This window comes from Schistocerca americana, chromosome 11 (genome assembly GCF_021461395.2).
Source record: "Schistocerca americana isolate TAMUIC-IGC-003095 chromosome 11, iqSchAmer2.1, whole genome shotgun sequence".
NCBI lineage: Eukaryota > Metazoa > Arthropoda > Insecta > Orthoptera > Acrididae > Schistocerca > Schistocerca americana.
The window spans coordinates 171,835,305-171,979,483 of record NC_060129.1 but is presented as its reverse complement, the minus strand read 5'-3'; the positions used below and the strand labels follow the sequence as shown (position 1 = coordinate 171,979,483).

The window sequence follows — 144,179 nt, the reverse complement described above, 5'->3', positions numbered from 1 at the left end:
CTGTATGAGATGGTCGGTTGGTTGCTTTGGGGATGGGGACCAAACAGTGAGTTCATCGGTCCCATCGGATGAATGAAGGATGGGGAAAGCCGTGCTCTTTCAAAGGAACCATCTGTCATTTGGCTGAAGCGATTTAGAGACATCCCGGAAAACCTAAATCGTGATGGCTGGACGCCAGTTTGAACCGTCGTCCTCACGAATCCGAGTCTAGTGTGGTAAGCATTGCGCCACCTCGCTCGGTCTGTATAAGATCTTCATGGATTATTATAGTGGACGTAGCGTCCAGTGGCTTGTGGGGCAGAGCAAGGTAGTCAAAAAAGGTTACCAACGGTTGTCCTCAAGTCTCCATAAGTGGTCGACTATACTGGGATCCTATTGCTGAACCCCTATTACGTCTGTTAGACAGGGCAGATGCTATTGACGATATTGTCGCATGCGCAAATGACATCCTAGTAGTTGTCTCTGCAGACTCGAGGGCGAGACTTGAGGAAAAGGCAAATGAAGTGCTTGTCCAGATGCAGAATTGGTGCAAGAGCAAGAAACTAACAACAGCCGTTCATAAACCACATACATACTTCCTCAGAGAAGACTTTCTCTTGCCAGAAATCCTTCCCTGGTGCTTGACGTAATACCTGTCATAGATATTTAGGCACTAGACGAGAAAATAAACTTTCTACAACAGGTAAAATCTGTTTCTCAGAAAGCAGTCAAAATCATGCATAAGGTTGCCCATGCTGGTACTGCTGACTAAAAATTACCGTTGCATGTAGTGCGGCCATATTACGAAGCTATCATCAACGCGATTGTGGGCTTTGCTGCCAGCGTCTGCGCGCATCGTTTTAGACTAGGCAGCTACAAAACAATACTGTGGCGAATTCAGCGGAGCGTTCTTCTGAGGCTCGCCGCTGTCTTTTGCACTACACCTGTAGAGGGTTTAGTTGTGATCTTCGGGCTACATGACGTGTATGTCGTGGTACGTTACAGGGCACCGCTATATTGGTCGGGACGCGAGCAATATGATCGAGTGTACAAGAACGTATCTTCCTGATAAAAGACATTTAGGACCCTGGAACTGAATGGCAGTCTGACTGGGACCCTAGGAGCACTACAAGACATGTTGACAGCGTATCCCCAAGCACCTGGAACAGGCTCAAACTGCGCGACGTTACCCCTACTTGAGGTATGGTACACCTATTAACAGGTCACTGTCCATATCCCACACATCATTGTCGAATAGGATGTGGTAACGCACCAATCTGTGAGTGAGGTGAGGAAGGTTCGGCTAGTCATGTTGTTCTGAGATGCCCCTTTTTCAGGTAGAGAGAGAGACAGCAAACAATTAGACTGCAATCTGCAAACAATCGTAGGTGACCAACACTTGTGGACTAAAGTCAATATGATAGCACATCAGATATCTAAAAGGCAACTGCTTAATTTTCGGTCTATAAGATCAAGTGGACCCTCTGAGTATCAAAATAATGTCAACAGGTCAAAGAAGCGTTACCTTAATTATAGGTCATGATAGGCACATATACATTTAATTAACAGAGACATATATATATATGAACAAATAAGAAAAAATAAAAATAAAACAATAACAAAACGAAAGAATTCTACAGTCAACCACATCGGTATGCACAGATTCGAGGATTGCCGAGCCAAGTAAGTGCCAGTGTGGGTGATGTAGAATAGTGTAGCAACAATATGTTTGGAAGTACGTGTAGTAGTTATTCGGTAAACCTCGAGTTGTTCTGAGTCTGCCAGTAACATATCTAGTAATGTAAGATGGAAGTTATTCACTTGGAACTTCAGTTAATTCCCTTTATTTTATGTTATTTTTTAAATTTATTCTTATTTTTCAACTGTTCTGTTTTATTTCTACATTAATACTACCAATCGTTGCTGTTAACATACTTAAAACATTGTACGTCACCATGATTAATGAATATGTACGACCTGTTTAGAGTTTCCAGATAACAGGTCTGAAATTCGTAGTAAAATATTAAACCAAATAGAACTGAATTTTTCCAGTCTTCTATTAGTCCATCTCCTCCTTGTTCCTCTTTCTCCATTTTCTTTACCCCCACCCTCTCTCTCCCTCTCTTTCTCTCTATCTCCTTCACCCTCAACCCTCTGTCTGCTCCTGCTACTCCTGTCCCAGTTTATGTGCTCTTCCCCCTCTCTGTTCATTTGCTAGTCCCTCATCTGCTCCTTCCACCAGTCTTCCATGTCCACCTCCCTCCATTTATCTCCTCCTTCACTTCTCTTTGTCCATCTCCTCCTGCCCTGATTCTCTGTCAACCACTTCCATCCCTCGCTCTGTCCATCTTCTCCTCCCTTCTTCATGTCCATCTCCTCCAACTCTTCTTTCACTGTTCATCTCCTCCTCCCTCTGCTCTCTCTCCATTTCCTCCTCTTTCCTTATCCTGTCCATCTCCTCATCCCCCCTCTCGCTGTTCTGTTCATTTGCTCCTCCATCCACTCTTTCTCCTCCTCTTTCCTTTCTCTGTCTATTTCCTCCTCTCGCTCCCCTCTATTCATCTTCTCTTCCTCCATTCCCCTGACCATTGTCTCCTCCCCCTCTCTCTGTCTGTCTCTTCCTTTCCCCTGTCAAGGTAAATCTCTTCCTCTTTCCTTTCTCCATCTTCTCATCCCCCCCCCTCTTTGTCCATTCCCTCCTCTTATCATTCTACGTCGTTCCCCCTTTTTTTTCTCCATCTCCTCACACACTCTCTGTCTGCCAGTCTTCTCCTGGCTCACTATCACACCCACCCCAGCAGGATGCTGCTGGCTCACACTGCCACAGTATTTATTATGTAGAGAGTAACTAACAAGTGCATCACATTTGACAGCAATAGTTGCAGGGTTTTAGGATAAACTTTCCACCTATGGCTTCTGCTTGCGTACATTCAAGTCAAATATGTTACAAGTATATTTAAAATTTTCCACGTGTATTTGCAGACGTATTTCACTTGTATCTCTAGTGAAATTCGCCCTGCACTTTCATTTTCCCACGGCTCAATGTTTGTGACGTCGTGTCTTCGTAACTGACGGGAAAAAGTCGCAGCAGCACAAAATAATTAATGTAGAGATATGAAATCTTGGGAATAAATTTCTTTAGATGAAATATTTAAATGATTAACTTTGCAGTATCACAGTTTGATATAGGTGCAAGGAAAGCAATTAGAAATGTGAAATGCTGAAACGCTGGCATACAAATTAACTGGTGTAAGCCCCTAGGATGTCGAATGTAAGCATGCAGACGTGCATGTATTGTATTGCACAGGTTCTGGATGTCAGTGTGTGGGATGAAATTCCATGTCTGTTACACTTGGTCAGTCAATGCAGGGAAGGTTAATGCTGTTTGTGGATGACGCTGGAGTGCTTGTCCAATGATGTCCCATATGTGTTCGATTGGAGATAGATCTGGCGATCAAGAAGGCCAAGGAAACATTCTGACACTCTATAGAACATGTACGTGGGCGAGCGTTATCCTGTTGGAAAACACCCCATGGAGAGCTGTTTCTGAATGGCCACACAACAGTTCGAATCACGACACTGACATGCAGTTTTGCAGTCAAGGTACTCGGCATAACCACGAGAGTGCTCCTGCAGTCATAAGAAATCGCACCACAGACCGTAGCTCCAGGTGTAGATCCAGAATGTCTAGCACACACACAAGTTGGGTGCTGGTCCTCAACTGGGCTTTTTTTTTTTTCTGTCAAAGGCATTCTTGACTAACACTACTCACCACGTCCAATATCAAAGGTAACTAACACCCACGACCGTCACGGCGTGTATTTAAAGGAAACTTGATTCGAAGCCTCATAGTGACGCTATTAGTGCCACTCTAATGCGACTGGCTCGAGATCCGATTGGTTGGTTAATTTTGGGGACGGGACGAAACAGCGAGTTCATCGGTCCCATCGTATTAAGGGAGGATGGGAAGGAAGTTGGCCATGCTCTTTCAAAGGAACCATCTCAGCATCTGCCTGACGCGATTTAGGGAAATCATGGGAAACCTGAATCAGGATGGCTGGACGCGGGATTGAACCGTCGTCCTCCAGAATGCGAGTCCAGTGTGCTAACCAATATGCCATCTCGTTCGGTCCGAAATCCGAATAGACGTCATTGTTCAGATGTCTAAGCACGGCTGCCAACTTTCGTTTAGCTGGCCAGTGTGGACGAGCGGTTCTAGGCGCTTCAGTCTGGAACCACGCAACCGCTACGGTCGCAGGTTCGAATCCTGACTCGGGCATGGATGTGTGTGATGTCCTTAGGTTAGTTAGGTTTAAGTAGCTCTAAGTCTAGGGGACTCATGACCTGAGATGTTAGGTCCCATAGTGCTCAGAGCCATTTGAACCAACTTTCGTTTATGTCGCACAACTGTTTCTTGGTGGAGCGATTTCTTTTTTCTTTTTTTCTTTCGGCGGTGTATTTCTGTACTTATATTCGGTGGCATATGAACATACTGTCTGCGAAATGAGTAGAGTTAATAGGATAAAAATAATAAATTAAAATGTCGTGCATGATGCGACAGTTTGTCACTCATCTTTGTATTTGACGTCATATCTCCTCAACGGCGTGTCCTAAATTATACATTTTTGCAGGTACTTTCAACAGCATGCGTGTTTATTATTTGGGACGTGTGTTGCGAATAGCGGTAGTAGTAAACAATTACTTAGCTTGAAACTTCATGATTTAGGTGGCACTTTTTCAGCGTGAATTTGGAAAATGTAGGAAGCTACCAACTTTTTACTATCATCATTACAGCGAGAAAAGGTTTGAGAAAGGTATGAGAAAGGTTTGAAATTATGTGTCATGTTTCTTCGAAGTCGCTAACTGTTCCCATTCTGAAATACCGGTGAATAAAGAATGGATATTCGCGCATAACGAGCTACACTTCTTTTTCACGCGTATCTCTTTGACATGTAGGTGTTTCTTAGCCCTACAGAGATTATCTCAAGGCAATACCTTGTATGTGTGCAAAGTTCGGTTGACATCGGTCCACTATTTTTGGCGGGTATGTGGAACATACATATATCTGTACGTCCATTTTTATAGTATGTATGGATTCCTGTCTTTCCATGAACAGTTTTGTACTTCCTCCTTTCGTTTGTCAATCGAATTATTCCTTCTGTTACCCAAGGTTTCATCGTAGTTACCTTCCTTGTGCCTATGTCTGACTGTGCAACATGTGAGATTGCCGTTTTTAAAGATGTCCACTCCTCTTCAACTGAACTGCGTGCTGTAATGTTCCTGATCGCAGTACACGCCTCCTTAGCGAACTTCAGACGAGTGTCATCACTCCTGAGTGTATCATATCCCACTTCGTTCTGCTCAGACTCTTCTGTGCGAGTCTCCTAAACCTCTGTCGACTCTTCATTGTCACTAAATTATGATATAAGTCCATATCTGCTCCTAGGTATGACTCACAATTCAGTTTGATTTTGGAATCTCTGTCCGACCACGATGTAATACAGCTGGAATCTTCATGTATCTGGATCTTTTCCAAGTGCACCTCCTCCTCTTGTGAACGTTGAAAAGAGTATTCGCTGTCACCGTCTGAAATTTATTGCAGACCTCAATTAGTCTTTCCCCTTTCTCATTCTTATTGTCTATCCTATATTCTCTAGTAAACCTTTCTTGTACTCCTTCCCCTATATGCATATTCCAACCCCCTATGTTTCTTATATTTTCATCTCCCTTTACATACTGAATTACTCCTTCAATATCCTTATAATTATAGAGCCTCTGCATACTCATTTTTCGATTGCGACGTCGGTATTTATACATAAACTACCGCTGTCGATATTGATTTGCTGTCAAAACGGATGAGAACAACCCTATCACCGAACAGTTCACAGTAGCTCACTTCCTGCCTACTTTCCTATTTACGCATAATCCTTCTCCCTTTACACAGTATTCTGCTGTTGTTCTATTATCATGTATTCACCTGACCAGAAATCCTTACCTTCTTTCCGTTTCACCCCTGTGACCCATTCAGAGTTTTTACATTCCTCTCCTCAACTCGAACGATGTTACTCGTTCGTTGATTATATCTTTTTTTTTTTTTCCTTATGGTCCCTCCCACAGGTTCCGATCGGCGGACTAGTTCAGAATCTTGGCTCCAATGTAGAGGTCATGATGAGACTTTTGCAGTTAAAAGTCACATGTCCTGCAGATATACATCATGCGTCTTTTGCCCAGTGGTTTCCATTGCTTTCTGATTCCTCATGCTGTTGATCATCGCCAATGGTTCCGCCTTTTTGGGGGCATTTTCCCACCCAATGGGCAAGCGAGTGCCCTGAATCTCTGTCCGCTACTCCGTCAGTTTTGATAAGGCCATTGGCTGAGTGAGGGTGACTTGTTATGCCGGAAGTCTTCGGCCAACTTTGCTGATGATTTTTAACCGAAATTTATACAGCGGCTGGATTTGAACAAGTAATCGAAGACGTTTTGAGTACTAGTCAAAGTCGCTACCCCTGGACCACAGGTTCTAGAGAAGATGGGTTCACGTGTTCCACATCGACTTCCATTTTTTCTATCACATCATGAGACATGTCCACTTCTGCACAGGAGCCTTTACGTAGTATTTCCACCTGTCCGCTAACTCCTCGGCATTTGACCGTGGGATTCTTCCTGCCGTGTTAGTGTTGACGACTTTCCTTTTAATTCCATCTGCGTTTGTATTTGTCTTTCAAAATGATGAATCAGTCTTTTCGACGACAAGTTCTTTTTCGACTTCTTTCCATTTCTCATGCATCCACTTCGTCTTGGTATCCATGCATTTCCTGCTTATTTCATTACCAGGTGACTTTCACTGCTGTATTCCTGTCATTTCCTGAGTGTTTATATTCTTTCTTTCATTCCTCGATCTGATGTAGTATTTCTTCTGTCACTCGAGATTTCTTAGTATTACCTTCTTTGTACCTTTATCAGTCTCTAGAAGAACCAATCACTTCTGTGATTGCCCCTTCTAGAGAGGCCAGTTCCTCTTCAACTGAGCGACTTATTCTGGTATTCATTATCGAAATATTTGCAACCTTAGAGTCCTTCAGTCGTATCTAATCATTAGTCATTGGTTCAGTATTCCACTTTTTCCTCGTTGGATCTTCTGGACGATTCTCGTAAAGACAGGCTACTCTTCATCCTTACGGATTTGTGTTCTAAGTCTACATCTGCTCCTCGGTACATCTTGCAATCCAGTATCTGATTTCGAAATGCTGTCTCATCTGTGCGTCTGGGTATTTTCCAAGAATATCCGCTGGTTATTTTTGAACAGTGTTCCAGGTATAATTATCCGTAAACTATTGCAGAATTCAATTAGTCTTTCTAGTCTTTCATTCCTACTACTGAACCAACATTTTCCCGTCAATCTCTCTTATATTTCTACGGTTCCTCTTGCTTCTCAGTCGCCCTTAATTATTATATTTTGAGCGCGTTTACACACTGCATTACCTATTCAATATTTTCATTTACTCTTTCTGTATCTTCATCTTCTGCATGTGATGTTAGCATGTATACCCTAATAACTGTTGCTGATGTTCTATTAGTATGGAGCCTGTTGTGAAACTCCTACCACTGATAAAGACAGAAGCTGAAGTAATGAATTAAAATTTTTGCTAAAGCCGGGACTTGAATCCAGATCTCCAGCTTACTATGCAGATGTGTTACTCACGTCGATGGTGGCTACTCCAGGTGCACAGTTAACCATAGTTCAATGCCCTCCCTAACACAAACTTCAGTCCATTTTAATTTTCCCTTCCTTAAGTCGTCGGTATTGCTGAGGCTCTCCGATATTGAAGTAGCACCCCAGCTTTGTATATAACGGAGAAATACTGCCCGTACCCCATGTGGCAAACCGCGGTTCAAGTCCCAGCCGTGGCATAAATTTTAATTCATTGTCTCGGCTTCTATCCTCGAGACTCAATATATCTCCACGAAAACGTAATTCCGACAGATCCCCGCATTCAACTGCGCACAGTAGCTCACTTTCTGCCTACACAATATTATGCTAGTGTTAATATTAGCCTTCATTCGTCTGACCAGGAGACATCTTCTCTCCATCTCACTACATTGACCTCCACTACGTCTAGACTGAGCCTTTGCATTTGTAGTTCAGACTTTCCAACATCCCTACCACATTCAGACTTCTGACATTCTACACTCAAACTCCTACACTGTTAACATTTCGTCGGTTATTTAATCACATTCTCAAGCTCAACTGCCCCTTCCCAGTTTGGAAAAATATCCCTCACACAATTCCGCAAAATGCAAGAGCTAGCAAATATGAGAATTATAGCACAATCATTTTGACAGCTCATGCATCCTATGTTGCTGACAAGAATAACATGCAGGAGAATGGAAAAGAAAATTGAGAATGTGTTAGATGACAATCAGTTTGGCTTTAGGAAAGGTAAAGGCACCAGAGAGGCAATTTTGACGTTGCGGTTGATAATGGAAGCAAGACTAAAGAAAAATCAAGATCTTTTCGCAGGATTTGTAGATACGGATGTAAGATGTTCGAAATTCTGAGGAAAATGAGAGAAGGTTCAAACTGCTCTAAGCATTATGGGACTTAACATCGGATGTCATCAGGCCCCTAGACTTGGAACCACTTAAGCCTAACTAACCTAAGGACATCACACACATATATGCCCGAGGCAGGATTCTAACCTGCGACCGTAGCAGCAGCGCGGTTCCGGACTGAAGCACCTAGAACCGGCGGGAGAGAAGGGTAATATACAACAGTGACAAGTGCCAAGAGGGAATAATAAGAGCCGACGACCAAGAACGAAGTGCTTGGATTAAAAAGGGTGTAAGACATGGATGTAGTCTTTCATCCCAACTGTATATCAAAGAAGACATGATGGAAATAAAAGAAAGGTTCAGGATTAGGATTACGGTGAAAGGGTATCAATGATGCGATTCGCTGATGACGTTGCTATCCTGAGTGAAAGTGAAGAAAAATTACAGGAGTTGTTGAATGGAATGCGCAGTCTAATGAGTACGGAATATGGATTGAAAGTAAGTCGAAGAAAGACAAATGTAGCGAGAAGTAGCAGAAATGAGAACAGCGAGAAACTTAACACCAGGATTGATGGTCACAAAGTAAATGAAATTAAGGAATTCTGCTACCTAGGCAGCAAACTAACCAATGACGTACGGAGTAAGGAGGACATCAAAAGCAGATTAACACTGGCAGAAAGGGCATTCCTGACCAAGAGAAGTCTACTAGAACCAAACATAGGGCTTAATTCGAGGAAGAAATTTCTGAGAATGTACGTTAGGAGCACAGCGTTGTATGGTAGTGCAACATGGGCTGTGGGAAAACCGGAACAGAACAGAATCGAAGCATTTGGGACGTGGTGCTACTGGCGAGTGTTGAAAATTAGGTGCAGTGATAAGATAAGGAACGAGAAGGTTCTGCACAGAATCGGAGAGGAAAGGAATATGTGGAAAACTCTGAGAAGAAAAAGGGACAAGACGAGAGGACATCTGTTAAGAGATAAGGGAATGACTTCCACGGTACTAGAGGACAAAAACTGTAGAGGAGAACTGAGATTGAAATACATCCAGGAAATTCTTGAGGATGTAGGTTGCAAGTGCTACTCTGAGATGAAGAGGTTAGCACAGGAGAGCAATTCGTGGCGGGCCGCATTGAACCAGTAAGAAGACTGATGAATAAAAAAAGAAGTAGTAAATCGGCTCTGTCCTGTTTCAGGGAAACATGCCCACAGTATGAAATGAAATGATGTTGGTTGGTGGCCCTCAACTACGCGCCCTCCGACTCAGAGTTGAAACATTAAAAGTTTTGGCCGGTTTCGTTGTCTAGGGGCTGGGATACGTAGTTGCCGCATTGCTTGCCACATACTGCTGAGTCTACAGTATACTACAAGAATACACACACGAATCGAATGGTCGAAGGTTTCTATCACTCGGCAATTGCGAATTATGAAGGTAACATATAAATTTATAAATGAAAGACTGCAATTAAATAAAAACTGCAGGTACTATCTTAACGACTTTAAATGATGAGTACGGTAGTAGAAGTACTTTTGAGAATGCGATATATTTCTGCAAAAGACTTATTGGTGTCGTTGGTGCAGCAATTAAATAAAATATAAGTTGAATAACAGGGAAACAATAGATTCCTACTGCACGTAATTAGTTACGAACAACGACATAGCTCGCGAGATATTCACTTCTAAGCGCATACTACGTCTTCACTATAGAAGGCACGGAAATCTCACAAGTGCACAAGTGGCCACTACGGAATATTTCTATCTCTCGTGACCAAGCGCAGACCGCTGCACACTCTCCCAGTCTTTGCCACGACTGCGCGCCCGTCGCCGTCCTGTTCCGAACTGCCGTCTCCCGTGCGACCGTCCCTCGCGCCGCATCCTTCACCAGCTGCCCCGTGTCCTCTCCGGAGACGACGCCCCCATCCAGTCTCCCCATCCACGAGCGCTCGAGCCATGTCTGCAAACCAACGCACACACACACATATTTAAGCACGTACGAAATACTGGCTTTACATTTAAATACTTGAAATTAAATAAATATTCCTACGGCTGGACCATAAACACGCTCTAACACACATTATTAGATACATAAACAAATTAAATAAACATATATCAAAGTAATAGCAACAAAAGGTAGGCCAGTAGCCTAATGTCTATGTGCTTCCTAAACCACAGTAAATATTTAAGCAATTTCTTCATGAATAGTATATATTGGATATAAACAAAGACATAAGTGAGTAAATATATTTATAAGCATGCTGATACCGTTTATTTGTGAAACTGTGGTGTACTTATGACCTGACGCGATCGATAGTAATCGGCCACTTTGACCTCCATTAACTCATGTACTATTCAAGTTACGTGCCTGTAAATCATACCAATTTAGGTTTACACTCACACCATTCTAAAGACACGGCGATCGACAAATTCGGAAGAAGCATTTATATTTTGTAAATTCGTTACTGGGTGTTACGTGTATAATTTACGGTCAGTACTAAACTTTAAACTAATAAAGATATTGAAAATCCGATCACACCATCAGAATCGACGTGCAAATAATAGTAATGTACATGTATCTCTTTGACGTGTCATGATTCATCTGGCTACTATTAATTTCTATACGAACTGTGAGATGTCTGCCATTAAGGTTTCACGAAGTCCGCCATCTTTGGCCCTCCCAGCGCAGAGCGTCACCAAGAAATTCCCAGCCACGCGGCTGGACCGGCCGTTGTGAAGCATACGCGGTAGCTAAGCTAACGTTTGGGACCACGTGGCTGCTGCCGGGCCGCGGCTTTGACGAGCATCCTGTGCGGCCGCCCCAACTCCGACCATAGAATATTTCCAGGGCGCCGCAACTCGCCCGTTACTTCGCAAGTTGAGTCTGGATGCCATGGCGGAGACTCAAATGGATGTGATCATGGATGCGACCTCAATGTCGCTTAATTCTCTGGTACAGGACTTTTTGGTAGTAACGGCATATGTGCCCGAACTTTACAATTTTGATTTTTAAAATACATACCAATACTCGTTGTTTTAATAAGGGAAAAGTTGCTACATATTCGTCATTGTAAATGCATACGTTGTTTACAGGTTCTGCATGGGGCCGAGGGTGATCAGCAGGTACTTCAGCAATGGTTGTGCACGGATAGTGGCCTAGCGTAGCATCTTATGTACAGCTGAAGTAAGGAACTACAGTGTATTCGCTTTATAATAAATAAAAGTTGATTCCATTGTTTTCAGTGCTGCTCCAATCCCACAAGCCACGATGTTTAAATTCACAGTCCATAAAATGTCCTACGGATTCCAAACACCAGAAAGATTTGTAAAATTTAAATTATTGATTGCCCTTCATGAAGTTTACAGTGTGTTTATGAAGGCGTATATACGCATTGAAAAAGTTTCTGACAGGTTTATAAAATTTCTTTCTTTCAAAACATTGGACAATACACTATGTCATCAAAAGTATCCGGACACCCACAAAAACATACATTTTCCATATTGCATTGTTTTTCACATATGCACTGTCCTGCCACCTACTGCCAGGTACTCCACGTTGTCAGGTGATTGGGAGTCACTTGTCTCATACGTCTGTACGCGAGATTTCCACACTCCTAAACATCCGTAGGTGCACTGTTTCCGATGTGATAGTGAAGTGGAAACGTGAAGGGACACGTACAGCACAAAAGCGTACAGGCCGATCTCGTCTGCTGACTGACAGAGACCACCGACAGTTGAAGAGGATCGTACTGTGTTGTAGGCAGACGTACATCCAGACCACCACACCGGAATTCCAAACTGCATCAGGATGCACTGCAAGTACTATGACACGCGGGAGTGGCTGCTCATAAGCCACACATCACGCCGGTAAATGCCAAACGACGCCTCACTTGGTGTAAGGAGCGTAAACATTTCACGATTGAACAGTGGAAAAACGTTGTGTGGAGTGACGAATCACGGTACACAATGTGGCGATCCGATGGCAGGGTGTGGGTATGGCGAATGCCCGGTGGACGTCATCTGCCAGCGTGTGTAGTGCCAACAGTAAAATTCAGAGGCTGTGGTGTTATGGTGTGGTCGTGATTTTCATGGAGGCGGCTTGCATCCCTTGTTGTTTCCTGTGGTACTGTCACAGCACAGGCCTACACTGATGTTTTAAGCAACTTCTAGCTTCCCGCTGTTGAAGATAAATTCGGGAATGGTGATTGCATCTTTCGACACGATCGAGCACCTGTTCATAATGCACGGTCTGTGGCGGAGTGGTTACACGACAATAACGTCCCTGTAATGGACTGGCCTGCACAGAGCTCTGACCTGAATCCTACAGAACACCGTTGGTATGTTTTGGAACGCCGACTTCGTGCCAGCCCTCACCTACCGACATCGATACCTCTCCTCAGTGCAGCACTCCGCGAAGAATGGGCTGCCATTCTCCAGGAAACATTCCAGCACCTGATAGAACGTAGGCCTGCGAGAGTGGAAGCTGTCATCAAGGCTAAAGGTGGGGCAACATCATACTGAATTCCAGCATAACCTATGGAGGGCGCCATGAACTTGTAAGTCATTTTTAGCCAGGTGTCCGGACACTTTTGATCACATTCTCTAGTTTCATTCTTTTTACCCTTCCCAGAAGATGTCGAGACACCTAGAGTGCCGTCCACATTGACAAGCGATTTGTAAATAAGCATTCGCCGACAGCGACGAAAGCAATGTTTACGCATCATTGTAAGAAGCAGTGCCTCAGTGGCTATTCCCTCAAACCGAGTGAATGCGCTAGACAGAACAGTGTGCTACTTATAGCATCAGTCCTGGCGCACGCAGCGGATGTGGACTCTTATCAGCTCCCGCTATCGCACCGCAGTTTGATTGTTCTGCAACACGCTCCTAGTAACACTAGGTAGCGTGTTGCTCAGACCAATTTGAATCGCGGTATTTTGAACTCACATCGCGGCGGATATCCACTCCTGAGCTTAATTACTGTTTATTAGTTTTTCGTTCTGTCTCAACCGATGGTCTCTGGAGTTCTTTCCCTATTTCCTCCAGACTTGCTTACATTTTTAGCTCTACCCATGTTTCGATGATTACTTTACTCTCCTGTCTTGTAAAAATTATTGTAAAATTAAATTCATTTCAGATGGAATTCAAATGGAATTTCTTAACAAGAATACCAAAATAATTCTCATGCATAGAAAATATTGGCGTCACATTTCATATCCATCAAGGCAGGATCGCACAATTAATAAAACTCGAACTACGTTCTACTGGAGAGACGTACAAAGCAACAGGAGACTGGTAAGCTTTCGAGAGTACAATAACCTAGAAGCTGGTTGAATGTCGTACACGAAGGATGCCGACATGGTCTGTGAATGAGCTATACACATTATCAAGAAATATCAGCATAATTCCTGAAATGGGCCTCCAACACATAACGAGGAAAAGCTTAATCACCAGTCATTTAAAATACGATGGCACATCAGGCAGCCGAGCGGTTCTGGGCGCTCCAGTCTGGAACCGCGCGACCGCTACGGTCGCAGGTTCGAATCCTGCCTCGGGCATGGGTGTGTGTGATGTCCTTAGGTTAGTTAGGTTTCACTAGTTCTAAGTTCTAGGGGACTTATGACGACAGAAATTGAGTCCCATAGTGCTCAGAGCCATATCAGGCATGTAACTAGAAAAGATTTGGAACTGAAGACAAACATTCCGCCAAAACGATATGTTTATCGGCTCTTGTAATTGAGACATTATCTACAACTTGTGTTAGTTCATTGAAGAAAGGGCCCAAACTAACACTGGGTGATTAAGACATACGTAAAATAACAGATTTCTTGTTGATGTCAAGTGTTGTTAATGCAGTATCAGATTTTTGAAAGTGTTTCTGTTCACTTACGGTATCAAGTTCGTTCCTTGATATAACTGTGTTCCTTTTCTGATAGAAATGAACCATCCTGCAGCTCTTGAAGCAGATCTACAGGAAGACAGTCATTTCATACAGTGATAATGCTATACAGGGCAGTACACTAACACTAACACATTGTTCACTTGCAGCGTTATAGGACAAAGTAAAATGTGTATGAAACAAAACCGTCTGCCAGGCAGGGAAATGCTTCTAACAGCAAACTGATGCTTCCCTTCAGCAACTGCTATACGACAGATGATCCATAACGACAATAAATGTCTGGAAGTAAAAGAACTACACACAATTCATTCAATAAGTACTTCGTAACAGCTGAGGAAATAAGTTTTTATCTTATTCATTTCTTTGTGAATGAAATCAATGGAACATATGAATAACTGACTGGCTGTCCGTAATACACTGAGCCATAGAAACTGGTATAGGCATGCGTATTCAAATACAGGGATATGTCAACAGGAAGAATACGGCGCTGCGGTCGGCACAGCCTGTATAAGACTACAAGTGTCTGACGCAGTCGTTAAATCGGTTACTGCTGCTACAATGACAGGTTATCAAGATTTGAGTTTGAACGTGGTGCTATAGTCTGCGCACGAGCGGTGGGACACAGCACCTCCGAGGTAGCGATGAAGTGGGGATTTACCCATACGACCATTTCACGAGTGTACCATGAATATCAGGAATCTGGTAAAACATCAAATCTCAGACATCGCTGCAGTCAGAGAAAGATCCTGCAAGAAAGGGACCAACGACGACTGAAGAGAATCTTTCAACGGGACAGAAGTGCAACACTACCGCCGATTGCTGCATATTTTAAAGCTGGGCCATCAACAAGTGTCAGCGTAGCATAATCAACATGGCCTTTCGGAGCCAAAGGCTCACTGTGATCCCTTTATGACTGCACGACACAAAGCTTTACGCCTCGCCTGGGCCCGTCAACACCGACATTGGGCTGATGATGACTGGAAACACGTTGCCTGGTCGGACGAGTCTCGTTTCAAATGGTATTGAGCTGATGGACGTGTACGGGTATGGAGACAACCTCGCGAACCCATGGACCCTGCATGTCAGCAGGGGACCAGGTTGGTGGAGATTCTGCAGTGGTGTGGGGCGTATGCATTTGAGGTGATACGGGACCGCTGACACGTGCAGATACGACTCTGACATGTGACACATATGTCATCATCCTCTCTGATCACCTGCACCCACTCATGTCCATGGTGCATTCCGACGGACTTGGGCAACTCCAGCAGGACAATGCGACACCCTATACGTCCAGAATTGGCTCCAGGAACACTCTTCTGTGTTTAAACACTTCCGCTGGCTACCACACTCCCCACACATGAACATTACTGAGCGTATCTGGGATGTCTTGCAACGTGCTGTTTAGAAGAGATCTCCACCCCCTTACACAGCCTTGCGGCTCGTGGTGTCGGTTCCCTTCAGACATTAGTCGAGTCCCTGCCACGTCGTGTTGCGGCACTTGGGCTTGCTCGCGGGGTCCCTACACCATGTTAGGCAGGTGTACCAGTTTTTTATCTCTTCAGCGTACAAACTATGTCGATCTTCCAGAGACGTTCGTTCACTCTAATAACACAAGTAATGACTGCTCAGTAAAAAAAATGTTGAAGCTGGTAGGTTCTCAAGGGCACCGGACAAAATGTTAGTGACCCCCGTAGACTCATAGCCAATACTGTGTGGCACCACCTCATTTCGTCAAGGGAGAGATTCCAAGAGTTTCTTCGGGTGTACTAGATCAAGCTAGAGACATTCACTGATGTTTGGGAGCCAAAAGCTGTGAGACTGAGAGAATGATGATTGTACAAACAGATACAGACGTGTGTTATGGGACAGCTATCGTGTAACGTAGCGGACAATTCGAGGTACGACACACTTCCGAACTTCAAGTAACCAGAAAACCATGTGACCTGCCCTGGGGAAACAGGTGTTACCGTACTGGAATATGCAAAGGTGCACCATGTGCTCATCGTAAGGTGTAGGAGAAAGTGCAAAACTTGGTATCGATAATGTTGAAATAAAGATCAGCGTTCGTGTTCGAGGTAATGTGACTGAATGGTCGCAATCTATGGTTCGAGAAACACCCATAAAACATCACACAACCACCTCCGGCCTCAACTATACCGTCCACACGCTGCAGGCTACACGCCTCACAGAGCCGTCGGTCCAATCAACGGCCTGCATTGTTTGAAAAGGGGCAAAGTCGAAACTCGTCGGAACGTGCTACTCCCTACAGTCATGTAACGTCCAGTTGCGCCGTTGTGTGGCAAATCGAAGACGTGCAGCTTTACATGTCGTTGCGAGGGATGGACTTTATGGACTTTAGCGAGGTTTCCTACTCCAGTTTGCCACTGCGTGGAGTTCCCTTCACAATCATGGCTCAGAAACTGACTGGGAAGGACAAGCATTGACTAACAGCTGACATTTCTGTCGGGTTTGTAGCAATTTTGTGCCGTATTACATGTTTTCGAGATGGAAATCATTCGTTGCAGACATGTTGTAAAATGCGCCTTGATACGTCAACAAATCAGGCAACTTCATTCACCGTGTAGCTATTGGCAGCTCCAAACACGGCAGCAGCTTTCTGTCACATCTCCACGCAAACAGATCTTTCGGTGTTCATTCAACACAATCGAGTGGCACATATCATCGACAGTCGCGTCTGCACACTTTGTATCGCTTCTGTTGTGTGCGCAAATCGGTAGGAGTTGTCGCTATGATACAACGTGACGTCACAGCACTGAAGAGTCTCTGACTAGAAGATGTCTCCGAGAGTGGGCTCGAATTTTTGTACCCATTATACAGTGATGGTCCAAGGCGTCACACCCTGCAGTCGTTCACACAGGTGGGCCCTCGCCTCTGAGTGATCGATGAAAAGAATTTCTGAATTTCGTGAGTATCTCTACTAGAGCGTTGAGTAGATTCGTATCTCGTTACAGACTTAGAATTCTTTTATTTTTTAATCTTTATTGAAATCACTTTGATCGTTATTTTTATTCAAATAACAGTTTTAAATATAACATTTTTTTTTCCTTTGTAACGTCAATTTATTTACACTGTTCATTCTTTCAATTGCTCTCATTTTATCTTCCTAAAATTTTCTACCACTTGGGATAATTGTGCATGTGAATTTAATTATTGTGATTTATTGGTTACGATTTAATTTCTTTCCTTTTATCATCTTATATTCTCGTCCATGTTATCGCCTTCATTATTTTTATTCCTGACTTTGCTACATACGGTTTTACTTATAACCCTTCTTTCGTCATCTGCGTTGTTTTGTGCATAGTGCAATAAGAATTTTTTTGTCAATGTCAATGTGGCACTTGCCATCCAAAAAAGCTATGCACCTTGTAACAAAAAATATGTTTTTGACACCATACCACAGTCAATAGGAGTAGGTTTTTTTCGTCTTTTGTTTTTTTGAATGATAAAATGGCATTTTAAAGCGTTTAAATATTATGATAGATAAATTGAAAATAATGAAATTCACATGCACAAAGATTCGAAGTGGAAAAATAATGATGAGAAGAAGTAATTACAACTGAAACAATTAATACACTGATTAAAGTAACGTGATAGTGGAATAAAAATTTAAAAAATCACTTTCCTTCCAGTTAATTGAATAAAAATAACACTTAAATCAATACTCATGTTAACAAATTTCTCTTCTTCAGAAATGCTTTCCTTGCCATTGCCAGTCTACATTTTATATCCTCTCTACTTCGACCATCATCAGTTATTTTGTTCCCCAAATAGCAAACCTCATTTACTACTTTAAGTGTCTCATTTCCTAATCTTATTCCCTCAGCATCAGCCGACATAATTCGACTACATTCCATAATACTCGTTTTGCTTTTGTTGATGTTCATCTTATATCGTCCCTTCAAGACACTGTCCCTTCCGTTCAACTGCTCTTCCAAGTCCTTTGCTGTCTCTGACAGAATTACAATGTCATCGGCGAACCTTAAAGTTGTTATTTCTTCTCCATGGATTTTAATACCTACTCCGAATTTTCCTTGTTTCCTTTAATGCTTGCTCAATATACAGATTGAATAACATCGGGGAGGGGCTACAACCCTATCTCACTCCCTTCCCAACCACTGGTTCCCTTTCATGTCCCTCGACTCTTATAACTGGCTTCCGGTTTCTGTACAAATTGTAAATAGCCTTTCGCTCCCTGTATTTTACCCCTGCCACCTTCAGAACTTGAAAGAGAGTATTCCAGTCAACATTGTCAAAAGCTTTCTCCAAGTCTACAAATGCTAGAAACGTAGGTTTGCCTTTTCTTAATCTACCTTCTAAGATACGTCGTAGGGTCAGTATTGCCTCAGGTGTTCCCATATTTCTACGGAATCCAAACTGATCTTCCGCGAGCTCGGCATCTACCAGCTTTTCCATTCGTCTGCAAAGAATTCGCGTTAGTATTTTGCAGCTGTGACTTATTAAACTGATAGTTCGGTAATTTTCGCATCTGTCAACGCCTGCTTTCTATTGGATAGGAATTATTATATTATACTTGAAGTTTGAGGGTATTTCGCCTGTCTCATACATTTTGGTCATCAGATGGTAGAGTTTTGTGAGGACTGGCTCTCCCAAGGCCGTCAGTAGTTCTAATGGAATGTTGTCTACTCCCGGGGCTTTGTTTCGACTTAGGTCTTTCAGTGCTCTATCAAACTCTTCCTGCAGTATCATATCTCCCATTCCATCTTCATCTACATCGTCTTCCCTTTCTACAACATTGCCCTCAAGTACATCGCCCTTGTATAGTCCCTCTATATACTCCTTCCACCTTTCTGTTTTCCCTTCTTTGCTTAGAACTGGGTTTCCATCTGAGCTCTTTTCTCCAAAGGTCTCTTTAATTTTCCTGTAGGCAGTATCTATCTTACCCCTAGTGAGATAAGCCTCTAAATCCTTACATTTGTCCTCTAGCCATCCCTGCTTAGCCATTTTGCACTTCCTGCTTATCCAGGTCCCATCTTCTTAAATTCCCACCTTTTTGCAGTTTCTTCAGTTTTAATCTACAGTTCATAACCAATAGATTGTGGTCAGAGTCCACATCTGCCCCTGCAAATGTCTTACAATTTAAAACCTGGTTCCTAAATATCTGTCTTACCATTATATAATCTATCTGAAACCTGTCAGTATCTCCAGGCTTCTTCCATGTATACAATCTTCTTTTATCGTTCTTGAACCAAGTGTTAGCTATAATTAAGTTGTGCTCTGTGCAAAATTCTACCAAGCAGCTTCCTCTTTCATTTCTTAGCCCTAATCCATATTCACCTACTACGTTTCCTTCTCTTCCTTTTCCTGCTATCGAATTCCAGTCCCCCATGACTATTAAATTTTCGTCTCCCTTCACTATCTGAATAATTTCTTTTATCTCATCATACATTTCTTCAATTTCTTCGTCATCTGCAGAGCTAGTTGGCATATAGACTTGTACTACTGTCATAGGCGTGGGCTTCGTGTCTATCTTGGACACAATAATGCGTTCACTATGTTGTTTGTTGTAGCTTCAAATGGTTCAGATGGCTCTGAGCACTATGGGACTTAACTACTGTGGTCATCAGTCCCCTAGAACTTAGAACTACTTAAACCTAACTAACTTAAGGACATAACACACATCCATGCCCGAGGCAGGATTCGAACCTGCGACCGTAGCAGTCGCGCGGTTCCGGACTGGGCGCCTAGAACCGCTAGACCACCGCGGCCGGCTATGTTGTAGCTTACCCGAACTCCTATTTTTTATTCATTATTAAACCTACTCCTGCATTACCCCTATTTGATTTTGTATTTATTCCTCATAGCACTGATGTAAATAATGAAACATGGCAGTTCACCATTGCCGGCCGCGGTGGCCGAGCGGTTCTAGGCGGTACAGCCTGGAACCGCGTGACTGCTACAGTTGCAGGTTCGAATCCTGCTTTGGGCATGGATGTGTGTGATGTCCATAGGTTAGTTAGATTTAAATAGTTCTAAGTTCTAGGGGACTGATGACCACAGAAGTTAAGTCCGATAGTGCTCAGAGCCATTTGAACCAGTTCACCATTGGCACGTGACAACTTCACTACAGTGACCCAACAAGACAATGCGTTCATTCTTATACTGTTCCGAAAACTCTGTGTTACATCTACATCTATGTACATAAGTCAGCAAGCCACTGTATGTTGTATTGTGGAGGATACCATGTACCACTACCAGCGATTTCCTTTTCTATTCCACTCGAAGCGAGGGAAAAAAAGATTGCTTACATGCCTCCGCAAGAGCTCTAATTTATTTGGTGTTTGTAATATTTATGCAAAATATATCTTGGTCACTGTAGAATTTTCTGCAGGCAGCTGTAGCTATTTCATGGGAACTGTGCCGTCTTCCCTTTAGGGATTCCCATTTGAGTTTATGAAGCGTCTCAGTAGCAGTCTCACGATGATCAAATCTACTGGTAACAGATCTAGCAGAATGCTTCTATATTGCTTCAATGTCTTTCTTTAATATTACTTTCTGAGGATACCAAATACTCTAAGAGTACTCAAGAATAGGGTTGCCTTAGTGTTGTATATGTGGTCTCCTTTTGTAGGTGAGCTACACGTTCCTAAAACTTTTCCAGTAAACTGTAGCTGAAAATCCACCTTCCTTACTGCTGTTTTAATGTGCTCATTAGATTTCACATCACTTTGCAATGTTATGTGTAGATATTTAACCGATGTGAATTTGTCAAGTAGCACAGCACTGTCACTGTGCTCAAACATTACAGGATTTTTCTTCCTACTTATCTGCATTAATTTACATTTTTCTACGTTTAGAGAATATGGCCATTCATCCAGACAAAACAGAAATTCTAAGTCACACTCTATAACTCTTCAGTCACACAAGGAGAACATTTCCGCATATACTACGGCTTCATCATACGGTGAGGAGTAAAAATTCTGCAAATTTTTTACTAAACAAAGGCAATTAATAACAAACTCCATTTCTTATTATGGAACGAAAGATGTTCCAGCTAATAAACCCAATATCCACCAGCCAAACAGTTTCTTTTTCTCTAAATATTATATGCACCTGCAGATATTAATGGCACTGTATCACTTGGAAGCGAGTCTGTACAGCCAAACAACTTACCGTGTTTCCATCCAGCTCGCATACTCAAAGTGTAACTACACTCCTGGAAATGGAAAAAAGGACACATTGACACCGGTGTGTCAGACCCACCATACTTGCTCCGAACACTGCGAGAGGGCTGTACAAGCAATGATCACACGCACGGCACAGCGGACACACCAGGAACCGCGGTGTTGGCCGTCGAATGGCGCTAGCTGCGCAGCATTTGTGCACCGCCGCCGTCAGTGTCAGCCAGTTTGCCGTGGCATACGGAGCTCCATCGCAGTCTTCAACACTGGTAGCATGCCGCGACAGCGTGGACGTGAACCGTATGTGCAGTTGACGGACTTTGAGCGAGGGCGTATAGTGGGCATGCGGGAGGCCAGGTGGACGTACCGCCGAATTGCTCAACACGTGGGGCGTGAGGTCTCCACAGTACATCGATGTTGTCGCCAGTGGTCGGCGGAAGGTGTACGTGCCCGTCGACCTGGGACCGGACCGCAGCGACGCACGGATGCACGCCAAGACTGTAGGATCCTACGCAGTGCCATAGGGGACCGCACCGCCACTTCCCAGCAAATTAGGGACACTGTTGCTCCTGGGGTATCTGCGAGGACCATTCGCAACCGTCTCCATGAAGCTGGGCTACGGTCCCGCACACCGTTAGGCCGTCTTCCGCTCACGCCCCAACATCGTGCAGCCCGCCTCCAGTGGTGTCGCGACAGGCGTGAATGGAGGGACGAATGGAGACGTGTCGTCTTCAGCGATGAGAATCGCTTCTGCCTTGGTGCCAATGATGGTCGTATGCGTGTTTGGCGCCGTGCAGGTGAGCGCCACAATCAGGACTGCATACGACCGAGGCACACAGGGCCAACACCCGGCATCATGGTGTGGGGAGCGATCTCCTACACTGGCCGTACACCACTGGTGATCGTCGAGGGGACACTGAATAGTGCACGGTACATCCAAACCGTCATCGAACCCATCGTTCTACCATTCCTAGACCGGCAAGGGAACTTGCTGTTCCAAGAGGACAATGCACGTCCGCATGTATCCCGTGCCACCCAACGTGCTCTAGAAGGTGTAAGTCAACTACCCTGGCCAGCAAGATCTCCGGATCTGTCCCCCATTGAGCATGTTTGGGACTGGATGAAGCGTCGTCTCACGCGATCTGCACGTCCAGCACGAACGCTGGTCCAACTGAGGCGCCAGGTGGAAATGGCATGGCAAGCCGTTCCACAGGACTACATTCAGCATCTCTACGATCGTCTCCATGGGAGAATAGCAGCCTGCATTGCTGCGAAAGGTGGATATACACTGTACTAGTGCCGACATTGTGCATGCTCTGTTGCCTGTGTCTATGTGCCTGTGGTTCTGTCAGTGTGATCATGTGATGTATCTGACCCCAGGAATGTGTCAATAAAGTTTCCCCTTCCTGGGACAATGAATTCACGGTGTTCTTATTTCAATTTCCAGGAGTGTATGTTCTGACAATTACGTCAAATGCATTTTCATCTTTAGTATGGAATGGAGATGTAGACGAAGAGAATTTTTAACGACTGTGCAGTGGCCAATAGCCAAGTAGTGCTTTTCGCAACCACACTTCTTTCATAGGTGTGGCCCTGGTGGAGTCGGGGCAGCTTTGCCCTCATCTGTAGTGTGCACAGGATCACACGGACCCACTGTCCCACCCGGACTTGTAACACTGGTCTTCTTTTCTTTCAGTGTTCAACCCTGAGGTTGGTTTGCAGCAGAGCGCCATTCCTCTCTTCTGTCTGCCTTTGTCTTCATTTCCACGTATGTGTTACATCGAACGTCATTCATGATGTGTTGCATGTGTGATATCCTTGGTCACCCCCGCCGATTGCTTCCCTCAGTAGCTCCTTCTGCTATTGTTCCAATCATTTTGTTGTGTCGTAGGACGTGCCCTACAAGTTTGTCTCTTCTTGTTTAGATGTGCCTCCACAGACATCTGGTTTCCTGTACTCTTCCAAGCACCTCTTCATTTGTTACTTTTTGTCTCTCCAGCTGATCTTCATCGTCCTTCTATAGCACCACTTCTCCAGGGCCTCTAGCCGTGTTCTCTCTACTCTTCCAATTGTCCAAGTTTCTCACCCTTATAGGGTCACACTCCAAACGAAAGCTTTCATGATACGTTTCCTCATTTTCAGACTGATGTTGTTGGTGGTGAGTAAGTTCCTCCGCCAGTTATATGCAATTTTGGCCTTTTGTATTCTGGTCGCAATTTCTTTCCAGCTTCTACCATCCCTTGTGATTTTGCTTCCCAGGTAAGTAAATTCCTCTATGACTTCCAGCTCTCTCTTTCAATTCTCATTCTCAGACGTTCATATTCTGCTCCTGTACTGCATACCATCACTTTAGTCTTTTTCTTGTTTATTCTCATTCCACACTGATTGCATAGAATTTTTTCCATTGTTCTGAGGACTTCCCATAGATCTTCTTTTGTCTCCATGACTATAGCAATACCATTTGCATAATGTACCATGTCTATCTTCAGCCCACTAATTTTGATACCCACCTTAGTAGTTTCTCGAACTTGGTCTATACCTTCCTAGATGCAAGCATTGAATATAAGAGGAGAGAGAGCACATCCTTGTCTTACCCCTTTTCTAATATCTGCTTCTTGTTCTTGGTGACAGTCCCTAATCTCTGCCACCTCATTCTTATAGAAACTGAGTATCACACGGATGTCTTTGTACTTTATTCCACTTTTCCTCAGCACTCTGAATATCTCTTGCCAGAGAACGTTATCAAACGCATTTTCCAGGTCTACAGAGGCAATACAAGTTGGTTTATTTTTCTGTCATTGCCTTTCGATAACGAGTCTTAGTGTCAGAATCGCCTCTCTTGTTCCCAATCCCCTTCTGAAACCAAACTGATCTTCACTCAGCATATCCTCCACCTTCTCTTCAATTCTCTTCGGAACTAATTTTATGTGAATTTTTGATGCATGTGATATTAGACTTAGAGTTCGGTACTGTTCACATTTTGTAGCTACTGTTTTCTTTGGTATAGTGCAACGTAACCTTCCAGTACTGGTGGTGGTAAAAGTCTACCTAAGTAGGTAGGTTACCGTCGCTTTGACCTGTCCAACCGCTCCTGCAAGCTACCGTCTGCAGTAAATGGTTTCTTAAATTCGTGTGGACCACAAAATTACTGGCCCCTGCGAGTTATTGCTGGGTATTAACAATTTCTAGCGGAAGGTTTTAATGAACCGGTAAAAATTGGAATGCAACGGATAACGCATTTTTTTAAACCACTACAGAAGGCACCTATACAGGGCTTAATAGGCAGTATACAGCTTTTATTTGCTTTCATGACCCAGAATTCGCCTGGGGTACTCACTGCCACCTATTTTTTATGGTGGACGGAGTAAAATCAGTGGGCATTAAAATCCGATACTTTTCCTAGTGGCACGAGTATTTTACTTAACGCACAACATCGCCAACAAATCAGATCGCTATGGGGGTGCACAAGAAACATCACTGCAACGCAGTTCAACCCACATGGCCAAGTTTCAGTAGCCAACAGAAACCCAGAAAAATATGGACACACACGATTATTCTTTCCCTATTTTACACTCGCTCACTATCGTATGATTATTCATCGTGTACAATATATTTTCAGACCGAAACTACAATTTATCAATGCGGCGGTTGCTCCAACCGACCACGTGGTGCGAAACCAATTCACAAAGAAAACATATGGAAAATAAATAAAAATCCCAAAAATATTACTGTAAATGGAAGAGCAGATTAAAATACATTGAATGAGTGAATTTCCGTTAAGCACAGAGCAGTAACGTGACCGTGAGCTTATGGCACATGGTGCGTTGCCTGAACAGGGCACTGACGCAAGGTCTACTGAAATTCGAGTAAATTAAGAAAATCCTTTCCCTTATGGGGTTCAGTGGTAATCTCGCACCTGATTTCAACATCTGGACTTCATTACAGAGCAGATTTGAGACAATCTAATACCTATGTTAACATTACCAAAACGGGAGCTGCGTCTCCATGTCTGTCCCGCACCTCGACCCAGGAACAAGTGCTCTTCCAACCGAATTCACCTAACCGTTCCGCTTACAAACGTGGTGTGGGTGGCGTGTCAACCTGACAGAGCCAATACGCGCGCCTCCGTGTCATCTTTGCCTGACCTGCAAACTTGGTCTCTGTTAAACTTGTTCACGCTTGGGGGGTTGGTACTACCCTAAGCCAGGACGACCATTCGTGCAGTGTTACAATCTGTGCCTAAAGCTCTGTGCTAGTTCACACATTCACTCATTTATACCGTCCAGGCCGCATTAAGGAAAAGAAAATGGGAAACGTGGTACACAACATAAAAAAATTCAATAAATAACACTGTTTAGTCCATTCCCTCCTTTTGGACACCAGCTATTACCTGCAAGAGAAGAAACTCTTGTTAGTAATTTCTGCGTGCTAGCAATTTAGTAAAACATTGGAACGGTACAACAAGTTCCGTTTCAATAGGAACAATGATACATTTGTGGAAGTCTGTTGGTATCTCTCCTGTGTTATAGATGGACCTAATAAGTTTAAGCAGCATCATTTTCGTGCTGTCACCAACGTTCTTTATTAGTTCTGCAGGGATGTCATCAATACCCATTGCTTTGTTGTCTCGTAGTTCTTTTAGAGCTCTGTAAAATTCTTCTTGCAGAATGGCTTCTCCCTTGTCACCTTCATCTTCTTGCTCTTCTCTTCCTATTACTTCCTCGGAAAGAGGTGCTCCGGCGTACAACTCCTCTCTGTATTCTTTCCATCTGTTCACTAAGTCTTCACCAAACAGCAATTTCCCCTCTTTATTTTCTATTGTGCCTAAGAGTGTTGTTTTACGTTTGTTAAAAAACTGATTTGCCTTTCTGTAGGATAAATCAGTTTCTTCCGTTTTGCATATTTTCTTCCACTTCCCTGCACATTTCTGTAGAGTGAAAATTTCATTCCAGAAACGTCCACCAGGCTGCGGCTAAGCCATGTCTCCGCAATATCCTTTCTTTCAGGAGTGCTAGTTCTGCAAGGTTCGCAGGAGAGCTTCTGTAAAGTTTAGAAGGTAGGAGACGAGGTACTGGCAGAAGTGAAGCTGTGAGGACGGGGCGTGAGTCGTGCTTGGGTAGCTCAGATGATTGCCGGCACGGTAGCTCAGCGTGTTTGGTCAGAGGGTTAGCTGCCCTCTGTCATAAAAAGACTGAGTGAATGGAACAATACCGAACTTCAATGGGCGTCAGGAGACGTCCTCCACGAACAATTGCAACTAACTATAACGAACAAAATGAGATTAAAAAAAACAAAAACAAAAAAGATGGTAGAGCACTTGTCCTTGAAAGGCAAAGGTCGCTAGTTCGAGTCTCGGTGCGGCACACAGTTTTAATCAGCCAGGAAGTTTCAAATTTTCTTTTGCTTTCGTAGATTCTCTATTAACTTAATTCCTTAGTCTTCTGCATTCAGCTTTTCTTTGTTCATCAGTGCATTTTTGTATAATCTCTTGTTTTCTGTAAGCTCAATAATAATACAAGTAGTGCTTCATTTAAAAAAAGAAACAGAAAAACAGGGGATACTGGTAGTGGTCAAAATCACATATACTTGTCTGCAATTGCAAGTCAAACCCTGATACATGAAATCAGTCCCTTGAGTATGGAGCATCCAAACTGACAACGTACAGACATCTGTTTGGATGTCTACCACCAGTGCTGGTGCTATGGTAATGAACTGCTAACTGGTTTTCATCAGTCATTTTTAGCCTACCATGCAGTCTCATTATCATTCTATATTTTGTTTGACCAGTACTTTAATTAACAGCTAGTCGTCTCATCGTTTCCAGTGCGAGAAACCGCCTGCTCTAATCCAATAGTTTCTGAGTCGCTGAGTTACTTTTCTGTGATGGAAATTTCTATTGGTAATTCCGCACCTCTGTGTGATTGGCTGTTAAGAGGCGGTTAACTAGATTATGTGATCAAAAGTATCAAGATACCTGGCTGAAAATGACGTACAAGTTCTTGGCACTAGCCATCGCTAATACTGGAATTCAAAATGGTGTTGGCCCACCCTTAGCCTTGATGACAGCTTCCAGTCTCGCAGGCATACTTTCAATCAGGTGCTGGAGGGTTTCTTGCGGAATGCAGCCCATTCTTCACGGAGTTCTGCGCTGAGGAAAGGTAGTGACGTCGGTCGGTGAGGCCTGGAACGACGTCAGCGATCCACAACATCCCAAAGGTGTTGTATAGGATTCAGGTCAGGACTCCGTGTAGGCTAGACCATTGCACGAATGTTACCGTCGTGAACCACTCCGCCACAGACCGTGCATTATGAACAGGTCCTCGATGATGGTGAAAAGTGCAGTCGCCATCCCCGAATTGCTCTTCAACAGTGAGAAGCAAAGAGGTGCTTAAATCATCAGTGCAGGCCTTTGCTGTGAGAGTACCACGCAAAACAACAAGGGGTGCAAGCTTCCCCTCCCGCCATGAAAAGCCCGATCACACCATAACACCACCGCCTCCGAATTGTACTGTTGGCACTGCACACTCTGACAAATGATGTTCACCGGGCATTCGCCATACCCACTCCCTGCCATCAGATTGCCAGATTATGTACTGTGATTCGTTACTCCACACAACGTTTTTCCACTGATCAGTCGTCATATGTTTACGCTCCTTAGACCAAGCGAGGCGTCGTTTGGCATTTACCGGCGTGATGTGTGGCTTGTGAGTAGCCGCTCGACCGTGAAATCCAAGTTTTATCACCTCTGACCTAACTGTCATAGTACTTGCAGTGGATCCTGGTGCAGTTTGGAATTCCTGTGTGATGGTCTGGACAGATGTCTGCCTATTACACATCACGACCCTCTTCAACTGTCCGTGGTCTCTGTCAGTCAACAGACGAGGTCGACCTGTACGCTTTTGTGCTGTACGCGTCCCTTTGCGTTCGAAAACATTGGACTTAGGGATGTTTAGGAGAGTGGAAATCTCGCGTACAGACGTATGACACAAGTGACATCTATCACCTGACCATATTCGAAGTTCGTGAGTTCCGCTGATATGGAGTAGCTGGCAGTAGGTAGCAGCACACTGCACCTACTATGAGAAACGTATGTTTTTGGGGGTGTCCGGATACTTTTGGTCACATAGTGTAGCAGCGCTGGCCCGCCGCGGGACCGAATGACGTCATCTGGAACGAGGGGCCGGCGCTACGTTTGAAGCTGCCACTCCCGTCTCTCTGAAAACGTCGAGCGTCCACCGTTGTTTCCTTTCAACATACAGTGCCCGCCCCCACGCCCGGACAACTGTGTTCCCCTCGTCTCTTTTAAAACTGTTGCTGTCCACTCTAATCTCATTCAAAAAATGGTTCAAATGGCTCTGAGCACTATGGGACTTAACTTCTGAGGTCATCAGTCCCCTAGAACTGAGAACTACTTAAACCTAACTAACCTAAGGACATCACACACATCCACGCCGGGGGCAGGATTCTAACCTGCGACCGTGGCGGTCGCGCGGCTCCAGACTGAAGCGCCTAGAACCACTCGGCCACACGGCCGGCTAATCTCATTCATCTCTTTTATAACGGAATCCCAGTATGTTGACGCGTGAGCTAGGACTCTCGTGTTTTTGAACTGTAGTTCGCGTCCGTTTTCCAAGTAAAGGTCAGTTATGGTCAACTTGACAAGCTCCCTGTGTTTAATATCTTATGCTCAGTACAACGCTCTGCAACTGTGAATTGTTTGACGCATGTAAATGCTGCCACATTTACAAGGAACGCCGCACATACTGGGCACATGAACAGCTGTGCTGTCTTTAAGGGGGTAGGACGTCAAACGGCCCGACTTGTAACAGGAGAGGCACCACAGGACATTTTATTCAGAAATCACACTCATAGCAGTGGAAGTTCAAAAACATAAAATAATTTTCTTTTTACATGTGCAATTTCAACATTTTTCATCCACTATTGGCTGCATTTGTTGCTATAGGTATACTTTTCTTCATAAGTAAGAGAGATTCTACTATGAATTTGGCAAAGCATACAAACCATACTTACAGCTGTATGAAGCTCTAGAGTTTACTTAATTTATGAAAAAATGAGTAAGCTGTTACATTTTAAACTTTATGTTTAGATAAAAAATCTATTTTTATTGTCAATTATCACAGTTTTTACCAGAGTTTTTATAGATTTGGAAAATTCTAGATTTTCATACACTTGTAAGCATGGTTTGTACGCTGCGCCAAATTAACCGAAGAGTCTGTCTTACCTATGAAGAAAAGCCAATAGCAAGTGAAAAAATGATGAAATTTAATTACTTTATTTTTTTGAATTTATCAGCAATAACAAAATTGGGACGACAGTCTTCGTATTAAATTCGCATGTTCTGCGCGCGGCCCCTGGAAGCGAGGCAGACTGCAGTTGGTACCTGCCGGCCTCGCAGCCGTTGGCAGCACTGACTGCGAGCCACAGCCCAGGCGTCTGTCGCATTTGTAGCGAGTCGTGTCCAGTGTGACGTTCCGCGTTGGGGTTTCGTGCTGCTGTTTCTGCGCCGAGAATTTCTTCTGCTACACCCACACCCTTAATAAGGTAAGGACGACTGTTTTCATGCGTTCCCGCAGTGTTGAATTATTTTCTTTGTTTTCTTTTGGTTTGTTTCTGCAAAGTCATGGCAGCTGTAAGGTTTCATTTAGGTTCACTATGGAGACTATCGCGTATAAAACAAACCGCGTTCGTTTATTACGCTCTCAAAATACTAACGAATTTCGTATTACAAATCTTATTATTTTAAAGTCCTACCGACGTTCCTATTAATTCTGCTGTTCTACGGACTTTAGGCATGAGTGAAAAGCATAGGCTCGGACGAGATTTATACTCGTATTCGCGCCATTTTGTTGAATTTTTTTTCCCGAAATGTAGGTTCGTATTTGTACACATGTGATCCATAAAAGGATTATTCTGCTTGTTAGGAATAACAGAACAGAATGATGGAACACTGCTTGTGCAAGTAGATAAGGTGCTATGGCAACTTCGACTATAGAGGAATTAAACAATTACTTTCCGTCAGGATAGTGCGTAGACCTTGGGACAGTCTGATCCTACTCCTAATGGCTTGATATCAAACCAAGCGAGACGCATTTTGACAGTTCCATAGTGGAGGATTGAATCAGATATTTCCCGAAGCAGTCGGCTCCACGAAAACTGCCGAATTTAGTACAACTAATCTGTTGGCGTCTTTCCCCCAATCCTGCATTAGCAATCGTCAGCACGTCAAGTCACGCAAATGTGCTTTAATACAGAACGCTGTTCCATTGAATTTCGATATCTTCACTTTTCTAGAGAAATGTTTTTGGTGACAAGGTAGTCTGTTGGGTAGTCAGTAAGACAGAAAATTTTATCGTCCATTTCGTCTTTGTTCTATATGTGTAAGTGCAGAAATCAATGAATTCTTACGTTGACCTAAAATTGATCCTCTTGCTGGAAATGTTGTCAAAATTCCCGGCGTTAGGGGCTTAGTCTTCACTTCTGTTAATAATCGTGCATCTCCAGGCAGTGACTGTGCCGTACACTTACCAAAAAAGTAGTCTGTTTTCTGCTAAGGGGGTATCTGGAAGAGTGAAGCAGTATCCCACGTAAAGGACCAGTACTCAAACATTTTTGCAGTAAAACCAGCCATCCTCAGAATCCTTTCTGACAAGTGTTTGTCATTGCTGAGAACGATATCAAGATACAGAGTAAAAGTTACAAATCTCACTGCAGAACTCGACTATTATATATATTCTTGATGGAACAGTCCATAGCTGTACTTTCGGTTCATAGCGTGCCCGTTGGACACTACGAACAGGCAGTTCACCTGTGGACTGTTCCATCAAAAAAAAAGTAGGGGGAAAATGAAGATTCACACACATGTTCTTGTCAAACCAAACGGGTGCTGCTGAGTAATACTTTATTAGGACAAATAAAGAATTATTAAACTGTTGTGGCTTTAAGAACGCATTGTTACATCTGTAGTTGCCTACAGTATAAAGTGTGTTGCTGTTGCGTAGAGAAAGGAATACACAGTTTATATCACAGCAAGCGGATCTCTTGACATTAATACGTTAAGAGTAATTTCATTGTCTTTTGTGGAAGTAAATGAAAAATAGCAATGCAGGTGGTTGTAGACAAACTTCCACAAAGAAGGGCTGATACGATAGCCACCTCATCACCTCCCTGAAATATGGGTTGTGTTGGCAAATTGGTCTGCATACATACATACGTACATACATACATTGATCCTTGTTGCATAGAGCATTAATACATTTCGTAATGATGTGGTATGTGTCACTTTAACATAAGTTTTCTTTATACAAAATAGTAAATATTTTTATAGTTAATACTTCATGTCTAAAGATTCATCTATTCAGTAGGAGCTGTCATTCAGGAATACTTTTATTTTCTTTTAAATGTTGTTTAGGTATCTGCCGGATTTTTAATGCTATTTGGCAAATGACCAAATACGAGTATTTTTGTGGCAGCATAATTCACACCTTTTTGTGACAAAGTGAGATTTAATCCAGAGTAGTGAAGATCTTCGTTTCTTCTAGTGTTGTAGCTATGCACTTTGCTGTTATTTTTGAATTGGGGTGAGTCATTGACAAATCTCATAAATGAATATATGTACTGCGAAGGTACTGTGAATATCTCAAGTTAATTAAATAAATGTCCGCAAGGTCATCTTCGGTGGGCTCCAGCTGTTAACCTGATGCTATGAATACTTTTCCTCTTAGTGACGAATTGCCCCCAAATAAGATACCATGTGTAAGCAGTGAATGAAAGTAGGCATAGTAGGCTAATTTAATGATGTTCATCACCAATATTTTGCAATAACCCCAGTAGCATAAGTAGCTCAACCTAATCATTTCAGCAGATCATTGATGTTTCTTCAAATTCAATTTCTCATCAGTGTACACATCCAGAAATTTTGAATACTCTGCCTTAGCAATAGACTTGCTTTCATAGCCTATATTTATCAATGGTGTTACGCCATTTACTGCACAGAATTGCATACACTTTTTCCTCAAAATTTAATGAGTCCATTTGCAGAGAACCACTTAATAATTTTGTGAAAGACAGTATTTACAATTTCCTTGAGTGTGATTACTGTACTTGTATCATTAGCAAAAAGAACTAGCTTTGCATGCATTAATATATATTGAGAACAGTAAGGGACCCAAGACTGAACTCTGTGGGACACCATTCTTGATACCTCCTCAGTTAAAGGACTCTGCTGATTTTTGCAGACAATCTGTTGTGCTAATTTCAGCCTTCTGTATTCTTCCAGTTAAATATGAATGAAACCATTTGTGCACTGCCCCACTCATGCCACAGTACTTAAGCTTGTGTAGAAGAAATTCATGATTCACACCATCAAAAGCCTTTGAGAGGTGACAAAATATCCTAATGGGTGATGTTTGGTTATTCAGTGCATTTAATATTTGATCAGTGAAAGCATATTTATAGCATTTTCTCTTGAAAAGCCTTTCTGAAAACCAAATTGACATTTTGTTAGTACTTCATTTTTACAGGTACGTGATGCTACTCCTGAATACATTACTTTTTCAAGACTTTTGAATAAATCTATCAGAAGTGAGACTGGCTGGTAGTTAGCATCAGACCTATCCCCATTTTGGAAATACGGAAGCGTCCGATCCCGCCCGTCTGCTTTGACGTCACAAATATGGCGGAAACGACCATAAACCACGATTCCAATATGGCGCATATAAAGTCGTTACGTACACATTATGAGGACGAAAATACATCGAAAAACACACACACTTTCCACAAAAAGCCTAATGAGACTAACGGGACAAGCGCGGGAAATGGGGTGTTTTTGGGTGGGGGCAAACTAAATATAAACTAATTTAGACACCCACCCCAATACAAAACAACACAACTCTCCAGATACCACTAAACTCAATATCATCTGGAATCTGACACTTCCCTTGACCTATATAGCTCAACAGCAGCTCCCGATCCCATAAATTAGGATCAAACACTTTCCTTGGCGTATATAGCTCGAAAAACATCTCCCGATACCAATACCAACACCAACATACGCAGCCACACATTGGGATCGAACACTTCCCTTGACCTGTGCACTGTTAATTTTATCCGTCATATCCATTCCTGAACAAAAACAACAATCGATTAATTTTACTAAAATTACCGCACGATGTACAGCGAACACTAAATTAACTTTCACACAAAATCGTTAACTCACTGAAACGAATTCCACCACAAACACAGCCGACACTCGAACAATTCTGGATAATGATCAAAAGCAAACTGAGCCCATTACACCACACAAACGAAACCCCTGAACATACCACCAGAGCACAACAAACCACAACACGACGACATCTACAAACACGCCACACTCACAAACCAAACTCCGCGCCGTCGTGACGTCACACACGACACCCTTACGTCACGGGTCAAAGCCGACGCGTGGGATCGGACGCTTCTGTCGACCTCTCATTTTTACGCAGTTTTTGAACAACTTATTTCAGTCTATCAGGAAAAATACATATCTGGCTGAGACTCCTACTTATTTGTTGGGAACAAGCTTTCAGTACTCCGTAGCACAGCGAGAGGTCTAGGTTGGTGTGGAGTAAGGTGGTATGGCTGTGAGACGGGTAAGAAAATGAACGTGAATGCGAAATAAAGGGTGGGGCTACGGGGTTCGTATGTAGCATGTACTTCATCATAAGAGCGAACCAGATGTAAACAAACGCAAGCGGGATGATTGGTCAGCAGCCGTAGCTCTCTTACCACTGGTGGTGTTCCGCTCTTGGAAGTAGGTCCAACTTAAGTATTCGGTAGCTTATTAGTATGTCAGTGCGGAAGAACCTTTCAGACATTCTGACGTATTAACAGCCATCAACGTCTATCTTAATCGTACTTTACCTACGTAACTTTTATCTTAAATTGTGTACAGTCAGTGTCTCTGTAACCAGTACTTGTGCTCTGATTGTCTCGCTGTTCATACGTACCGCGAAAATGGATGACACTGCTTTGTGGTCCGTAGTGAAACGCAATTGCCGGAACACCGTTAATGGCGAGAAACAAGTAGTTAATGTTCTTCACAAGATTACAGACAGAAATCAGCTTTTGACTTTTTTCGAGTAGGACCATGTATCAGAAATAAGGGAGGTGTTAACTACATGCGTGGCGTGATAGACAGGGTCGTAGACTGACCAACGTGTGTGCCGGCGGGCGGCGGTTCTGCGCTCCACGTGGTGCGTAATTTTCTTTGTTACGTTTGAATACCTAAAGCATTTAAATATGAAACTCATCACATGTACTTACACATCTATATGGTTACTCTGCAATTCACACTTAAGTGCCTGGCAGAGGGTTCATCGAACCATTTTCATACTACTACTCTACCATTCCACTCTCGAATGAGAGAAAGCAAAAGAAGAAAGGAACACCTATATCTTTCCGTTCGAGCTCTGATTTCTCTTATTTTATTATCATGATCATTTCTTCCTACGTAGTTGGGTGTCGACAAAATATTTACACATTCGGGAGAGAAAGATGGAGAAATTTCGTAAATAGATCTCTCCTCAATCAAGACTGCCTTTGATTCAGTGACTCTCAGCCCAACTCGCGTCTCATATCAGTTACTCTCACCCCTATTTCGCGATAACACGAAATGGGCTGCCCTCCCTTGAACTTTTTCGATGTCCTCCGTCAATCCTACCTGGTAAGGATCCCATACCGCGCAGCAATATTCCAGCAGAGGACGGACAAGTGTGATGTAGGCTGTCTCTTTAGTGTCCTGCCAACAAAGCGCAGTCTTTGTTTCGCCTTTTCCACAATATTGTCTATGAGGTCATTCCAATTTAAGTTGCTCGTAATTGTGAGTCCTATGTATTTAGTCGAATTGACAGCCCCAAGATCTGTGCGATTTATCGTATACCCAAAATTACTCGGATTTCTTTTAGTACCCATGTGGATGACCTCGCACTTTTCTTTGCTTAGTGCCAATTGCCACTTTTCTTACCATACAGAAATTCTCTCTAGGTCATTTTGTAGTGGGAATTGATCGACTGATGACTTTACTAGACTGTAAATTACAGCGTCATCTGCAAACAATCCAAGGGGGCTGCTCATATATCTCCTAGATCATGTATGTAAATCAGGAACAATAGAGGGCCTATGACACTACCTTGCGAACGCCTTATCACTTCTGTTCCAGTCGATGATTTACCGTCTATCGCCACGAACTGTGATCTCTCTCGGAGAGGAAATCACGAATCCAATCACACAACTGAGACGATACTCCATATGCACGCAATTCGATTAATAGTCGCTTGTGAGGAACGGTATCGAAAACCTTCTGGAAATCTAGGAATATCGAATCGATATGAGATCCCTTGTCGACAGCACTCAATACTTGATGGGAATAAAGAACGATATTTTCTGAAGCCGTGTTGGTTATGTATCAATAAGTCATTTTCTTCAAAGTGATTCATAATGTTAAAGTAGAGTATGTGCCCCAAAATCGTACTGCAAATTGAGGTCATTGATTTGGGTCTGTAATTAAATGGATTACTCCTATTTCCTTTCTTGAGTATTGGTGTGACCTTTGCTACTTTCCAGTCTTCAGGAACAGACCCTTCGTCAAGTGAGCGGTTGTATATGATTCATAAGAAAGGCGGTGTTGTCTGCATACTCTGAAAGGAACCTGATTGCTACATCATCTGGAGCTGAAGACTTGCCTTAGTAAAGTGATTTGAGTTGTTTCGCAACACAAATCTACTTTTGTCACTCACGCTAACAACTGTTCTGGTTTCAAATTCTGGAATATGTACGTCGTCTTCTTTCGTGAAGGAATTACGGAAAACTGTATTTAGTAACTCCGCTTCAGTGGCGCCACCATCGGTAACTTCTCCATCGCTATCGCGCAGTGACGGTGTTTACTGTTTTCTGCCACTGGTTTACTTTACATACGACCAGAATCTCTTTGGGTTTTCTACCATATTTTGAGACAATGTTTCATTGTGGAAACTATTAAAAGCATCTAGCATTGACGTCCGTACTATTTCGAACTTCCGTGAATCTTAGCCAGTCCTCGAGATTTTGCGTTCCTCTGAATTTGGCATGCGTTTTTCGTTGCTTATGCAACAGTGATCTGACGTGTTTTGTGTACCATGGTGGATCAGTCCCGTCTCTTAACTTAGGCGGTAAGAATCTATTGCTGTCGATACTGTATCTGTGAAATTGAGCCATATCTTCTCTACACTTACATAATTAGCTTGGGAGGAATGGAGACACTCTTAGGAAAGCATCAAGCAGAATTTTTATCTGCTGTTGTAAATAGTTATATTTTGCGTTTGCTTTTAGTGGTTTTGGTTGATATGGTTTTGCGCCATATATGGCAATTAACTCATGAGTCACCAATTTTAAGAGAAATGCAGATCTTGCAGTTCACAATTACGTATCACACGAAAATTTCTGGTTTTCATTGCAAGTATAAATTCTCAATTACCGATATTTTATAAAAGATTGTAAAAGATGGTTGAAGATAAAACGTTATATAAATAAGTTTCTTGGAGAAAAATTGTAAAGTCAAGTACGCTCTTCGCATATGCCCATTGTTTTGTAGGACAGATGTGATCTAACATGAGCCAGAGTGATAAATGGCGCAGGAACATGGAAGACAATTTTGACGGCGTCGAGCACGCTGTACAAATGGATTATTTTTAGAGTTGTGGTCGTAACACTGCAGTCTGAACCCGGCAGAATTGATATGGAGCCAAGTTAAGGGATTTGTCGCGAGAAATAACAAGACATTACGCTGTCAAACGTACTGCAACTAATGCGCGAAGCTTTGTGACACGTGACTGCCTAACGATGGCGAACTGCAGAACAGCACGTCACGAAAGAGGAGGAGGAAATGTGGACATTTTTGTGGCTTGGGATTCTGTCTCTGATAGACTCGTTATCAACGTAGCTGTACTGAAGTGTGTTCAGCGGTGGCCGATGTGGAAGGAGTTCAGAGATTACCAGACAACTGACTCCGATACCTTCAGTGGCTTAGTATTTTACTACATTGCGCTTTTACGCCACACACAGCTCATGTAGAAAAATTACCCTCGTTAGTCACGAATTTTCATCACTCCTGCTTTTAATTAAAATTCTATGTTCGCTAATATCGATGGCATGTTATATTTTCCGTCCGGTCACCTGAGGAGAAAACACCTGACTTTTACCATATATTATTTCCTTCTGTTTAAAAATTCACATCCAAAGCTGTATTGTCCTCTGCTCGTCTCTGTTTACGCCTGAACCGCCACTGCTCACACCAGTGCACGTTAGCTGGACCACTTGCCCGGCCAGCGCTGTCAAAGCTAAACGCGCCGGTAAAGCTGTTGCCCCGTATTACAGCACAAGTCGATACGCACAGCATAAAAGGAACCCTCATCAATGTACTTAATTGCACTGGTGACCGCTTGGCATCTGCTCCTCCTGAAACTAAATCCAGTGAGTTTCCAGCAAACGCGGAAGAGTACATAGTCTAATGTTTACATGAAGTTTATTGTGATGAACGGACTATAGGCCGATGTCCAGATTTGCAATATATTTAATGCACTTTGCCGTATATATCATGCCTTCCAAATTAAAACCCAACACTGCTAGGGCACAACCACGTACCGTAAAACAGACTCCCCACCGAGTGTCCTAGCGATGCCACACACTGGCTTTGACCTGTGTCGTGATTTCACGGGACTCTCTTTCTACTCCCAGTGCAGAGGCAGAACACAACACTGACGTTTGTTTCCCTCCCACATTGTTGCTTGGAAGGCAGGGTGTGCTGACATTATTCTGCAGCTGAGACTGAAAGGGCAGTTCGTGATTTGAAGTGTATGAATGTGCTGTGATGGAAACAAACTAAATAGTCCTTGTTACTACACGTATTTTACGCACACTGCATTTTGGTTATTGGCTTATCCGGCATTTTCGTCGTCGGTCAAAGAAGATTGGCAGCGGTAGCAACAGGTGCGGTATTTTCTTATTCCTAGTCTGGACACATCTCGTAGAGTACTGGTCCGTATATCCTTTCACGAAATTTGTGTAGCAAGAATCGTCATGTGCTGTTAAATGTGCATTCAGTCTGTGTCGGAAAACATCTTTCTGTTCACTCTTTAGGTGTTTCTGATCATCTGATCTTCTGATGCAAAGCTGTAAAGTGTCATATGGAACCCAGAATTCAAATGATGGTTAACTCATCAGTATGCAAATGAACAGACAGTAATAAATTGGTCATCGGGATGGAAATTTCATTTTTAGCTACGTAATGCATACGAAGTTGTACGGAGAATTTTCCCGTCATTTACAATTAGCGGAAAGTCAGTGAATTCTCCCATGACTTCAGTTGTGTCGTGTCGTGTTGTGGTTGGTTGGAAACAGCAGTCGCAGTAGGCGCCAGGTTACATTCAGTTTCCTCGAAGCTTAAGTGGTGCATTTCGCAGTCCTTACTTACTAAATTGCACGCCACGAAACTCTTAGTGATACATTTTACGGTACATAGGTATTGGAAAACTGAAACGCCCTTCGCAAGTGTGCAGTCCAGGCATGCAGTACGGAGCATTGGACAGCGTTTCCAGTACTTGGAACTGGAACAACGGTTCTGCTCGCTTGGTCGGCTGTGTTCCTGTGGAGACAAAGGAAATGACGGAAGTTGAGGCTTGATGTGGGCCGCCAAGACTGGTTAAAAAAAGAAACTTATCACACTGTTACTCCGTGAGTTGACGACATTTGCACGTGACTGTTATAATTATTTATGCATCAAAAAGTAGTCATTTGTCATGGCTGCTACTGGATATGAGGTCCTGAATTCCGTATTATGAAAAAGCACCGTTTCAAGGCAACAGTACATGGAAGATATGTAAAAACACGTCACTTTCTTTCGGATGTGTTATAATCAGACGTCATGTAAGGACGTATCGGCTGCTAAAGCCTTCATTACATTCAGTTTATGGTGCGGGGGCTGATCTTCCAGCGGTTGATTGTGAGGCAGCGGTTGTAAGCGTTGAGTTACAGAGCAGAGGGTGGCTACGGAGGTGACTCGCGTCCTACCATATCACCTTCACGTTTGCAAAGGTTCCGGGACTTCTTTATTACGTTAATTGCAGTTAGTTCTTAAATATTCGATATTGTGTACATATAGTAGTTCCCTTTCTCTGCCGGCCGGAGTGGCCGTGCGGTTCTAGGAGCTTCAGTCTAGAACCGCGTGACCGCTGTGGTCGCGGGTTCGAATCCTGCCTCGGGCATGGGTGTCTGTGATGTCCTTAGGTTAGTTATGTTTAAGTAGTTCTAAGTTCTAGGGAACTGATGACAGCAGTTAAGTCCCATAGTGCTCAGAGCCATTTCAATCATTCCTTCCTCTCTCTCTCTCTCTCTCTCTCTCTCTCTGGGCGTGTGCGTATCAGGTCTGCGTTGTCATTGTCAATAATTTACAAGTCTACATATTAAGTGTGAAACTCGGAAATGCGAATAAATATTCACACGTTGATCATCTGGCAAAGCTAATTACCATACAAAATAAGCATAGAACTGACTGACACATTTGCAACAGAATAAAACGGTGGCGTAGTCTCAGCTATACATATAATGTAGCCATATGTGAAGTGTACAAAAGACAATTTACGGGCTAGTTTTTCTAGGCCACTTCTTTCCCAGACAAAAATCTCCCATTAAAGTACCTCTTCAACCACTTATATTACGCTTTTCTTGATTTTATTACACCAAATGTAACATATAGTGACGTGTTTTCGAGAGATGCTAGCTGTGTTTCGAAACGGCTTTGCTTACTGGACACAAGGTAAGTGAGCTGATGGTTTACCTCACTTGTTAGAGTGGCTGCCCCCCCCCCCTTTTTTCTGACTACGGACCAACTCCAAACATCAGTTTTCAGATGTTTTAAAAATTTTATTTTGTTGAAAAACTTGAATGAGCAGGATATTGGATTCTGTGCTGGCTGGCTTGAGATTCTTTTTGCTTGTAAGTCAGTAAGTGGTCTCACTTTTGATGTTAACGAAGGTGTATTAGCAAAAGCAGTTGGCACAACTTTTTCAGTATGTTTCAGAGCTAATTCTTGCCAACGTTTTAATCTCTCTTATCCACAGCCCGGTCCACATGAATGCAAAACTACTGGCGTCAAAAATGTCACGTTTGCAGAAACTCGTGTGAACTGTAGGTTGCCCTTAACACAGCTGCAAGATCACACCACAACGCTATCTCTGCGGAAGACGAAATATTAATATTAACCTCATAGTTTTTTCAGATGATCCTGTTATCTATGATGTATTGTCTGAAAGAAGCTGCATATTCACTCAGATCTTGATAAGATTTCAAAGCGGTTGAAAGACGGCAAATTGATTTAAATGTTCATAAATGTAAAACTGTGCCTCCAGAAAATTAAAAGTAGTATTCTAGGACTATATCATAGTAACTGTTAGAATCGGCCGACACATATAAAGTACCAGGTATGAAATGGAATGACGACATACGCTTAGTTGTACGTAAAGCAGGTGACAGACTTCCGTTTACTGGTAGAATTCTGGTGGAGAGCGGTCAGCCTACAAAGGACTTTGCTTACAAATCACTCGTACCACCGGTTGTAGAATATTGCTCAAGTGTGTGGGACCAGTACCAAATACGACTAACAAGGGATACTGAACGTATACAGAGAAGGGCAGCACGAATTGTCATGGATTTGTTTGACCCGTGGGAGTGTAACGGAAGTACACAAGTAACTGAACTTCCAGACTCAGACAGACGCAAACTATCCCGAGAAAGTGTATTAGCAAAGTTTCAAGAACCGCCTTTAGATGGTGATGCTAGGAATATACTTACAACCCTCTACGTACCGCTCACATAGGGATCGTGAGGATAAGATTACAATAAGTACTAAGCGTACAAAGGCATTCATTCTTCCCGCGCTCCATTCGTGAATGGAAAAGGAACAAACCCTGACAACTGGTACTGTGGGACGCACTCTCTGCCACGGTCGCTTGCAGAGCATGTAGATGTAGATGCAAATGTAGGTGCTGTTTAGCATCGTATTATCACAGCGTCTTCCGTAGTTTCAGGCAATTCTCGTTGTCATTTTCTTTTATTTTTTCATCGCAGTGCATCATAATTTTCGTTTCATCACAGACACAGGAATTCTGCTGTAGATTTCTTCTGCACTTTCTCGAGCTGGCCTTTTCATCCACAGTTGTTCCTACGTGTACTTCGGTGGATTCAAAGTTGAGCTCCCATTTCTCTTTCAAAATTACCTAATGTTTTTTCTCATTTCAGCTCGCAAGTACTGTGGATTCCTATAAAATGTTAATGATTCCAGTTTAAGTGGACTGCCTGTAGGTATTTGTTATGATTTGCCTAAGGCCTCTGTGCATGTACTGTATTTGCAACATCGAGCGTTCCCTTACCTGTACTTTCCAGTTGGAAAACTCCTGCTGTTTATTCGCTCCCAAGTGTCTCGATAATGTCCGTACTTGGCTTACATACAGGGTGGCGCACGAAATGTGTTAACATTTTGTTTTTGAATATAAACTTTCTCAATACAATCTGAAAGAACATATACTACAATGAGGAGCCGTCCATGGAGATTTGTTCTGAGCACATGCTCTATATATCCGCCATTGGGGAGCCAATTTTGTCCGTCATTGAAGCGACCTGGAAGCCTGAGTGAAATGATCCTCACGTCGAAATGCTCGTGTAAAAACTCCAGTAGTCCAGACCTCAATCCATGTGACTTTCTTCTTTGGGGGTTCCTAAAGGAAAAAATTTCCCCGAAACGTCCACGTGATGTAATGGAGCTCAGAAGACTTATTCTTCAAGCTTGCACTGAAATTACGGAAGACATGTGCTGTAGGGTAATCACTAACTTCAGTATTCGTTTGAAGGAAGGTCGGAAACGAAATGGTGGACATATTGAGTATGCGCTGAGTTAGAACAAATCTCCATGGACGGCTCTTCATTGTAGTATATGTTCCTTTCAGATTGTATTGACAGTAAAGTTCATATTCAAAAACAAAATGGTAACACATTTCGTGCGCCACCCTGTATGTTGCCAGTGAACATGGGCATTTGTTTTAGTAGATTAAAGAATTCCCTATGATCACAGTCAGTCACATCTCCCATACTCCTGTTCTAGCCACCTGGCAAACCAGCCTTTCCCGCTCACTCTTTCCTGTTCTACTTCTATCCCACTTCACCGGTTTCCTACCTCCTCAAGTGACGATCGGTTTGAGGCGCCGTGTCACGGATTGCGCGGCCCCACCTGCCGGAGGTTAGAGTCCTCCCACGGGCATGGGTGTGTGTGTGTGTGTGTGTGTGTGTGTGTGTGTGTGTGTGTGTGTGTGTGTGTGTGTTTTGTTCTTTGTATAAGTTAGTTTACATTAGTTTAAGTAGTGTGTAGGTCTACAGACTGATGACCTTAGTAGTTTGGTCTCTTACGAATCACACACTCTCACACACTCTCACACACTCTCACACACTCTCACACACACTCTCACACACACTCTCACACACACTCTCACACACACTCTCACACACACTCTCACACACACTCTCACACACACTCTCACACACACTCTCACACACACTCTCACACACACTCTCACACACACTCTCACACACACTCTCACACACACTCTCACACACACTCTCACACACACTCTCACACACACTCTCACACACACTCTCACTCACACTCTCACTCACACTCTCACTCACACTCTCTCACACACACTCTCTCTCTCTCACACACTCCTGACCTCAGTGATTCTACTGTAGTCATTGAGGTGCCATATTTGGCAACTAAATCTCAGTTCAGCTCCTCCTTTGACGCCAGCAAGTCTGCAGTCTGCCTTTAACTCTTCGCTATGTGCTTATTCTTTTTATCAGCGTGGCCAAATTGGCCAATCATGTTCTGCTCAGAGCTACATGCTCTGCTGCCCTCTGTTCACTTATCGTTGCTTCAGCCTCGCCCGCACTCACGCTTAGTAAGTTGTGCACTCGACCTGAAACACTGCTAGCTGTGAGTGGAGCAGGCTGTGCACATCCTAAATCTAAACATCTCCGCTGCACCACTGAAGTCTGGCTCACTCATTTGCCTCGCATCGGAGGAACCTACTGTTTCATTTTGCACATTTTCGTGGCTAAAAGTGGGGAGAATCCATCTCCCACACGTCTCTGTACCGTCGCAGTCTCTTTTTTGGGCATTTCGTCTACTGACTCCTCACCACCTTTTTTCTTTTCTCCCCGTACTGCTTTTGGAGCGACTACACGTAACTATTTTCTAATAACACAAATGAAAATTTTATACAGAAAAAACACTACCTGAAACAGTCACTTAAATAACATGCTAAATTTTTACCAAGTTCATCACACTGGCTAAACAAGAGTATTCATCACAAGCAACCTAGTAAAATGAAAATGAGCTTCACACGCAATTCCCAGCGCAAAATCATCGTCACACGAGCATTAATTACATTTAAAAAACTCCCCACTCAAAAGGATTACAACGAAAAGCTCCCAAACTACCATAAACACACTTCACACAAAATTCAAAACAGACATCAAAGACGACACTGTTTCATAAATCAACCACAATGAAGAAATTGTGAGAGATCTGTAGAAAATAAAATTTACGTGTTAGTACACCCTAACAATGTCACAGCATCAACATGAGATCCCTGGGGTGACCGAAATCCTGTGCAAAAGGGTCTCGCCATTATGAAGGCTACCTGTTCTCCGCAAAATTCAGACTTAATGGCAAAGTCGGTGTTCCAAATGAAACCTGTTGCTGACTTCAAATACCAACAGCCACCAGGCAAACAGAGGTTATTTTCGTTTCATTGAGCACGCACCAGACACACAAACTTAGATTGTGGCTGAAATTCGTTCATGTGCTGGAAAAATAGCAGAGAAAACCACCACCTGTCAGGCTGTTGTATGAGCTAAGGAATGAAATATCCTCGTACTGGATACACAAGACAACATATTACAATTTTGTTGGTTCAAATGGCTCTCAGCACTATGGGACTCAACTGCTGAGGTCATTAGTCCCCTAGAACTTAGAACTAGTTAAACCTAACTAACCTAAGGACATCAGAAACATCGATGCCCGAGGCAGGATTCGAACCTGCGACCGGAGCGGTCTTGCGGTTCCAGACTGCAGCGCCTTTAACCGCACGGCCACTTCGGCCGGCTATTACAATTTTATTGATCGCTATTAAGGGAGGATAAGAACTGAATGATTTTAGGGATCTTGACTAGGAAGCAGAGTGGTGCTGTGAGGTGGTATGTAAAGAGCCACTCGACGTTTACGTCTGAATTAAAACACACGAAAATATTAAATGGTGCTTCAGCTTCGACATAGGGTACGTGTCTCTCGAATGCAGCCTCCAAATGTGGAACTCAATCTGCCAAATATGGAGTAGGATTTACTTGATGCAGACACTGACCATCTCCATACATTATATAGTTCTGAAGAATGCTTGCTTATTCTGCTTTTAAGTACACTGGGACAGAGAGCAAAATACTTTAGACAGTCAACTTCTGAGGACAAAGGCCCATTGCAAGAATTCACTATAAATCCAATAATTAGACAGTACAGTTACCGAATAAGAGCACCTCTACTCTGTACTTGACAAAGAATTTTATGTTCGGTTTTGGCCTCTAATATGAGACACACTAACACGTGTGGGGAATGAAGTGGTTCTAGCACTACACATTCCACCCTCCAAAGGGAACTTATAATTGAAAATATTCTTTCCACAACAATATTTGTGTATAGTACAGCAGGAGCAAAACTTACAAGCGTGTCTATATTTTTACATGAAGTACCTGTACTTTTAAGTGTATTGAAGACATCGCACAGTCTCATCTGTTTCCAAATTAGCTTTTTCCAATTCCTCAAGTTTCTGGGATACAAAGTTGTTCACGCATCCTTCTCGTCTGAAATATTGCACATGTCCACGGCCTTAAGAATTATCAGAAAATTTAAAAGTTCAGCCCAAGAAACAGTATTTTTTTTGGTGTTATCCAATGAGATGATTTCAGAGGTTGAGGTGGAGAACTCTACTTTTCCAAACAAGTCACAAAAGTGTCTTAGAATTGGTAAAAGGCTCGTATTTTGACTGAGTGAAAGTATCTTCTTTTCCAAGTTAATTAAAATGGTATTATTTCTTGAAGCAAGCTGAAACCGTGGTTATTTCCAACTTTTGGATTGAATTTAAAAAAAACATTTTCAATGGGCATTGTGTGAAATGAAGCCAAAGAAGTGACTGTGGGTTCTCGAAAATTTGTTTCAGCAACGTGGGACACGTATTCTGAGATAGAAAACAAGATTTCAAAGGTTCATACATATCAATAACTTTCGTAACTCCTGGCAACAATGACAACCATCTAGTTTTAATACTACCTAGAACTTTGCCGTATCGAGTATCAACGAAATCACAGAATGATTTCAGTTGGTCCACACGTTGAGGGTAAATGTGTCGTCCTCAGTGTAACTTGAAGTTAAAGTAGTACGTGAGCCCAGGCACCGATGACCTCAGCATTGATATCCCTGTAACGTTCTTTAACGAAAACTTGTCACACTCGTCCGTCGTTTCTGGAGTAGCAAATGATCGATACGAATCGCGAAGCTCGCGCGTAAGTCACTGGCACTCAGCACGATGACGGAAGATGTTGTGTTCACACCTCTCCTCATCCCGTGACCAAAATGCAGCGTCTTTGTTCCATCTTTGCGTTCACCAAAAGCGGTACTGGGGAATCGGTTTACGAAATCCGGTTTTTGGGGCGCCAGGCGAAGGGGGTGTGTTGGCAGCTGTATAGCGCGGTTCGAGATAACGGACTGTGGCGTGGGTGGGACGCAGGCGGTCCGGCAGTGCCGACACAGACGTAGACGCCCTGCTGCAGCCGTTCCCTCGCCTGCCGCGCGAGCTGGCAACGCCGCCCCGTGACGTCAGCGCTGGGGGGGGGGGGGGGGCAGCCGGCTGTCTGTGCGGTCCAGTTGTGACGCAGCAGCCTGGAGGGAAGCAGCGTGCGACGTTGTCCTGCCTGCCCAGACAGAGCTTGTGTATCTTGTGTCTGCACGGGAATACCTCAGAAAGGTGAGGCAGGAATTTATGGGAGCGGCGGATGTTCTGCACGCTTTTGTGTGGTTTTTGTCGCGTAACTCACTTACTGCTCTTGTCTAATACTTTGTCTTACTTTGAAAAATTACGACCACTACGAACAAAGGGGGTGGCTAACAGTGTGTTAAATTACCGTCTTGAGTGTTCAGTGATTTATTGGTCGTTACGTGTGGCCTTGCTCCAGTCTGTGAAAACTTGAGCGAGAATAACGTGGAACGAATGGAAAATAACGCCACATTCAGTCGGCTAGTGTTTCGATGTGCCAGTGTAGATTTCCACGGAATTCACGTACAACAGGCATTTAAAATGAAAACCTCGCGTTCTTGATTATGTTCGTAGGACGCAAGTTTACGAAAACCATGAAATGCAGAACTTTATAGTAAGCGAGTTTTAGTGCGACAAGGCGTGTAGCGGCTTGCAGGCGCGGCAGAAATTTTTTAATGTTTCGCGTAATGTGACCAAATTCAGACATCTAAAATGTTGTCAAGATGTACTCATTCAGAGGTATAATCTTAAATTGCGGTCGTCACACAGTAAGAGAAGTACCGCAGTTGGAAACATTGCGCGTCGCGAGGTAACGTGACTAAGGGCGCCGAAATACGCGGACGTTAGTCAGCCAGTATTTCAGAATAAGGGCAGTTACCGACTTCCAAGAAACTGCACGCAAGACTACGAGAACTGGAGAGATTTTTCCGCTACCGCCCTACTCCGGCCACGTTGCCGCTGTTCATGGAGTCAACTTAGGCATCAGACGTATCGTTGTAGTTTATCGGTAGCTAGCTATTCGCGACGCAGTTGGCTGACAGTATCCCCACACCCCGTAGCGTATCTGCAAAAATTACATCGTCGTACGGCCCACACATCAGTAGACATGACGTGTCAAAAATTTAGACGCGCGATAAACGGGCTTTTATTTAAAAAGCAGCGCAAATTAAGCAGACTGTGCTTACTCAGTATTTCAGAATGAGCACTTGCTTTCGAACACACATTAAGAACAATTTCAAACCGTTTGTAAACTTTTATCTCGCTTACATGCTTAACGTCAGATGTTACACACGTAAACTCGTCCGCAAAGTAATCAGACGTCGGAAGCTGTTTCGTGCGTGGGCGTTGCGGATCCTGAAGTCCATTCGCGAATCACAACTCGTGGCGTGACGCCGACACGCTTGTGGCGATGAGACGCAGCACTCGCGTTCATTTCAGTATCTTCACAATTTTCTGGAATTAAGGTTATGGTCAACGAGCAATCTGTAGCTTTCCCCAACACCCTCATTACAAACAGGCGACCATCTGCGTAGTAGTTGGCGAATTCTTGAGAATTTATCGTAATGTTTGTGCTTCACGAAATAAACATTTCGTATTTTTTATCGCTCTGTCACGTCTCCTCGTTTGTGATGTGCTCATGAAATTTTTTTTAGCACTCTACAACGCTGCATCGTTTTGTTGGGCTGTTCTCGTGTTACTATTTGTCTGATTATGATGAGAGAGCCCGGTGTGTCGACAAAGCAACGCGTCAGCGATCTGTGAGGCGCGCCGTGTTGTGTGCGGCCTGCGCTTCAGTCGTGTATTATGTGAGGGAAGGATGAAGGTCGGTGATTCTGACGCCGTCACTTACCAGCTTCTTCATTTCACGTTCAAATTACACCATTAAAGTGCAGTGTAGATTTCTATGTGCAGGCACTAACGGCGGCAGAATCTAGATTTAATTTGTGCCATTTCCAGTGCAACAGTTGCGAGAGTCAAGGTAGATTTGTTGTTAGTTTCCGTCAGAGGGTTGAATCACGTCAAAATTATAACATTTGTGGGGGCATTTTCTAATTATGTTTGACAGTAACCAACAGTAAACATTATTTCGTTTAGCCAGATACTGTTACAGAAGCCTTACCCGTTATTCATGGTAAGTCAGTTTCGTAATCGTTGGTGGCCACTGACGTCGCATTTGCAGACACTTCGGCGTGGCAAAGTACTGAAGACGACCCGTCTTGAAGAGTTCAGAAATGCCATGTGTCAGTTAGACTGCACATCGTCGTAAAACGCAAATTTGAATACCAAAACCATAAAATTGACAATTTTATCTCCGGAAACAGGTAGATCAACACGACTGTTCAGTGTGCTCCCCCTCATCCACTGCAAGCAAAGAACGCGTGACGTCACGGAAAAGTGACTGTCGTCACACGTGAGGGACACGATGATTTGATAAAAGTTGCGCGAATTTTATGTATAAAAAGCAACCCGGAATCGGTGCTCTAAATGCCCTTCACTTTCGTGACATGGAACTGTGTGTGGTGGTTTTCGTATTTATACTCGCCTATCACAAAATATACAACGCAATTGATGCACGCCGTATTAAAGACCTGTTCAAAGCGTATCGTGTGTAGCGAGATAAGATTTGCTGAATTGTAGAAAACTGTGGCGTTCACGGATGAACAGCAGCGGCAGCCAAAAGTGTTTCCTAAAAAGGTCGCGATTGTGTGGAATCAGCTCTTTAGGTCACACATAGATATCCAATAATAAGGGAGTAAGGTCACTCGTGACTTGGGAATGTGCGCAGTGTTTCCGGGTGCTTTCAATTCATTAGGTGTTCTGTCCACCAGTAAAATGTGATAGCCGCATAAAATTTCACATTGTGGTGTCTCACAGGATACTTGGGCCGGCAGTAAACGTGACTCAGCGTGGAGACGGCGGCGAGGTGTCGCCCTGACACGTGGCTGAGGGTAGCCGTGCCCTACCACTGGCTGCTTGTAGTCTCAAGTTGAGCCACTCTGAGGTCCATCGTGGGCTGTGACTGCTGTATGGCGGCGAAACTTGGTGTGCTAATGCGCCCTTGCGGAACCTATTTACACTGGAAGGAATGTTCCCATATGTAATGGATTGGGAACGGAACGTGCACAGGAAGGGACAAACAAGTGAGAAAGGCAGAATGTCGATATTATTAACCGCCACTTGCTGAACTTGTTCAGTATGAGCACCGGAGACTTCCGCGAGGTGTTGCACAGTGACAGATTCGCACCTGGTATTGGAATTGATTTCCTCCGGCGCCAACTGGTTTCGCGTTAACGCATTAGCATGTCTACAGTGTTTCGCTGCCTTACCATACTCACAGACCACAGTCGACTTGGGTCAGTAGCTTCATTTTACTTACAAGCACCCGCTACTTGAATGTCTCAGACGGAGAAAAAAAAAAGTTCGTGAAAATTTCGCTGTCACCTTGGTGGCCCATGTGGTCATAAACCATTTAGTAGTTAATCAGTGAAGAAATCTGCAGTTTTCTCAGACTTCCGTCGTGTGTTTCACTTTTCTCAAAGCATCAAGGCTCTGCCAGTACCCGTATTTTTAGTACAGGCGGCTGCCTAAACTGGAGCAGCTCGCAGCTGCTGATAGCGGCCGTCGACATTGACCCGTGGCGTAATGGTTTGCTGCGTGACGTCACACACACACTCACGGATACAACAGAACGCGTGGCTGCTATATTATTTTCTGTAAAGAGTGTTGTGGTGGAAAAGTGATCCGTTGCTTGGCCAGAGTTCTGGTACAGGTTGTCAGGTTACAGTATGGTTGTCACTCAGCGGAGCCAAAGAAACGGAATGCTACAGTAACAATTTTTGTGTGGCACGTATTTCACGCATGTTAGCTTTCGAAGAGTGTTGTATGTCCGTTTTGGTGACGCACAGTTGGAATCGGCAGGTTCAGTGCTGGGCCCGCTTGCCCCTAGTGTGGAGGCAGGTCCACACCTGTGCAGCCGGCCGGCCAGCACGGCGCCCCGCGGCAGCCCCCACTCTCCGGACGAGTACAGACCGCGCTCTCCCGCCCGCGGTGTTTTTCTGTCTGTTTTTTGTACTGCGTCTCACGGTTACGTTGCTGTGTTTCGCGCCCTTTCAAATTTTCGCAAGCCCATTGGCCGAGTGGTCTAAAAAGATACAAAATGGCTCTGAAGATCATCGTGCATACATACCTGTGGCGCGAGTTCTCGGTAACATCCAGTATGGCCTCTATTTTGTGTAATCAGTGATCGAGTGGTCTTCTGCTAATATTTCAAGTTCATTTGAGTCAGCCACAGTGCAATGAAACCCTATTTTAATCGCTAGATTTTCGAAAATAAACATTAAGAGAAACAGGGCTGTAGTACAATTATAAACATTATGACTTAAATATAGGAGACAACCGCAATTACGATACACACACACAGTTTAATTACACAAACCCGTGACCAGCTTCAGATTTTCAAACATCCCTTGTTAACTGCTTTTACAAGCTGATCAGTACTTGCGTTAACCGCCTACGGCCAATCCAGCGATGCGAAATTTCGTCGTTTAGGTAGCAACAAACATCGATGCTCCCTGAAGGAATGAGTAGTCCAAACAACCACAACTGTAACATATCGAGGTAAGATGTATCCGGCACAGTTGTCTCTCAGTATTAAAACGGCCCATTCAGCTTCGCCTGTCACACAGCACAGGATACATTAACCCTCGGCGAATCTCCTTCATGCGCCGAAATTACCTGAGGTTTTTCAGTACGGCACACTCTCACATTGCGGAGATAAACTTTTTCAGTAAAGTGTTAGTTGCTTTGTCGCTGAATATCAGCGTGGGGGCGAAATGTCCATCCTCAATTGATCCCTGCAATGTGGCGCAAATGTGGAGGCGCCGGCCGTAACAGTCCGCTTTTAATTGTTGTAAGGGATCCAGACGGTACGGTTTGGAGTGTAACCGCCGACGCACTGTCTTCCACATACTTTGCTGCGGTGTTCAGAGTTCGTGGCTTTTGCGTGCTGTTGACTTGTGTGGACTGCGTACATAAATCTCGTTCAGCCCCCCCCCCCCCCCCACCCACGCCTTACACGGTTTTTTGCACCTGCCACATTTGGTCAAATACCTCGCATGTTACAACACACGAAAAGTCTTCCCTTGCCTTGTCGGCATTTTGGCAAGGCGCTGAATTCGTAATGGCATGCAATCATATTCGTACATCTAATATTGCGGAAAAATTCGAATTCTGGAAACGAGTGAATCGTTCATGGTAGCCCTCTGTCTCGCCTTTTACCCGTCGTCTTTAGTTTCTGCACCAGTACGGTGCTGAGCAGTCCAACTCATGATCTCGATCCCCTTGCTCATTTTACACAAGGCCAAGAAGTCTTTAAATTCTTAGTCTGGTTGACAACATTGCATTTACGAATTATTTCAATAACGTACGTAATATCTGTACACGTAATGTGCCTCCAGGAACACCCGCGAAATGTTAACCATCAAAGTACTTCTGTGCCCTAACAATGAATCACTGCAGCGCCTAATATTTAATTCACAGAATCTGGTACTTTCTGAACACGCTTGGTTACACTTCACGTGCTGACTTTAATCCCAGTACATACACTGTGTACCTTAGTGTCGCGAATCTTTCCGTAAGCAATGATGAGTATATGCCTACTTCTACTGAACCCATATTACTCCTCTGTGGTACACAAGTTAATTATGTACGTACATGTAAACGAAGCAGTTCCGCGTGTAACTGACGTATACAAAGACGCAGGTATCGTTAATACGTCGAGTGTGTTTGAATTCTAAAATTGGATGTAGAAGTTCGTTATGTGGAGAGCCAAGTACGGAAACCACTGCATCAGTGGCTTTATTCTTCTTTCAAAATAATGCTGAGAAACTTATACACAAGTGCGTTTTAACGCGTAAATACCTAGTGTATGGTGAGCTGTCAGTGTTGCTGTTCATTAACTTGTAATTCACGCCCTACCTACCCTTAGTTCACTTACAGTATCACTGAAGCGTCATTCCTTTCCGTACGTAAAATTCGTAGTACAAGTTACGAAATGCCACAGTAGGTGAAGTAACGTTCTCTAAAGCACTGCAGGACCTTTGCTTGTCTCTGAGTTGCACACCAGATACAATGAATTTTCGTCTCTTTTATTGACGATTAAAATGCGTAATACTTGGGCAAATCTGCTGATAGCAAATGTCGTTCTGCTTACTGTTTATCAAAATATGTCCCCGACCTTCATGCCTTCTTTCTTCTGTCGTGTAAATTTTGCCAACTCCAAGGAAACAAGATGACCGGCAAGTCAGGGATTTTTGTCTCCTTATCTATGAGTTTCAAACACCTGTTTCTCTTTCTTTTTCTCCTACAGAAATTAGTATTGCGTATTTCTTTATACTTACCGCGTGTACAAATTATTTCCTCTTTTTTACTTCTTTACATAAAAATATGCAAATAATAGTTACCACCTAGATGGACGTAGAACATGAAAAATATATCTATGGACGGTTAGTCTCTAAATTGGCTAAAAGAGAATTACTACCATCTTTGTAGCCTCTTTCATGTAGGTGCTTTAAAAATATATTCATTACATGATGAACGGTGCAGTTTTTTATAAGCTCACGCAAAGATTTATTAACGTGACTTTTCTCGACCGATATATTTCAGACAGGACTAAAGAAAACGATGGCGTCCACTCTTGGCAGTTTTTGTGTGGTGATCCACAGTGCGGACCTTACTGTAGTTAGTTTCTTACTGTGCTTAGTTTGAAGCGTCAGAAATTAAACTTGGTATTTGAACCTAAAGTAATTGCAGAGTGCGGGGATGACGTCATATAACGATATTTTGCGCGGTTAGATTGTAAGAATTCGTATATTTAACTAAGGGATTTCGAGGGATTTTTTTCCTTGCTCTTTCTTCAGTACAAAGCCACTAAATGTGGCACCAGTGTAAAACCGAATACGGCGACCGGTCAGTCTCCTCTGCATCAACGAATCAGAGCGCAGACAACAGCCACTTACTGGGAACTGCTGAAAGTGAGCAGCGCAAATATATAAGGGTTACTGCAAAAAACAGCCGCCACAGAATAAGTTCTGGCCATCGCACTCGGCGCAGCACAACGGAACAGACGGGGAAAATTTAGGTTCCTCTTCCGCCCACGAATGGCGCGTGGGTAGGGTGATCCTCGGTAAGGCGTCTTTATTGGCCGCAGTTTCTCGATTTTTCTCGTCGTCGTCGTCGTCATTTCGCTGCAAGCCTGGAAGCTTCGAGGAGACGCGCTGGCGCTGCGGAACAGCGGCTTGTGGGCGGGAAGCGGGCGTCCGCGCAGTGCAGCCAACTGCGGGTCGCCAGTCCAGGGTCAGCCGGTGACGTCACGCGGCGAGGCTGGTGGAAACCGGCTGCAGTGAGAAACACAGCGGCAGGAAGGGGGGGGGGGGGGGGGGGGGGCAGCAGCGAGACTGACGTCACGGCGCAGCGAAGAACGGCTTCGGTGAACAAAAAGTACCTCCCTCCACATTCCGCAAAGTCGTGTGAGGTTTGAATCTGTAGGTGGTTACTTAGTTTTACTGCATGCCCCATCAAGACATTAATTTTGTGGTGCTTGTGTTTAGATTTCATTCATACATGAGAAGTGTGTTGGAAAAGAGCACTACAACGTATTACGGTTATGCACATGAGGGTATACAGGTACATTCATGGCGGTGCATTTTGTGTGGTTCATATCGTTTGAAAGATGTTTCACGCTGATACGGAAAACACTGGGGCGTAAAATGTGTACGCCACAGGAAGTTTTCAGGCGGAAGAACGTTTCCTTCAGCTTGTATAAATCATACAGAAGTGTACATGTTGGCATAATTTGACAACAGTAATTGTATAAATTTTTCGTTCCTGTTTAGATATATAGTAAAAGTTGTCTGTGGACTGGCGCGGACACACACACGCACACACACACACACACACACACGAGTGGTCCTACAAGAGTTTAGTTTCTACCGACTGAGCTGCGGAGCCATGGAAACAGAATGAGGTGGCGGTGTTGGCCGGGAGGTTTGCTCCCGGGGTTGCTCGGCCGGTGGGTGAAAGCCGTCCCGTTTCACTCGACTTGGCCCATCTGCTCGGCGGTGAGATGACCCGAAGTTACGGGGGCGGCGCAAACACCCAGACCCCGAGAGAAGGAAATTAGCGACTCTGTCGGGAATCGAACCTGGGACGCTAACCACGGACTGCGGACACTGCTGCACCGACCGTGAACACGAGTCGGTCTGGGATACGCTGTGTGGGGCTCACCGCCTCTCTTTCCTGCTAGAAGCAGTCAGTGTTCCGAAATTCTTCCGTTCATTACCGCCTTAACAACGTCGCGTTTTGTCTCTGTGGGGGGGGGGGGGGGGGGGGGGGGATGTGAAGACGTTCTACAAAACAAAAATCTACTCGCATTTTGACCTAGAACATGCGAATTTCTTCTCAGATGGGTCTCTGATAAGAGCCGTGCTGTCCGTTCAACGGAAAGAAAGATTGTGTTTTGCGGCATCGAATATCCGCTGACAAGCTTCGGGGTCACGTTACTCTGTTTACACTTATTAATAAATGAAATGGCCATGCTAGTACTCGCAATTATGTAGGAAAATTATATTACAAATCGCCTACTTTCAAAAAGAAATTCATAGCTCAGATCCTCAATAACAGAATTGCGGAATTGTATACAAAGAAAGATGGGTTAAACGAGAAAGCTTACTTGTTGTATCTTGAAATATTGATGCACTATTCGAAGTCTTAAAATTATCGAATAGATGATTTTTGGGCACTGGCCAATGATTTCATTGGTAAACAGAAAGAAGAAACACGCTGCAAGTCATGCGAAAAAGCGTCAAATTTGTGTAAGGGTGTTATCAGAGGTAACCAACAAGGATGTTCGAATAATAAAGTTTTAAACCCACGTTCTGTGAACGTGTTATTAGTAAAACTTAGATAATATTTCCAACAGCTAAGACCCAGTTACTGTCCAAAGGGCTGAAATTCAATATCGCACCTGCGATTAAAGAACCACACGTGGTAGACAATTTCATAGCAGGCCTTAAATTAGGTTTGGAGTGTACCAAAACGCCAAAGAATGTTCAAACGCGGTTAGGCTAAGAATTCTGTGAAATCTTAGGAAATGAATTGTCTGTCGCTCAATCAAAGCATTACGTTATAGAACCGTGAAAAGTTTTAATCGTAAACTGGAGAATAATGGCGCCCTAGTTACGAAAGCTGATAACGGGAACTCGTTAATTATAGCTTGCGTATTTCGGTTACTTCGGCCGGCTTTAAACATCTAAAATGTTGTAATGTACTGATTAAGAGGTATAATCTGACACGCAGTAATGAAAGTATCACATAATCATCTTGTGGTGCAGCTCTTCTTGTCGTCTCCGTGCTTGCTAAGAAAATGGGATGAGAAATTCCGCCTTATGCAAGACACCTTTCTTCTTTGTTTCACACATGCATGTTTCAGCACTTTTGTGCTATCGTCAGTGGGTTCTATGTCTCTTTTTAACTGTAAATTTGTTCTTGACATATTAACATTTGTGTCGTTTACAACATTATGTAAAAGTTGCATTTCTAACTTAATTGGCGAAAAGTGGGTGTAATCATGAGTAACATGCGTTACATGATATGTGTCCACTTATTTTGGTAGCTGTTCTGCTACACAATATACAACTTGTCATCTGCAAACAGCAAAACGTAATTTATTTTAAATGCGAACATTTTTAGGTCAGGCTTTACCGTGACTGTTGCTGACATTAAATGAAACAACAAGTTCACTGTTACCAGTCACCGTTTTATTTATTTCCACGACGCGTTTCGAAGGTTTAAACCTCCATCATCGGGTGGATTTACATTAGTAAGTATTACATTTGTGTGTTGTGTTACGATTTTTTGTTTGTTATGCATTTACGAACGCAAAATAAGACTGTATCGCGTTTTCTTTCCGTAACTTACAGTTTTGAAGTTGTGGTGCGTTTCCCTGTATTGTTGGCGAAGTAAATAGGCTTACTTCTGTGCCTTTGTTCGCGTGGCAATGCAGTTTGTCAAAACATGGGCGGAGTTTTCGCTGCCATTACGTGTTGTTGTGGCTGTGTGGCGTTCATTTGTTTCGTAGCGTGTTCTGCTGGGTGAGGCGCGCGAGCTTCAATTACATTTGGCGTGTGTGTGTGTGTGTGTGTGTGTGTGTGTGTGTGTGTGTTACTTGTATAGTTCTTCTATTGTACCGAAGAGGGTTTTGTTGCACAGTGATGTGTATTCATTGAGTACTTCACTTCTTTGGGCTCTTGATTTTTGGATGTGGTAGTTTTCCTCTGTAGCTAATTTTTGGTGTAGGCTGCTGCTAGTTTTTAGGATGTGAAGGTCAGTTGTTGGGTAGTGGTTGTGTGCTACCAGGTGGTCTGCAAATGTTGAGTGTGTGCTATTGCTTTTCAGTGCTCTGAGGTGTTCATTATATCTGGTTCTGAAGGTCCTGCATGTTTGGCCCACATACACAGATTGACAGCAGTTGCAAGTAAGTTGGTAGATGCCGGACTGGCTGTATTTGTCAGTGTTGGTGACATTTCTTCCGAGTCTGCTCTGTATTGTGTTGTTGGTTCTGTATGCTATGTTGAGTCCTTGTTTCTTTAGTATATTACCCACCCTGTGTGTGACCTTGTTGTTGCAAGTCATTATGTGCCATTTGTTGCTTACTGCCTGCTGATTTGTTGTGTGATGTGTGTGTTTGATGGTTATGTGCTGTTTGTTTCTGTATTTTCTGGTTTATTTTGTCTACTCTCTTTGCGTCATATCCATTCTCCTTTGCAATTTGCTTTATCGTGTTCAGTTCTTGTGTGTAGTCATGCTTGATTGTGGGTATTTTGTTCAGCCTGTGAAGTAAATATCTGAAGCTGGCTTGTTTGTGAGGTATGGGGTGATTGGATTGGTTATGAATAATGGTGCTGGTGGGTGTGGGTTTTCTGTAGATTGTGAATTCATGTTTGTTGTTTCTCTTGTGTATAGTGAGATCTAAGAAATGAAGTTTTTCATCTGTTTGTGTTTCTATGGTGAATTGTATTTGTGGGTGGATGGAGTTTATCATGAAGTTCTTTTATGCGAAACAGTGGTTCATCTATTAAGCAAATTATGTCATCTATGTATCTGTACCAATATATTATTTTGTACTGTTTTGGTATTACTATTTTGTCAAAAATTTGTTTTTCCATCTGACTGAGGAAAATGTCAGGTAGGAGGCCGCTGATTGGGGATCCCATGGGTAGTCCATCTTGTTGAGAGTAAAATCTGTCTTTGAATGTGAAGTAGTTTTGTTCTGTGATGAGCCGGAGTATGGCTAATATTTCTTGTATGTTTGTTGTGGGTATGTTTCCTTGCAGTTGGAGGTTTCTTTCTATTATGTTGATGGTTTCTTCTGTTGGGGTGTGTGTGTACATTGAAAGTATATCAAATGAAACCAATGTTGCTGTGTTTGGTATGTTTTCACTTCTTACTTTGTCTAAGACTTCTGTTGTCAGTGTATTTGTATATTGTCTGTAGCAGAGTGTGTTTGGTGAAGTGGTATTTTGTGGCTTTATTGAAGTTTATTAAGACATATGGGTATTCTGGGTTTGTGAACTTAAGGCAATGATTTTAGGGTGGGGGCCTTGGGATTTTACTGTATCATTTTTTAAATCTGTGTTTCTGTGAAAATTGTTTCTATGTTTCTCAGGGTTTTCTGTAACTCACTTTGGTATCGGTTTGTTGGGTCACTGGTTAATTCTGTGATGTTGTTGCTTTGGATGAGTTCTAATATTTTGTAAATGTATTCCTGTTTGTTTATGACTACTATTGAATTACCTTTGTCAGATTTTGTGATGATGGCATTTTCTTGTGTTAATTTATTCTGTAGTTTTCTGTAGGTTTTTTCTTCAGGAGTCCTAGTGTTTTCTTTTATGGTGGTTTTGTTCTCTTTGATTATGTTTATTTCCTCAGCAATTAGTTCTCTTGTTAGGTTTGCATTGAATACAGGTGTGTTTAGTCTTTCTTGTTGCTTTATGATGTTTTCAGCTTCTGTTATGATATTTTCTACTGTCCTGTGTGACACCACTGTGTTAATGTTATGTTTGGGACCCTTTTCAAGTAGGCTGCTTTCTTGTTCAGATAATTTTATGTCTGTTAGATTAATCACTCCTTTGTGAAAGGTGTGTTTGTTGTATCGGTGGTGGGAATGGTGGGTGTTTGTGTGATTTAACATTTTTGTGTGTTTCTTTTGTTGGATTGTCTGTTTCCTGCCTATTATGGTATCTGTGTATGCTCTAACCCTGTACATTAGTTCATCAAAAAATGGTGGGTGTGTTATGTGATTAGCTAGTTCTATATGCAATCTGTATAATTCAATATTCAGAGTCAGTTTTTTGGAATACAGAGACCGGATTTCTTGCTTTATTCACATGCTTTACGTTTTGTCTGCTGTGCTGCTGGTGACATGTTGTTTACAGTTATTGTTATATAGTTAGGTACAATTTTAGAAGCCAAACATAGTTTATTGAACTTAATGTTGAGTATGGTTTTATGAAATCTGATGGTTGTTCTGATATATGTTGAAGAGCTGCGATGGAAATACCTGGCTTGGTGTAGAAATAATCATCTTGTGGTGCAGTTCTTCTTGTGGTCTCCGTGATTGCTAAGAAAATGGGATGTATCACAGCTGGAAACTTGGCGTGTCTCGAGGTGACGCAACTCACAGTTCTGAAATACATGGTCGTCATTCACCCAGTACTTCAGAATGATGGCAGTTAGCGACCCGGAACCAACTTCAGACAACATTTCAAACACTTGAGATAATTTCCCCTAATGTCACCCCGCCCCACACACATACACACACGCACATAAACATGCGCGCGCACTGGGAGATTGGCATGTCGGACATTTAGTCGCGCGAGAGACTTCCTTTTGTGTAAAAAGGAGTGTCAACTAGCCACACTGTAATCCAACTGTGTTTCAGAATGAGAGCACTTGTCCACATCGAACACACGTTAAGAATAATTTCAAACCGTTCCCAAACTCCTCTCATACATGCGTAACGTAGGATATCACACGCGTTAACTCATTTATAAAGCAGCCAGTCGCCGGGTGCTGTTTCGTGTGTCGGCATTGCGTGTCCTGTAATCCACTCGCGAATCAGAACCCGTGACGTCATCCCGACATGATTGTGGCGATGAAACGCAGCACTCGCGTTCATTTCAGTTTGTTGTTGTGGTCTTAAGTCCTGTGACTGGTTTGATGCAGCTCTCCATGCTACCCTATCCTGTGCAAGCTTCATCATCTCCCAGTACCTACTGCAGCCTACATCCTTCTGAATCTGCTCAGTGTATTCATCTCTTGGTCTCCCTCTACGATTTTTATTCTCCACGCTGCCCACCAATACTAAATTTGTGATACCTCGATGCCTCAGAACATGTCCTACCAACCGATCCCTTCTTCTGGTCAAGTTGTACCACAAACTCCTCTTCTCCCCAAATCTATTCAATACCTCCTCATTAGTTATGTGATCTTCCCATCTAATCTTCAGCATTCTTCTGTAGCACCACATTTCGAAAGCTTCTATTCTTGACTAAACTATGTATCGTCCATGTTTCACTTCCATACATGGCTACACTCCATACAAATACTTTCAGAAACGACTTCCTGACATTTAAATCTGTACTTGATGTTAACAAATTTCTTTTCTTCAGAAACGCTTTCCTCTCTACTTCGACATTCATCAGTTATTTTTCTCCCCAAATCGCAAAACTCCTTTACTACTTTGTCTCATTTCCTAATCTAATTCCCTCAGCATCACCCGACTTATTCGACTACATTCCATTATCCTCGTTTTGCTTTTGTTGATGTTCATCTTATATCCTCCTTTCAAGACACTGTCCATTCCATTCAACTGCTCTTCCAAGGCCTTTGCTGTCTCTGACAGATTTACTATGTCATCGGCGAACCTCAAAGATTTTGTTTATTCTCCATGGATTTTAATACCCACTCCGAATTTTCCTTTTCTTTCCTTTACTGCTTGCTCAATATACAGATTGAATAACATCGAGGAGAGGCTACAACCCTGTCTCACTCCGTTCCCAACCACTTTCATGCCCCTCGACTATAAGAGCCATCTGATTTCTGTATAAATTGTAAATAGCCTTTCGCTCCCTGTATTTTACCCCTGCCACATTTAGAATTTGAGAGAGAGTATACCAGCCAGCATTGTCAAAGACTTTCTCTAAGTCTACAAATGTTAGAAACGTAGGTTTGCCTTTTCTTAATCTAGCTTCTAAAATAAGTCGTAAGGTCAGTATTGCCTCACGTGTTCCAACATTTCTACGGAATCCAAACTGATCTTCCCCGAGGTCGGCCTCTACCAGTTTTTCCATTCGTCTGTAAAGAATTCGCGTTAGTATTTTGCAGCTGTGACTTAAACCTGATAGTTCGGTAATTTTCACATCAATTAACACCTGCTTTCTTTGGAATTGGAATTATTATATTCTTCTTGAAGTCTGACGGTATTTCGCCTGTCTCATACATCTTGCTCGCCAGATGGTAGAGTTTTGTCAAGACTGGCTCTCCCAAGGCCGTCAATAGTTCAAATGGAATGTTGTCTACTCCCGGGGCCTTGTTTCAACTTAGGTCTTTCAGTGCTCTGTCAAACTCTTCATGCAGTATTGTATCTCCCATTTCGTCTTCATCTACATTCTCTTCTATTTCCAGAATATTGTCCTTAAGTACGTATAGACCCTCTATATATTCCTTCCACCTTCCTGCTTTCACCTCTTTGCTTAGAACTGGGTTTTCATCTGAGCTCTTGATGTTCATACAAGTGGTTTTCTTCTCTCCAAAGGTCTCTTTAACTGTCCTGTAGCCAGTATCTATCTTACCCCTCGTGAGATAAGCCTCTAAATCGTTACATTTGTCCTCTAGCCATCCCTGCTTAGCCATTTTGCACTTCCTGTCGATCTCATTTTTGAGACATTTGTATTCCTTTTTGCCTGCTTCATTTACTGCATTTTATATTTTCTCCTTTCATCAATTAAATTCAATATTTCTTCTGTTACCCAAGGATTTCCACTAACCCTCGTCTTTTTACCTGCTTGGTCCTCTGATGCCTTCACTACTTCATCCCTGAGAGCTACCCATTCTTCTTGTACTGTATATCTTTCCCCCATCCCTGTCAATTGTTCCCTCCCCCCCAGGGGGTCCACAACTCTTTCGTGGATACGTGCGTGGCGAGCACGGGGCCCCGAGCCATTGCAGCCTTCTTTCTCTCCCGGGCTGCATTTCCTTTCCCTTCCCCTCCTTTCCCCTCCATACCCCTTTCCCCTCGCCCTCTCCTCTCCCTCTATTGGTGTCCTTGCTTATGTTGGCCCCCGCTATCCTCCTGGTTCTGTTGGTTTTACACTCTGGCTTTGTTGCGTAATCATCTCCTCCTTTTGGCATTCCTTGGTCCCCCTCTGGGGTTTGACCTCCATTCCAAAATTTCTCTTCCGTAGTGTGAGCCATTTGGGGAAGAGCACCTTACCTAGTGTCTCCGACGTGTGCCCTCCTAGTATATTCCACCTTTTCTTCTACGTCGTTGTCTGATGCTAGGGTGCATAGCCAGCACGGTAGCCAGCCCGTGTGGTGGGGTCGCTATGTACCCTTTTGGTTGAGCCCCCTGAACACACAGGGATCACACTTCTGATACCTGAGCTGTGACCTCCTCATGCATGCCTTGGAGTGGTTGCTCGTCATCCTGGAGCATCGGAACTCCCGGCAATGGCCGCCGTGCCAGACGGCCCTTGCTGTGGCTGGGTGGCGCCCGTGAGGAGAGCCCCTGATCGGAGTGGGTGGTATCAGGGCGGACGCTATGCAGATGAAACACATAAGGGTCCAAACCTCTGGCCGCTCTTCTGCGGCAGTCTCTCTGCGTGGTACTGATTCCTCAAGTGCTGCTTCTCTTGCCCCTTCGGCCTTCCCTTCCGTGGCTACCCCCTGGGAGGAGGGTCAGGCCCGTCGTCTAGGGGCAAAACCTTTCCCCCGTTATCTAGTTTGCACCAGGACTGATGGAGATACTTTCACCAGTGTCAAACCTTTATTCTTTGTGGAACACATTGAAGACAAGTTCGGCGAAGTGGACTCCCTGAGCAAGATGCGGTCGGGTTCATTACTGATAAAAACTGCTTCGGCTGCCCAATCTGCGGCCCTTCGTGCCTGTACCCATCTTGGCACAATTCCCGTGTCCATTACCCCTCACCAGTCTCTAAATATGGTACAAGGTGTGATTTTTCACAGAGACCTCATCCTTCAAACTGATGAGGAACTTCGGGACAATCTCGGACGGCGGGGTGTTCACTTTGTTCGGCGTGTTCAGAAGGGTCCTAAAGATAATCGTATTGATACTGGTGCCTTTATCCTGGCCTTTGAAGGGGATACCCTTCCTGAGAAAGTTAAGATTATGGTCTATCGCTGTGATGTGAAGCCGTACATCCCACCTCCTATGCGGTGTTTTAAGTGCTTGCGTTTTGGCCACATGTCTTCTCGCTGTACCCAGGACCCTCTCTGTGGTGACTGTGGACGTCCACTCCATGAGGGGAGTCCCTGTGTTCCCCCTCCTGTATGTGTAAATTGTCATGGTAGTCATTTTCCACGTTCAGCAGATTGCCCAGTCTATAAGAAAGAAAAAAAGATACAGGAGTATAAGTCTCTTGATCGTTTAAGCTACACGGAGGCCCGTAAGAAATATGCACGATTGCACCCTGTGTCCATGACATCTAGTTACGCCTTGGTTACATCTTCATCCCTTCCTCCCCCTTCCTTACCCCCGTCCCGGACCCCTCTCCTTCCCCCCTCCCCTGCGGCTCCCACACCTTCTCCTCTGGGCGCCGCTCCCCCTCCTCAGCCGGAGAAGTGTCCCACTCCTTCGGCGTCTGCCGGTCAAGGGCGCCTCTCCCGGGATGCCCCTTCCCGGCACCTTCCAGGTCAAAGGTCTGCTGCAGCGCGGCGACCGCGAGAGCCGCGGTCTATCGGCCCCCAGGTCGCCCGGTCTCTTTCTGTTCCTGATCTTGCTGCAGCTGGCTCCATTATGCCGCACAGCCCTCCTCGATCTTAGCCTGAAAAGAAGAAGAAACATAAGTCCCGGGACAAAGAGCCTCTGGTGTCACCAGAGGTCCCTTCACCGGCTTCACAACCGGATTCTGACCTGGCCCAGATTCCATTCATAACCAGCTGCTTCAACATCTCAGTGCTCCACAACGGCACCATCTTCTTCGGGTGTTTAACCGTATCTGGCTCCAGGGTGACTTCCCTCCTCAGTGGAGGGATAGCATTGTGGTTCCTGTCCTTAAGCCTGGTCAGAACCCCCTATCTGTTGACAGCTATCGGCCAATTAGTTTGACCAATGTTGGTTGTAAGTTACTTGAACGGCTGGTAGCCCGTCGGCTCACTTGGGTCTTCGAATCTCGGGATCTATTGTCCCCTTACCAGTGTGGCTTTCGAGAGGGACGATTTCCAATCGATCATTTGCTTCGCTTGGAATCCGCAGTTCGGCAGGCTTTTTCCCAGCGCCGCCATTTGGTTGCAGTGTTTTTTGACCTTCGCAAGGCCTATGACACGGCCTGGCGCCATCACATCTTACTAACCCTTCATCAGTGGGGTCTTCGGGGCCCACTCCCGATTTTTATCCGCCAGTTCCTGATCCATCGGTCATTCAGAGTTCGAGTTGGTACTGCTTTTAGTTCTCCACGGACCCAGGAGACGGGCATCCCACAGGGTTCGGTCTTGAGTGTCCTTCTTTTCCTCATTGCTATCGATGGACTTGTGGCCTCTGTCGGTCCCTTGGTCGCCCCTGCCCTGTATGTGGATGATTTCTGCATTTGGGTTAGTTCCTCCTCGATGCCATCTGCAGAACGGCAGCTCCAGGTGGCTATACGGCGTGCCTCTGCATGGACCCTTTCCCACGGGTTTCAATTCTCTCCTTTAAAATCGCGGGTGGTCCACTTCTGTCGCCGTACTACGGTCCACCCTGATCCAGAGCTCTATCTCGCTGCACAAAGATTGCCTGTGGTTCCACAGTTTCGTTTCCTAGGTCTTCTTTTCGACAACAAGCTCACTTGGCTGCCCCATATCAGACTCCTGAAGGTAGGATGTTTCCGTAAACTCAATGTCCTTCGCTTTCTTGCCCATTCCTCCTGGGGTGCGGACCGTTCCCTCCTCCTCCGTCTTTATCGTGCTCTAGTTCTGTCACGTTTGGACTATGGTTGTCAAGTTTATGGTTCAGCTGCTCCTTCCACGCTGCACGTGCTGGATCCAGTCCACCATCGTGGTATCCGTTTGGCCACCGGTGCCTTCCCTACTAGCCCTGTTGATAGTCTCCTGGTTGAAGCTGGGATCCCCCTTCTTTCTGTTCGGCGGTCCCAGCTTCTGGTGTCTTATGCCCTTACTATCCGTTCTTCTCCCGCTCATCCTTCCTATTCTATCCTATTCCCAGACCATGGACGTCGCCCGCCTGACTCCCGCCCTCGGGCGGGTTTACCGGTTGGGCTGCGCCTTGCGTCTCTTACCCGTGATTTTCGGCTTCCTTCTTTGTCCTGTCTTCCTCGCTCCCTCCCCTCCACCCCTCCTTGGTTAGTTCCTCGGCCTCGAATTCGGATGGATCTCCGCCGCGGTCCGAAAGATTCCATCCCCCCGGTGGTGTTCCGTTCCTTTTTCCGCCAAATTTTATGGGAGTTTCGGGATGCTGTTGTTTTTTACACTGATGGCTCTAAATCTGCTGATCATGTTGGGTATGCCTTCACGTCCTTTGTTGGAACGGAAAATCATCTACTGCCACCCTCATGTGGGGTGTTTACTGCGGAATTGATGGCAATTTCCCGGGCCCTTACCTTTATTAAACAATCCCAACACAACCGCGTTTTGTTATGTACGGACTCGATGAGTGGCCTTCTTGCTATTGACCGGTGTTTTTCGCGCCATCTCTTGGTCTCTGCCATCCATGACCATCTCGCTGATCTTCACCGTGCTGCTTGTTCCATTGACTTCCTATGGGTCCCGGGCCATGTGGGTATCCCGGGTAATGAGCTCGCTGATCGTTTGGCTGGGGGAGCAGTTACTTACCCCCCGTTTTCTGTAACCCCTCCTGCAGCGGATTTACGGCTTCACATCAAATCCCACTTTGCACAGTCATGGGCCAATTCTTGGGAGGCTACTCCACTGTCTAATAAACTTCGTGCCATTAAGGTGAATACAGGCCCATGGCGTTCTTCCTTTAGCCTCTCCCGCAAGGACTCGACCACGCTGTGTCGTCTCCGCATTGGCCATACCAGGCTGACCCATGGTTTCCTTTTGCGTGATGAGCCACCCCCGCTATGTGGTTGTGGAGCCTTCCAGTCAGTGGCCCACATTTTGGTTGAATGCCCCCTTCTTTTGGCTCTGCGTGCTAAGTACAGACTCCCCCACACTTTACCTTTGATGTTGGCTGACGATTCCCGGATGGTCTCTCTGGTTCTAGGTTTCCTCCGGGAGAGTGGTTTTTATTCTCAGTTTTAAAGTTTTTAATCTCCCTCTGGTGTTGGGGCAGGGCGGTGAGTGTTTGGGTGTCTCCCACTGTAGGCAGTGTTCAGAGATTCCCGATTCACCTCCCTGACCGGAATCTTCTTTCCTTTCCCTTTTACTCTGTTTTTACCCCTTCTTTTTAAGGCTTGGTTAGTTTTTCTATTCCCATACGTACTTTCTGCATTATAGCAGTTGTACCTTTTAAGTCACAGGTGGTCTTGCCTATGCTGTTTCAGCATAGTGTTGGGTTCGTTCTCTTGCCAACTTCCCTCATTTGTTTTTACTAATGACAACGTGACTGCCCTTTTACGTTTCCCCTTTATCCGTTTTATTTTTCTGACTATCCTGAGATGACCCGTTAGCAGAATGGAGTCTATTTGAAACAAGGGACTGATGACCTTGCTGTTTGGTCCCTTTAACCTCAAACAACCAACCAATTGTTCCCTTACGCTCTCCCTGAAACTCTGTACAACGTCTGGTTTAGTCAGTTTATCCAGGTCGCATCTCCTTAAATTCCCACCTTTTTGCGGTTTCTTCAGTTTTTAATCTACAGTTCATAACCAATAGCTTGCGGTCAGAGTCCATATCTGCTCCTGGAAATGTCTTACAATTTAAAACATGGTTCCTAAATCTCTGTCTTACCATTATATAATCTATCTGATACCTTCTATTATCTCCAGGATTCTTCTATGTATACAACCTTCTTCATTTCGGTATTTTCACAATTTTATGGAACTAACGCTGTGGTGAGCGAGAGACCTGCTGCGCTCCCCTGCACCTCGGTTAGACTGAGGCGAAGGCTGGATTAGCAGCAGGCGGATTCTCGAAGTGTTGTCGTGATGTTTTGCTTCGTGAAATCAAATATTGCATACTTCTCTTTTCATCTGTGATGTCACGTCTCCTGCTTTGAGATTAGCTGATGAAAGGGAAGCTATCAGACACAACACTTTTTTTTGTACTATGCAACGCTGCAGTGCTTTGTTTGGCTGTTCTTGTGTTAAAATTTGCGTGATAAGTCCATGGCGTGCTGACAAAGCAAAGCACAAGGGATCTCTCCGATACGCCTCGAGTTCTATGTGGCTTTTTGTGCAAAAAATTTGCCGCAGTCGTGCTTGGGCGTTAATAGCATCCTTTGTTACGAAAGAATGGACGACTGACGCTGTCACTTACAAACTTCTTTACTTGAGGTTCAAATGACACGGTTAAAGAGTAGTGTAAATTTTCACGTCCAGTCTACAACGACGGTAGAATTTTGTCATTTCCAGTGCAATAACGGCAAGATTAGGCGTAGACTACTCTGTTATTAGTTTTCCTGAAGGGACTGCTCCCCACATCCAATCGTGGCAATATTCAGAACATGGTACCTCTACTTCAGCAGAAGCACCTTCCTCCGGGTTTTGTGCGTAAAACGTGCTTGGTGGTGCGTAGAGCTGGCCGCATCTTCGTCGTAAGTAGTTACAGAGTACACAGCAGGCAGGCACCGCATTCTGCATATTTTCTGTATCAATTTTTAAAGGACTGGAATGTGGAAGAGAGAGTCGGAAACACGTTCTCCACAGTTCTTCGACAACGGGATTGGGGATAATAGCAAACCACCTTCTCAGAATTTAGTACCTTGAGACTATAGGGATCAATAAAATCGTGCCTTACGCAGAAGGCATTTCTCCTGCAAAAACATACGGCAGTTTGTGACCTATGACACAAGATTCACACGGTATTCTTAACTTACTTTTCTTCGGTTTGTTGCAAAATACTGTGTTTCGCACAACGCCACCATCAGGTATCCCGTCATTGGTTCCAAAGCGTCCATAGTGAACTCGTAATTTGCGTTTACTGTTGCAAGCAGCACCATGTTGCAGTAGCCATTGTAGTTACCACTCTCCAGGAGGAGGGACGATTAATGCGCACGTGTTCGCCGTCGATATGATCAAGACATTTCGGAACTCTTTTGCATTGTAAATCCATCCATCCTGAGACCTTGGGAACTGTAACATAGGAAGGAAAAACACAGCTACATAGAACGTCAACCTTTTTTTTTTTTTAATTTACAACCTACCTCCATGTGTTCATTTATCAAAGCATAGAAAACTGCGGCACAAGTATCTGGCATAATTTTCGAGAGACCCAGTTGTGAAATAGCAACACAGTGGTGCAGATGACGGTATGTAGGGCCAGTAGCTAAGTACCTTAATGTTGGCGCTGATTTCTCATGCGGTGCCGCAGCTCTCCCCATCTGTGTCGCCCGTCTTTGTAGTAAAGGGCTCACGAAGGGGGAGCAAGTGCTGGTAAGTTTCTCCATCCATTCTTAGGTAATTGTCGATATCACCACACTCTAAAACTGGCAACATTTCTGGATGAGAGACTATCCTCTCTTCTTTGCAGCCATTTCTTCGTCGAAAATGTTGGTGTCCTCCTCCTCTTCTTGCTCAAGCAGCCGTATAGTTTCAGAGCCGGAACTGCGCACAGCGACAGCGAAACGACGTCGTCGTCCACCCTGTCCCGCTCCACACAGCAGACTGACAGTCGGTTCTGCCACCGAAAATCCGCGCGTTTTCTGCCGGGAGAAAGTGTCCTGTGGGACAGCGCTTCGTACCAACAATTTACCCGCGGCGGGAAATGCGCGCGCTCCCGCCTACGCCCTGACAGCTTCCCCTGCCGGCAAACCGCGCATTTTCCCCCGCGGTAAAACGCCGTGTCGCATAGCGCCGACGGGGAAACTGCCCGGGACGCTGAGCGCAGAGACGTGCTGTGGGAGGGAGGGAGGGAGTGGGAGCCGCTCCACGCCCTCAGGAGTGGAGGGACGGCAGTCGGGCTGGCAGAGGCCGAACCACGCAGTGGGGTGGCGAGTGCCAGTTTCTTCAGCTCTTCCAGGCGAATTGCGCTGCTGGACTCACGGATAGTAATATTCCCGTGTCACGACAGGGTGGCGAGCGAGAATGTTACCGGATCGCTGCTGAGTGGCTGTTTCTGAGACACTCGCCACTGGCCAATCTCTATTCTCAGAGTGCGTGTGTCCGTGACGTCCACAAATGCGCCAATACTTTGTCAGTTGATTTTGATTCATATATTCTGCTAGGAAAACATTATCTCATCTCTTCTTCAGTAGCGTTCGTATATGAGCAACTTACTTTCTGGAGTTCAGGTTTAAGAGTGCCGTTGGCGACTGCCCCACAGGCGGTACAGGGCGGCGCGAGGCGCACACAGACTGTTTCTGCAGCGTCGTGGCGTGTCCCCAGTCCAGACCAAATGCTGCCGAAGCTGCCGACGCAGGCTGCTTGTAACACTGCAACCGGTTGTACGTAGCGTGTGCAATCATACCAAATTTGGTATATTACGTACTATGCCCCAAAAGAGCAAACAGTCCTGTCCCGGAAAAGCCACCTATAACACTTCCGTCAAATACACCTACTGTTATACCATAACCTCAAAACTGGACGCAGTTCGTATAATGAAATTATTTTTATTCAAGCAATTTTAGTAATAAGAAGCAGAGCAGTGTTACCCTCTGACAGGAATTTTGATATGTTGACCGTGTTGTACCTAACGGAGGTGGTTTATCGGAAGTGAAACACAAAATTACGTAAATATTTAAACAGTAACAAACAATATCTTACCGATCTACACTGTTCAAAGAATAAAGAAAACGGTCGCCAGCCTAATTAGGCAAGAGAACGATTGACATTCTTGTTCAACAAAATAGGTGTGAGTAACTTCACTGGACCAACACAACCTATACTTCGCCACACGTGACTGCAATGAACTCTGGCACCTGAATACAGCATGTTCACGTTAAGGCTGGAGCTACCAAATCAGAACAAACTATTTGCATAAATATAACACATAACAAAACACACTATTACCTTGAAGACTTGGTCAAATTGAATGCTCTCAATATCGTTACTACTAATATTCACTGTAGAATCGTAAATTGGACACAGATTTAATATTACTTTTCAAACAAATTCCTATCTGACATGAAATATGGATATGGTCCACAGCAAATTTAGTTACTGTGCGTAGATTTAGTCTTTCGCTACTAAGCACCTTTCTACTTAAAATGAAAATTAAATGGAATTAACTAACAGATTACTCCTCACTGTCTTTTGAATAAAGAAATTGTTTTCATAGATAGTGGTCTTTCTATGAATCGTTATCTAGCATGGGCACAATAGACAAACTGTTGCTCCTGTTACACCATTAACGGTCACTTTTAATACACAAGAGGAACCCAGTATTGTACAGAATTTCACTTGAATAGCAAGAGTAGTAGAAACTACTTTGAGCGGAGAGGGGCCCTTAATCATGACCACTGTAGCAGAGCATACTAAACACAATTTCAATACACTAAAGAAACAAGGCCTTAACAAGTATGAACACGTAACCTTCAATAGTATTAGTTCTCAACTCTTACTGCAGTAGAACACAACTCGATGTGGTTATAAGACAATAGCTCGCCTTTGGTTGATTTTCAACAGACTGCACTGTCATCATTTACTAAGCAAACTTCATAAGCCGCAGTTTTGAGGACTTTCACTTTAGAAGTTGGCAATAAAATTTTGATAAGCAGTTTTAATAGAGAAATTACTTTCAGCAAGCATTATTTACTATGTTACTCAGTTGTGCTAAAACACAGAGCTTTAATGTTCTTTCAATAAAGACACTCCGTAATCACTTTAACATGGGAAGGACCCTAAGAGGTTGTGTGACTACGGATAAAAAAAATCAAGGTAGGTATAAGAGAGTATAAGTTACCTTGTATTTGTCCGCACTAAAACATCCAGTGAGCTGATCCTTCACCATACACTTCTACTATTCCTTGGTTCCTTTTCAGTGGCTGCGCAATGTGGTGGCGATTGCATGTAGGTAGGTGGATTTGCAGGTAGAACTGCTGGACTCTGTCATTTCTTGGTGGAGATGATACATATCAATTCAAAATTAGCTCCAGCTCTTTATGCATCCATCCATCCGAGGCATTGGAAAGCGCCACGGAAAGCCTCTCTCGGTACCAGCACAATACACAACTTTTACATGAGCAGTTGACAGTTTGGTAGCTCGGCCCCGACTGACTCTTGGTTCCACCTTTCTGTCCATGCCCACCACGTTTAGCGCGTGCTACGGAGTTCCGTTCCCGAGGGGAACCACAACACCTTTTACATATGAAATAACTTAAGAACCCTAAATGAAGGTCAGTAGTTTACATAACAGCAAACAAACGTTTAAAAAACAGAACATTAGCATATATTGACATTTCTACAAAAAATTATTTAAACAAAATTACAATTATATACATTAAGTTTCGTCTCCCTCCGAATGAGACAAAGAATTTAAATGATAGATACACTACATTGCATAGAATCAAACCATGACATCAGAGTTTTTACAAAGAAAGGACTATACAGTTTTGTCATCGATTCAATCAAACATCATTTACAGAAACTCGACGATCTGACATTAAATAAAACAAAAGGCAAAATGAATCAGTAGAGCATTAGAGCTATGGTGTTAGATGCTGCATATCGGCGGGCACACTTCTCTGTACGACATGCAGCCCGTCTTGTTCTCTCTAGTGTGTTAACTTTATTCGCAAAAACGTGATACCTCTTTTCGGTAGTTATATGCAGACATCAGTTTAAATACGTACAAGCAGAGACGAATTTCAAAACTATCGACATGTGCTGTGTTTTACCTGTAAGGAAGACGCCGTTTTCACATCGTTTAAGTGACATCAGAAGACATCAATGTGTACGACACCGCCCTGCTAGCGTCATTCACGAGTGCAGTTTGCTGCTGAGCTCGGAATGGAAATGAAAGAAAATTACAGGTTGCCTTAGAAACGTCCTTCCTTCTGTGCAAGGAATGACAGCTGAAACTACCGCTCGCGAAGCAGACAGCGTAATTTCGAAGTAGAGACAAATCGCTATCAAAGTACAGGTGGGCCACGTCACAGACGTATGCGCTTGTTCGCGCCCTGACAAGACTGCTGTGGGAAATCTTAACCCAATAGTCTCCGTCTCAGTCAGTGCACGATAGTTCCAACTGCATATTCCAGTGTATTCAACTAGATCCCTAATCGAGCTAAAGTAACGCCTAGATATTCTGAAACAAATAGAACTCGATGGTTACAATGGCTGTGTCAATACCGTCTCTGTATCACATTACACTGCCCTTGGGAGATGCATACACTCTCGTCTCACGATTACAGCTGCGTAAATAAAGCGAAATGGATTCGCATTTCACGAATCTGGATTTATGTGAGCCGTTTGTGGCACATGGAAGTTTGGGCGGGATTTGGGTTCGAGTCCCGCTCCGACAAAAAGTTTCATGTTTCGCAAATAGCGGACGTCAATTCGGATTCGCGAAATGGGAATAAATTTCACAATAAATGTAAAACTCTTTCCAAGCTAGATGAACCACAGATCGGTGGTAACGTTTCTACTGAGGTTATGTTTCTCACACGCAGACAGATTGTCTATCGGAAAAACATCACAAATTGCAATTTTGTAAGTTTTTTTAGTGTGTCAGATGTGACGCTTGCATATCTTCCGTATAAAGGAGGTAACGGAATGAACCGTGAACGCTTCAGGGTTGCGTATACTGTTGTAAAACTTGCTGACATTTTAATTTTGTGACGCACGACAGATGAATCTTGCGTATCTGGACATGTTTAAAGTTGTGTCGTACGGCGTGGGCGGCTAGCTCAGCTGGCAAGAGTGAAGGTTCCGCGCTGGAAGCCTCTTTCGGGGCACAAACGACACAACAGCCAGAATACTCGGGTGCGGCTGGCGTCCTGTTGACAGACAGGCGCGGAAGTAAACACTGTGTCCGCAAGCCTGGACACTGGGGAGACACACAACACAGCCGCCGGGAGAGAGCGGTCTGCCGCCAGGGAGCGGCCGTCCGCCGGTGGAGACCTCTCCGTCCGCTGCGGCCAGCCCGGGCTGCACAGAGGCCGGGACTTCCCCGAGCAGCTGACGCAATGCGGCCACACCCGCGGAAAACTACTGGCAGTAGTGGGTGAAGGAGGGAGGGGGGGGGGGGAAGGGGAATGTGCGGCAGACAAGGCGGCGCGCCGGCGGAGCGCAGAAAGGCCCTGGTGCTGAAAGTACCCTCCACCACACACCGTAAAGCGGCTGGAAGTAGGTTACTTTCTCCTTTTGGATCACACCCCAGCTGTGCCGTCGGATTAGAATTTTCTCAGGTACTTGCCAAAGTGACTTATGACATGGAAGTTGTATGCTTTGGGTTTTCCGCAATTTTGTGATTAAACTGCCCTTAATCCACTCACTTGGCTCGTACTGCTTCAGAGCGCAATTTCCAATTATTTTACACCTTGTCCATAATTCCTTCACGTCCATCACATCGAAATTAAATGATGCCTATTCATTGCCTTAAGATACTAATACCTGCTTATCTACTATATCCATCATAGATATTCTCCTAGGCTTCGTGAAGCATGTATTAGCTTCAGTAAGCATCGTCCCTACGTTGAAACAGAGATCATCAATTCCTGTCCTTACAGTTGCAATATCTATAAAGTCAGGTCACTTTGTAGTTTCATCGTCTAAAACATTCCCAATGTGTGTGGGTTCCCGAAATAGCGGCTCAAGACAGTTCTCAGAAAAAGCGCAGTAGCACTTTCTCTTGCGATTCCACTTGGTTTTCTATCACATGGTCGCATCTTTCGATATCTGCTATTTTGACGTTTGTGCGATTATTAAAGGCGGAACTACGGACTAATATTCGTCAGTGAAACAGTTTTGGAAAAGGACGTTTAGTATTTGGGGCTTTTCTCTGTAATCCAAGTTTTTGAGGTTTTCTGAGGAATTGGATGAGGAGTTAAACGTAATGGACAGTGTCGTGGAAGGAAGATACAAGATCATCAACAAAAGCGATACAATGTAGCCAGATTATATTAGGCGATTCTGACGAAATTAGTTTAGGAAAAGACGCTAAAAGTAGTAGGTGACCTTTCCTAGTTATGCTTAACTGATGGTAGACAGAGTAGAGAAGATATAAAATGCACACTGGTAAGGGCGAAAAAAGCGTTTCCGAAGAAGAGAAATGTTTAAAATTCAAATATAAATTTAAATATTAAGAAGTCTTTCCTGACAGTATTAGTGGTAGCCTTTTCTGGAAGTGAAATGTCGACGATAAAAAGTTCAGACAGGAAAGGAACAAAGGTTTTAGATTGCAGTGCTACAGAAGAATGCACAAGAATTGATGTGTAGATCACGTAAGTAATGAGATACTGAATAGAATTGCCGCGCAAAGAAATTTGTGACACAACCTGACTAGAAGAAGGCATCAGTTGACAGGACACATTCTCAGACAGCAAGGGATCCCCAATTTAGTAGTGGAGGGAAGTGTAAAACAGGAGGGTTGGGGTGGACAGATGGTTTCGACCTATTTATTCACTTAAAGCGGGACTAAAACTTCCTGGTACCAGTACATCCTGTCAAGTTCGTAGACAGGATTTGCCTTCTAAATTCGTTGAATGCTGCACATAAGGCTCTCCTTACTCTAATTTAGTTCTGCTGTGGGGTTTTGGCCGCGCGTAGTTTCGCAGTGGAGCTGTGTTTGCCTCCTAACGCTGGTGCGGAACCTCGGCGGGTGTCGGCCCTCCGTCACCACTCTGGCCGGCGCACCCGTGCCGGAAGCGTGTCGCACAGTGCTGCCGAACTCTGCCCACTGGTGCTCAAGACAGCCGCTGGTGATATTTTCATGCTGACCCCCACATAACCTGCCGGCCTCTGTATGCGTATTTACAGCCGTCCTGAGTGATGCTGAAAGATACAGTTACCAGTTTGATCTCTTGCTTCAGACGTTGTTCTACAGTGCAGTGATACTTTAGAGGTGATTAATCTTCTACTTGTTGAATATTCTACTTTGGTAAAGTAATTAGTCAGCATCAAGCCACGTCCGATGAACCCCGTACAACCACTCACACGAAGAAACATACGTAGCTAAAGACGGGGAAGTCGCACCGTTCACACCAATACTCAAGAAAGGAAATGGGAGTAAAGCGATGAAAAACAGCCTCACATCACTGGAATCATTCTGCAAAATAATTTCGAAAATGAGTTACCTCAAAGAAAGCGATTTGTTCAGAATAAATTTCTTGTAAAGCACAACTAGCTCTTTTTTTCACACCAAATAACGAGCGTTGTCGACAGAGGATCTCAAATCTATTCCATATTTATGAATTTCGAGAAGGCTCATGACAGCGGGCCTCACATGCAACTTGTAATCGAACTGCGTGTCGCCGGCCGCTGTGGCCGATCGGTTCTAGGCACTTCAGTCCGGAACCGCGTTGCTGCTACGGTCGCAGGTTCGAATCCTGCATCGGGCACGGATGTGTGTGATGTCCTTAGGTTAGTTAGGTTTAAGTAGTTCTAAGTCTAGGGCACTGATGACCTCCGATGTTAAGTCCCATAGTGCTTAGAGGCATTTGAACCATTTGAAACGGCGTGTCCAGGGAGTGCCTTCCCAGTTGTGCGACTGGATTTGTCATTTCCTCGCAGAAAGGTCGCAGTTCCTAGCCATTCGAGGAAAGTCATCGAGTAAAACAGAAGGTACATCTATGGTGCTCCGAGGAAGTGTTGGAGGTCCTCTGCCGTTCCTGACGTACGTAATTGCTCTACTAGATAATCTGAGCAGCCATTTTAGACTGTATAAAATTATGACATTTACCGTCTGGTAAGGTCAGCAGAACATGGGAACCAAATGCAAAATGATTTGGAGACGGTAACTTGTTTGTACGGATACTGGCAACTGATCCTACATAATGACGTGTTAAGCTTTATGCAAAACCGACTGAAATTTCCATTACGGACAACTTAAATTTGAAAGAACACACAGAATATCTTGTTGTGAAGGCGAACCAAAGAACGCATTTTATGGGCAGAACACTTAGTAGATACAATAGAGCTACTGGAGAGACGGCCGACACCACGCTTGTACCAAATTACTAAATTACCAAATTGGTGATTCCTTGACGTCTCCTCGTTCGGAATGTTTGCTGTGGTGAAGGGATGCTTACCAGATGCGATTGACTGAGAACATCGAAAAAGTCCAAAGGAGGACAGTTTGTTTTGTTTTATTACTAAGTAGGGGGGAAAGTGTCACGGATATGACACGCGAGTTGCGATGACAATAAGTGAAAGGCCATTTCGTCGGGGCGAGATCTTTTCATGAAATTTAGTCACCAGTTTTGTCCTGCCAATACAAGAATACTTTGCTGCATAGTGAAATGACCATCTCAATAAAACAAGAGAATTAAAGTTGTCGTGGAACGTCTTGAAGTGTGCATTTTTCTCGCGCGCTCTTGGGAAAGTATAACGGGAAAGAATTAGTCGCAGGGTAATTCGATGAACCTTCTGCCAGGCTCTTAAGAGTGAATCGCGCCGTAATCATGTACACGGTGAAAATGTTGTGTGGCATAAATTATATGAATGACTCATCTGGAAAACTTTGTTGCATATTGCATGGTAAAATGTAAGTAAGTTCTTGATGCGAAATTGGACGAGAAGTGTATCTATACTTTAGGGGTATCTTCGATGTACATCACCTGCGGAAGTACGCAGTCTTACCTGTCGGCTCAGAATTAATTGGGGTGAAAGTCTGTCTACTTGATATGAGAATAAGGAGCTGATTTTTTATCTTTTTATTAATCAAATTTTTATTTGATGTTTATTATCTTTATAGCAGTTTACCGTCGGCTGAGAACGAGTGGTAGCAAAGCTAAACAATCGAACCAACAACGATAGTGAATAATAATGAAAAATGCAAAAATAATTCTCAGGCCCGTCCTGTGTGGCCGCGGTCCAGCAGATACCGCCACGTTCTTACACACCACGGCGGGGCGCGGATTTCTGAGCAGGAAAGCAACTGCTGGGAGAGAACCCACGACCCCTTACGCCGGTCCAGTAGTCAGGACTCTGTAGAGGACACGGCAGTCAAATACTGTCTCGACACGAGCAGAGGTCACTGGGAAGGTCTTGAAAAAAGTGTAGTAATTGGTGTGGTAGGGTCTTTTCTCGCATTATGAGATGCAATACCCACTCTTTACATGACGAATAGTACAGTGTTTCCAGCTGATGCCAAAGTTTATGAACGTGGCTTTTCTGGAACGAAATTTTTCAGGCAGGACTATACAAAACTACTATGACGTCAACAGTTTTGTGCGGTGATCCACAGTGTTGGCCTTACACTGAAGCGGCGGAAATTAAACTTGGTATTTGACCCTAAAGTAACTGCAGCTTACGGGGATGACGTTTTGATATTCGGTTATTTTGCGCCGTTGTATTGTAAGAAATTGCGCAGGTATATCGAGTGTTCGGTGGCCTTTTCTGCTTTGGACGTAAGTTTCAATACAAAGTGAGCAAATGTGGCACCAAAGCGCCGATAGTATGAAACCGGATACGACGACTGCTCAGTGTGTTCTGCCTCAGCCAATCACAGCACAGATGACACCCTCTTATTACGAACTGTTAGATATTACTACCGCTTACTGCAAAAACTGCTGCTGCAAAATAAACATTTCGACCGTCGTACTTTGCGCAGTACATAGGAGCAGACAGAAAATTTTAAGCTCTTGCATGGACACCAGGGCAGCAGGCAGTCAACTGAAACGCTATAAGATGAATGGCCAGATCATGCGAATTAATTACGTTATGTACTTGTGACCTATGAGCTTCTCGGTTAAGACTGAAATCAAAATAACTACGGAAGATACAGGCGATGACGTAGGGAGAAGCCGGCCGGAGTGGCCGTGCGGTTCTAGGCGCTGCAGTCTGGAACCGAGCAACCGCTACGGCCGCAGGTTCGAATCCTGCCTCGGGCATGGATGTGTGTGATGTCCTTAGGTTAGTTAGGTTTAACTAGTTCCAAGTTCTAGGCGACTGATGACGTCAGAAGTTTAGTCGCATAGTGCTCGGAGCCATTTTTGAACGTAGGGAGAAGCGAGCGACGGAGATGTTCATTCGTTAGGCAGCGTTCTGTCGCAGTAAGCGTTGCGTGTGCTCGCTTCTCGGAGAAGGGAATGAAACGCTGCCACGAAGCGCCAAGGTCGTGGCGTTGCTGGCGGCGGAGGGGTCACGTGACCTGAGAGCCGCTGCCCCGGGCCGGCCCGGCCCGCCGGTTGTGGGGCAGCGAGGCGGCGCTCAGTCGCTTTCCTACGGGAGGGCGGGCGAGTGTGCGTGTGGGCGCAGCAGCAGGTGGGGACGACGCGCAGTCGCCCCGTGCTGTCTGAAGGGTGCGAGATTTGTTTGCAAAAAATGTTGCAACTATTGCCGGTACTGATAGTTCAATTCAGTATAAAGAGCCGCAAAGTACAGACAGCTGTTACAATTGACAGTATGTACTCAGTTTAATCTCAAAACAAACAAATTTTTTCGTTGTAGTGATCTGAAAAGGCAGCAACATGCATTTCACAACTCATTTAGGTACAATAAACTCAGCTTGCTACTAAGTGACAGAATAGAAATGAAAGAAAATTACTTGCTCCCTCAGACACGGCCTCTCGCGAAACAAATTTTATTGCACGCAACTTCCTGGCAGATTAAAACTGTGTGCCGGGCCGAGAGTCGAGAACTCGGGTCATTTGCCTTTCGCGGGCAAGTGCTCTGCTGCGGAAGTAGAGCTATGAGCAGATGTTTTGAGTTGTGCTTCGGTAGCTCAGGTAAGCCGGCACGGTAGCTCAGCGTGTTCGGTCAGAGAGTTGTTTGGCCTCTGTAATAAAAAAACTGAGTCCAAGGATCAACAAACGAACCTGACCGGATGTCATGTGACGTCCGCAACGACCAAACACAACGATCAACAACGAACAAAACGCAAAAAAAAGTGGTAGAGCACTTGCTCGCGAGAGGGAAAGGTCGGGAGTTCGAGCCTCGGTCGGGCACCCAGTTTTAATCTTCCAAGAAGTTCAATATCAGTGCACACTCTGGAATTTCACTCTGGAAATTTTATTCCATGTTTAGAAGTGAAACTGTGACTGAAAGTACTCTGGTGAAGTAAGTAGGATACTTCAGACTCCGTATTGGCTAAATAAAATTCGTTTATATCGACAAGCCTACATCAAACTACAAATGGCCCACGTCGTCTGTACAAGCCTCTTACAAATAGTTACGTAGATGAACCCATTTCGTTAAATAAGGCGCCTCAAACGACTTCTGGAGCCAAAAAAATTTTATTCTCAGTATTTCACTCTGTTATCCGGCGAATTTAAAAGTTATGTCGTAAACTGCTCGCTAAGAGGTCCAAACTTGTGTTTAAAGCCCTCTTACAGCGAGACAAGTATTACGCTGAACGAGACAGATACGGAGATTGCCATCGCATCTCGTGGAGCCCAAATAACCCACGATACGTTCATCGATTGTCTGGGAATGACAGCACATGGCAACTTGCAACAGTTTGAACATTATCTCAAACCTTCTGAAAAGTTTCTCTCGCGTCCATGCATAACGTCAAATATTCGAGACAGTGGCGCATTTGTAAAGTAATAGATTACACGTGTAGTATAAGTGCGAGTTGTAGTCTTGACAGAATCGGCCGTGGCGTGGGGTTTATACTGGTTGTGACTTGTGAGACCTCTGCACTGTACCTCATGCCGCTGTAGGACTTTCAGCAAACTTGCAAGTCTAACACCTAAGTCTGTATGTACGTGCCGGCAAGCCGCGTGGCAGTGCGTGGCAGAGGGTACTCTGGTACCACTGACTGCTCCCATCCGCCTTGGCTGTGCCGCTCGCGAGTGGTACGTGGCTGGCGTCATCGGCGCTAAGCCCGTGTGTAGGCTGCAGTTTCTCGTATTTTCTCGTCGCGCTCATTTCGCCGCAGGCCTGAAAGCGTCGAGGAGACACGCTTGCACTGCGGCACTGCGGTTTGTCGGCAGGAAGCGGGCGTCCGCGCGGTGGGTGCAGATAAGTGCGTGTCGCCAGTCCAGGGTCGGCAGCGGCGGGAGGTGACGTCACGCGGCCACGCTGGTGATAGTCGGCGGGGGTGGGCGGGAAGCCAGCGAGGCGCAGAGTAGAATGGCCTCGGTGCACGAAATACCCTCCACCACACACCGTAAAGTGGCCTTAGGTTTGAAGATGCAGGTGGTAGCTCATTCCTGCTACATTATGCATCGCAATATTAGTTTTTAGTACTTCATGTTTAGATTTGATTGCTACGCGTAAGGGGCGATGTAACGAATTAACAGTTATGCAGATGAGAGTATACCGGTACATTCGTAACAGGAAACACTGGAACCACTTAAAATTTACCGTTTACGGGTGGAACAACAGTTTCAGTCAGATCGTATAAATAATACAATTGTTGACATGCTGGCGTACTTTGACAACACAAATTGTACGGTTTTGTGGTGAATGTGGTTCGTCGATTGGCGGTCAGCGTCCTCCTTCCTGCTCCACGCTTCCGCAGTGCGTTCCTGCCGCCACCGAGTCCGCGGCACTCCCACCAGAGCCCCGCTGGTGCCAGCCCGCCCGTTGCTGAGGAAGGGCCGTCTTTAGGCCTGGGCGCGACACGACGCTACAGCGCGACGCGCACGAATCACGCGTGTCCAGCGCAGGTCGAGACGCGTGCACGTGTTTTGCACGCGCCGGCTGACGGCGCTCCACGCTGACAAACGAAGCGCGCGCACACTGTAATCTTTCTCAAACGATTTTACAGAAACTACTCGGTAACATTATTTCATTTTTTACTTGCTTGTTGCGTTATATGGCAGCTTCGTGGCCAAGTGCCCATCATCTCGCTAATTGTCATACTTATTTCGATATACACATTATAGTAAGAACTTCGAAAAGCCTGCAATGAAAAATAAGGGTCGCTATGATTTTGCGTTTGGTTAAACCATATGTTGTTGCGTTTGAAATTTAGCCAACATGCTGAATTTTTGTTTAGACTTGGGAGGAGGTCTCTATCTGCCTCCGATCTCGAGAAAACGGATCCTATGTAGCGCGCTCACTTCCAGTCTCACGCCCGCGAGAATGAAATACGCGCAACATCTCTCGTATCTCCTAAACCGCTCGAGACATCGAAACGAAAAGTTGGCGAATGATAGCACACAAGGAGAATATTTTGCTAATTCGTAAACACAGAGAACTTTATATTTGGCGATATATCAGTACTTATACTTACCTTCTTATTTTTTTGACTCCATTGGTACTAATTTGAGTTATCGACAGCTAGCGAAACAAGATTTTCCTTGTTGTTGTTGTTGTTGTTGTGGTCTTCAGTCCTGAGACTGGTTTGATGCAGCTCTCCATGCTACTCTATCCTGTGCAAGTTTCTTCATCTCCCACTACCTACTGCAGCCTACATCCTTCTGAATCTGCTTAGTGTATTCATCTCTTGGTCTCCCTCTACGATTTTTACCCTCCACGCTGCCCTCCAATACTAAATTGGTGATCCCTCGATGTCTCAGAACATGCCCTACCAACCGGTCCCTTCTTTTAATCAAGTTGTACCGCAAACTCCTCTTCTCCCCAATCCTATTCAGCACCTCCTCATTAGTCATGTGATCTACCCATCTAATCTTCAGCATTCTTCTGTAGCACCACATTTCGAAAGCTTCTTTTCTCTCCTTGTCTAAACTATTTATCGTCCGTGTTTCACTCCCATACATGGCTACACTCCACACAAATACTTTCAGAAAAGACTTCCTGAGATTTAAATCTATACTCGATGTTAACAAATTTCACTTCTTCAGAAACGCTTTCCTTGCCATTGCCAGTCTACATTTTATATCCTCTCTACTTCGACCATCATCAGTTATTTTGCTCCCCAGATAGAAAATCTCCTTTACTGCTTTAAGTGTCTCATTTCCTAATCTAATTCCCTCAGCATCACCTGACTTGATTCGACTACACTCCATTATCCTCGTTTTGCTTTTGTTGATGTTCATCTTATACCCTCCTTTCAAGACACTCTCCATTCCGTTCAACTGCTCTTCCAAGTCCTTTGCTGTCTCTGACAGAATTGCAATGTCATCGGTGAACCAGGAGAACAGTTTGTGCCGAACATGCGTGTAAAAGTCGACGGTTTGCGAAACTGTTAGCGCGTTACGGAGATGATAGATAAACTCCAGTGGAAGACTCTGCAGGAGAGACGGTCAGTAGCTCGGTACGGGCTTTTGTTAAAGTTTCGAGAACATACCTTCACCGAAGAGTCCAGCAGTATATTGCTCCATCCTACGTATATCTCGCGAAGAGACCGGGAAGATAAAATCAGAGAGATTAGAGCCCACACAGAAGCATACCGACAATCCTTCTTTCCACGAACAATACGAGACTGGAATAGAAGGGAGAACCGATAGAGGTACTCAGGGTACCCTCCGCCACACACCGTCAGGTGGCTTGCGGAGTATGGATGTAGATGTAGAAAGAATTTTCTACGCGTAACATTTTTTTCTGTTACGCAAATTAGCCATGTGGAAAACAAGGAGTAAAATTCTACAGAACGAAAGCAACATTCATTTAACGCTAAGTGTGTGTGTGTGTGGGGGGGGGGGGGGGGGGTCAGCGTAAACACCACTAGTCCTGCACATTTGGTTCTTTTTCCTTTTTTTAGTCCAAAGTGAGTTTGTGAAAACGTGCCTTCACATTTTTGAGGAAATAAAATAATAAAATTACTATTTCCGCTGGATGGGCAACTAGTTTAAATGTTAAGTCATTTTCTATTACTTTCAAAAAATACATTTTCATTAAAACTTAATCTCCCTTTGTACTGGTTAAAGAAATCTACGCCAATTGGCATTTTTATACATAGATCAGCGATTATAAGGAAGTCATGGAGTACACCATTTATTTTCAATCGCAACAGAACTTCCTGTTTAACAGGTTTTCAACTTTTCCTGTAGCTACAATTATCTGCAGCCCCGTTACTGGCATTATTACAACTTCATTTCTATTTGGCAACGATCCTAACAAACTTTTACCCACAGCACGTAAACCACTGCCACTATCTGCCAAGCACTGCACTTCTTCGTTCCACACTTGCAGACTGATTACTGGCTGACTCAACACCTTCCCTTCATTGCTGGTGTCAGAACCCTGCTCCAAAAAATCGTTCACAACCTCTCTTCTATCGAAATCTTCCATGTTTCCAGAAATTACACAGATTTTTGCAGAATTACCCACATCACTTTTCTCCCCCATACTATTTATTCTGTTCACTAATGACAGCTCAAAAATTTTTTTCCGGCGTTTCGCCATTCTCCGTGTTCTCCTTCCCCACCCACCCCCCCAATCTCTCTCTCTCTCTCTCTCTCTCTCTCTCTCTCTCTTTCTTTCTTTCATGATTAGTTGGCTGACCGCCATTTTGGTCACAATTTTCCTGCCTCTCCCTTATAGCCTCACAAATGTCATTTATAGACAATAGTATTTCTTCTATACTGACATCACCAATCTCTTATAATTCTGCAGCTTCTGTACTTATTCCTTCCCCAGAACATGACTAGACTTCAACTTGGTTGCTAAGGACGTTCTCCGCTAATTCATCACCCGTTTCGTCTGCAATACAGTGCTTATTTTGTGTCTGTCCAAAAAATCTCCTAGACCTCCGTTAAATGTACAGATGTGTGTATATAGCTCGTTTCGTCCGTTGTTACTACCTTCTTCTGCTCCTCACTCACAGTCCCAGCCTGTTTAGTTCTAACACGTACAAAGGGTTTTGCTAGCGGGTTCAAATTGCTACTTCCCATCTTGTAAACGCTAGCCCTTTCACAGACGGCATTTAGTTTAACGGATTCTGTACCATTTCTTAAGTTTACCACCATTTGCTGTCACCTTGGCGCATCGTCATCCTCTCGCACCGGAGAATACGGCCGATAATTGAGCACCTGCTCCCCATTATTTCGCCTATCATTTGTTGGGTAGCGCCACCTCCTGCTGTTTCCGGGGCTCACACCAATTCTGTTAACGTTTGCATTCTGCCGCGGTTCTGCATTATTTGGTGGTCTGATGTTACGATTTGCATGCTCCTCCTCATGGAACAACTTGTCAACTCTCTCCAAACAGCAATGAATTTATAAACGTCATCCCCAGGCGCTGCAATAATTTTGTTTCGCCAGTTCATGGGCAATTTACCTTCCAGGCCCATAACAATTTCTTCTGTCTCGGCTTTGTTGTTTAAATATGAAAAGTTTGTCGTCCATTTTAACGCAAACTTTCTTAAGCTTTCCTTCCTAGGATTAAACGTTTCCCTAGCCCAGAAGCTATTTAGCAACTTCATTTGTTTTTGCTTGCCCCAAAATTCTTTAAAAAACGCCTCTTTAAATATATATAGAATATCGTACTGTTTAGTAGCAATAACCCCCCAAATTCTAGCCTCTTCCTAGAATTGAGAGGTAATGAACCCTATTTTTTGTCTGTCTGGCCACAAACTAGGTAGAACTCCTTCGAAGTCATTCCAAAATTCTTTTGGATGTACATTTTCTGTTGAATCAAAACTGCCTGTTAGCGACATACGATATTTCAGATAATGCTGCTACAAAACTACACCCACTACTCTTTGTTCCATATCTGAGGTTAGTTTCAACTTGGCATAATCTACTGCTGTGCTCACCAGACTTATTTTCAACCTCTTCTACCTGGTTATTTAGCTGAAGAACATTTTCTTCTGTCTCGCCCATTCAGTCGGACACACTTCTTACTTCAGTCATACATTTGGCATATTCAGAACTGATTTTACTGCCTAACAGTTTGTGATCTTAAAACACACACACACACACACACACACACACACACACACACACACACTACCGCCGTTATTTTGACCTCGTTTCTGCACTCTATCTTTTATCACATCTGCCCTTTGTTTGTTTCCAATAGCAACTTTTTTCAAGGCATCTGTTAATTCTTTTTCTACAGTTCTAGTGGATTGTTGGCAGTTATTCTCAACTTCAGAAATTTTGCCATCCACTTTACTTTCTAACGACTTAAGATCATTTTCCCACATATATTTTAAAACCGCAGTCTGCTTTTCAAGTTTTCCATTGATGTTCTGATCAGTTGTTTCAGCCAAATTAGTATGTCCATCTTTCATAGAATCCATTAATGCTGCAAACATATCCTCTTTGTTCTATTTTCTGCTTTACTGTTCCCTGTTTATCATTTTCCTTCGGTACCATTCCGAATTTGGTATCCACATTTGATTCAGTAACACTACCAATATTGTCATCATGCAATTGATTTTTACCGATTTCATGCGTAATGTGACTTTTTTTCAAATTGCTCTGAGCACTATGGGACTTAACTGCTGTGGTCATCAGTCCCCTAGAACTTGGAACTACTTAAACCTAACTAACCTAAGGAAATCACACACATAGATGCCCGAGGCAGGATTCGAACCTGCGACCGTAGCGGTCGCGCGGATCCAGACTGTAGGGTCTAGAACCGCTCGGCCACTCTGGCCGGCTTAATGTGACTTTCAGGATCTTCATTGTCTCCACTAGTTACATCAACTGACGTACTTGAAGCAAAGTCTACTTCACCGTCCGTAAGTAACAAAGAAACATCCTCAAAAACCTCCTCTTTTACTTCAACATCTACTTCTCTCTGTTCAAGCGTGCTAGTTTGTGAAGCACTTCCACTGAATGAGAATCCTTCTTTTTTCGTATTTACAAAATCTTTATCACTTACCATGTTACTCAGTCTGCAGCTCGCGCGCGCGCGCGCGCGCGCGCGCGCACACACACACACACACACACACACACACACACACACACACACACACACACAAAACAGTTCTAACAAACTCATCTTTCGTCGAATGCTGCAGCCTCGGCGTGCAGAAACTGAGTGTCAGACCTCCTCCGTCTGCCGCCGTCCCAGTTTCAGGGTCCCCGCTTGTCGTGTAAGTTGGTAGCGCTGCCCTGCCGTATTGCTGCTCGTTGATGCCGCTATGAATGAATTTATTTACCTTCACTGTAAAGCACTTTTGAGACATGTAGCACATGCAGACATGAAACTGGCAAACGACTACTTCCTTCGGAGCTCATACTACACACGACCGTACCATTGAAAGGCTGGGATCTGACTTCTTGGATTGGTGTAAGCATTCTCCATTTGCAAGAGAAGAGATGCGTGAAGAATACTCTGTTGTGATTGCTCAGTCTGCATTAAGGCCAATACAAAAATATTATTCTCCTGTGTTAGCGCGCTTTTTTCATGACTAACAAATCAATAAACAACACACTCGAACTGTACTTTTTTCCAAAATATTTGACATTCTGATACTTTATTTATACTTTACATTATTAACTGTTTACATTTACACTGAAATTAGCTTCCCTTTACCATAAACATACTTGACACACTATAATACAAAATTCCCCGTCGTCTTAATTCACAGTGTATTAAAAATTTCTCACGTTACTTCGTACGGCGTTTGTCACTATAACAGTGATCTACATATTTACTTTAGACCGCATTCACACATCATCCACACTACTAAAAACATACACAAAACTGTACAACCATAAAAGAAAAATCCTTCAAGAAATAAACAGTACAATTCACTGTTTCTTGAATGTGTCTGTCCGCTACTGTACCCTGGTGGATGACAATTTGAACTGCGTACTCGGCTGAACCCACTTCACGACCTTTCACTGTGAACGCACGTCAGTCTCCCGACGCACGGGCTTCATCCCCTGTGTGAAGCAACTCCTGCAAGGGTACACGCATGACTGCTTGTTAAATGACGAATAATACAGATTCAGGTCATAAAACAGTGTTGTTTTCCTGAATAACAGGAGAAGTAAAGAGAACATCTCGTTGAATAGAGTAATACTATAGTTCTGTACAGCCTATTTAGTATTTTGGTAGACGTCTATTTCAAACCATTTCCATACCAAATAACATTGCACTGTAGAAAAAAAGATCGAAATAATGTCCTTGCCGCTTCTGGAGCTTGTTCTCCAAATGAAATATGCTGAAAGAAAAGGTAAACCTTGAAAATGGTATTATTAAAGATCTGCTGTTATTCACCAATGGCATCAGTCGGACAGAAAGGGTGTGATACTGCTGGAACCGACTAAGGATGGACTTTACACGGTGAGTCACCTAACATTACCGCTGGATATATTTCGTAAACCACATCAAATACTGACGAACCGATTCCACACACCGAACGTGAGGAGAGGGGCTAGTGTAATTGTTTAATACAAACCATACAAAAATGCACGGAAGTATGTTTTTTAACACAATCCTACGTTCTTTTTTAATGGAACCCCGTTAGTTTTGTTAGCACATCTGAACATACAAACAAATACGTAATCAGTGCCGTTTGTTGCATTGTAAAATGTTAATTACACACGGAAATATTGTAACCTAAAGTTGACGCTTGAAACATTGTCCCCACTTCATTGCAGGGGCCCAAACAGCTGCAACATACATCGCGTTTCTACAGAATGATCTGCCAACGTTCCTCGAAAATGTCCCCACTGGAAACGCGTCGACGTATGTGGTATCAGCATGATGGTGCACCTGCACAGTCTGCAATTAACACTAGGCTGGCCCTTGACAGGATGTTCGACGGGCGTTTCATAGGACGTGGAGGACGCATAAATTGGCCAGCCCGTTCTCCTGATCTTACATTTCTGGACTTCTTTCTGTAGGATACGTTAAAGGAGAATGTGTACCGTGATGTGCCTACAACCCAGAGGATATGAAACAACCTATTGTGGCAGCCTGCGGCGACATTACACCAGGTGTAATGCGGCGTGTACGACATTCATTACGCCAGAGATTGCAATTGTGTGCAGCAAATGATGGCCACCACATTGAACATCTATTGGCCTCACATGTCGGGACACACTATTCCACTCCGCAATTGAAAACAGAAACCACGTGTGTACGTGTACCTCACCCCTCATGGTAATGTACATGTGTGTCAGTGAAAAAGACCAATAAAAAGGTGTCAGCGTGTGGACGTAATGTGCTGTTCCAGTCTCTTCTGTACCTAAGGTCCATCACTGTTCCCTTTGGATCCCTACGTAATTCGGTGCTCTCCGATACAGACGATTGAACAACAGAGGAGTGGTATTCAAGCGTCAAGTTTAGGTTTTAATATCTCCGGATGTAATTAACATTTTAGAATGCAACAAACGGCACTGATTACATATTTGTTTGTATGTTCAAATGTGCTAACAAAACTAACGGGGTTCCATTTTTAAAAAAAACGTAGGTTTGTGTTAAAAAGCATACTTCCGTGCGTTTTTGTATGGTTTGTAGTAATCAATTACACTAGCCCCTCTCCTCACGTTCGGTCTGTGGAATTGATTCGTCAGTACTTGATGTGGTTTACGAAATATATCCAGCGGTAACGTTAGGTGACTCACCCTGTATTTATCAACTGTCGCTGGAGACAGATGTGGCTGTCACTCGTAGTATTGTCAGTCACCTGTATGCTGAAAGGGCTGCTCCGTGTTGCCGTGTTTCAGAATCGTCCGCAATGGAAGCAGTTAAGGACATCACAGAGACGGTGGCTGTGGACCTGGGGGACCTGCTGGACGCCGGGGACGACGCCATGGTGATACTCGAGGCAGGTGAGACTCGGCTGGTGGTGCACAGGGCCGTCCTGGCGGACAGGAGCCCTGTGTTCGCGGCCATGTTCGCCCACGACACCCTCGAGGCCAGCACTGGCGTGGTGAGGATTGCCGACATCGGGGGCCCGGTGCTGAGGCAGCTGGTCTCCTACCTGTACACCCAGCGGGCCCCCCAGCTGCCCGGCACGGCCCCCCAGCTGCCCGGCACGGCCCCCCAGCTGCTGGCCGCAGCAGATAAATACGGGGCGTCGGGGCTGAAGGCGGAGTGCGAGCGGCAGGTGGCCGCTCAGCTGACCGTGGAGACCGCGGCGGCTGCAGCCACCCTCGCAGTCCGCCACTCCTGCAGTGACCTCAGGCGAGCCGCCATCGAATTTATTAAGGCACGTACCCACGAGGTGATGGCCACTCAGGGGTGGGCAGATGCGATGCTTCATCAACCTAAGGACTTGATCGAAGTGAGCAGATTGCTGTATGATCCACCACCACAAACCAGGTAAGTGTGAGACAACCCACTCATTCGTGTCTCTCGGTTCTAGGTGTGTGTATTTCCAACTGTGTAATTTTTCCCACTGAATTTTCGTAGACGTGTGTCTGCTGTAAAATACACCATCATAGACAGTCATTTGACGATAGCTCACAATGCTATCATTACCCTCGTGTAGCAGTTTCAGTGAACCCCTAAACTGAACAGTGTTCATTACCAGGTATGTTAGCTAACAAAAACCATCAAAGAGCCAGTTTGTGGGCATTATATTAAACTACATGTATACAGAAAGTGGTTGTTTAGGTTTTAGCATCAACTGTCATGACAGAGGGTACACTCACTGTGTGAATAGAGCATGAGGCAGACTGCTGTGGACACAAAGCTGTATTGCCCAGCATAGGCTCAGACACAGTGACGGGTGTAGTTTGCAACCGGCAGCCTGTACTGGTTGCTGTAGCCCTGTTCCCATGAAGTGGTCTCTAAAGTTGTCCATTGCCTCTGTGGCTGATGACAATGAGACACCTTTGAATAGTGCCACACTGCATGAAGATGATGACAAAGTCACTTACAATCGACACCTCGAGCAAGGTAGTGTACTGCAGAATGATTATAGAGGATGGTGGTAACATTTTTACAAATTTAGATGGCTGATGTTGACCTGTGGAAGTTTCGTCTTGTATAAAAGCAGATTATCAGAGTAATCACTATTCACACCTTAGTATTACAGCTTTGGCTCTTACGTAGTTGTCGGTCACTTTCTTTCCACGTGCAAGCCATATGCCAGTAACTATCCCAAGATAATTCTTGGTTCTCTCCAAATCCAGATAGTACACGGAAGATGTTAATTGCTCTAAAGACGCATAATATAAAAGAATGCTCTGCTGTGAGGGCTTGTATGGAAGATGTTCAGAAAACCAGGTGAAGTAAGCATCGGTGCCGCAGTGTCTGGCTGCTCACACCTCTTGCAGCGCAGTTCCAGCTGGTCCCATAAAGTTGAGTCTTCCCACCTCATTTTGTTCGCCTCTGTACTCAGCATTACATAAAGCTCACGCAGTGCTTGGATACGTTCCCTTCTGTGACACACAGAATACCGTGCCTTACTGTGTATTCAACGAACAGGTGTCCACCCCTGTGTGTGTGTGTGTGTGTTTCAGTGGATCTATGGCTTCACTATAGCCACCCAGTGAACACTACAGGCTTCCATTCTCCTGTGGCACACCTTATGACATTATCTGTCCCATCCATTGTTGCTGTTCCAACTCTGATAGTCTGTGACCATTAAAGTGTCTGTGCGACCAGAGTTACCTTTATTCTGCACCATTTTCCAATTGTATATGTCCATAAAAGTCTACTAGCTACTAACACTGATAAATGATCATTTATTTTTCATTTAGGTTTTAATACTTACGTAATATTTTATGTGCTATGTGGCATATCAGAAATCTTGTGTTTGAGATGACACTATGTGCATTCCCTGAACCAATTGTAATGAACATAGAGCCAGTGTTGTAAATCATTCAGTGTCTTTCTCTTGTATTCTATAAAGATTAACTTCAAAATTCATTGTTCAAGCAATAAACATATTACAATTGTTATTTACATTCTTGAAAAAAAATGTAAAACATTACATTATTCCAAACTCGTTATGCACGCTGTGGGAAATGACTCAAACTCTTATGTTTGAAAAAATTTTTGTTAACGGGAATCTTTTTACTAACAGTTATCTTTGTGTACATTTTAAAAATTCTCTTGATGATGTATAATAGATTCTTGTCGTGATCTTCACCTAGTTCACTGCCTCATACTTCCCACACTATTGGGTGTCAGTTACAGACAGATATACAATGTTTGGTTCTGGAACTGCCTCTGTCTTTCACTGATTCCACTTGACATCTCCCCCCCCCCCCCCACCCTCTCAAAATTATACATAGTATTACACACAAAGTTTATACACCACAGGTACATATGATTTTAATAATTAAAATAAGACGTATAAAACCACATGTAAGCAGAATTATTTTTTACTTCATACAGTGTCCACTTCACACAGTGAAGTGATACAGTGTTTTCCCATTTTTTGGGGAGGATGTCTCACTATCCCATGTTCATCCTACTCCCTCTTGTACCCATGCCAGCCCTTCTAGATAGACTTCCGATTCTCACGGAATTTACCATTCATACCTACTGTTTGTGGAGGACAAACTTAATTTTATTTCAGTAGCAAGTTTACAGCACAACTTACATCATCAATCAAAAAAATTGGTCATCACCCCCCCCCCCCCCCACACACACACACACATTAGTGTGTGTTTTTCCATCACTGGGGAATGACACAGCTTACTGTAACTACCCCATGGTTTCATGTGTGCTTACACTGTGAGGATGCTCACTTGAAAAATACTTAAATTCCTGTCAACCGTATTTAATTAATGAAATTGAGATGAATGTGGTAATACTGTTATGACATGTAACTGTTCCACACCCACAGCCTCTTTCTGTTGTCAAATCACGAGTTTCACCGTGCCTTACTGCCCGCTGTACTGATTTCCTTCTCCAGCTCAATTTGAAACACGCTGTCAACCATTTCATTAGCTGTACCTTTCAAAGACCAGTTTTAAGACAGGCTTTGAACGATGTCTGATGATCAAAGTATCACATTAATTACAATACGAAATGTTTGACAATCAGGCGAGTGTCGTGCCTGTCGAATTTATATGCGTGTGTTACCATGCTCAGAAGCAGCCAAATTTCCTGAACTGCGTTCCACCTGGTTTGTATGCAGGCACATAACTTTCTTGCACTTCGTCTATTATCGTCCATATGAAAACCAATACCACAGTAATGTAAATATCAGAAAACCCTTTACCAGAGATGATGGTCCTCAGTGCTTGTAAACTGAAGTGAATTACAATAAATGAGATTTCAAAAAGCAAGATTCAGCTTCAAACTACATGCTTTTGTATTGGACTGCGATCCAGGACTCCAATCCGGTCACTACAGATCTTAACTATCATTTTAACTGCATGTGACATCATATGCACTTTTTCAAACTTGATATGATGGGGCATAAAGTTTTGTTTTGGGCAGGGATTGTGAATGAAGCACAATAAACTGTTATAATTTTATGTATCAAAATTTTTCACCGCTAGAGGGATGATGAAACTGAAATGATTATACAACAAAGTATTCCCCTGCTGCATTTCGAACCCAGCATATATCATGTTGTTTTCTAGCCACATATAGATACACAATGTCAGTTCATTTCACCACCAGTGAGATATGCTCATGTCTGAACTAGAAATTATGCGAGGAAAAGTTCTGTGCTGACTGGGACTCTTAACCCTGTATGTGCTATCACCACTGGCTATGCACCTGTCAAATACTTTTCCACCAGCCACTAGGAGTGGAATTTATAAATCTGAAATGATAGGATAAAACGTTCTCTGCCTGTTTCATAGTCAAAATTGGCACCAATTGTTATTGTTGATGTTAGCATGCACAAATGCTAAAAATCGTAATTGCTTTCCACATGTTATTTGCAGTGCGAATGCTACAACTTGAAATCACACAGCGAAAATTTTTGTACCCAACCAGTATTTAAAACCAGACCTTCCCCTTTCATTGAAACCTGGAAAACTGTGGAATGTTGGGGACTCAACAAAACGATGGAACTGTATTGTCCGAAAAGTGTTAAAGATGGCAGAAAGAGAGATCCAAGTTAGATTCCCAGTTCAGCACCAACATTTTCAACATTGCAAGTTCAAATAAGTGTGCTGTGACTTTACATGACAATTGTTTCAGGGATGAAATAAAATTTCTGGTGCAAGAAAGGTTAATGGTGAGCTTCCACTAGCTGGACGTCTGCCTCTGTCATGGCCCAACATACGCCGACTCTCCTCCAGCAGGTAGTGAAGGAGCGTCGGCTTTATTGTAGATTAGGAAGGAAAGTGGAACCTTATGTTGTTAAACAGAAGTCACCGGAGGCAAAGAGGGTCTGTTAATACTAGTCAAGTGTTTGGCTGATCAGTGACTCGAATATAGAGCTTAAGCAAATGAAGCCAGAGCAATTTTAACAGACCACCAAACTACTTTCAATGCAGTGCCACTGTTTTGCTGTTAACGAAGGATGCTCGTCACTGGATGAGCGTTCCGTTTCCCTGAGGTTCATTACAGCCTTTACAAAACATTCTTTTCCTTGTTAATCCATATCAATGGCCACTAGTTGCCTCAGCTACCTAATATGTACTTTAGAGTTGTTTTTGTAATCACTGAAATAAAATCGCATAATTGTCAGCTGCACTACTGGCATTATTGTAGGCTACAGAAATTTCTGCAGGAAGTGTTTTCTCCCACCTGAGCTGCTGTGATCTTGTAAGAGTTTAGGTTACACCGACATTAGATCGTACAAAATAAACTCAGCGACAAGTATCAATCAAACTTCCAGAATGTTCTCCATTGTCACATTTATAACTGCAGTAGTGTGCCATTGTGTCAAGGAACGTTAATTATTTTCTAGCTCTTTATTATTGTGATAGAGGCTTATAATTTTACTAAAAGAAGAGAGGTCATTTGATATATAAGGAAGTCAATCATAGGCAGTGACTGTTGTTTGAGAATGCGTCCATTGTTATTCTTGAAGTGGCTTCCCTTTATTATAATTTCAGAAGGAATTTATTTTTTACTTTAAAGTGGTATTAAGCTACTAAGCAGCCATGTTTATCCACTATAATAGTTTTTTGAAGAGATCATTCATTATTATAATTTCTTCTGTTATTATTAACACCGTCAATCTTGGCAAAGATGAGGCTTGTCTTCAGTAAATGTTGCTCATGTAGCACAGATAATCCCTCCATATAAATTCCATGTGGAAAAAGGGGGCCTAAAAATGTACTGTGCAAGTGCGTAAGAAAGTCCATCATTTTTCCTCATGTAGCATACTACATTGATGCATGTAGCCTAAAAGGACCATCCATAATTTAATTGAAACAAGTAGATTCATGCATAATATCATAGACTTTTGTCTGACGTGTTGTCATGCAGGTTGGAATAAGTATATTTATCAATCATAATTTTTTATTTGTAGCTATAAAATATTCTTGGAGTGACTTATTGAATATTGTACACTTGAAGGTCATAAGGATTGTTGTTTAAACCTTCGAAAATGCTGCATGAAGTATTTTGTGCATCTCAGTATATTCATAATTTTTACTTATGGACCAGCTGACAGCAACTGAATAAAACACAATTTTAGTGCCATACGCGTTTAGAGTTTATTTTCTGCAAGGCGTTATCAGTGGCCTGGAATATGTACATATGCTAGCTATTTAATTTACATTTTTGTCACTGTGCCTATAGGTTATAAACAGTTCTGGTGGTTGGTATTTCCTATTAAGTAGTAATGTTTTGAACTGTACTTACAGGTTGTGTGGACAATTTCTTACATATTACACTCCCATTGCATTTTTGGTGTTCTTCTTATGAATGCCAATTTGCAGTTTTTCCCACATTCCACAGCACTATGAACTGAAAGATTGTTGCAATGCAATGTTTTGGTTTCTGTTGCCGACTGTCAAATGTTTTTGCCAAATATCGAATGTTATTGCGAAACTTTCAAGTGTAATTATTGAAGTATCTGTGATCTGTTTGTGTACGCATTTGTGCGTGCATGCGTTTGTGTGTGTGTGTGTGTGTGTGTGTGTGTGTGTGTGTGTGTGTGTGTGTGTGTGTTATGGTGTGGTATTTTTTTTTTTTTTATTTTGGCTCTGCTTACGTGTGTTAGTTTGTGTGTAGGTTATGGTGTACCAGCTGGTTCTTTTCTGTGTGGTGTTGTCAGTGTGTGTGTGTGTGTGTGTGTGTGTGTGTGTGTGTGTGTGTGTGTGTGTGTGTGTGTGTGTGTGTGTGTGTGTAAGTTTTCAGCTTGTGAGTCCTTTTGTATTCTGGAAATGTGTTTGTTTTGTTGTATTATTTTGTGTGTGTGTATGTGGTAAGTGTGTCAAAGAAATTACGTCAGGAAATAATTTTTTCATTTGCAGTTGGTTTGTTTTGATGTGGTGGTTTACCAGTATGGCTCAATCGATCACTGCCAAATGTCATGAAATGTGACCAATTAGCCATCATGCGGCACTTTAATTCATAGGAAATGTTGAGGAAGAAAGAAAGAAGAAATTGTCAAACATCCCATCGACTGCAAGACCATTAGAGACAAAATAGAATCTACAGCTCTGAAATGTTAGAAAGGAAATAGATAGTGCCATTTCAAAGGAATGGTCACAGTATTTGCATTGCTTAGTTTAAGAAAATAAAGGAAAACTTAAAACAGGATGGTTGGATGGACATTTGAACTATTTGGCTCCACCTTCATAAAACAAAAATGTTTGGTCCTGACAAAAAACTTAAAATCAAAGGCTAATGTGAGTCCACAGAATGTAACAGTACACATCTGGTGTAATGAAGCTCTTTTGTGTTACGAAGTTCTTCCCACGGATATGTCCATAGTTATTAGCATCCATTGTATTCATGGTTGTCTGCAAAGATTTTCATTGTGTCATGCACATAAAACCAGAGGAGAAAAGCAATTTTGATTTTTATCGCCTCTGCATGTCTTGTCAACTATGACAGCTGGTGTCGATTTCAAGTCTGTCACACAAAACTTTAAATGATTGCTTGAAAAGTTAAAACATGTACCTCGTAGCAAGTGGCGAAAAAGAATTCGATAATCAACATTATCTTGTGTGCAGTCAACAACGATGGTGCATGCAGCATGCAGGGATAGATTCCCACCCCACACAGAATGTTCCGTTAGGTTATTTCCAGTTCATATATGGGCACATCCTGCTACAGCTAAACTAAGCAGATGTTTAACATGTATTTGTGGTTAGAAAACAACGGGAGGTGGTGGATTCAGATCCCAGTAAAGGAACAAAATACTTTTTCTCGACAGTTCAGATTCTCATATTGCTATATTTGGATATGTAATGTATTACTGCACGTAGTTAACAATCCTATTAGTTGCTAGGTTTGAATCATCAAACACAATGCGAAGCCATTTCAACATTCCAACATGCACACATACACACATGCTTACCTGTGGCTGAAATGATATTTAAGATCTTTCGTACTTAGTTAACAGAGACAATAGGTGCTCAGTTGGAATCCTGGATGGTAGTCTTAATACAAATGTTTTCGTCACTTAATTTCAAGTTGAAACTTAGTTTCCAAAAAGTCATTTATTGCAATAAACTTGAGTTTACAAGCTGCCATCTAATTATAACAGGTTTCGATATTCACATTATCGTGATATTAGTCTGATTGTGGACTCAGTGTTACAAATCAGTTGCTTCAAGTGGGGTCTTTTAGTAATCATTTTGTAGAGTGAAATGCCCATATCGAAAAGAGATCAGAGGAACTGCAAGACAGTAACATTATGTGGGTGCATTCGTCGTTCCCCTACACTCTGTCAAGGAATATGGGACTTCATCATCATCATACAATTTAGGTGGAGTGGAATTCAGGCCGTTTGGATAGTTTTGATGGCGACAGCACCTGAGCTAACCTGTCCAGTAATTCTGTAATTATGTTTTGTGCAAGTATTGGGCGTTGTATGTACCTTCTGGCTGCACTTAGATTTGAACTACCTGTTGTACGGGGTTGAGCGACTGCCGTGGAAAGCTCGGATGGTACAACTGATTGTTATTAGCTTACTGGTAATTCATTTGTATTAACTGGAGCCCTATCCCCTGTGTAGATGGTCCCTCAGCAGTGCTGGCCATGGTGAGCCACCTCCACATCCCCACGAGGACACGCCCAGCCAGCTCACACCCTGCCTCTCTGTATGTGCAGTGCACCAGTCGTTACAGAGCCGAGAACCACCACCACCAGCACCACAACCACAACGAGAACCACCACAACCACAACCAGAACCACCACCACCACCGCTGCCACCGCCACCTCTGCCAGCGCACCTCGCCAGACACCTGCTGCTGCGCGGCCCACGACTCCTCCACCTGATGAGGCCACAGTCTCTCAAATGCGGTGAGTTCCCTCAAAACACACACGCACACGCGCGTGCACACAACATTATATGGTAGATAAGATATAAATACTGAAAAGCAAAGTGTAAATGCTCAGTCTAGATTTAATGAGGGTCAGCAAAGTGAACTGGGAATAAAATCAAAACATACAATCAGAGGTGGTATCCCCACGACTAGATCATAGTACCATGGAAGAGAGGTTAGTTAAGAATAGGTTGGTAGGAAAAATAGTTATTGTCAACAGTTCAGTGTCTTATTCATCAAGACCAGCAAACCAATGCCAACAATAATTCAGACTGAGATTTTCAATCTGCAGCGGAGTGTGCGCTGATGTGAAACTTCCTGGCACATTAAAACTGTCTGCTGGACCGAGATTCGAACTCGGGACCTTTTCCTTTCGTGGGCAAGTGCTCTACCAACTGAGCTACCCAAGCACGAGTCAAGCCCAGTCCTCACAGCTTTACTTTTGCCAGTACCTCGGCTCGTACCCTCCAAACATTACAGAAGCTCTCCTGCGAACCTTGCAGAACTAGCACTCCTGAAAGAAAGGATATTGCGGAGACACGGCTTAGCCACAGCCTGGGGGATGTTTCCAGAATGAGAGTCGTGCTTGGGTAGCTCAATTGGTAGAGCACTTGCCCGCGAAAGGCAAAGGTCCCGAGTTCGAGTCTCGGTCCGGCACACAGTTTTAATCTGCCAGGAAGTTTCAATAATTCAGACAATGTCATGCCCAGAAAATTTAGTGATGGGGAGAGTATGAGTGCACTGAATGTGTAACACTGTCAGATGAGATAAATGTCTATTACTTTAGATGTATTGGAATGGTCTAGCAGAGGTCACACATACACACACATTTATGAGACCATTTTTGGTGTTTGTCAGGAATGAGAGAGGAGAAAGAACCCAATAATTTGCTATAGTTTCTGTTAGTAACCAAGAAATATACTCGGCAATCACCAAACAGAAGCAAACGCCAGCAGAGCCTCAGCTTGCCAGGGTGTGCACCACCTTGGCTGCCCCACTGTAGTCTGCTGTAACAGCCAGTCTCGGTAACCACAGACATGCAAAGGGGAAACTCTGCCTTCTGTTGACAATGTGTCTGTCTGTCTGAGCAGCAGAATTGCAGTGCCATGAGCTCCCAGAGTCCACAATTATTTATGACATGCATTCCTATCTCTGTCTTTCCCTACAGTTTTTAACCTCAGCAACCACCTCTAGTTCCACAGTGGTTATTCCCTGATGCCTTCAAATATAACTTACTCTGCTGACCCTTGTACTTGTCACAGTTTTTCACATATCACACTATCCTCACCTATTCTGCAGAGATGTTCGATAGTTCTTCTGTTACGAGTTCACCTAGTTTAAACATCCGTCAATAGCACCGCATTTACAATGCTCCGATTCCCCTCTTGTTTTTTCCATAATCCATGATTAATTTTTATGCAGTACTCTGCTCCAAGCATACATTCAGATATGTCTAACACAAATTAAGGCATATCTTTGATATTAGTAACTTTGTTTTGCGGGGAATCTCCTGTTTTTCCATGCTACATTATTCCTTATAACAACCGTGCTTTGACCCTCAGTGTAAATTAGCATCAGATGTACCAGAGTCCGTACAAGTGGTCTACTGTGTGGTCCTTAATTCTGTAAACTTTGCCACCAATGTTACTTCTGCCACACCCCAATACTTTCCTCTTTCTTCCATTCATTAATCCTGATTTGGCACTCATTCAACTGTTTATTACATTCACCAATTCTGGTGATTCAGTCTGACTTTCAGTGAACACAGAAATATCACCAGTGAATTTTATCAATGATACCCTTTTCAACTTCAGTTTTAATTAAATTGCTATAAGTTTCTTCAGTTCCACCAATGATTCTTCAGTGTTCATCTGAACGTGTGTGGAGATTACCTGCATCCTTATCTTTAATTCAGAATACCAATTCTTGTTGATTATTGTACATATTCTATGTTACCTGCTGTTCAATATACCTTATATGTACCTTTTAAAAAAATTTCACACACTTTCATTATTTCATGCTGTCAAATGTCATGTAAAGATCTTCAAATCCAATAAAGATACCTTGATTTTTCTTACACATTCCTTCCACTATCCCTGGATCCTTTACTCCAAATTTATCTTCCTCAAACAGATAATCACCTTTGTCTTCCATTCTTCTTCATGTTGTTGTTATTTTTTCAAAAAGCTCTATTCATGAGCTGTTTAGCTATTGCACTTACAAGTGCTTGGTTGCTTCTGTAGTATCTGGATGGTGTTTCTCTGGCATTCTGTTGCTATGACTACTGTCTCACGGATTATGCAGACATATGTGGATACTCGCTTGATTGCCGTTCATTATCACGTTGTCTAGAGCCTCGTAGAAGTTAAAATTCCCATTCCATTCCTGGGTACTTCGCTATCCTATTTATTTACACACTGAATTTTCATAACAGTTCTCTTAAAATTTAGTTCACTCATTATCATACTTGAATTGTGCTCTGAGTGCACATCTGTTGCTGGATACACCTTACAATTCAATACCTGATTCCAGAGTGTGTGTGTCTGGTTGTGATGTACTCCAGCTGGAAATGTCTTTACCAACTAAAGCTCTGCCTTCCTCCTGAAGAGCTGAAAATGCCAAGATACCGAAGCAGCCATACAAATGTCACAGAATACAGGGCACAGCCTTGCAGAACGTCAGCCACCCACATGTGGTGGAATTGTGCAGGAGGGCCCCTCCAAAGGGACTGCTTTTAGCGGTAATGTGGCCAACCATAAAAGGCAATCAGTGCTAACCTTAAACCGCTGTGAGGAATTTTTGAGAAAGTTGTGACCACAATATAACCTAATGGGAACAGGACAAACAGACTGGGATTCGTTTCCAAAACACTCCAGCAGAGTATAACCAACACTTAACATTTGTGTGAGGAACAGATGTTCTCCAGCACAAAAGCAAGTCTTATTAATTACATATTAGTTATGTATTAATATCAGTCGCCAGCCTAATTAGGAATTCTTGTCAAACAATGTAATAAAGCAGAAGGCAGTGCTAAGGCTAACCTAACCTTCCTTGACACACACACACACACACACACACACACACACACACACACACACACACACACACACACACCTGTTTCATTATATCTGTTCACATTACACCAGAGCAACGTAACCTTGCAGATAAATGTAATACTAATTTGGAGGTCAAACAAATGGCCAATAAGATTGCAAACTGTAGCATATGCCTAACAACAACATGTACCTTGAATCAGGGCTTAATTTTGGCCACAATGCATTCTGGCACCTCCCAGAAACTCCCTTTCTTCTAATTCTCTCTTTTCTCCCCCCCCCCCCCCCCTTTTTTTAACAGTACAGTACCGGAGATTTGAAGTAGTACATGTGTATTAAATCAAACCGTAACCGTAATTTTCTGCTGCACCAGCATAAGTGAACATGACAATGGCTCGCCAACATGATGTGACGGGCAGGAGGTAGAGAGAGAGAGAGAGAGAGAGAGAGAGAGAGAGAGAGAGAGAGAGAGAGAGTGTGTGTGTGTGTGTGTGTGTGTGTGTGTGTGTGTGTGTGTGTGTGTACACGCACGTACAGTATACCCAAGATAATTGGAGTATCATTCTAAAGTTGTGATTGGTGCATATTGCCTTTTGTATACGACTGCCAACAACCTCGGCAATGTAGTAGCAAGGCAACATCTCATGTTATGTGTGTTAATGAGAAATAATGTAAGCCATGTTTGAATGTGAACGTCTTTATAATGTGCTTTCACGAAATCATTTTATTCCATGTTGTAATTTACGTCACAGCTAAAAATCATATGTGCGAATGGAGCAAACATGACTAAAAGTTGGCAGCCTTGCGACCTGATATGTCCCTTTGCCCACGGCACTCTTGACCTTTGTCTTTATCTGCCCGCACCCTCGTTAGAACATGGTTGACGCTATAAAGTAGAGGGGAGCTCCCACAGGGGGCAAATTTGAACTCCCAATGCAGAACGGACATGTATATGTTTGACCCTTAAGTCTGTCTGTCTGCCCCAACATAGTCCTCAAACGAAAGTTCCAATTTTAAAGCCGTTTTTTTATTAGAAAGCTGGTTTAATGGGGACGGTTCTTAGCTATATTTCTGAAAGTCTGTTCAGCCGTTTAAATGTCATCAGCTATGTGAAGTAAAAATGTTTTCTGCCAGCATGCTCTCTTGAAATACATTACATAATCCATAAGAACTATATCACGTTATGTAGTACCAAACTGTAGAGCTCAAAAAGATGTACCTAAATAAAAGATTAAGGTTGAAGAATAATGATGATTTTTGTCTTCTGAAGTCAGCTGTTTAAACACCCACAAAGCAGAAAAATTGAGTGTGACTCAACTGTGAAAGACAAACATATGCTCTTGCTGACTTTTTGTGGTTCTTTTTGAGGTCTACAATTCATTAAAAAATCAAATGATTTTGCTCTAATAGTGTAAGGAGCACGACGGCAGCCCAGTTTCTTGCGACTTGACTTACAATTATAGCCACAGCTTATTTCTTGTGCTACCTAAAGTAGCTAAATATATAATAATAGATAGTAAATGAATATATCTGTGAGTTAAAGAAAGAAACAAGTAAATCCCATAAGTGGTTCTCGCATTACAGTTGCCTGTCTGTATGTCTATGTGAATTCAGTCTTTTTAGTCCACGATTCAGACAGGTCGTGTCTATGGCTTTTTCAATTTGAATCAGTTTAGCTTGTTAGCCATCGCTGCCTCACAGAGAAGCCAACAAACAATCCAACAGGCACTTCAGGAATTCACGTTCAACAATATTACTCGATCACTCTCTGTACGTAAATCGCTTGCAGTGCAGTTGTTCTGCTCAGAACCGACAGCATTGTTTTGGTTTGTTCGTAGTGTTTATTTACACATTGTGACTCAGTGGACAGGAGAGTTTAATAGTAATGTATATCTCTACAAAAATTAGTGACTTCTTTAAACCTAAAAGACAAAACGTTAGTGAGGGCAATGAAAACCACAGTTTAGATGTAGAATCCATGACGTCAGCTGTGGCTGGAGAAGAAGATGCAAACAACAAAGCAGACAATCCTTCTCCTATGTCATTGTTGCAAAATGAAAATTTGTATAAGTTGGTGGATATGGATACAGACAAAACATCTACAGACTGTATTGATAATTGTAATGATGATGAAAAGCCAGATTGTCGGTCTGTCGAACAATGTACAGATTATAAAGCTAAAAACCCGTGGTTGATTATTAAAAAAAGGCCAAGTTTGTAGAAGTGTATCTACACTAGGTGCTGAAAAAACAAAACGGTTAAAACTGAGTGAGCAATGGCTTTTAGGAACTGTAAGCTCATGTGGGACATGATCAAATAACGTCTCTTAGGAAAAAACTGTTTGATCACTGCACATTTGAAGCTCACGGTTTAGCAAACAAAATCCAGACTACGCAGAAAAATATCACATTCAGAACTCCGTCGCTTCCACAGTAAAGGAACAAGAAGTTGTTACTGAGCGTATTTTTGGACAGCTTATAAGCAAGCAAAGTTAAATAGACTGTTTAATGAGTTTCAGACAGAAATTGATCTCCAAATTAAAATTGGTTTGGATATGGGCCGAATACTATGTTCAAATGTTGCTTGATCTAATATAGTGATTCATATTTCTGACCAGATGACATCAGATCTAATAAATAATTTAATAAAAAGTGACTCCAAATTTTCACTTCTTTTGGATAAAGCCACTTCACTTTCACACAAAAAAGCTTTGATTGTCTAGTTCAGAACATTGTTAAAAGGGAAAACGCCATGACAATTTCTTTGCGACTTTTTGAGCTAAATGACACAACAGCATCTGATATCTTGAAAGAACTTTTAAAGCAGTTAGAATCACTAGGACTAGGCTGTGAGTTTTTGAAAGACCATTTAATCGCTTTGACTTGCGATGGAGCTTCTGTCGTGTTAGGAAAAAAGTCTGACCTTGCAAAGCTGATGTTTCCAAACTTATTCATCTGGCATTGTTTGAATCATCGTTCAGAACTCACCATGCATGACATGATAGAAGAAGTGGTGGGAATTAATCACTTTAAAATATTCATGGATAAAGTTAGCAATATCTTCAGCTGCTCCCCGAAAAACAGCAGTGAGTTGGCAGTTGCTGCTAAAGGTTTGGAGCTAGAAATTTAAAAATTGGTCATGTGTTTTGACACTCGTTGGGTGGCCTCCAGTTTATTGGCAGTAAAAGCTGTGTGGAAAGATTGCAGGGCTCTGTACAGTCATTTTTTAGAAGTATCAGAGGACACGAAACGAGACTCAAAACAACGGTCTTCTTACAAAGGGCTTTGTAATACATTGTCATCTACAACTTTCGTCTCCAACCTAGCTGTAATCTCTGATGCCTTAGAAGAGTTGGCCGATCTATCCCTACAGCTTCAAAGATCAAGTGTTAACCTTGCTCAAGCTCACGACGACATTACACTTTTATTAAAAATGTTTGAAAGTCTGTTTGATGCAATGGGACAACATGCAAATGTAGCTAACATTGCACTGGAAAATATGAACTTTCAATGTGTTAAACTTTCTCAAAGAACAATTATTTCTAAGATTCCTGATGAACAGTTTAATCGCAGCTTGGCAAATAATTTGTGATCCAGGTTGCTATCAACAGTGAATGCATTTGAAAGCTACGATGATGATATGAACTACATGAAGGCCATTCACCTGAAATTGTGGCCTAAAAACATATCGATCACTTATGGAGAAAATGAGATTTTTCGAATGTGTGAAAGATATAAGATTAATAGCCCTCTGAAGTAATGAAGGACTTCAGGGAGTACAAACAGGGTCTGAAACCACTACTAAGTGGAGAAGTGCCAACTGTTCTTGTACAGCCACCAATGTTCAAAAATTTTGTATCAATAATAAACAGCATTGCAGTGTCGATTGCAGAGTGTGAACGTGGCATTTCTGCAATGAACTTAATTATGACACCACCGAGATCGTCACTCTACATCTGCACTGTTTGTAGTTCATTACGCATCAGACTTCTGGGACCACCTGTAGCTAGATATGAAAATGGGCGTCTTGGATGGTGAAGGGATATCATTCTGCACTTGCTACACAGTCAAAAGCACGAAGTGATAAAGTGTATAATGAGGATAATTCTGTATTATGGAAATGTTTTTCGTAATCCATCTCCATTGATTGTGTTTAAAATAATTTCACAATGCTTACTTTTTCTTCCTTTATTTGAGCCACTGAGTATGAACTTAGTTAAAACTATGAGTTCAGTTAATAATACATCCTAAAAAGGTACTTTTTAACAATAAATACACAATGTATATTCTGTATAAACTGACTCCTCATATGCCACTGACTTTTGTCAGGATAACAGATGTTTGTCATTTTAAGTTAATACACTGTGTTGAAAGTGTAATAAAATTTAAAGGGAAATTTTTAAACAAAGTTGTATACCCTTAGGTCAAAGATATATACTGCACGTTGACAGGACTTGTTATTTTATGAGTGAAGGGAAATGAAATTCATATTTCAAACTACAAAACTGTAATCTCAAAATTAACGCTCGGTACAATTTATTATTAATGTGATATTCTTGATTTGGAATCATTTGTAATTTTATCATATATGAGTTAACAGTTCAATACTCAATCCCACCGATTCAGTTTATTGGTCGTTAGCGGTTTAATTGTTGAACAGCAAATCGAGCTAAAAATCTACTGAGATGTGGGATTCTTGAAGTTTCAACTGCTGTTTGAAACAGTATAACATCTTCGTGCAGCCCGCTGAAGTAAAATTGTTTAGATAATGGTTTAACGTACAAACTAATTTTTTTATATACACAGTATGTTATTGGAAATGAAAAAGTAATTTTAACAGAGCTATAATGGAACTCAAGAAGCTTTGACATTTTTGTAAAATATTCGCCAAAGATGGATGATTGTTATAATTGCGACTTTGACTGAAATGGTCGACTTCACTGTGAAGCTGATTTTAATATAAGTGCATGTTTATTTTTGTAATAATTCTCTCCCAATGCCAAATGCATTGATTGCTTTTCCTACAAGATGTATTCTACATGTAAAACATTTTTCGGTCAGATTGCAGCAAATGTGTTAACATTTATAATAACAGCAAATGTGTTAACATTTATAATAACAGGTCCCTTTTGATTTTTTGTGGTTTAATAAATAAATATTCAGTTTGCAGTGGCTACCCATGAAATATGTTTTTCTCAGTTAAGACACTATGGGCTTATGGAAAAGAACAAATCTGCCATCTCTATGACGAGTTTATCATTTCCTGATTATTATAACATAAAGAACACTTGCCCACAAAAAGCAAAGGTCCCGAGTTCGAGTCTCGGTCCGGCACACAGTTTTAATCTGCCAGGAACTTTCATATCAGCGCACACTCCGCCGCAGAGTGGGAATCTCATTCTGGGAACAATAGTGTTTTTTCAGTTCAATTTTTACACGTAGGGTCTCATGTTAATTAAATGGTAAAGACCTTTCTCTTTGGCTAGTAACATAGGAACAACTAAATTTTTTACGAGTGTAAAAGTTAAGTCACAGATATTTTTAGTCTATTAGTTACATTTTACATTCAGAAGGGAATTTATTTATTACCTGTATAAATAAAACTTGTGATTTCTTTTTCACTCACTATCATGAAAGTTTCAAATGACAAAATCTGACTGAAGAACATTACATATAGTCTTTTCCCATGGCAGTGTAACATGTGGGGAGGAGAGGAGACGAGAGGAGAGGAGAGGAGAGGAGAGGAGAAAGATTACGGCAGCCTCAGGGTGAGGAAGTGGGAGGGGGGAATGTTTTAACTTTATCTTGCATTGTTATCAACTCAGGCGCGACGCAACGATCAGCTGCTAATACAAAATGCTCACAGAATTAACATTGCGTGAAGACGTGGGAAATTGAAATTGTACTAGACCCAGATGGAGCAGGAATATCTTAGTCATTAACTGCTAAATGCCTTGTTGATGAATACTGAACACACGTTCATAGAGCAGCTACAAAGAAACTGTTTGAACGTTGTGGCTGGCAGCATTTGAAAACGTGATGTCGTGAGTATGACTTGGTGCCAATACGTGTGAAGCAGAACTATGGAGCAAAGTGACACTGGTACGGCAGGTGGTGGAACCTTGTGGTGTTATGTTTTTGATTATAAGATATTATGGTTTAAAAACCTGAATTTCAGAACTGTATTTAAGAAAGAATTTCTCATTGTAAGTCTTATCACAAGTCTCTCTCCGTGGTCAGTGTGGGGAGTGATAGAAGGGGGCGCCTTACGGCACCTAAAAGTTTAAAAGTTAAGCCCTGCCTTGAATGAACTAGATGCAGCAGTTAATAGAACCAGTCACCAACACACATGATACTAATAGCAATACTAAACAGGGCAGAGCATGAAATGATTGATTTAAATCAGGAGGTCTATTATGATCCTACCATATAACATCATTGCTAGTACACGGTCTCTATACCTTTACGTTACCCAGCTTACATTTGAGTAGCTAATGCAGTAAATATTTCTTTATTGGACACAGTTTGAAGCAATTAAACAGAATGCAAATCTAACTGCACTGGCTGTGGAGGTACCTTTGCTTTGCTTCATTAACTAACTAGTTCAGTACATGAGGGCCTCAAAGTTTCATGGTTGGAAGAGCCACGCTCATTAACAAATCTTCACAAGTGTGTATGGAAAATGGTGAGTATTCTCATCAATAATTATTCATTAAGTGAAGCACAACAAACTATAACTCTTCAAATAACAAATGTGCTTTGAAAAGTAGTCTTTTAACCTTCTCAAAATATAGTTGGGTGGGCAAATGCCAACACCATTAAATTCAAGTTCAAACACCTTCTCATGGAATGAACAGTAATAAAACTTTGTAATTCTGATCAAAGTGCATAAATGCAACAATTAATAATCTTTTTCACTTCTAATTAGTATTATTATTATTATTATTATTATTATTATTATTATTATTATTCTTTTAACTAACAACTTTACTATTTTTGGACAGCTTTTAAGTAAGCCAAAGTATTTAAGAAAAGTAATGCAGATCGATTTAAAAATGCACTGGAAGTGGTGTATTTCTCAAATTATTAAACTGAACTTGAAACACAATAACTCCACACATTAGAAAGCAATCACAACTATTTTTACGGCTGCTGAATAGTCTTTTCATAATAAATTAGCTCACTCGGAATTAAATTCACTAGGATAGGATTCCTGGTGAGGTTTGTGATTTGGGATAATCACAGGTGCAAGATAGAGCTTTTAGCAATACCGTGATTATTATTAAAATCAACCAAATTTCACAAATACCTGGTCCATTTACAGAGTGCCAAATATAAACATTTTGCTGGAAGGCTGGTGGCACTGCCACTGGTGGCATGATTTGCAGTGGCTGTTAACATGGCAGCGATGTAGTCATCGCAGTACTGTTGGCCCCGCCCTGTTATAGACCTTCTGAATTATATTTTTGCAGGGCCAAAAACAATGCCTTTATACATGGTATCACCAAATGCAGCATCTGAGGTCCATATGTAACACTCTTAAGTTCCTCTGCCTCAATACTCCAAAAATATGAACTACAATGTTCTGCTACTGCTAGCGAGATATTAACCACAGCACTGCTCAAGCCAGACTCCTTAGCCGTCGCAAGGGACGAGTTGCCGCTTGCGTGAACGACACCTTTTCCATTCTGCCAGGCTACTTCTGTAGCTGCAGGGATTCCCCACATTTTTTACATTCAACCCTGCATTCCCTAACTATGGACCAAGTCATTTACAGTACATTATATAATAATCATTCCGGGAGTTATTTTCATTCATAAGCATAAATTGAACATTGTTCAAAAAGTTCACATAACTGAAATATGTATACATTGTCTAAGAATTTCCGTGACAGGTAAAACACTCTGCATATGACAGATACAGCACTCTACATAAGCAACTCTACAAATAGAAATATCAATACAAAGTAGGTCAAAAATGGATGTTACATATGCCCCATGGTTCACTGAAGATTCCTGCTACGCAAACATCAATAACACCTTAATGGTGCCAAGCAGTCGAAAATAATAATCACTTCATCCAGAGCTGAGCATGAAAAGAATACATTGCAAAACACATTAAACCACTATACACTTCATTATCAAAACAAGACATAAGCAACATTATTCAATTATGTGCACCTGTCACATCTGACTCTCATTTTGTGAAACAGTAAGTTGAGTAGTAAGCAAAATTTATCTGTATCGCCAAGAATATTGAGTAGCATTTTGTAAGCATTAAGAAATGTAGGTATACACATAAAAGTATACACTCTACAAATATCACAAGCAATTTGACATTGTACATGCAACATATCCTATAGCATGATTTTGAATTTACAAAGGAGGAAACTATCAATGCTGATTCTAATAATAGTAGTCCATTCTTTGATATTTACATAAACAAACATATTTAAATTGAACCTACTATTCTTTTCTTACTGCCTTTATTTGAAACACAGTCCCTCTTTGAAAACTGTAGCAAAACACATACAACACTAACAGATATGAAAATAAAATAATTTTGCTACCTGCAGTAGCATCTTGCACTGCATTTGGCAACATTAACAAATTACATATCACATTAATCAATTGGCTGCCCATTTTGGGTTTTGGCAGTCTATTATAAACAGTTTTTTTTTCCCCCACTTTGGCAAGTCTTCTATGCTGCCCATTCTGTATTTAAGGCATTCCACATTTCTTTTCAGTTTGGCAACATTTGCTTGTAGCCCTTTCAGTACAGGGTTTTACATATTTTACAACAGGTTTTAGAATCTGAAACTTCTAAGATACTAACAGCAATTTTACATAGGTAACAACATTTTTATAGGAACATAAATTACAGTTAAATACAGTATGGTAGCTTCATAAGATAGATACATTTCATCTACAGCATAATACACATTTTTAGTCTGGTATGATTTCTTCATTTATTCATTCCTAGGTACATACAGTTTGAGATCCACTACATTATGGACATCAAGGAGCTTCTTCGACTCTGGGTAGATTAAATAGTAGGCATTGTTGTGAGGTGTGTCTTGTACTGTGAATGGCCCATTATATATACATAAATTTAGAAATTTCGTGGTTAAGTTCACCTGATTATTCATGGGTCTTCAGAAGAACATAGTCTCCAATTTTGAACATGGAAAACTTCAGGTTGCTCGTTTTAGATCTCGTTTCGGCTTTGTTTTTTCTTTTACCAATTCTTTCTTCTGGGCTAATCCCAAATCTGTAAACGGTGGGAACTCTAGTTTTTCCTCATTTAAACATTTGCTCTTAGTACTGAGCAGAATTTCCCCAGGTGTGAACTCAGTAAACCCATGAGGCAACGTCTTCATTAATATATTTAGTTTCTACACCATTCTGCTCCATTCCATCTTTCCAGGTTTTGAAATTAAATTGGGGCCATTATTGGGCAGTACTGCACTGGGTTTTCCAATGGTTCTCAAATACTGAATCATCCTATCGAATACTGACATTGCTGTCACCTTTTTCAGGAGATACAATTTTATAAATGTAGAAAATACTTCCGAAATCACTAAAATACATTTACAATTACCAGAAGTTGTGGGGAGGGGTCCATACAGGTCCACAGACAGTAAATCCATGGTATCTTTAGGTAACGTGTTCTGCATTGGGCCTTGATTAGTTCTATTGGTTACCTTAGATATCTGGCAGATGTCACAAGACCTAATACGTTCAGTTACCTTTCGACTCGTACTATTGGCAATCACTATAACACTAGCCAATTTATCTAGACACTCCTTTGGCCCAATGCTAGTGAAAATAATCTGACATCTGTATCAAATTGGGTAGGCCAACACACCATCCATTCTTCAGTAATGAAGCCTTTCCTCTTATACAAGATACTTTTAAAAATCAAAATTTACTTATACAGATTTCCAATTTGGTTGCTCATTTTGATGATATCGCATGGTTTTGCAAATCTGTTCAGATTCATTTTTGCCTGATCTTCTTCATGTAATTAATTTGGAAAGTTCCATCTCCATTGCATTCCTTGGGTACATCAGTACCATTGGGACAATTCATTGCCACATAATTTTTTGTACCCTTTACATAGCAGATTTCATAATGAAATTGTTCCAGGTATTAAGCCCATTGGGTGAGCCTGCCATTTAGAAGGCAACAACCTTTAAGGAATGTTTGAGCTTTGTGGTCAATGTGTGAAGATCGTAAAACCCCACCAACCTATAAATTTCTTTAGATCCCATAATATGGCCAAGGCTATCTCCTCTGATATGGTATGGTTCCTTTTGTTTCCTGTCAATGCCCTGCTGGCAAAAGCTATAGTTCTATGTGCTAAATTTCCTGTACCATTTATCTCCTGGAAAATTTCAATACCAATCCCATAGGTGCTACTGTCAGTATTCATATTGAAAGTCTCTGACAGTACTGGGTGATGTAAAACATTATCATGTCAAAGTTTAATCTTTAAAGATTCACAATCCTGCCGACTCTGATCTGTCCAAACAAAAGCACTAAATCTTTTTATAGATTGTTCAAGTGTGGATTGTTGAAGGGTTTCCCCTTAACAAATTTTCTGTAAAATCCACACCAACCTAAAAAGGCTTACACCTGTTTCCTATTTTTTGGTGGGGGAAATTTTTCTAAGGCACGTAGCTTTCTCCAGGTCCTTATTAATGCTGGTAGTAGTAATTACACGGCTCAAGAATTTAATTTCTAATTTTACAAGTTCACATTTCTATAATTTTAAAGTGATGCCTCCTGCTTGAAGAGCAACAATTTGGAGCTTTTTTTGCCAGTTTTCATTGTAGATAAATAAATCATCTACATAGATAGTTAACCTGGAACTCAACTCCTCTCCTAACACAAAGTCCAGAGCTCTAATAAACACTGCCAGAGAGGTATTCAGTCCAAATGGAACTACTTTGTATCGATAACATTTCCCAGTAAACAGGATTGCTTTATATTCATGCAATTCTAGACTTAATGGGATTTGCCAATAGCCAGCAGTCATGTGGAAACTGGTTAAATACCTCATTATGAAATTTTTGCAACATTTTGTCCAGATTTTCAGGCCTGTGCACCTCTCTTTTTACTTTGTTTAGAGTTTGTGCATCAATGGCCACATGTACTCCTCCATCCTTGTTTACAATGATAAGTGGACTGATATATTCGCTGTTACTGTGTTATATCACTCCTCATTCCATAATCTTATCTGTTTCATTCTGTACGGCCTGGTTTTTAGAAAAAGGTACCGAATACGGTTCCACAAAGAATGGATCCAGAGTTGCAATACAGTATCCAAAATTTTGAGCCAGTCCGGGTTAGCCGAAAATGATCTACTGTTGCTTTCTAAGATAGTAATAAATTCCGCTTTCTCAGAGCCGGCCAGAAATTCTGCACGCATGCGGTGCTCCTGCACATGTGCAACTTCCGGGTCACAGCGTGCATGCCGCAGCCGCCAGCGTTCATATAGTGCACGTTTCTATGCACAGATGTCGCTTTATCCACTTGCTGGGGTACTCTGTACCAGTGCATTCTAGTGCTCTTTCCACAGCATGCAAGCCAACCATGGGGAGGTATTTTGCGTATTAAAACATTTAAAATACCGTCACAGTCTACTCATTGAGACGTCTACTTTTACGTTACCAGTTTAACCCAGTAAGACAAGTAATACAGTTAACAACCGTGGGTTTTTATTAAGGCAGCTTGACTGACGGCACGCAAATACGTGTAATGTTTTTGATCTAGTATTTAAGAAAGAGAGCAGTCAGTGACTTCCAGCGAACCTTATTCATGATTTCAAATAACATTAAACTAATGCAAGGTTTCCTATAACTAATTCTCGGTGCCCTCAGTTACACCCACATAATTTCTGTCTCACTGACCTCTGAACAGAATGATAACCGCAGACCTCTCGATCACCTGCTATTTCAATACTATTATCAGTTCCGTCTAAAATCTGCATAATAACAGACAATTAGATGAAGGTTATTGTTTATCGACTTCAGCTGAGCGTAGCCCTTCACACATTAAAAAAACCCTAAATGTAAGTATACATTGGAACAATCGGTTTAATGAGCAATTTTCCTGATAATAGTGTACCATGGAGCAGAATGATGCAATAATGCACAGTTAGTAAACAATAATTTTTAATTATGAAAGGAATAAATCCAAACACGTTTATCACTGGTCATGAGGAATGATATAGTTAATATCGGGCGTAAAGGATTAGCTCATTGACGAACGCAAGCAGTTGTGTAGATTTTCATAACTTATGCTTGACAGAAACCTTGATTTATTCATTTTCATCACCCAGAAAAACCTTTCACAAACATATGTCAACCCAAACATGGACATAAGTCTCGCGGCATCTTTGTGCAGGCGTGGAAATTCTTGTTGTGAAAAATTTTCGTAGAATTCTTTTGAACTTCCCACTTCAAAGAACTTGTCCTTCAGTCTTGTATTGCACTGTAGGTCGATCAGTTCCCTCTGTAGAACATTTGGAGCATCTTCAACTGACGACGAGAACGGTTGAGCAAAGAGGCCAATGGCAGGAGACAAACTCGTATCATCTGCAAATTGTGCTCGAAATTGTTCCTTAATTTTTACAATTATTGATATGTATTCTTGAAATCTAGCACTTTCATGGACCAGTCCAAGAGTCGGGAAATGTGCAGTGTTTTCTGTCATTAGCTGGCGCTCCCAAAGCGCAAGCTTCCTTTCAAAGGCATTTACTTTTTCCAACGTGTCAGAAATTATTTTCACCTTGCAAACTGATGTTCAGGCTGTTCATGTGAGACGTAATGTCCACAAGAAATGCAAGGTCTGATATCCAACAAGGGTCTTCCAACATAGGTTCACTTTTTCCCTTCTCATGTAAGAATGTTACTATGACCAAACGTAAATCAAAATATATTTTCAGCATTTTACCTCAACTGATCCAGCCTACTTCAGTATAGTAAGCTATGTCGCCGTACTCCGCTCCTAATTCCTCCAAGAACCGCCGAAACTGGCGATGCTTATGCCCATGTGTCTTCAGGTAGTTTATAGTATGCACAATAATTTGCATGACGTTTGCTAACATTACTGATTTTGCACAAAGTGCCTCTCGATGCAGAATGCAGTGAATTTCATACGTCCCATTTGTGCGCCCTAGATTTTGGCGCATCCGTGCTATGAGTCCTCTCCGATGGCCTTGCATTGATGGTGCTCCATATGTGGTCACTGAGACTCACAAATTTCAATCCATACCTACACCATCAATCGCTTGCTTGACAGCTTGGAGTAAGTCCGCATCTGTAGTAGTCCCTTTCAAAGGTACTAAGTCCAAAACGTCCTCTGTTACACAAAGTGCGTTATCGACACCTCGTATGTATATCACAACTTGGGCTGTATCTGTAACATCTGTTGCTTCATCAAGCATAACAGAGAAAGCAACAACGTCTTTTGCCTTATTTATTAGCTGCCTGTGCACATCGCCGGCCATAGCACTGATACGTCTTTGTCACTGTTTGTATGGATAGACTGATTTCTTGAAACCTGCTAACGTTCGGGGGACACTCAAGTTCTGCAGCATCAGTGAGACACCCTTTCACAAACTCCCCTTCCTAAAAGGGGTTTCCCAGATTGCGCAATTCTTAATGCGATTTTAAAACTTGCTTGCAGTGAAGATATAGTGTGGTTGTCATTCTGGAAAATTGAAAACAGTACATTGTACAGCATACAGTAAAATAGACATAAATGTAACACAAGAAACTAAGAAATATCAGCTACTCTGACGTACTGTAAAATCGAGTTGGTGTCTCATCCATTTTCTTAAGGACATTTAATTTTGCTTGCCGTTCTTCACTGTTGAGTACACTATACTCGTCTTTGTGATATGTATTGTAGTGTCTTTCAATTGAAAACTTACGTTGGCTGCCTATTATTCGGTGGCACAGCACACACTGAGTTTTCACCAATGGCTACAAAAAAGAATTGCAGTACCCAGTCATTTTTAAACAACTGAGAACATAGATCTACATCTACATACATACTTCGCAATCCACCATACGGTGCGTGGCGGAGGGTACCTCGTACCACAACTAGCATCTTCTCTCCCTGTTCCACTCTCAAACAGAACGAGGGAAAAATGACTGCCTATATGCCTCTGTACGAGCCCTAATCTCTCTTATCTTATCTTTGTGGTCTTTCCGCGAAATACAAGTTGGCGGCAGTAAAATTGTACTGTAGTCAGCCTCAAGTGCTGGTTCTCTAAATTTCCTCAGTAGCGATTCACGAAAAGAACGCCCCCTTTCCTCTAGAGACTCCCACCCGAGTTCCTGAAGTATTTCCGTAACACTCGCGTGATGATCAAACCTATCAGTAACAAGTCTAGCAGCCTGCCTCTGAATTGCTTCTATGTCCTCCCTCAATCCGACCTGTTAGGGATCCCAAACGCTCGAGCAGTACTCAAGAATAGGTCGCACCAGCGTTCTATAAGTGGTCTCCTTTACAGACGAACCACATCTTCCCAAATTTCTACCAATCAACCAAAGATGACCATCCGCACAACTGCCATTACATGCTTGTCCCACTTCATATCGCTCTGCAATGTTACGCCCAAATATTTAATCGACGTGACTGTGTCAAGCGCTACACTACTAATGGAGTATTCAAACATTACAGGATTCTTTTTCCTATTCATCTGCATTAATTTACATTTATCTATATTTCGAGTTAGCTGCCATTCTTTACACCAGTCACAAATCCTGTCCAAGTCCTCTTGTATCCTCCTACAGTCACTCAACGACGACACCTCCCCGTACACCACAGCATCATCAGCAAACACACACACATTGCTATCCACCCTATCCAAAAGATCATTTATGTAGACAAAAAATAACAGCGGACCTACCACATTTCACTGGGGCACTCCAGATGATACCCTCACCTCCAATGAACTCACCATCGAGGGCAATGTACTGGGTTCTATTATTTAAGAAGTCTTCGAGGTACTTACATACTTGGGAACCAATCCCATATCCTCATACCTTAGTTAGGAGTCTGCAGTGGGGCACCGAGACAAACGCTTTCCCAAAGTCAAGGAATATGGCATCCGTCTGATACCCTTCATCTATGGTTCGCATGATATCATGTGAAAAAAGCGCAAGTTGCGTTTTGCAGGAGCGGTGCTTTCGAAAGCCGTGCTGATTCATGGAGAGCAACTTCTCTGTCTCAAGGAAATTCATTATATTCGAACTGAGAATATGTTCAAGAATCCTGCAATAAACCGACGTTACGGATATTGGTCTGCAATTTTGAGGATCTGCCCTTCTACCCTTCTTACATACAGGCGACACCTACTCTTTTTTCCAGTCGCCCGGGACTTGACGTTGGGCAAGAGATTTGCGATAAAAGCAAGCTAAGTAAGGAGCCAATGCAGTTGAGTACTCTCTGTAGAACCGGAATCCCATCAGGACCTGGCGATTTATTTATTTTCAACCCATTCAGCTGCTTCACAACCCCAGGGATGTCTATCACTATGTCCTCCATATGGGAATCTGTACGAGGCTCAAACGGTGGTATGTTTGTACGATCCTCCTGCGTGAAAGATTTCTCAAATGCTAAATTTAAAATTTCAGCTTTCGTTTTGCTGTCTTCGGTTGTCAGGCCAGACTGATCAGTGAGTAACTGGATGGAAGCCTACGACACGCTTACCGATTTTACGTAAGACCAGAATTTCGTTGGGTTTTCAGCAAGATCTTTTGCTAAGGTATGACGGTGGTAGTGGTTGAATGCTTTGCGCACCGCTCTTTTTACAGCAGCGCGAATCTCTAATAACTTTTGCCTGTCCTCATTCTCCCGATCTTTCTTGCACCGTGAGTGCAACTGCCTTTGCTTCCTGAGCATTCTCCGAATTGCGCTGTTAAACCACGGTGGGTCTTTCCCGTCCGTAACCCACATTTTCGGCACACACTTGTCCCATGCGTGATTTATAATGTGTTTAAAATTTGCCCGTGATACTTCCACATCCATCCTACCGGAAGTCAATGAAGTCGATTCATTTACTAAGTGGGATGCTAACAACTGCTTATCTGCTCTTTCTAGTAAGAATACTCTGCTAGCCTTCTTGACGGACTTTTTAACTTTCGTAACCATAGTCGTAATGACAACATCATGATCACTAATCCCTGTCTCAACACTGACACCATAAATAAGGTCTGGTCTGTTTGTGGCTACCAGATCTAAAATATTTCCATTACGCGTTGGCTGTCGATTCAGCTGCTCAAGACAGTTTTTGGATAATGTGTTGAAAAGTAATTCACGCGACGGCTTGTCTGTACCACCTGTAATGAATCCATAGAGATCCCAGTCTATACTACGTAGGTTGAAGTCGCCTCCAACTAATATTGCATGATCCGGGTACTTCTGCGATACAGAATGTAGACTCCCTTTGAATGATTCTAGAACTGTTACGGTGGGACCTGGTGGCCGGTAATAACACCCCACAATTACCTTTATTTCCCCTAGCCCTGTTTAACGTGTCCAGTAACTTCACTATCACACTCTACTTCGACCTCAGTAGACACAATATTTTTGTCAACTGCATTGAAGACACCACCTAGTATGGTGTCTAATCTGTCTTTCCGATACACGTTCCAACCCTCACTAAATATTTCAGAACTTTCTGTCTTGGGGTTCAGCCAGGTCTCAACCCCGAGAATAATTTGCGCGCCACACACTTCCTGGAGGACAGTAAATTCAGGAACTTTATTCTGAACACTCTGAAAACTTACTGCTGATATCTTGATAGCTGAAGTGTCTTTACACAGAGCGCGTCCTGATTTCCCTGCCTGCACGTCGACTGGTGAGTGTTCATCAGGACACCTCGCACTACTGCCTAGCCTAAACAAAACCCATGTGCATGCCACAAGTACTCTGCTACCCGAGTAGCCGCTTCCTTTGTGTAGTGCACCCCTGACCTATCTAGGGGCGTCCTAAAATTCCCCACCCAAAAGTGGAAGTCTAGAAATCTGCAGCCAAGACCGTCACAGTCGACGAAGCCTCCGGTTGAGACCCTCCACTCGGCTGCAAACAAATGGACCCCAATCTACTCTGGGAACGATGCTGCAAATAGAGAGCTCTGCTTGCACCCCGCGTGCGAGGCCAGCGGTCTTCACCAAATCCGCCAGCCGCCCGTACGAACTGAGGATCGCCTCAGAACCCTAGCGACAGGCATCATTGGTGCCAACGTGAGCAACTACTTGCAGGCAACTGCGCCCCGTACGCTCGATAGCCGCAGGCAAGGCCGCCTCCACATCTCGGATGAGGCCCGCCGGCAGACAGAGTGCACGTTGGAATTCTTTGCAGCCCTGTACGCTACTCCCCTAAGGGGCTCCATCACCCGCCTAACGTTGGAGCTCCCAATAACCAGCAAGCCTTTGCCCCCGTGTGCCTGCTCGGGCCCTGCTGAAGGAGCGGTCACCTGCCCACTGACTGGACGAACGGGCGAGGCCAGCCTCCACATTGGCCCTCCGCCTAGAGAGACGCGAATGCGTTGCAGTCCGCCACTCGCCCTGAGGTGAGTCCTTTGCTTTTTCGCAGTACCTGCCATTTCTCAGTACTTCTGTCAAGGTTTTGGACACCAGGGGTAAACGGGACTGGGTGTGTTGCCGTGTTGCTTGTACCACATAAACAGGGAAGTGGAGCCGCCGCCGTTCATTTAGGACACACGTCTAATAACAGATGTGACTGTCGTTTGCTGCCGCACATGTGCGCACATGATCAGCACATCCGCATGTCTGCACACTCATTTCCACTTTGACCTTTTTAATACATGACACATGGTCGTGTGACTGTTTTCATTTCTGAAGAAGTCCAAAGTACGATACATGTGAATGTGATGCTTTCAGTTTATCTTGTTCTCATCGTGACAGCTGGTTAGTCCAAAGACTGTGTTTATGCATACATTTTCTGGGAATTACCTTCTTTTTGAGTAAAGAGGTCCACGTGACAGTTTTAGATTATGCTCCGGTAGCGCCGAAAATAAGCTGTTGCGATCCCGCAGTTGCTATACTCAAATTCCTATGTTTCATGCTGTCCATCCACCCTACACTTTTCGTCAAACTCTTTTTCCGCGCCCTTTATAATGTTGTTGGATGGCAAACCTCGCTCAACCAGCACTGCTTAAATTATTCATTTCTTAGGTGCGTTATGCATTATCACTGAATGACCGCCAACCCGGGCGTCCGCCTATATTCCGCCAAGCGTCAGCAGCTCGTGGTCTTGCCGTAGTGTTCTCGGTTCCCGCGCTCGGAGTCCCGGGTTTGATTTTCGGCGAGGTCAGGGATTTTCTCTGCTTCGAGACGATGTTGTGTGTCCATCATCATGTCATCATCATTGGCGTCAACTAAAAAGGATTTGCAGTACGGCGGCCGAACTCCCACGCGGGGGCCTCCCGCCCAACAATGCCAAATGATCATTTTATTTCATTCCGCCATGTCACTAGAAAGCCAGCACACTATCTACAAAATCACGAAACCAGCACCATACTTGAATAGTGACACATTACTGATTGTGAGCACATTCAGACATTAATCACAAATTCACGTGGTAGTAATGCAGAAGCCGAGTTGACTTTTCCGTTAATTCCCCGTGTAATGCAGCCCACAGACCTTTGTCGCTACCTCAGCGAATGATTGTTGCCGCTAGCGCCGAGGAAAGTTGAAATTTTAAACTCTCCCGCAAGGACCAAAGACACTCTAAAGTTAGTACATACTCACAGCACTGCGTTGGGCGAAGTTCGAACATAATGTACGAGGTAGGACTGGCAGCTTGCATTACCAAATACAATTTTTTCTTCTGTTTGACACAGTTGCACTCAAAGATGTTGATTTGTGGGGGCAATTTCTACATAACATTGTCCATCTCAAACACGTGCCTGCAAACAATTTATAGCTGTTGATGTGATCTTCACAAAATGTTTCATTCCAGAAAATATTAGATGTTTCCCATTAGTGTAAATAACATTGGACTCTGTCGTTGCAAATGCTAATGTACAAAGCAATTAGGGCACGCGTGTATAATAGCAGTAACTGGTATTTTTATATTTGTACGGATTAGTAACGCTTATTCAGGTTCCAGTAACGTTACTAAGACAACTGGTGTAAGTTTCATCTAAACGTACTTGTTGTACAATATACTGAATACGACACTGCAGAGCCCGTGTTATTCCGAATCACAGTGCGAAGTTCCGCTGCATATGCTTGCGTCTCCAATGGAACAGGCACTACGGCGGCTACAGCGTGTGCTCGTACATCTGTACAGGTGAGGCATTTTACCTGCAAGTCGTTTGCCTGATGTCGGCGAATAAATACGATATTGCGACCGGTCGCGATAAGCGGGAAACACGGCTTCGAGTCCCGGTCCGACACAAACTTTCACTGTCGTCATTCCACTGTACATCTGATGGTTGTCCGTATTCGCGACTGCGGAAGCGTTTCTCGTATTTCATAGCACCTGTAGTCGCCGCTTCGCCCGTTCCTTCGGAGGTGCACAGGAACTTTGCATCGTAATTCTGAATACCACAGGCACTGTAATAACGCAAGTAAATTCAATGTTAGTGCGTATCTGTAAAGATAAGATTGTGGCGGTAACTCTGTCATTGACGCAAACTTCCGATTACCCTTCCAGGAAAAAAAGTCAAATGTAAATACAACGCATCGAAAGAAGCAGAGCAATGGGCAATTCCGTTGAGTTTTTAGTACTCAAAGCGACATCAGTGAACCCCTGTATCGTAGATCGTATCTCTGCGTAGCAACGTAAACAGAGATCGCAGTTTGGTTCGCACTGCTAAATAATTTAAAAATATATTTGGATACGGACAGTTGTGCTTTGGGCGGTGTCCATTATCGTTCATAGCCTTTCGACAAGCAATTACACAAAAGTTTCGTTTGTCTGGGACCAGAATAGCAGAATAGCGGCTTTTGCGGCCGTCCTGAGCGGGCGCGCTGTGGCGCTTCTGTTTCGGTTTTACGACTTTACGTTCAGTCTCTGCGTTACAGTGTTGTGTAAAACTGATTCTGGTGATGCAGCATTTTAGTTTCCTTGTTTTCCCGAGCTGTTAACTGCTGACATGGCAACCACGTTTCCCAGAAAGCTTACCCCAAGATTTGGATTTGACAAAGCAGGCCGTAATGTTCAGCCAAGTTAACTGGAAACTCGTGACTGGATCGTTGACGTTATTGGCGTTACTTCGGACCAGACGCACACTGCTTATTATAACTTGGAGCAATACTGCTTTTTTGTGAAGCTGCTTTCCTCGTTGGTGCTGGAACGGATTTTGCAGAAATTTGAAGGAAAAGCCGAATTCCGCCATCGCGATAATTCGGTGAGTAGAGTTACCATTTCAAATGCTGATGTTGATTATAAACAAGTCAGAGAATTTAATTTCCCCCCTGAGGTAGAAAACTGCTACTTAAAAGACGTATTATCTAAATAAGGTGACATCAGGCAAATTTGTAATGAACGATGGTCAAGCCAGCATAGATTTGTTCTGTCGATATGCATGTCAAACAGAACATTCCATCTCACATTTTGGTTTGTGGCTACAAAGCGCACGTTATATACAATGGACAGACTTTGATTTGTCACATATGAAAGTGGGCATCTCCGGCAAAACTGTCCAAAAAAAGTGTTTGTATTGCAGAATAATTTACTACAGCGTAAAAGGTTATCACTGGCTGATCTTGTGACCGAAAATGAATGACGGGCGGTCACCTTTCCAGCATTACGGGAAATGTGGACGAAAGGCCACAAAATACTCTTGAAGCATTTCCACCTTTACTCAGGAAAGACACTGCAGACAATCCGGCTGGAAAAAGTAGTATAGCCACTAACAAGAGACGTCGAACTTGTAACGGCAGTAGCACAGATGAAGAAGATACCAGCCTGTCGCTGAAAGCTGTAGGTGACGTTCAGAAAACAGTACTGGGAACTACTGTTTCAGACAATATTGTCAGCATAGATTCAAACTCTTGAGTCAAGTGCATCAGTAGACAAATCGAATCCGCCACCATCACCCGAACAGGTCAAAGTGACACCACAGCCCCACTCTGTAGCGCTGGGCGCGCCGGTAGATGGCAATGCGCTCGTCTCGGTGACGCCACAGCCCCGCGCTGCAGTAGCTGTACGTCGACCAGTGCAGACAGATTCACTCGCAGATGCAACTGAAAGCAAACGTGACGAGGTAGCGAGTGATTGTCAACAACAGGCGACGTCACAGCCCAAATCCCAAGGCGAAGAAGCGGAGTTTTACAGCAATAACACACAAACAGCAAACGAAAGTGATCATAGAAGTGACGGGGCGTTGGAAGAACGTTCGCAAACTGCGTGTGCGCCGCCTTTGGCAGACGAGACGAGATGGTGGCACACGACTGCCCCCCAGATCCACCGACACCGCCCTCAGTGGAAAACTGCTCAGGGGGTGGGCGGAGCAGACATTCGGTGAAGGCCAGACTCAATGCAAATCGCAAGAAAAGTATAAAGAAAGGTTATAATGCAAACCGGGACGGTGGTCTCCAGTCAGATTCTCAGGAAGTATCCGGCATGGAGTGGCATCAAATGATAGACTAGCGGGAAAAGAGGTCACTCCCCTATGTTAGTCATATACGATTACCACGCTAAACATTAATAGGATACAGTCGGATGTTAAAATAGCTGCTCTGAAACAGTTTCTGTATGAGTCAGCGACGGATACTGCTCTCCTACAGGAAGTGGTATTCCCACAATTAAATTTGTCCAGTTACGTCGATTTTTACAATATTTCCACTGAAACGAGTGTTGCACAGCCACTTTAGTTAGAGAAGGCATCCCCGTACATAACGTTGATAAATTAGAATCGGGATGAGGTATTGGAATAAACGTAGCAGGAGTCACTATAGTCAGTTCATATGCTCCTTCTGGCAGCAGTAATAAAGCTGCAAGAGCCACATTCTTTATTGAAAGCGTCATTTCTTTACTGAGGAAACACCCCCTCCAACTTAATAGGGGGAAATTTTAATTGTGTATTGAGTCGAAAGGATCAAATCCCCAACTTCAATTACTCACGAGACTTGAGACATCTCGTTGTTGATTTAAAATATGCGTGGGAAATAAAATAACCAACAATGGTGAACTTCACTCATTGTTGCGAATTAATGTAGTAGAATTGACAGAATTTACGTAACGGAAAATTTAGCAGATAAAGTACTGAAAACAGAAGCTGTTCCCGTTAGTTTTTCCGATGACAGTGTGTTGTTGACCTGCGTAAATTTAACACCACAACCTACCAGAAGAGTAAGAAGCCAGTGGAATCTAAATATTTCGTTATTATCAGAAGAAGACTTAGAAGATGCCCTAACCAGAGCTTGGGAAATATGTCTCCGTTCACTGACCAACTTTCCAAGTGTGATAGAATGGTGGACCCAACGAGCGAAACCGAAGTTAAGGAAAGTTTTAATATCTTTCAGTATAGATATGGCCAGAGAAAGGAAACAGACTGTAGAATTCTACTACAGCGTGCTAAGGGAACTCTACGATCAGACAGATGCAATTCCTACAAGATTAAAAGACATCAAGCAAATAAAAGCAAAATTATCAAGTCTGAAACGTAAGTAACTGGAGGGACTTGAAATGAAAAGCAAAGCAGAGTCAGTCACTGAAGATGAGACTGCTGCACTGTACCACCTTGTCAGACACACCAAGAATAGTAGTAGTTTCGTGGATGAACTTCAGATCGATGATGGTACCATATTCACCACCCAGAAGGAAATAGAGATATCTCAGTGTATTATGAACGTATGTATGCGTCAGGGGAAACAAACGAAGAAGAATACGATGAGCTCTTTGGTGCATATCTTCCACGAATATCGCGAGGAGATGATGATAACATTTCTTCGGACATCACCAAGGAAGATGTATTAGAAATCGTGTGCAGCTCCCCCGCTAGGAAATCTCCAGGACCTGACAGACTGCCCATTGAATTCTATAAACGATTTTGGACCCTAATAGGAGAAAGTTCACCGAAATTGTCAATGAAGTCTTACAGGGGAAGCCAGTGCCTGCAGAGTTGAAACAATGCAAAATCGTGTTGATCCCGAAGAACACAGGCTGCAAAAAAATAAGTAACCTACGGCCGATTTCGCTTTTAAATTCGGATTATAGAATTATAGCTCGAGTAATTAACAAGCGCTTTACACCATGCACCGCCGACATCATAGGCCAACAGCAGACTTGTGCTTTCAGAAGGACGATTTTACAAACTGCGGCTTTGTGTCGCGATGTCATTGCGCTAGCGCAGGCAAGTAACATAAAATGTGGACTGCTTTTCATAGACGTCCATAAGGCGTTTGATCAAATTAATCACAAATACCTGATAGAGACAATGCGTCGAATGGACTTCCTGCCAAAAACCATCGACATCCCCGAGAACGTGGCTATGGGCGTTACTGCACAAATCTCTGTTGGCTGTCAACTGACAAAAAAAATTGAAATAAAAAGGGGTGTTACCCAAGGAAGCCCCTTATCCATGCTCCTGTTCGTTATATCGCTGGAACCTCCCCTGAGACAGCCACAGCACAGGCTGACAGGCATTACCATGACCGTGGTAGGCGCTTACGCTGACGATGCAGGCGTAATCATCAGAGACCAAACAGATGTGACGCAACTAGAGATGGTACTTGCAAAATACTGTTCCGCATCAGGTGCCGAGGGTAAATGGAAACAAAAATAAATTTCTAGATATAAAGCGGCTTGCTAAGTTGCGCATTGAGTGGGCGAACCATGTTAATGAAAGCAAAGCCCTTGGAATAGCATTGACAACTTCCCTTTTAAAAATGATCGCAATAAGTTGGCGGGAGGTGGCAAGAAAAATCAAGGGAGATTTGATTGAAAACTGTCAACGTAGCATAGACCAGTTCAAGAGAATACTGTTTATCAACACGTATATTTTATCCAATGCCTACTACATAGCACAGGTTCTCCCCATTCCATCAATGGTGGAGAAGGCGATCATGTCCACTTTAGCAAAGTTCTTGTGGATAGGGGAATTGTTTCGAGTGCCGGTGAAGACAGCAGTTTTGGATCCAAGCAATGGAGTAATGGGTCTGACATGAAGTTTAAAGCGATGGCATTGTATGTTAAACGAACATGGGGCATAATGTGTAACGATCCAGGGTGCACTACAGCGAAACTATACGACATTGTCAGGCCAGAAAGTGTAGAGCCGCCGATAAATATACAAAAAATAAGTTTTAAGCTAAAACACATTCGGGAGTATAATATTGAACTAAGTTATCTCAGCAAAAAGCTTTTAAACTCCAAAAAAGTTACAGCAAAGGTGATTTTAGCTGAAAGACGGAAGCATGAAAATACGGAAAATGAATTCGAGAAAAAACTGAAATATCAGAATCACAATAAGAAATGTGGTAACATGCTCCGAATTGTTTTCAAAAGAATGGGTATTGGTTAGAAACTGGATTCCTAGTAGAGAGGGAATGGGTTGAGTTCACGTTCCCAACCTCACCTGCAAGTCGCACATGAAAAATAAATCAGTAGTACAGCAGATACAAGAATGTGACGCCAAACATCTGGTGTGTGATACGAAGGAAGATCTTGAACTCCCCAAGGATGAGTTTAGAAGGCTGGAACTGACAAACATAACAAGGCAGTGAAGGACTTTGCGATGTCGCTGTTCGGGACTGCTCCTCTGTCCACGTAATTTACTCTGGAAGGAACACACGTCAAGGATTTGCTGAATGATTAATTTGGGTCCGGGAAATTATGATGAGGAACCTCAGGCTGCAGAAGAAGAAAATGTGCATGTGCTGAACTGCCGCCAGCTGAAGGTAACAGCGAGGGTGATAAATGTGTGCTACTGCTAAAGACTCATTCTTCGATCACTGTAATTTATGACTGCAATTATCTGTCACCTCATCTATGTCATTTCTTTCTTTTTGTCCAACAACACAAATCATGGCGGTGGGTTTTCCATTTTCCATTGTAAAGTATATGAGGAGAAACATTGGTTTTTTAATCAGAATAACAAAGTCGATTGGGAAAAATTCAATTTTTATACATATAATAATTATAAACAAGAACCGCAGTGGTAATTATCGTAAAAACAAACAAAGCAGTAATTTTTGCGACATCTTGCGCAACATATAAAAACGGGCGTTCGCAATAAATCTGTACAAAAACATGCCCCATTAATATTTACGAAAATGTTTCTAGTTTCTGATAATTTTGAGGCAAACCAGTCATACTGAATCATGTCTCGGAATATTGGTGACGATGATTGATGGAGAATTATAGAATGAATTTTGATGCAATCTTCCCGGGAATTAATTTCACGATTCTCCTGTTACAATGCGCTGCTATTTTGCAAGCGGTTTACGAAATTTTTAACTTGCCTGTAAAAGTAAACATCACAAGGTTGCACCAAAGAAGTGCATTTTTGAGGTATGACTTTGAGACCAAGTTGGCATATTTCCGTCATCTTGAAAAATTCCATCATATGTCTCCGGAATCGTTTGACCTCCCCAAGAGTCAATGAGAAGCAAATATTTACTCTCCCCGACGAAAGATTTTAAACATTTGCGGAAAAAAAATCCATGTATAAAACTGTTGTTCCTTTTCCGGACTGCGATGATGTTACGATGACGTTCGTATAAGTATTGCCATAGCCATCTATTAATTAGTGAATACGAGGTCCGAAATGACCGGTCGCTTCTTGTAAGCATATGAAGACATGTGGCAGCAGTTTTCCGGATAATGTTATTGAATATTGTGCGGTGTACGAATGCGTCACTTTATTCAAATCCGACTTTTTCACGAAAACTGTTTTACTTACTTTTTCAGTGAGATTGATATTGGTATCCTAAAACAATAGTATTTTTAATATTAAACAATATTCGAATGTGTATGTAAATATCTTTTTCTACAATTAAATTTGAATTGATATATTTTACATCGGTAAAAACATTTTGTACGCACAAAACATGTATTTACCTGTTTGGTCAGTATTTATCGCATAATCCTCGTCGTGGTATTGAGGGATTAACCGGCACGTCTGCCGACGAAAGGCATCCGCAGACGCCTGGATGGCCTCCATTGACGCCGCTTCTTTTTTCGAAACCAGTTTCGTGAGCTTGCGTTGTGAAATTCTGTGCTTCTGTTTAAATGCCGTGACCTATCGATAAGACGCCTTGAATTTGAAATCGACGAATTGTGCAGCCGCAGCCAATGTCCATTGTCGCAACTTGCTGATGTTGCTGTCTTGCTTCCACAAAACGGTCGTAGGTCCACGAATCTATCGCCTCAGATTTTAAAAGTGGTGGTACGCGAATGGATAAATTTGTCTTCCATTGTGAAAGATATTCTTTTCGCATCAATTGGCTTTTCTTGCAATGTCGCCAAGGACCACGTGAGGTGCGCCTTAGCAATATTCACGACTTTGACTTTGTAGGCAAAGGGAATCATGTTACCTTTAAATCTTTTCGGTGACTGTTTATATTCGTCTGGAGACGAATCATTTTGTGGCACTTCGAACTGTTCGTCGTTCTCCTCACATTCTTCGCAATCCTCATGAGCGTCAATTAATTCCTCTTCAGTTACGAATGTTTCTGCGCCCAAAAGTTCCAGTGTATAAAGTTCTCCGGCCAATAACATAGCATCGTGAGAGATTTCTTCCGAAGATGTCGATGCAATTAAAATATTTTCCGTCAACAGCTTTTCATAATACACCACTGCGCCCTTCAATCGTAATTTTGATAGGTCACTATGAACGGACTCTTCAGGAATTTATTCTCCTATTCCAGATGAGCCAGCAACTTCTTCAGTCGATGTGTTTAACCTCGGATCGGAATAACACGTCGAAATTTCCAAACGGACATACGAGACGTCACTTTGCTACTTGTTGCGCGAGAGTCCTTCTAGGGTGGGCCATGACAGAGACCTAATCATGCCAGGTTGAAAGCCAGTCACCAGTAACCTTTCTTACGCGAGAGTGTTTTTTGATGAATGTGCCACTCATCGTGCAAGATCACTGGGCAGCTGGTTCTTATTTTATTTCGGCATGAGATGTGCAAAATATCGGTGCTGGACTGAGATTCGAACTCGGATCTCCCTTTTCGTCACGTCTGATGATGGCTTTGTGTTGATACTTCCCACCGTTCGCCGCGCGGTCTGCGCGGCTGCCCCCGTCAGAGTCCTCCCTGTGGTATGGGCGTGTGTGCCGTCCTTAGCGTAAGTTAGTTTCAAGTTAGATGATGTGGCGGAGGGTACCGTGAGTACCTCTATCGGTTCTCCCTTCTATTCCAGTCTCGTATTGTTCGTGGAAAGGAGGATTGTCGGTATGTCTCTGTGTGGGCTCTAATCTCTCTGATTTTATCCTCACCGTCTCTTCACGAGACGTAGGAGGGAGCAATATGCTGTTTGACTCCTCGGTGAAGGTATGTTCTCGAAACTACAACAAAAGCCCGTACCGAGCTACTGAGCGTCTCTCCTGCAGAGTCTTCCACTGGAGTTTATCTATCATCTCCGTAACGCTTTCGCGATTACTAAGTGATCCTGTAACGAAGCGCACTGCTCTCCTTTGGATCTTCTCTATCTCTTCTATCAACCCTATCTGGTACGGATCCCACACTGCTGACCAGTATTCGAGCAGTGGGCGAACAAGCGTACTGTAACCTACTTCCTTTGTTTTCGGATTGCATTTCCTTAGGATTCTTCCAATGAATCTGTCTGGCATCTGCTTTATCGACGATCAACTTTATATGATTATTCTATTTTAAATCACTCCTAATGCGTACTCCCAGATAATTTACGGAATTAACTGCTTCCAGTTCCTGAGTTGCTATATTGTAGCTAAATAATATGGGATTTTTCTTTCTGTGTATTAGCAGCACATTACACTTGTCTACACTGAGATTCGATTGCCATTCCCTACACCATGCATCAATTCGCTGCAGATCCTCCTGCATTTCAGTACAATTTTCCGTCGTTCCAGCCTCTCGATATACCACAGCATCATCCTCAAAAAGCCTCAGTGAACTTCGGATGTCATCCACAAGGCCATTTAAGTATACTGTGAACAGCAACGTTCCTACGACACTCCCCTGCGGCACACCTGAAATCACTCTTACTTCGGAAGACTTCTCTCCATTGAGAATGACATGCTGCGTTCTGTTACCTAGGAACTCTTCAATCCAGTCACACAATTGGTCTGATAGTCCATATGCTCTTACTTTGTTCATTAAACGACTGTGAGGAACTGTATCGAACGCCTTGCGGAAGTCAAGAAACACGGCATCTACCTGGGAACCCGTGTCTATGGCCCTCTGAGTCTCGTGGACTAATGGCGCGAGCTGGGTTTCACACGATCGTCTTTTTCGAAACCCATGCTGATTCCTACACAGTAGATTTCTAGTCTCCAGAAAGTCAATATACTCGAACATAATACGTGTTCCAAAATTCTACAACTGATCGACGTTAGAGATATAGGTCTATAGTTCTGCACATCTGTTCGACGTCCCTTCTTGAAAACGGGGATGACCTGTGCCCTTTTCCGATCCTTTGGAACGCTACGCTCTTCTAGAGACGTACGGTATCACGCTGCAAGAAGGGGGAAGTTCCTTCGCGTACTCTGTGTAAAATCGAACTGGTATCCCATCAGGTCCAGCGGCCTTTCCTCTTTTGAGCGATTTCAATTGTTTCTCTATCCCTCTGTCGTTTATTTCGATATCTACCATTTTGTCATCTGTGCGACAATCTAGAGAAGGAACTACAGTGCATTCTTCCTTTGTGAAACAGGTTTGGAAAAAGAGATTTAGTATTTCGGCCTTTAGTCTGCCATCCTCTGTTTCAGAACCATTTTGGTCGCAGAGTGTCTGGACATTTTGTTTTGATCCACCTACCGCTTTGACACAAGACCAAAATTTCTTAGGATTTTCTGCCAAGTCAGTACATAGAACTTTACTTTCGAATTCATTGAACGCCTCTCGCATGGCCCTCCTCACATTACATTTCGCTTCGCGTAATTTTTGTTTGTCTGCAAGGTGTTGGCTATGTTTGTGTTTGCTGTGAAGTTCCCTTTGTTTCCGCAGCAGTTTTCTAACTCGGTTGTTGTACCGCGGTGGCTCTTTTCCATCTCTTACAGTCTTGCTTGGCACATACTCATCTAACGCATATTGTACGATGGTTTTGAACTTTGTCCACTGATCCTCAACACTGTCTGTACTTAAATCAAAACTTTTGTGTTGAGCCGTCAGGTACTCTGAAATCTGCTTTTTGTCACTTTTGCTAAACAGAAAAATCTTCCTACCTTTTTTAATATTTCTATTTACGGCTGAAATCATCGATGCAGTAACCAGTTTATGATAGTTGATTCCCTGTTCTGCGTTAACTGTTTCAAATAGTTCGGGTTTGTTTGTCACCAGAAGGTCCAATATGTTATCGCCACGAGTCGATTCTCTGTTTAACTGCTCAAGATACTTTTCAGATAAAGCACTTGAAAAAATTTCACTGGATTCTTTGTCCGTGCCACCCGTTATGAACATTTCAGTCTCCCAGTCTATATCCGGCAAATTAAAATTTCCACCCAGAACTATAACATGGTGGGGAAATCTACTCGAAATATTTTCCAAATTATCCTTCAGGTGCTCAGCCACAACAGCTGCTGAGCCAGGGGGCCTATAGAGACATCCAATTACCATGTCTGAGCCTGCTTTAACCGTGACCTTCACCCAAATTATTTCGCATTTCGGATCTCCGTCAATTTCCTTCGATACTATTGCACTTCTTATGGCTATAAACACGCCTCCCCCTTCACTGTCCAGCCTGTCTCTGCGGTATACATTCCAATCTGAATTTAGGATTTCATTACTATATACGTCGGTTTCAGCCCACTTTCTGTCCCTAGTACTATATGGGCGTTGTGACCGTTTATTAATGAGAGCAGTTCTGGGACCTTTCTGTAGACGCTCCTGGAGTTTACTATTAGCACATTAATATTGTTATTCCCTGTTGCATTTTGCCTACTCCTACCTTGCTGCGTCTCAGGAGGCGTGTTGTCGGGCCTAGGGAGGGGATTCTCTAACCTAAAAAAAAACACCATGTGCACTCCACACGTACTCCGCTACCCTTGTAGCCGCTTCCGGCGTGTAGTGCACGCCTGACCTATTCAGGGGGACCCTACATTTCTCCACCCGATAGCGGAGGTCGGGAAATTTGCACCCCAGATCTCCGCAGAATCGTCTGAGCCTCTGGTTTAAGCCTTCCACTCGGCTCCAAACCAGAGGACCGCGATCGGTTCTGGGAACGATACTACAAATAGTTGGCTTAGATTCCACCCCGCGAGCGAGGCTTTCTGCCTTCACCAACTCTGTCAACCGCCTGTACGAACTGAGGATGACCTCTGGACCCAGACGGCAGGAGTCATTGGTGCCGATATGAGCAACAGTTTGCAGTCGGGTGCACCCAGCGCTCTCTATCGCCGCCGGCAGGGCCTCCTCCACATCTCGGGTGAAGCCCCCCGGCAAGCAGACAGAGTGAACGCTGGCCTATTTCTCAGACCTTTCCGCTTTTTCCCTAAGCCTAACGTTGGAGCTCCCTCCCCCCGTGTGCCTGCTCGGACCTTGCTGAAGGAGCGGCCACATGTCCACTCACAGGCAGAGCGGGCGATGCCACACGGCCAGCCTCCACATTGACCCTCCGCCTCGTGCGCCGCGAACGCTGCTGAACCCGCCACTCCCCTTGGGGAGAGGGTGGCCCAACCGCGCCCGGTACCCGCGAAGATGTCTCGACAGCAGGGACAGTGGGTGAAGCATGTGTAACACCTGGGATGTACCTTGCGACGCACCAGACTCCCCACTGCCGCTACACTCCGAGGCAGCAGCCTGAAGACGGCTGACCGCGGCCATCAACACGCTCAGCTGTTCGCGGACAGTGGCCAGCTCCCCCTGCGTCCGTACACAGTAGTCACACATCCTATCCGTCCTAAGGAATCAACTTACTGTAGAGAGTTAATCAACTTTTAACTAGACTGCTAATCCAGTAAAGGCGGCTGATAGCTGACTAATCTGTGGTTACCAGACACTTCTTGTAGAAAACAATAAAAAAGCACTACCTGTCTAAGGACTGTATTGAAAACACTAGCACTGCTGGCACTATGGCTGACTAAAGGGACTCTTGAGATGAGTTATTGTCCTGAATGGTGGTTACAAAATTAATGGTGCGCGTTCTTGCTGGAGAGTGAAAATGATAATGCATGAGGTGACTGGCCCGTATCGAACTACGGTGGGTAGAGGCAGATAAAGTATTCAAACTGTCCGTGAATATAGCGACATGGTAGCTGCGGCACATGTTGTCACGCTCGAGTGCGCCGTAATGTCGCTCGATTTCGGGAATGCTTTCGATAGGGAGAGTCACCAGTGCCTTCGTGAAACAATGACCGTACTGGATTTTCTGCAATATTTTGTCAAGGTAATTGGTATAATGTTGAAGAACAGCAGTTTGCAAGTCATGATCAGTGAGTGGTCGGCTAACCAGGCAGCTCGCACTCAAGAGTTGTGTGCGCCGAGGTGGTGCTGTGTGGAGGGCCTCGTTCGCCACTGCCGCTGAGGCCCTGCTAGCCGCTCTGCAGAAACAGCTACGAGGGCTGCACGCACGCACGCACGCACACACACACACACACACACACACACACACACACACACACACACACACACGTCGCCAGAATATCGTGTGTAGGGCAAAACAGGTGACGGGGTGTCGTGATCTCCGGCGAGAGCGAGTCGCAGAAGGCACTGCAGGTCACCAGCAAATACCGACTTGCATCAGGTTCAAAGCTAAGCAACACTAAAGCACACGTCATGAATGTGGGGTGCGGAATATCTTTGCGAACATGCGATACCTCAGTCCAAGTTCTGGCTCTGGACTACAGGTCTAACGTAAATCGTACTGCAGCTGCAAACTCTAAGAAAGTGCTTGCCAGCGTGCCAGTTGGAGTCAAAGAACATAGAGAAGGCTTGACGACATCCAAAGGCCACACTTTGCACATATGTAGATCGTCTCTATAAAGTCAACTGTGTGGCACAAGTTTTACCCATAACAGGTGAAACAGCAGCAAGATTTCTGTCAGCTTTGCGCCATTTTGTAACTCGTGGTAATATTTTTAAGATAAAGTTTGACACGTTGACCATCTCAGGCGGCAACGGGGAGGGGGGAGGGGGAGATTAAATATCGCCGACTTTGGGAGAAAGTGAGAAACTATATTCGTGTGTTCCACACACGAGATGCGGAAGAAAACACACACGCCCCTCACGCCGCACTTACCAGACGAAATTACTCCCACTGTCTCGAATCCTCCCACAGATGTACGGCACGTCGCCAATGGCTTTCATCATTTTGAACAATTTTGATTCCAACTCAGTTATACTCAAACCAGAGTTGGCCGTCGAATATGGTAAAAGTCAAGAACATGTACGTGGAATTAATGAGAAGCAAAAGCGGAAACGTGACTGTACAAAAGTAGCCGCACTACGGCTGGAGGGCCATCTGGACAAACATCGGCACCCCTCACCTACCAACGAGTGTGAAAACTACTCGGTAGAGGGCAGTAAACAGGAAAGTAGCAACCAAAGCGAAACTTGAGGCAGCCCACCTGGGTGGTCGGCAGCACGTGAGAGAATTACGACCTGACAGCAGGCGAGGTTCGTACGCGCTCAAGTGAAGGGCATCTGGTGAGTTATCAGAGAATTCTTAGCCACAATAACACGAACTCTACTCCCAGTACCTTGCCTTACAATTTTCTTGAATCGTAGCGACGTGCCGCGTGAATAAAGGAATGCTGTAAACTGGCTAAGAGGACAGACAACGCACCACCTGCCAGCAGAGGGAAGCGAGACGGGCGGACGCTGGGTGGGTCGCCGCACGCACGCCGGGCACAAGCGGGCCACGGGGCGGCGCGTGCGTCGCTGAGGCGGGAAACTGCGAGAGGAACTTCGCAACATGTTTCAGTACATACAGTTACGTGAAACAGTGTGCAAACTGAATAGAAAAAGGCGTAACGCAAGAACAACATAATGTATCGTCCTTAAGCTCTTTTGTGTTAAACGGTGTTTTTTACTGCCTTACTTATTTTTAAGAAAAACAGAAATCTAATTTAAAATACATAGGTCAGAAGCACTCTATTTTGTGTTGAAGGAATCTCGGAGGAAAAGCTGGTCCTCACGACAGAGCACATGGTACTTTTTAGGACACTTTATTTCACTTCGTTCCGTATGTCGAAACTCCTTTTAGCCAGAAGCGACTGCACTGATTTCTGCTGTTCTGCGTTACATTCATCGTCACCCGCTGTATCAGGAATCTCAGCACGGAGCTTCCAGCGCGTGCAGTGCTCAGTGATGGCAGAAGACCAACTTTCCAAACGAGCCTCGGGAACTGAGGCATTGGCCGAGTTACAAGATGTTGAGAAATAAATCAGAAAGCAAACCATCGTGAACACAGCTTGGAAGGCGTCGCTCTCAGCTGAGTTAGTTTGTGTGCAAACACGGTCTTTCAGATGAAGTGCTAAAAATAAAAATTAGAAATAAAAAAATAAAAAATAATGCGCGAAAATAGCGCAGCGACTCGGTGACAGGTATGGGGGAGGCGTCGTGGCCAGACCTCGGAATGGTTAAAAAATTAAATGAAATAAAGGGGTTAAGGGCGCGAGTTTCTAGTCTGCGTGTACTGGATTCGAATACCGCAACTCGCATGAATTTTAATTCGTGGTAATAGTTGCTAGTTAAGAAAAAGTTGAAATGATTCTTGCTACGAATGCTGAAGGTCTGGGTTCGTTTCTCGTATCCGGCAATCATTTTTACCAAGCATAAGCAGCATCTCTACCACCTCTGGTAGTCTGCAGGAGAGTCGCTACAGGTTGGGCCCTGACAGAGGCGGAAGTCACGCCGGGTCGAAACTCTGTCGCCAGTCACCTTTCTTAAGCGATATTTTTTTTAAATCAATAAGCCAATTGCTGTACAAGGCCGCAGCGCACTTGACTCTTACTGTATTCGAGCCTGAGACGTGGAAAATATTGACGATGGACTGGAATTCGAACTCGGATCTCCCTTTTCGTCACGTTTGATCACTTTCAGATGATGCATTTCCACTGCTTCATTGTCTCCACTTGTCTGCAAAGTCGTAAAGACGTTCACAAGACACACATCCCTGGGTTCGAATCCTGGCATGTCACTTTAAGTTGCAACATGAGCTCAAAAAAATACATGTGAGAAATTATTCTGATTTTACCGATTCTCTGGACTTTGTTAACAATAATGGTGGTACTGGTTTCGAGTCCCAAGTCAGACGGGCAGCTTTTCGTCCCTTTCGTGTCACTTTCAAACATGCCACTCCTAGCTACTGGTGAAAGAGAATAGCACAGTCGAGGTATCTTTGTATGTAGTCAACAACTGTGTGTCCAGGGTTCGATTGCTAGTCAGCAGAAAATTTTCATAATTTTATTTACAATACAGAAATGCGCACATTTCGCTGCTAATGAAGTAAGTCATTATATAACGTCTACACGTGACTAGAGGTCCGTGTCGATAGGTGTTGGTTTCGAATGCCCATAACACAAAACACTTTCGTCTCCTGGTTTCAGTTTGTCATCTCATTGCTGGTTAAAAATGACGGTTTCTGGCGTTTCATTCTGCTTAGTTAACCATCCGATTAAGTGCTGCGTTCGAATCTCCGGGAAACAAAACTTTATGGCAGATCATTTCAAGTTTCAACTTGGACACTCTTTGTTACTTGTGACTGAACCCATACTTGAGATATTTCGTCTTTACTTGCTGGATTGCATTCCCAGATAGTAGCGAAGTGAGAAAACTTTTGTCGTGTCATTTAAAGGAGGATGCTGCTTTCTGAGGTTTCATTTATTACAATAAATTTGAATATGCAAGCGTAATGGCTGTGTAATGTACAATAACACGTTTCCTGGTATTTGCATTATCGAAGTGTCAGTTTGCATGTAAACCGATAATCACACAGAGCAGTTTTCTCTTGTGGGCTCATGTAGTGAACATTTTGTACAGGCAAAGACTGCAAAGAACAACAACAAAGAATGAAAGAATTTCCGTTAACACAATTAATTAATTAAGTCCCTAGCAACTATAAAACTTACGAAGCCAACAAAGCACAAGTGTAGCTGTTCTGTGTGTGGAAGTGTGATTCAACGTACACATCTGGCACAGTTCTTCTTCAATAAGACAAGAAATTTTAAATGTCATTTATACTGAAGTAATTAAAGAAAATAGAAATACTATAATTACGCAAGGAAACCAGAATTACACTCTAATACAAGAAGACAAGCCAGATGCTTTGTTGACTGAACCTGTAATGACGCATTATTCAAGACGTTGAAATAATGAGAAAAAAAAAGCGAGTTTTGTTACCTTCATATATATTGATGAAAAGCACTCTAATCATTACAATATCTCCATTAGAACAACATCTGCTGTCTAGCCCATCAAACAACTGCATAAAACATGGAACAAGCACTCCCTACTAAAACATCTCAACACCGACTCGCTACTACCACATCTCAACAAGCACACTCCAGCACGACCTCTCGACCAGAACTCTTTACTACGACATCTCAGCAAGCACTGACTACTGCCACATCTCGACAAGAACTGCCAGTGGAGGCGGCGGAATAAAACTCTTTGGCGCAATCTCTGGCGCTGTGGCTCAGTGTAGCCACCTTTCAACTTGCAGGAATGAGTGTGACAAAATGTGGTAATGAAATTCTTTCAGAGGTTGTATAATGCTATTTGTAATGGACGATGAATGAAGATTTTCTTATGAGGGGGGTAGAACAGATTTGCTGTAATTTAATACATCCACACAATTGCGCACTGTTTTGTACTGTGGGAGGGGGAATACGGTAGGTTTGTTTCAGGACAGATTTGTATTCGCAGCAGTTGTTTCCTCGTGTGACTGTTTTCCTCGTTCTGTGTGTTGTGTGTTTGTAGCAGAGAGTGGCAGTTTGTGTGTTTTGTGCAGGAGCCTCTCTGCAGGGGAGAGGGACAGGAGGCTGGTCCAGGCGGCTGAGGAGGGGGCAGTGGGGGAGCTGAGGGCGCTGATCGCCGCAGGGGCCGACGTGGAGGCGAGGGGCGGGTTGGGGCGGACCGCCCTGCACTGGGCAGCAGGCAGGGGAGACGTCGAGGCGGCGAGGCTGCTGGTGGGGGCGGGGGCGGCGGTGGACGCCAGGGATGATGATGGGTGGACGCCGCTGCATGTTGCGGCATACAACGGCCGCGCAGAAGTGGCGGCTGCGCTGCTCGTCGCGGGGGCCGACAGGGGGGCCACAACTCGTGGTGGGCAGACAGCGCTGGACCTCGCCAGGGAGTCTGCCTACAGGCGGCTGGTGGAGATGCTGTCATGAGGCAGGCAGTCCAGAGAACTCTGTGCAAAACAACAGGAACTGAAAGAGTTTGTACGAGAGCAATATTCGTAATTTTTTAAATAAAGATCCAAAAAAGTCAATCCTATTGTGACTCACTAATTTCAGCTCTCCTCGAGTAGCATACAGCACACAAATACTCTAAGCAATGCTGTAGCAAAAGTGAGACGACGCCAGATAACAGCAAAATAATTCAGGTAACAACGGACAATCCTTCTCTCAAGAAAAACGTCCCGAGTAAAACTTCCAGACTAAACTTGGCAAAAGTCAACAGTTCATTGTGAACAATCACAACTGCTCTATAATATCTGATCGCTGAAAAGTATTTCATACCAGTCAGCAAGGTGCTGCATCAGACTGTTCTAATTTGCAACATACCGAGATTAATGCTATATCAGTTCTATCACCAGAATTCTCGCTCCTGATATCAGACTCAATTTACTTCTCCATATTCAGCAAACATTCTACTCTACCGTACCTGTTGTGTTTAATAACAATGACATAGTAGTAGCGGTATTCACACCACATAATGCGACCATCATCTGGAACCATACAGTCAGTCTACGTTTAACTAAACACAATCAGACCACAACATGACACGCATACAAAATGTGAAGGAAATCCTCTCTATCTGGTACTGTTGTCTCTACTTGACGTAAAAGATCGCAACGAGCAAAGTAATCCTAGTTGTATTGGAGACAGAACACCGAGGCTCGAGTTTCAGCACACGAAAGCAATTTCGCGACGACGCACACGAGTCTCCACACTCATCGGTCACAACGGCACAGCTGAGACGGTGACGCAAGTCGTGGAGCTACAGGTAATAAAATTACACTTACTTTGACTCGTACATCGAGTAAATAAGTGTAGTGGAGAGTGTACGCCTGTCAACTCAGCTGCTGTCGCCTCACTTCACTCCCTGCGGCCGCAGCTGACGCAGCTCGCCGCTCCCCGCCACTCCGTGGCTCCTGCCACAACTGTCAGCCGCCTCTCTGCTTGTGAGACGCCAGCAGGCAAACGGCACAACAGTCCGTGAGGCCGTCACTCAAACTTCACTCACAAAGAGTACTGACAAGGCGCAGAAGAAATGCTCGCACACAACATTGCCTTCACGAATCTTTTCAACAGTGAAATTTCTTCTCCGAGACCGTCGTTATTAACGTCTACACTGTAGCAAGATTCGTCGTTTCCCACAAGCTCTTGGACCGGAGAATCGTGTTCACTTACGTAGTTCCACGGGAAACGGAATGTGTCCGTGTTGCGTGTGGCTGCACGCGGTACAGTCAAGTTCCCTACAGCTGTGTAATAACGTGGCAAACATTTAGCGAGCTATGGTTTAAATCGTCCCCTGATGCTTCATCAACAAAGCGTTTTCTTCTGCCTTGCCGTTTCTCTCCGTCATCAATCATTACATTCACTTCAGGTGATATTCCAATATTTTCCGCTACTTCGCAACTTTCTGCGTAAATAGTATCTCAACATTTCTCAGCTGATTTAATTCTTCCGCGAGACTCTTCTTACTACTACTTGAAACATCTGTTTTTCTGGTTTGAAGTACAACTTTACGTATGTTTATTGCAGCCAATAATTTCAAATACTTCTGAATGCTCCTTAGTTCAATGTGTTGCTCCCGCAGTCCAGGTTATTAGCAAGTTCAACCGCCCATTGTAATCCTGGCCAATTCTCGGCAAATGGATCCATGGCACCTACCCACACAGACCCTCTTGTTGCCGATATTTTCTTTTAAAACTTTCCATAGCTGGCACTTTCATTTTAAATGAGTTTCTTAGAAACAGCAGTTGTACTGGAGACAGAGGAGAAACGTCATGGGGAAGTATCGCAGTTAACTCGAGTGATTCTTTTTGCCGCGTCTTCCCCACATGTGGCACATGTAAGCTGACGTTTCGTTGCTCTGTGTGCAACTATGACTGCCACATCAGACACAATCTTACACGCCTCCGCCGTGATATTAAACGCTCTTTATGGAGGTAACAGAGAGCCATGTTGTGCATCTCGCCGAAAGTTCGGCACGCGCCTGACGCCCTCCAGCTGGTGCGGCTCACTGGAACGGTACAGCACGCTACAGCAGAGGGGAAACAGCCCAGAACTCCGTCCCCTTTCCTCGCATCGTCAGACACGCCGGAATTCACTGCTCATATCGCTCAACAACCGGACGCTAAATAGTCTGAAACGTGTTCCTGTTTAAACTCGTGTATGTAAATGTCTGGTTGGTATCTGAGAAACTGGTAAAATTTATGTTGATATGTAAATAGGTTAATCTCAGAGCAGGGCAGCAAAACTGTTTTAAAATTAAATTTTGATCGGAAGTATGTGAAGCACACGCTACACGATGCGAAATCCAGTCGAGGCACCACGTCAAACAATTCGCCTGCGAGAGAGCATGGCGTTTTCGATGAAACTTACAAGTGCTATTTGATTGCAAACAAATGATTCAGGTTAAAATGTTGGCCCTGAATGTTGTTAATGTTTATCTTCAGCCTCGCAAAGAATCACTGTACCAGCAGTTTTACGGTAATTACAGAGCAAATGAACACAAAATTTTACGCATCCGACTTTGTGTTAAAACTGTTCCAAACACCCCCCCCCCCCCCCCCCCCCCCAAGGCAACACCTGTCTCAGATCATCTACCGATTTGCAACCTCTGAAGTGATGTACTTTCACAGATATATCCCGACAATTACACTATCTGACAGTGGGCAATGGTAATTAAATATGTTGGCCTACCTCTGAGAACGGAAGGTTCGTTTCTTCTGCAACCTATTTAGTATTAGTATAATGACAGAACTGTCAAAAACCAAAAAAGAGGAACTGAAGTTAACGACTGACAAATGAGAGAAAGGTTCCAAGTATAACTATGCCTCACTAAGCCACAACAGCAACACACCCTTTCATGAATTACTCACAACCACACATGTCAGCACACTCCCTGGTGCGACGCGCTTACATACTACGAGTAAAATACTTAAAACGACTCACCACGCAGGAACTGGAGAATTTATTGTGATTTCGCGTGCTGCGTTGATAGCTACAGTGCTGTGCTATAATGCAAAACACATTGTCCACCTTGCCACCATGATTGTTTACATCGTTTCATATTTTAAATATTTTGTGTTATGTTATTAGTTTTTGGGTAATTTCTACATTTCGTGTTTTTACTGATATGTCTGTGGTTGACAGCCTCCAGCTGGTCCAGCACAGTATGTCTCCAGAACTGAGTCTGAATGCAGTGCTGGACGACCCACAGCCTACATGAGAAAATAATTACGAAATATTATCAGCCCTGTATATGTTTATTGACAGCTGCACAGTAAAGGCTGATATTAGGAAAAGTATTCTGTTTTTCTCCCATTGCCAGTTATAGAACAGTTCTTACATGTTGCGACAGTCTCTAGGAGACTACAGAACAATCGGGCGAAGAAAGGTTCAACCGTAATTTCGTAACTGTAATGTAATTCAAGTGACGCAACGGACATCTGATTGTGCAAAAAAATGTCTTAGAGCTGAAGTGGAAAAATAATTAACATAATCGGTGTTGAGCGCACCGCCTTCGAAGAAAATGGAAAAATCTACAAAGTAACGGAGCTAAATAACTAGAAATATTCCAGAGTTTAGTTTTAGACGTCTTTCCTTTGGCAGATTCTTAAAATACAACGTTGTGTGTATGTCTGTTTTTACCTCCGCAACTGAATGAAGCGCAGAAAACTGGAGGTTGTCCCATAACGAAACTGCGGAACATCATTTCTCAGCGCTTCTATAATTACGTGTTTTGTGATTCTATAATCCGAATTTCGTGTTTGGTGCATTGTAGGAGATCGGCTTCACAACGAAAGATCCCACAAATTTTCACTCTTTTCTCAGATTTTCGTTCGTTTCACGAAGACTATGCGTTTCTGGGAGTTGAAAACCCGCCACAAAATTACAGCAGTCAAACTCTTCTACGAAACGCAACAATCAGGTCTGATTTTGTGACGAGCAATGACGGCGCTAGAGCGCGCTGAAGAACGGCGACTGCCGAAAATTCGGAACGCTCCTTTAACGGCCTTCGTCTTTTGTTCTCTGGTATTACGGCGCACTGCAACGGTACGGCACGCTTCAGCAGAGGGGAAACAGCCCAGAACTCCGTCTGCGTTCATCGCATCACCAAACACAACGGCATTCACAGCATATATGTTGTGATAAAAGTAAAGAGATATCTTTTGAAACGTGTTCGTATTCATTTAAACTCGTCGTTTTAAGTGTGTGGCTGGTATCTGAGAAATTGTTGAAATTTGATACCGAAATGCGTAAATCTCAATACAGTGCAGCAGAACTGTATAAAAATGTATGTGAAGGACACGCTACACGATGCGAAATCCCCTGTAGCCAGTTCATCAAACAATTTGCCTGCGAGAGAGCAGGCCGTTTTGAATGTAATTTATATACGCAACTAGTCTACAAAACTAATGACTCAGATTAAAATGTTGGCCCTTGATACTGTTAATACTTATCTTAAGACATGGAAACAATGACTGTACCAGAACTGCTTTTGTATTTATAATTCAAATGAACATAGAATCTAACACATCTGAGTTTGTGTCAAACTGCTTAAAAATTGACAAATAACACCTTTCTGAAAGAATTTACCGATCAGAAACGTCTGAAATGATATGATACCTTCACAGATGCATTCTGGTGTGTGGCGGAGGATACTGTCAGTACCACAGGTGTTTCAGCATTTCCTGTTGCAGTCGCGAATGTGTTGTACTCTCATCAAAAAGTTTGAAATCGACTGAAAAACTTTACGCCCACAAGAGTTAACAGCTTTCATAAGTTTCAGCTCAAAGTATCAGTTCCAATTACGATTAGCCGAAGTGCCAAGCGCATCCTTCACGTACTTCCGTTCAAAATTTAGTTTTTATACAGTTCTGTAGAACTGCATTGAGATTACAAAATTGCATTGTCCTCCTTTTCCAAAAAGCTGCTTCACAACTGTAGTGGACAAGGTTCATTCTGACGCTAGGCTTACTGTAACTCAGGAACCAATCGAGAATGGAGCTGAAATTATGCCGTTTGTACTGACATACTTCCCATGTATCAATGATTCGGAACGGAGGACTGTAGAATATTTGGTAAGTAAAAGGCCGTGCCAGGTTAGTCCTCAGGGACGGTTCGAGAAATATCTTCCGACTACTCGTCTGTTAAGAGCTCTGTCTGGTTTTTCGTCCTTTGGCGACAGACCGACGTTGGGTGGCCACTGCTCCCAGAATCCGCGCAACTCGTGACGTGTTTATTACAACCGATCCAGCGCCGTCACGCATGCAGCACGCTATAATCTGGAGAACTTGGCCTTGAATTGTTCTCACTGTCTCAACGTGGTATTAGTTAACTGCAGCAGCGTCTACGGAAAGTTCTCAGAACTCATCTCGCTTATAAGCGGTAACAATGTCGACACAGCAGTAGGGACGGAAAGCTGGGTGAAGCGCGAAGTCAGTAGCAACGAGATTCTAAATTCCGGTCGCAACGTAGGTTGTAAAGAGAGGTCGACCGCTGGTGTTTAAAGCAGTGAAAAGTAGGATTACATTAGAGAGATCAGTGGAGATCCCGAATGTAAAATAATTGGTGTCAAGACAAGCATTAAAGTTGGATCAAACGTGGTGATCGGACGCATCTATAGACTCAGCAGCTACAGTGGCGCAACTGTTTGAGGGGAACCTGGAGAATATTTCGCGTGAATTTGCTGGCCATGTTATAGTTTTAGGTGGATACTTTATGCTGCCATGTATACAGGGAGACTCAGGTGGCTAAAACTGGTGGTAGGGCCAGAAAATCATAATAAATTAATCCAAGTGCTTTACCCAAAAACTACCTTGAGCCATTAATCTGAGAAGCGACTGGTGAAGATAGCATCTTAGGCCTGCCGGTAACAAAGAGACCCGAACTTTTCGAATGTGTTGGGGTAGAAATGAGAATCGGCGATCACAAGGCCGTTACAGCATCACTGAAGACGACTGTAAACAGGAATACAAAGAAAGGTGGGAAGGTCGTTCTGCCTAGCAAGAGCGACGAGAAACAGGTTCCAGGTTACCTGAGCAGTCAGCACCAAAATTCCCTCTGCAGCACAAACAGCGTGGGTGTCAGTGGGAGAAGTTGAAGAGCATCGTACAGTACGCTTTAGGATCACAGCGATGAGTTTAAGACACTGATTTCCATACAAGTGCGCCTCGGCGCACGCCAGAACACGAGAGAACAGTACAGAAATGTCAGAGATCCGAATGTCAACAATGGAACTCGAGCCAAAGAAAGAGTTCTTTGTGGGAAGCGATCCACACCTGTAACTTGCTGCGTTACTCTCTACGTGACGAAAAACTGCGTAAACATTCGGTCTGGTGGTTTAGGCAAAAATGCTTACAGCACTTTTATCCACGTACAAGTAGCTTCAGGGGGCGACATTTACGCCGCGCGGGGAAAGTCGTAGGTGGGGGCGCGACGCAGAATGCGGGCAGCGAATCCGGCCGAGGGCCGCGCATGCGCAGAAGCAGCGGTGGGGGCGGGAACAGGCGGTAGGGGCGCTGCGAGCAGCGAGGGGGGGGGGGGGAGAGAGGGAGAGAGGGAGAGAGAGAGAGAGAGAGAGAGAGAGAGAGAAAAGACCGGCCACGCGACGGGGAGGCCGAAACTAAATCGGGATTATCACTTAGCATATAAAATCTGCAACACTGTTTGGCGATTCGAGCTCCAGTTCTACTCAACAATTCAAAATTCAGCCGTGATCGCAGACACCAGCGTCCGGCTCGATGTTAATGTCACGATATTACAAAGATATTTTCCCCCGATCTACCAGTAATTTCGCAGTTGTATCTCAGCAGGTTACCTCTACCTAATGACCGTATACGGTGTACCAACACTAAACACTATTTGGACGACAGTTGTTTCACTTACGAGACAAAACGTTATGTTGCAATATGAAATTTCTTGTGCAGACTTCAGCCGTACGCAGTGTCATAACAATAACAAACTACACAGTTACAAGTATGTGAAATACGGACATGTTTCCATTACTCGACGTATGTCGGTACAAAGTCCCCCTGAGCTAACGCTGTCTCCAGCACACGGCAGGCCGAGTACACAGCCAGACCGCCCGACACACACACTGCCTGCTACTGCCGTGAAAGGAAGCAACACCGGTGCTGTCGGCAACAGACCTACAACGAATATGATTACAACGATACTACAGAAATTGAGTTCATTTATCAAATTCACAACTTCATTCAGATTTGTGGCCCAGACTTCTAGAAAATTGACACAGAAAATAGGACACCCCGTTTCCATTTCTCATTCAAGTGCCGACACGAGATATTTCTGCATTATGGGCATTTTCCAAAAAGCGTGAGCGTCCAGTTTAGCAGCAGTATCAACTCCTGAATCCAATCGAGGGTGGAACGAAGTGGAGTACAGTAGAAACAGACCAA

The 144,179-nt window shown here is 43.4% G+C and overlaps 1 protein-coding gene across 3 annotated transcripts; it reads left to right on the top strand.

The window, feature by feature from the left end:
- Positions 1-30,034: 30,034 nt before the first annotated feature.
- LOC124553628 (protein roadkill-like) lies at positions 30,035-136,699 on the top strand. 3 transcript variants are annotated; one of them, XM_047127488.1, is made up of 4 exons: positions 30,035-30,143; positions 88,524-89,121; positions 96,952-97,143; positions 136,314-136,699. In XM_047127488.1, exons 2-4 carry the CDS (start codon positions 88,535-88,537, stop codon positions 136,693-136,695), a joined length of 1,161 nt encoding a protein of 386 aa, XP_046983444.1. In that variant the 5' UTR covers positions 30,035-30,143; positions 88,524-88,534; the 3' UTR covers positions 136,696-136,699. The 3 variants fall into 3 exon arrangements, with proteins under 3 accessions (XP_046983444.1, XP_046983446.1, XP_046983445.1); XM_047127490.1 differs by having other exon boundaries at positions 96,857-97,143; positions 136,314-136,448; XM_047127489.1 differs by lacking the exon at positions 30,035-30,143 and adding an exon at positions 46,604-46,735.
- The last annotated feature ends 7,480 nt before the right edge of the window (positions 136,700-144,179 follow it).

Excerpts from the sequence above, each read along its gene's own strand:
- LOC124553628 (XM_047127488.1), top strand. The coding sequence starts at position 88,535 with ATGGAAGCAGTTAAGGACATCACAGAGACGGTGGCTGTGGACCTGGGG. Across the intron at positions 89,122-96,951 it reads GATCCACCACCACAAACCAG|TGCACCAGTCGTTACAGAGC; the intron begins GTAAGTGTGAGA and ends CTGTATGTGCAG. Across the intron at positions 97,144-136,313 it reads GCCACAGTCTCTCAAATGCG|GAGCCTCTCTGCAGGGGAGA; the intron begins GTGAGTTCCCTC and ends TGTTTTGTGCAG.